The 144,179-nt window shown below is 41.0% G+C and overlaps 1 protein-coding gene across 1 annotated transcript; it reads right to left on the bottom strand.

Moving 5' to 3' along the window:
* Positions 1-70,727: 70,727 nt before the first annotated feature.
* LOC124544904 (protease inhibitors-like) lies at positions 70,728-122,816 on the bottom strand. Its single transcript, XM_047123636.1, has 4 exons — positions 122,668-122,816; positions 105,811-105,915; positions 95,531-95,689; positions 70,728-71,650 (listed from the first exon to the last, which is right to left on the bottom strand). Exons 1-4 carry the CDS (start codon positions 122,756-122,758, stop codon positions 71,535-71,537), a joined length of 471 nt encoding a protein of 156 aa, XP_046979592.1. The 5' UTR covers positions 122,759-122,816; the 3' UTR covers positions 70,728-71,534.
* Positions 122,817-144,179: the final 21,363 nt, after the last annotated feature.

The following is a 144,179-nucleotide window of genomic DNA, read 5'->3' as shown; positions in this document are numbered from 1 at the left end:
AAAGATCGGAATTTAAGGAGATGGGACCTGGATAAACTGACTAAACAAGAGGTTGTACAGAGTTTCAGGGAGAGCATAAGGGAACAACTGACAGCAGTGGGGGAAAGAAGTACAGTAGAAGAAGAATGGCTAGCTCTGAGGGATGAAGTAGTGAAGGCAGCAGACGATCAAGTAGGTAAAAAGACGAGGGCTAGTAGAAATCCTTGGGTAACAGAAGAAATATTGAATGTAATTGATGAAAGGAGAAAATATAAAAATGCATTAAATGAAGTAGGCAAAAAGGAATACAAAAATCTAAAAAATGAGATCGACAGGAAGTGCAAAACGGATAAGCAGGGATGGCTAGAGGACAAATGTAAGGATGTAGAGGCTTATCTCACTAGGGGTAAGATAGATACTGCCTACAGGAAAATTAAAGAGGCCTTTGGAGAAAAGAGAACCACTTGTACGAATATCAAGAGCTCAGAAGGAAACCCAGTTCTAACCTAAGAAGGGAAAGCAGAAAGATGGAAGGAGTATATAGAGGGTCTATACAAGGGCGATGTACTTGAGGACAATGTTAAAGAAATGAAAGAGAATGTAGATGAAGATGAAATGGGAGATACAATACTGCATGAAGAGTTTGACAGAGCACTGAAAGACCGGAGTCGAAACAAGGCCCCGGGAGTAGACAACATTCCATTAGAACTACTGACGGTTTCGGAGAGCCAGTCCTGACAAAATTATACCATCTGGTGAGCAAGATGTACTAGTCAGGCGAAATACCCTCAGACTTCAAGAAGAATATAATAATTCCTATCCCAAAGAAAGCTGGTGTTGACAGATGTGAAAATTACCGAACTATCAGTTTAATAAGTCACAGCTGGAAAATACTAACACGAATTCCTTATAGACGAATGGAAAAACTGGTAGAAGCCGACGTCGGGGAAGATCGGTTCGTATTCCGTAGAAATATTGGAACACCTGAGGAAATACTGACCATACGACTCATCTTAGAAGAAAGATTAAGGAAAGGCAAACCTACGTTTCTAGCATTTGTAGACTTAGAGTAAGCATTTGACAATGATGACTGGAATACTCTCTTTCAAATTCTAAAGGTGGTAGGGGTAAAATACAGGGAGCGAAAGGCTATTTACAATTTGTACAGAAACCAGATGGCAGTTATAAGAGTCGAGGGGCATGAAAGGGAAGCAGTGGTTGGAAAGGGAGTGAGACAGGGTCGTAGCCTCTCCCCAATGTTATTAAATCTGTATATTGAGCAAGCAGTAAAGAAAACGAAAGAAAAATTCGGAGTAGGTATTAAAATCCATGGAGAAGAAATAAAAACCTTGTGGTTCGCCGATGACATTGTAATTCTGTCAGACAGCAAAGGACGTGGAAGAGCAGTTGAACGGAATGGACAGTGTCTTGAAAGGAGAATATAAGATGAATATCAACAAAAGCAAAACGAGGATAATGGAATGTAGTCGAATTAAGTCAGGTGATGCTGAGGGAATTAGATTATCAAATGGGACACTTAAAGTAGTAAAGGAGTTTTGCTATTTGGGGAGCAAAATAACTGATGATGGTCGAAGTAGAGAGGATATAAAATGTAGACCGGCAATGGCAAGGAAAGCGTTTCTGAAAAAGAGATATTTGTTAACATCGAGTATAGATTTAAGTGTCAGGAAGCCGTTTCTGAACGTATTCGTATGGAGCGTAGCCATGTATGGAAGTGAAACATAGGCGATAAATGTTTGGACAGGAAGAGGATAGAAGCTTTCGAAATGTGGTGCTACAGAAGAATGCTGAAGATTAGATGGGTAGATCACGTAACTAATGAGGAGGTATTGAATAGAATTGGGGAGAAGAGGAGTTTGTGGCACAACTTGACGAGAAGAAGGGACCGGTTGGTAGGACATGTTCTGAGGCATCAAGGGATCACAAATTTAGCATTGGAGGGCAGCGTGGAGGGTAAAAATCGTAGAGGGAGACCAAGAGATGAATACACTAAGCAGATTCAGAAGGATGTAGTTTGCAGTAGGTACTGGGAGATGAAGAAACTTGCACAGGATAGAGTAGCATGGAGAGTTGCACCAAACCAGTCTCAGGACTGAAGACCACAACAACAACAACAACAATTTGGAACTTACTCAGCATCTACAGATACGTACTTCCTGTCTTGCCTGGTCTCTTGTAACCTGTGAATTCAATTTGGGGAAAAAAGTGATGTACTGTACGTTAGCAATTTTACTAGCAGATGTGATGATTTTTGTCTTGTTTAGATCATCACTGGTAATCTTCAGGTCAAATATCAGGGGGCTGTAAGTGAGTTCTCTGTACATATAGCCACATATTGTAAAAAGAAAAGCGGAGATATTGCTTATTGCAACTTAAGATGCCTTATTTCTCTTGGCTGACATGTGTGCATTTTTAGGAAGTACGAGTCTAGTCAATTCTGTGAATAATTTTTTTTATTCAGTTTTATAACACTGTGGATACTCTCTTACATCTGAGATCATTCCTAAAACTTATTCGAAATTTTGTTCTATACTCTGTTATACTTACTTATGCAGCTTGTCACCATCAATCTTTTTCACTCGATGTAACCACACCATACTCCAATACAGCTTAGTAGCTGATTACGAAAAAAATTCAGCATACTGTCTCTTTTAAAACTGCATCTGTGGAATGTGCCATTAATGTGACTGAAATACCAAGTTTGTCTCCAAAAACTAATTCTTTAGGAAAGATTTAATACATCGCTCACATAGAATGAATTTGTCCAACACACTTGTTTACTTCAATGACCGTTTGAATGCAGGTCATTGACGGCAACAAACCAGACGTGAAACCGCGGTGATACACCTTTGATTGGTTAAGGAAATAGCATCAGTCTCGGAAAGAGGCCATGTGATGGTAAGAGACTGCTCTCGTACTTGAGAGGTGGTGTTCAGGTCACTATCTATCAATATGTATTTTGGTATTCAGGAGTTTCCCTAAACAGCTTAGGATGAATGCTGGAATTGTTCCGTTCAAAAAAATATGATGAATTCAATTTCCCAGTCCTGCTGTTCGAGATTGTTTCTTGTCCCTAACGATTTCATCATTGGTTGGAGATAAAACAATAATCTTATTTTATTCTATAAGAGGGTGATTATGCGTCTTGGACTCAATCCTCAATATCTAGCGCAATGTCTTCGTCATGTATTAGGCACTGGTCCCCTAAATGCAATGGACTTCTTGTCTTTGGCTGATGTGATGAAATTACTTGTTGTCCTGTCAACTGGACTTCATGACCGTCTCTTAGCGTTCTTTTTTCGATGTCGAGACTCAATCACAATTTGAAAATAGGTGTGTAATAACACAAGGAGGTATCACGTAACTATCCTTCAAACAGCCTTGCTGTGGCAGAGAAATACGTGAGGCCTTCAAACATAAAATTCTTTATCGACTTACCTATTTATGTACAGAATTTAATAGACAATAAATTTAACTTCAGATACGCGCTGAAGTCGTATCTTATTGCTTAAACAACTCCTGGTAATTGTAATGGTTCTTTATTTACGTGACCATTACGGCACTCCAACGTCAGTTCTCGATACCAGTAATATGATACTACTTTTCTGGGAAGTAACAGACATATTTTTGTGACAATATTCACATTTGGTTTTATTAATGCATAGGTACTCCGATGTATCGATATATTACAGTGGTATGGTTCTTGTGTGTATTCATTTTTGTGAAACTGTCATAACCTTTGACTTACTTGTAACCGTTTTGGTGCGAATGCGCACAGAGCAGTCTTTGTTTCACTTTGCAGAAGTTAAGTTGTTATTTCGCTTTGTAAAAGTACAGTCTAGTCTTGTGTTTGGTTAAAGTTGAAATTAAATATATGAAGATTGATACAGAACTGTTTTCTTGATGATGTGACAATTAAGGAGAAGTATATGTGAATTTACAAGAAGTTTAATAAAAATGTGGATCGTGAACACCGAGTCAAAAATTATTACTGCCATACCATTGTTCTGATCTGGAAGTGTTTGATCATTAAGAATTTCCTGAAAAATGCATTTGTTAGGTCTTCAAATATTGCTAAAATACAGATCTGGACCTTCTAGCAGTCAAAGTGGAATCACCCTAGAATCAACAAGATGAGCCATAACAACTTTGGCGAAATCTACGTGGGAATCCATTCAAGATAAGTGCCAAAATTAATGACTTTTTTACAGTGACTTCATTATTTCCATTCTGGCGATACCATCCACAGTCAATAACTTTGTTGTTACCAGATAGAGCGAACATATGCTGCGTGAGCAACATTATTAATCTGATTTCTAACCTACTTTGCAAGTGGTGGTATTGTTATATGAATTTCTTATTGTGTGAGAGAGCGTAATGTAAATCCGTCAAGCATAAAAAAATTTCACTCAATCATATTCAAGGCATCTATCCTTATCCAGAATTAAATGCTGGGGACTCAGCAAAAGACGATAGTCACAAAAAGTTAAGTAGCAAATATTAAATTTCATTAACCTACAATGCCTCATCTGCAACACAGACATTAAAAAAGTAACACTTGGTGGTATTTAATTTGAGAAACACTATAGACGACTGCTGATGTCACTGGGCAAAAAAGTAGGTAAATAAGTAAATTATAATCGAACGAATGGTTTCTTATAGACTGATCAAATGAAATTGTGCAATACAGAGATCACGAACTTAGAGCTAGGCGAAGTCTATGGAAATGTAGCCTTTGGGATGGAACAAACTGACAGCCTTTCGGCGCAGAAGAAGAAGAAGAAGAAGAAGAGAAAGAAGAAGAAGAAAAGGGGAACGATGACGTGGTGGAAGTGGTGGAGTGGCGACTCACCCCCCGTGGAGCGCGACAGACAGGTTTTATTCGTGCAGACAGCCACTGTGCCATCCGCACTGCAGGAGCACTTGTTGCAGTCCTGGCTGAAGGTCGTGTTGGGAGTACAGCGCTGTTCAGTGGGCTGCTTCTCTGCAACCGCCGTTTCAGGACCTAGAAAAGTAACCACAATCAGTAGCAGCATATACTGGACGAGGTATTCCAGCTTGTTAACTTACTCTTCCGTGAGCTTCAGCCTTTCGAACAGTACAACAAATTGCGTCTAAACAAGTGAAGACTATGATGCAAGATAATCTGGTGTAGCTAGGTACAACATTCGTGTTAATGTTAGTGTGTCGCACAAACTCCAATCTTGGGCTCTACTGAAGTTTCTCGCCATCGTTACTTTAAGAGTAAGAGAATCTTAAGTATAACTGCGAAACGCTGTTGAATGTGAAATTCATTAAGTGTGTGAAATTAGTTAGTTCTGTCCATGGAATCTGGAAATTGCAGGAAATGAAATCTGTGATAACAGACAGACCTGTATTCTGGGAAACTTCCTGTGTCTCTCTTTCCTCAGTTCGATCCTCCCGGTAGCAGAGGTCTACCGCTGATTGCCATCCATTTGTTAATTGTGATGTAACTGTATCATCTGAACAACAAATCATTATGAGGAACTGGCGGAAGTGGAAGTTGGAAAATGGGCCGTGAGCAATGCTCAAGTCCTCCGTTGGGAGAGCAATTACCTGCAAAACCCAAAGGTCACGTGTTCGTGTCCTGCTCCGGAACACAGTTTTAATCTGCTAGGAAATTTCAAATACAGATCGTGGTCATCCAAGCGAGTCTTGTACCAAACGTAGTGGCGATTTCAAGTAACGATAACTGAGATGGGTAGGGAGCAAGCGCCCATTAATATTCATGATGCTTACTGTGGAAGCTAGGGGAGATGCGACAGTTTACCTTCGTGCTCCTGTGTGAGCAGGTGCTTTGTTTTATTGCAGCACAGCGTCACCACTGGAGAACAAACATGTTACCATGGGGTGGACCTTACTCGCCATACTGGTCGTGTAGTCCATGTTGGTAACGAAAGTTTGCTTAGTAATAATAGGGCCCACGGCACAGCGTCATATGGTTACCCAAATCGTCACCGAACCTTCTCCATATCGCGCTGTTGGGATCTAAACTCGGCCAAAAGTTGAAACACCGTGAAACAAGACTCATTCAGCCGAATGACTTCCTTCAATTGCTCCATAGACCAGGTCTCATGGTTTCACTAATGCGTTTTCGTGTTGTGGGTATTATAATTATTCTACATCTACATCTACATGGATATTCTGCTAATCACATTTAAGTGCCTGGCAGAGGTTTCATCGAACCACCTTCACAATTCACTATTATTCCAATCTCATATAGCCTGCGGAAAGAACCAATATCTGTTGTGGACTGGCAAGACAGCCAATCCACAGGGACGGGTAGCCGAAAGGCACGCGTTTAGCTCACGCAGGCTGGCGTGAGGTCTGGAACAGGTCAAGGTCTTATAGTAGCAAAAATAGTACGTGATTTCTGGAATACTTAACTTTAATCCATAATTGGTGAACATCGGTCTGACGGTACATGCATCACAAGATAAATAGCGATTGATAATGGCTCCTTGTTAGGTCGTAGCAAATGACGTAGCTGAAGGCTGTGCTAACTATCGTCTCGGCAAATGAGAGCGTAATTTGTCAGTGAACCATCGCTAGCAAAGACGGCTGTACAACTGGGGCGAGTGCTAGGAAGTCTCTCTAGACCTGCTGTGTGGCGGCGCTCGGTCTGCAATCACTGATAGTGGCGACACGCGGGTCCGACGTATACTACCGGACCACAGCCGATTTAAAGGCTACCACCTAGCAAGTGTGGTGTCTGGCGGTGACACCACAATATCTATATCTTTCCGTACGAGCCCTGATTTCCCTTATTTTATCATGGTGATTATTTTTCCCTACGTAGGTCGGCATCAACAAAATATTTTATCGTTCGGAGGAGAAAGATGGTGATTGGAATTTCGTGAGAAGATATCACCGTAACGAAAAACACCTTTGATTTGACGATGTCCACCCCAAATTCTGTATCATTTCAGTGACACTCCCTCCAATTTTTCGCAATAACACAAAACGTGTTGCCATTCTTTGATCTTTTTCGATGTACTCCGTCTGTCCTGTCTGGTAAGAATCCCACACCGCACAGCAGTATCCTAAAAGAGGACGGACAAGCGTAGTGTAGGCAGTCTCCTTAGTAGATCTGTTACATTTTCTAAGTGTCCTGCAAATAAAACGCAGTCTTTGGTTAGCATTCCCCATAACAGTTTCTATGTGTTCGTTCCAATTTGAGTTGTTCGTAATTGTAATTCCGAGGTGTTTAGTTGAATTTGAACCTGAGTGTGGTTTTAGAATTACAGCTTGTCAGCAGCTCCCAGATTATGGACATCTTTCCATTTCGTCTTGGTACCGACAGATTTCGCGATTGCGATATTCAGTTCTGCAGTGGCCTCTGCCGCTTTAGTCCTTTTACTTTTCGTCACAATCCTCTTCAATGACCGTCTGTCACAATGACTCACAAAGTACTTTCTTCCACATTATGACTAAGTGGGTGATGTTGACGGGTTTGTGGGTGAAAGACCTCGCACTATTAAGATAGTTGAATAAATATTAAATAAATAACTTGCCCATGTTTATCTGTTGCACAACAGACAGCTGTAGGACGTAACACTGAAGCTTGCGAGGGAATACGCAAGCAAGTGCTCTGGTAAAAATATCACGTTTGTTCAAGAACAACTGAACAAACTAATAAGGTAAACAACTAATAAACTGGTGATTGTTGGTGTTGTTTATAACACTCTCGGCTGAATTACAAAGTCACCTTTGCAGCTGCGTTTTGGAGACCTCAGAACGATTTATCATTAATTATTTGTTATGGAAAGGTCAGAAGAATCTTTCAATCGCGACGTTCACGCGGTTGTACACACATGATTGAAATTCAGGGCAAATATAAGAATGAAGAAGAACTTCACCAGTGTGTAGGTGGTTGGCAAACGATCGTTCCCTTGTCTTGAGTGCACGAAGCAAGTGAACAAGAATTCACCCATAACAAGAGACTATTAATAGTCGCACCATAGAAGAAGTTCTGAAACTAATTTGGAAGTTTTAGCCCGAGAATAAGCAACTGTGATATGCAGCGATTCTCATAATCACTGAACACGTGGTCGTCAGGAAGAAAAATTCTGCATTAAACGAGTGGTAAAATTCAGAATTGCTAAGCAAGTTGGACAGGATATATTACTGTGAGATACGATCTGCGAACTTAAGGTTCTCAGATCCGTACTAAACACGTGGTGAGACAACAAAGACTCGTGGAAATTAGATGACGAACTGAAGTCTAAATTAGCCAAGTTTCGGAAATCAGGAGATACATCACGAGCCACATGTCTGTACAGAGGTACAATGGTTTGCATGCGTGGCTAATTGCAACTGCTCATGATGTTCCGAAATTAGCAAGAGAAATTCAGTGTACTGCTCAATTAGCGATGAGCTATGAGAGCAAGACGTTAATTTTGACTTGAGCTGAAATCTACAAAAATAAGATAATGAATCGACTATGAATAGGCACACTTGCACTTAGTCGGTGTCGTTCGTCTCGCACCTCCACCAACACAGTCGAGCGAACCATTTTGGAACCCACACATTTCGTTCTTCCGGAAGTGGCCAGAGAGCTCCCAACTGCGTGGCGCCAACTTGAACAAGAGATTCGTCCAAGGCGAACAGAAACCACTTTACTACCTGGAACGTGCTTTATAGGGTTGGCTATTGTGCCACAGTAGCAGACTACATTTTCTCCCACAGATCTACGAGGGTCACTCCCAAAGAAATGATCACTATTTTTGTAAAAATACAGTTATCATTCTGTATGTGTGAAAGTTCTACAGTGTGTAGGTACATCCTTACCGCTTGTTTTCAAACTTAGTTCAACCTCTTCCCGTGAGTGGCCCCGTCACAGCATGTCTTCAAGGTGGCTGCTACACTTGACGTTCGTCAGAAGCAACGTGCTGTCATAGAATTCCTGTGCTGTGAAAACGAGACAGTGGGAAACATCCAGGTGTACGGAGATGCTGCTGTCGATCGCAGTACAGTTAGTCGGTGGGCAAGCAGGTTAAGCGATGAAAGCGGACACAGCAATATTGAGCATTGTCCTCGCAGCGGCAGGCCTCGTACTGCACACACTCCAGACAATGTGCAGAGAGTTTACGAATTGGTGACTGCTGACAGATGCATCACATTGAACGAATTGTCACGCTACGCTGGGATAGGGGAAGGAAGTGTTTGCAGAATACTGAAAGAGTTGGTGTCAAAAAAGATTTGTGCCAGGTGGATTCCAAGGATGTTGACAGTGTCTCACAAAGAAACAAGAAAAACGCTCTGCAGCGAACTTTTGCATCAGTATGAGAATGTTGGAGATGAATTTCTTGGAAGAATTGTGACAGATGATGAAACATGGCTCCATCATTTTTCACCAGGGACGAAGAGGCGATCAACGAAATAGCAAATTAACCTAAAAAAAAAAAAAAATTCTAAACCACACCTTCTGCTGGAAAAGTTACGGCTATGGTGTTTTTCGATTCCCAAGGACTCTTGCTTGTGGACATCATGTCAAGTGGAACCATCATAAATTCTGATGCATATGTGACGACACTGAAGAAACTTCAAGCTCGACTGAGCCGTGTTCGACCAAATCGATAAAAACATGATGTTTTGCTGTTGCACGACAATGCACAGCCACATGTCAGTCAAAAAACCATGGAAGCGATCACAAAACTAGGATGGACAACACTGAAACACCCGCCTTACAGTCCTGACCTGGCTCCATGTGACTATCATTTCTGTGGGAAACAGAAAGACTCTCATCGTGGAACAAGGTTTGAAGATGATGACTGCCTTGTGCACGCTGCCAAACAGTGGCTCCAACAGGTTGGTCCAGAATTTTACCGTGCAGGTATACAGGCGCTGGTTCCAAGATGGAGTATGGCAGTTGAGAGGGATGGAAATTATGTGGAGAAATGAAAATATTATTCCTAATGAATGTATCTACACACTGTAAAACTTTCAGGCATGCAGAATAAAAGATGATACTGAAATTTACCTCTCACTCACACTTTTCTTTCATACGGTGAAAGGAGGAAAGGACGTATATACTGAAATACTGTACACAGATGTATTGAATATGCATGTGGGCTCCGAAGATTACCAAAAATCGTAGTAAAATGTGTGATGAAATTAAGGTAATATACGTCTCTTTTTTATGTAGTTTACAGTTTGCGCCCAGAACTGAGGTGCTAGAGGTGGGCACATTGAATTAAATGGTAAACAAAATGAAGTGACTCATGTAGAGACCCTTCAATGTTTTCCCGCTTTCCGTATACGTGGTGTACATCTTCGATACGGTGTCTCTTGGAACAGCAAACACGTCGGCTCCCTTACCTATAGAAACATCCAACATACGAGAACCAACCATTCTCCCACGTTAGAATTCACTTTACTCCGACATGATGCACTCACAACTACACTGAATACTAGCCTGACCGCGAGACACACTTGCAACATATTTGGGACATTCTTCAGGTACCGTTTGTGGTCATATACAACAGCGCAAACTGCAGCCACGGCTAGCATGTGCATTTATGTTCAAGCATGTGTTCCTCGCAGTGTTTCAATATTTCTGTCCATCTCCTGTATGGAGCAAGCGGAATATAGGAATATCTGAATAACATACATCATGAGCGTTATGTCATGTGTAAACCATATCACACAGAAGCAATGTGAAGAAACTGAAATTGTATCGCACCATAGTAAAGTGCTGGGTGCAGCGAAATTTCATGATAAATGTGAAACCGTTTGCTGGGTCCTCATTTCATCAACCGACGCCCTCGTCTTACCAACTGACAAGGCGATGTGACGCAGCGGTGAGTTGTAAATAAATCATAGCTAATGTATCATTAGCTATAATTGTAGCTAATGTTGTAGCCTCTCCCCGATGTTATTCAACCTGTATATTGAGGAAGCAGTAAAGGAAACAAAAGAAAAATTTGGAGTAGGTATTAAAATTCATGGAGAAGAAGTAAAAACTTTGAGGTTCGCCGATGACATTGTAATTCTGTCAGAGACAGCAAAGGACTTGGAAGAGCAGTTGAACGGAATGGACAGTGTCTTGAAAGGAGGGTATAAGATGAACATCAACAAAAGCAAAACGAGGATAATGGAATGAAGTCAAATTAAATCGGGTGAAGCTGAGGGAATTAAATTAGGAAATGAGACACTTAAAGTAGTAAAGGAGTTTTGCTATTTAAGGAGTAAAATAAGTGATGATGGTCGAAGTAGAGAGGATATAAAATGTAGACTGGCAATGGCAAGGAAATCGTTTCTGAAGAAGAGAAATTTGTTAACGTCGAGTATAGATTTAAGTGTCAGGAAGTCGTTTCTGAAAGTATTTGTATGGAGTGTAGCCATGTATGGAAGTGAAACATGGACGATAACTAGTTTGGACAAGAAGAGAATAGAAGTTTTCGAAATGTGGTGCTACAGAAGAATGCTGAAGATAAGGTGGGTTGATCACGTAACTAATGAGGAGGTATTGAATAAGATTGGGGAGAAGAGAAGTTTGTGGCACAACTTGACTAGAAGAAGGGATCGGTTGGTAGGACATGTTTTGAGGCATCAAGGGATCACAAATTTAGCATTGTAGGGCAGCGTGGAGGGTAAAAATCGTAGAGGGAGACGAAGAGATGAATACACTAAGCAGATTCAGAAGGATGTAGGTTGCAGTAGGTACTGGGAGATGAAGAAACTTGCACAGGATAGAGTAGCATGGAGAGCTGCATCAAACCAGTCTCAGGACTGAAGACCACAACAACAACAACAACAATGTATCATAATCACTGTTGAGTTATCTGTAGAAATGAAATCTTAATCCTTTCCCGAGATACCTACTTTCTGAAGAAAGAAAAAACTTTTTTTTTTGTAGTTAATCCTTTCTGATCCTCTGGCTGTAACTGTGTACATTTACTTTTTCTGTGTCTTAGTTGCAACAAAATTACTTTTCGCAATTGGAAACCTGACGTACACCTTAGCGAATCAATAAACCATTCTCGGGTTTCAAGCTGAGTCAAGTGGTTAACTGCCCACGAGCTTCCGGCTGCCCACGAGCTTCCGTCTCCTACCTCCCAAACTTTACAAAAGCTCTCCTGCGAACCTTGTAGAACTAGCACTCCGGAAAAAAGGGATATTGCGGAGACATTGCTTAGCCACAGCCTGGGCAGGGTGTTTCCAGAATGATATTTTCACTCTGCAGCGGAGTGTGAGCTGATGTGAAACTGGGTACTGGCAGAAGTAAAGCTGTGAGGACGGGCCGGGAGTCGTGCTTGGGTAGCTCAGCTGGTAGAGCACTTGCCAGCAGGAGGCAAAGGTCCCTAGTTCGAGTCTCGATACCGCACACAGTTTTAATCTGCCAGGAAGTGAACACACAAATATTTGACTGTTTTATTGTATATTTAACTACAACCCAGGTTTGGCCTTTTACATCTACATCCACATGGATACTCTGAAAATACATTTAAGTGCCTGGCAGAGGGTTCATCGAATCACCTTCAGGGACAAGTGTAGTGTAGACTGTCTCCTTAGTAGATCTGTTACATTTTCTAAGAGTCCTTCCAATAAAACGCAGTCTTTATGTCATTTTCAAGCATTTGATTTTAAGTTTTTATTTATTTATTTATTTATTTACACGTCGAGTTTCGTAGGACCAAATTGAGGAGCAAATCTCCAAGGCTAGGGAATGTGTTAGTATATGAAATTACAACATAAAGTAATAGCAGATAAAAATAAAATTTTTATGAACCCGAAAAAGTCAAGCCTTAAGTTTAAGTAAACACAATCAACAATACAACAAGAATTAGCTAAATTCTTCAAAGAACTCCTCGACAGAATAGAAGGAGTGACCCATGAGGAAACTCTTCTGACTCGATTTGAAAGCGTATTTACTACCGCTAAGAGTCTTGAATTCGACTGGTAGATTATTGAAAATGGATGCAGCAGTATATTGCAAACCTTTATGCACTAGAGTTAAGAAAGTCCGATCAAAATGTAGGTTTTATTCCTGCCAAGTATTAACTGAGTGAAAGCTGCTTATTCTTGGGCCTAAGCTACATTGTTAAGAAGAAATGACAGTAAGGAATATATATATTGAGACGCCAATGTCAAAATACCCAGACTTGTAAACAGGGGTCGACAAGAGGTTCGTGAACTTGCTCACTTATTACCTGAAACACCTGCTTCTCAGCCAAAAATATCCTTTCAGAATGGGAAGAGTTACCCCAAAATATAATAGAATACGACATAAGCGAATGAAAGTAGACTAATTTTCGTGTCAACTGTTCATTCACTTCAGATACCATTCGCATAGTAAAAATGGGAGCATTAAGTCTTTGAACAAGATCCTGAACGTGGGCTTTCCCTGACAGTTTACTATCTATCTGAAAACATACAAATTTGAACAGTTTCACTAATCGTATGCCCATATTGTGAAATTAAAATGTCACAGTTAATTGAATTGTGTGTTAGAAACTGTAAAAGCGGAGTATTTCTGTGGTTTAGCGTTATTGTATTATCTACAAGCCATGAACTTAGGTCATGAACTGCTCTATTTGAAACCAAGCCAATGTGGCACACAACTTCCCTTACTACCAAGCTAGTGTCATCAGGAAACAGAAATATTTTAGAGTTACCTGCAATTCTAGAGGGCATATCATTTATATAAATAAGGAACAGAAGTGGATCCAACATCGATCCCTGAGGCACCCCACACTTGACTGTATATCACTCAGATCGCACATCACAGCCATTCTCACCACTATGAATAATGACCTTTTGCTGTGTGTTGCTAAAGTAAGAGGTGAACCAATTGTAAATTGCTCCCCATATTCTTCGTGATCAACACAATCAAACGCCTTAGTCAAATAAAAAAAATATGCCTAGCGTTCGAAACCTTTTGTTTAACCCATCCAACACCTCACAGAGTAAAGAGAATATAGCGTCTTCAGTTGTTAAACAACTTCTTAAGCCGAAACGTACATTTGATAGCATACCATGTGATATAAAATGATCCATTAAACTTACATATCCTTTTCAATAACTTTAGCAAACGTTGATGGCATAAAAATAGGTCTTAAACTGTCTACATTATCCCTTTCTCCCTTTTTATAAAGAGGCTTTACTACTGAGTCCTGTAATAGTTCAGGAAACTGACCATTTTTAAAGGAAAAACATATATTGCAGGACACTTAACATCAAGCTCAAACAACATGTTAAGTGTACTGCAATATACGTCAAAGAGATAAAATAAAATGGCATAAAAGGTCGAAATCTGGGTTGTACTTAAACAAAACAGTCAAACGGCAGTGCGTTTGCAAAAAAATGTTGTATGACTCGCTCAGCAGCATCGAAAACTGTTAACTCCATATTTTTCTTGTTATGGCTGAAATGTCTCTAAAGTAATCGACAATTACGCACCACTGTTTACTTCTGTAACAAACATTTTATGCGAATAGACGCTATGTCACTAATTATTAAAATTTTAGTGTTTATTTACAACCCATAAATATGGACCCCGAAAACACGAAATTAGAAACCATATTTCCCGAAAATAAAAATTACACGATTTAATTCTTTGTCCAGCCATTATAGAATGAGAAAATTTTTGTAAAATTTTTTCAGTGTTAGTATTTAAACATTCTCTGCTAATAGCGTAGCACATATTTCAAAATTTAAAGACTGCTGATTCACTGGTAATCTTCAGTGTAAAAACGGTACCTGATGATGAGGCACTTTCACTTAATACTGGTACTTGGTGTTTCGAAAGTTGGTTTTCTAGGGGCAATTGGCACGTTTTCAAGGCTCCACCAGTCTAGGTTTTCTCTTTTCGGTAATGCTCTCCTGTGGGTCAAAAAACTTTTGACTATTTGTGTCTTCTCATTGCACACGTTCGATACCAGTATATTTGAGAAATATTATAAGACTGAAAATAAAAGTGACTCATAAACAAACTCCTTTGTAAATAGACTGCATTTTCTAATAATCCTGTTAATGAAACGAAGTCTTCCACCTTCTTTTCCGACGATTCAGCCCTCGTGATTATTCCATTTCATAACCTTACGAATTGTAACTTAGTTATGTGATGTGAGTAGTTTAACAAGTAAGTCAGAAAACATTTCAAGTTCAGAATGACTGCTACTGCGGACTTTCAGACTGTATTTAATTATACACAACTGCATCATCTATGAAAAGTGTAAGGTTGCTATTTATACTCTTTGCAAGTTCTTAAAAAACAACATAAATAGCAAGTGTCCAAAAGCCCTTATCTGAGACAAACTTGAAGATTTACTTCGGTGGATAACGTGCTGCGGCCTGCGTTACCAGAAATATTCAGCCTGGTCACAACTTTTGTTAATAAACTTTGCTCTGTTACCGTGCCGAATACTTTTCGGATGTCGGGAAATACCATTTACCAAATTTCCTTGATCCAATGTCTTTAAGGTTGTAAGAGGTCCAAGCAGATGTAATTTCGATGTATTGCTCATGCGCTGCCTGCGATATGCAAGGTATAAGAGAATCGCTGACCAGAGAGCAGTGTTGACTGAGTAGGAACTGTGTAGCTGTAGCAGTAAGCTGTTGCTAGTGGCTAGTCTGCAGTCTGCACTGGTCTGGTATAGTGTATCGTGTTGGCGGGCCCAGTAGCGGTGCAGCGATGCCGGAGCCCGAGTATTATTGTATAAGGTAAAAAGCAGCCTCGCGCATATCTAGTAATGTTATCTGAACTCCCATGTAAATGTTTTAAAAATGTCCTAATAATAATCTTTCTCATATAAAGTAATTTTTAATAAGCATTCATTTCAATTTAAAGAATTTACTAATTTCTCCAATCCATGATCATTCCGATTGTTGCAAAAGAAAAATCAGTTGCTTCCTTTCATAAATGAGAAATCTATCGGCCAGCATTGCACAGGGCTGTGCTAAAAAAAATTTATTGTAAGAGCACATATAAATGCGTTATCCGGCGACTTCATTGAGGTAAGAATTTTTCTCCTTTTATTCAGAATTATCTTTCAGGGTCATGACGCAGCACTGCTGACGTCCAAAATTTACCATGTAAAATTCACAGTCAATTACTGAAAAGTTATAAGTGAGCGACAATTTAATTGAGAGGTTTAGGAATTTTTCTGTTTTGAGGTTACACTAAAATGGTAACGAAATTTTGTGGGAAGGTTGCACTTGGCGACAGCCGGCCCGGATCGTATTTTCTTTGTGAATTTCTGAAAAGTAGTCATATATCTGCTCTTATTTACTTAAATTTAGTTTGCATCTGGCGCAACACATTTACTAATTTGTCACTCTTTCTTTCACAGCTCATCGGCAATCTATTGCTCTTTGTTGTAATTTTTTGTTCCATTTTTGCTTCGTCTTTGTTTCATTTTTGTGCTTAATTTTGATTTGTGAAAAATGCCGCGAAAAACTGTTAACAGTACATCGCGATGTGCAATGACTGAAATAGCCGACTCAAATAATTTGGCCGATAATACTTGCGACACACAGTGTAATAGCGATAATCCTCTAATTACAGATAATCAGTGCGTGCCGATCACTAGTAATGATTTTAATGCTAATGATGAGCAAACAAATTCATTTGTGTCCTCTGTTAATTTAACGACAATTGATGACGCGGCACTTTCCGTTTCAGTGATCGCTGCCCAGTTTAACACACCTGATTTGCAAGATTTGCACAGTTAACAGATAAATATTGCTAACGAAGGTGAACAATATACACAAACCACGTCAAATCTATTTGATTCCGATGTAGTGACCAACAGTGCACATCCGATTGGCGAACCTTTTTGTGAATCAGACAATGACCAAATGGTTGCCGGTACACAAAACGTGACATATGCAGATACACCATCACACAGCACAGAGAGTACACCAGCTAAGTTTGGCATGGATCGATTTATGGCATTATTGCTACAACTTAATGAAAATCTAAAACAGGAAATTAACGAAAAATACGACAACCTTAACGAATCGAACAAACAACTTAATGAAAAACTAGACAGCAATTCCATACAACTTAATGAAAAACTAGACAACAATTCTAAACAGTTGAACGAAAAACAAGACAACAATTTCAAACAGCTTAGTGAACAGATTACAGCCGTTGCCGTGCAATGCCACGATACTAAAGAACAATTAAGTGAGGAAATTAAGGCTTGTGCTAGTAATAGTAGTGAAGAAATTAGATCTGTGGCACAAGAATTAAGTAATACACATGCAGCCACAACTAAATTACTTAGAGATGAAATTAGTGCAGTCGCTAAACAATGTTCTGAAAACGCAACACAGTTACGCGACGAGTTTAAATTAATGTCAGCAGAACTTTCACGCACGCTGGATGCGAAAGTAGACGCGAAATTTGACCAACAGAACAGCCAAATTGATGAACGTTTTAATCACCACCTACAACACAGTGAAACGCGTTACAGTAAATTTATACTGGAACAGAATAAAGTAAAGCAACGAGTCATGGAAACAATTACTGCACAGAGACAGGAAGATAAGCGTAAATGGTTTACGAAAGCAAAAACATACGTAGACAACAATATTGCTACAGTATCAGACGAAATCAAACAGTTGAACACCGAATTGCATAATGAAATCTCCGATCTTAAAACAAAAACTGACACACACACATTAGACTTTCAGACAATGACCAACAGACTTGAAAAGTTGGAACTAATACAGGATTCCGATGCCATCAAAGCAGACGTTAAAAAATTGAGCAAAACCACACGTAAAATACAAAAACAAATTAATGCTTGTGATACTAAAAACGATGATCAGGTAAAAGCACTGACTGAAAAATATGATGAATTGGCCAGTCGTATTAACGTTATCGAAAGTAATAATGACACCAAATCAGACGATACGTCAGCAGTTTCGCTTAATCACACACCCGAATTCCAAAATTTACAGCAGACAATCAGTGAGATAAGTTCGTCCAATAACACATTGCGTATAAAACTGTCATCTTTACAGCAAGAAATGACTGAAATGAAAAATGTTACAGCCCTTAACACGTCACAGCATACACCACTTTCCGAACATTTCTCACACTCTCACAGCCAGTATAATTTAGGTAATTTACAGAGAGTACGTGACTTAGATTCCGAACAGTCACAGACAAACAGATTATCATACAATCCTGAATCTGTTCAGACACTCAGAGACGATAATTTTGATTAAAAGCAATGTTTATCCGTAAAAAAATATAATTTATTCAAAAATGACGGAACACAGATTTACATACTGGATTGGATACAACAATTTGCTTTCACATTTCCACCAGCTTGGCCTGTAATGAAGAAACTAGCATTGGACTGGATACAACAATTTGCTTTTGAATTTTCACCGGCATTTCCTGTAATACAGAAACTAGCATTGGACTGGATACAACAATTTGTTTATGAATTTTCGCCGGCATTGCCTGTAACGCAGAAACTAAAATTTATTTGCAGCGCGTAAGAGACCTCAGGGCACTCATTACACTTCGATGAGTATGTGCAGTAGCGTGCACAGGGCCCCGAGCCGTAGTAGTCCTATTTCATATTTACTTTTTTGCACTGCTGCCTTCTCTTATACTATCCATTATATCTATCTAATCAGCTCTTCAACTATCGATCTATCTAGGATTAAGGATGTATAAAGAAAACCTGATATGACGGGTTTTACCTGAAAGTGACAGTTTTCATTAGACACTCTCGAGATGACAAGAACTACCAGCATAATTTAAATAAGTGACAAAATTTTTAATTATAAGTATCGTGAAAATTATCAGCAACAGCAAACGCATTTTGGTAACAATAGAAGCTTTTCCCGACAACATCAACAAAACCAGCCGGTTAGCATACCTAACCAACAATGTAGTCTGCAAGGTCAACCAAGCTTTAATGTTTCGCCGCGTACACGTATAGCGTCGGCTCCACCAAATAATAACGCACCGCAACAAGGAAATCAGTACGTACAGAAGACACATCATTTCAATTCCTATCGCAACGCGCCGTATAGTAATGACTATCATGACAGACGTAAAAGTAATGAGCACAATTTTCAGCGTAACAGTCGGTCTTACCAGCAACAGAATGATTCGCAACAACAGATTATAATGAATCAACCAGACAGTCGGCATCATCCCGAATGTAATACGTCAGGACGAAATAACAGAACAGTACAAATAGTCGAGATGCCACAGCAGCCTCCCGCAAATAATAGCACGTCAGAAAGAATTTTACTAGATACAGTACAGGTTGCATCTTCCAGCAACGCAAGCAATACTTTTGACACAGAGAATCTTGTTCACGAAAATGTTATTAGTTTTGACGACATCCTATACACACTTTTGCATTAAAGACAGAATCACAACGTATGTAGACGACATTCTTATTGCAGAAGCTAACTGGGCTGAACACAATCTGATTCTTGAACAACTGTTGCAAACTTTTCGTGCACAAGGACTCACAGTTAATCTTAGCAAATCGCACTTTGGCAAAACTTCTATAAAATTTCTTGGACATGTAATTTCAGCAGAAGGCATTGCGCCTGACCCGGAAAAACTTCAAGGTTTACGTGACATTACTGTACCTACGACGGAGAAAATTACGCAGCTTTCTGGGATTAATTAACTTTTTTCGGAAATTTATTCATTATTCTGCTTTAGACACCCCTAGATTATGTCAATTGACAAGTAAAAACACTATTTGGTCCTGGGATAGTCAAGCGCAGTCTGAGTTTGTTAATTTGAAACATGCCTTGTTGAATGCAGCTCTTTTATCACACCCAGATCTTACTAGAAATTTTCCATTGCCACCGACAGTTCTAACACCGCTTTAGGCGTACACATTTTTCAGGAAATTGAAGAAGACGATACTACAGTAATTAAAAACATCGCCTTTGCGAGTCGCATTCCGTCACCTGCTGAGCGCAATTATTCTGTTACAGAACTTGAAACATTATGTGTTGTATGGGCATTTACGAGATTTAGGCATTTTCTTTATGGAAGACATACGACCGTTACACAGATCATAGAGCTATCCAGTTTTTACTTTCCGCTAAATTTACACACGACAGATTAAGCAGATGGAAACTTTATTTACAGGAATTTAATTTTGCAATTGTTCATATTCCCGGTACGCAAAATATTGTAGCAGACGTACTGTCCCGTTCTCTCAGCAACAATGAGCAAGACATCGCAACCAACTTCTGCCAAGTAAATTTTAGCGTCATGTATATTCAACAAGTTGCATTTGAAAATTTCATTTCGGCGTCATTACGAGACATAGCACAAGAGCAGAGTAAAGATATCGTATGGAAAGAAATTAAACACCTTTGGCAAGATATGAATAATGTTACCATTAGGAACCATTACACGGTACGCAATAACATTCTGTTTCGCCGCTCTCACCCTGACAGCAACAACTGGTTACTATGCATTCCTGACGAACTTGTTAACAAATTAATTTGGTATACTCATGTAAGTTACGTACACTATGGAGCCAGAAAATGTTTTCTTATACCGAGACAGAACAGTTATTTTGCCAACATGTAGAAACGTATTCGACGAGTTTTAGCGTCATGTAAAATCTGCCAGAAAGCTAAGTCAGATACGACTTCACATATTCCTCCGTTACATCCCATTGTACCCGTTAAATTGAGAGACATGGCCGCTGTAGACATTTTTGGTCCGATTCCCAGATCTAACAGAGGTTTTTGCTACATCTTTGTCGCTGTTGAACTCACTTAGAAATTTGTTACCCTCACTCCGTTACGCAAAGCTACTGCTAAATCTGTTTCGAAAGTATTTGTAAAACATTTTCTATTTCATGTAGGACATGTATTGAAAGTAATTTCTGACAATGGACCACAGTTTCGATCTGCTATATGGACACGTATGTTACGAGCAAGAAACACTTCTCCGATCTATATATCCAAGTATCACGCTTCTTCGAACCCTTGTGAACGTCTAATGAAAGAAATTGGTAAACTGTGTACAATATACTGCCATAAAAGACATATTGATTGGGACACACACATACTCTCATTCCAGGATGTAATTATTCCATACCAAATGAATCTACTATGCTATCTCCGACTGTTATATGGAAAAATGTTGAACCACTAACAAAATTAAAGAATTAGTATCCTTTCCTACATCGCGTCGACTACGCCACCATGAAATAATTGACATTGCATTCAACAACATCAAACGTGCCGCAGAGCGCCGGAGAAGACAGCAAAAACAGGTTTGTACACGCCGTGACTTTCACATTGGACAGAAGATATTAGTACGTACACACTATTTATCCAACAGAGGAAAGAGTAGATGCAGTAAATTTGAGCTTCTATACGCAGGTCCACATCGAATTCGCAGCATTCCTCACCCCAATGTAGTACACGTCGAAACTTCGATAACCAGAAAAAGCAAGAGCAATCACCATGTCTCCAATATTAAACCCTTTATTGAATGAACATACTTTATGATTTATCACACTGTAATGCCATTTCCAGATTTTTTATATGACCACTTATGCAATTATATTTATATGAACACTTACTGATGATTATCATATTTTTTCCTGGCAAGTGCCTGGCAAGGTAAGGTTAGCAGGTCGCTTTCCTTGTCGTTACACATCAGACCGTGCACATTTTTCCAGATAAACTTACATATTTTATGACCAGTTATGCAATTCTATCTATGTGATTACTTACTGATGATTGTCATATTTTTTCTTGGCAAGTGCCCAGCAAGGTAAGGTTAGCAGGCTCTTTTTTCTTGTCGTTATATATCAGACAGTGCACATTTTCCATTTTTCGTGTGTGTATGATTGTTTTCCTGTTTTGTTTGTATGCACTACGAAATCTTTAAGATGTAACAAACACCAGTTGACTTTGACATTTTTCCTTATGATATCTCAACATGGTGACTATTTCACATTTTTTGCTACTACATTATGATACTCTGTGTACATTTCTTTTTTTTTTTTGCACTTGAAAACTGTCTATGTTTTTGACCTAATACGTTTTCTGTCATGCTTGCTGTGTGCTTAATTATATCACTAGAAACAAGTTTTTATTTAATGAGTATATGATTTAAACGCAAGATATTAATCCTTATTTATCATTTTCAGAAAGCAATAACGTCTAAAAGAAATAACTTAAACAAACCACAGTGGATTACTATGAAATGGGAATTTCACCTTCGGAATGGACGAAAGAAAATGTAATATCTTGTCATGAAGAGTAAATGGATCAGAATTAACAAACATTAACAAGAATGTACTATACACATCGTATGATAGCAGTCTTAACTAATTATTTTTCTTTCAGAATACGAGGCGATTGATGCAGGCTGTCAGACAGAACTACACATCTTAGTTTTAGTGATGAAATATGCTAGAAATAAGAAACTCTATACTATGAATAGAATTTCTCAGATGTATTAATCCATTATTGAACCACAGACCTTGAGTAATAGTTACAGTGTGTTACATTTCAAATATGTCCTATGTCACTTGAATGATAAGTTCTGAGTAATGCTGAATAATGTTTTGTAATAATGCATATATGCTATGCCAATAATTTCTGTAAATAATATCTGTGTTGTACTCTGTAAATGCTATGTCAATAATTAATTATCATTTTGAACATTGACGTCTGAATAATACTGAATAATGTTTTATAAAACTATATGAATACTTTGTAACTGGCCAATGAGTGCCAATAATTACCACAATCAGATGAGTTATTAAAAGTGTTTTGTAATATTCAATACTTGCTATATGTTTAGTAACTGGCCAATGAATGCCACTATTTCTTATATTTTAAATTTATCTTATGTCACTTACATGATATCATATATGAATACCAGTAGCTTGATGCTACACTCATTAGCTCCTGTTTTAAATGATGACTTCTGAATAATGCATAACAAATGGTTTGTAACTGGCCAATGAGTGCCAATAATTACCACAACCAGATGAGTTATGAATAGTGTTTTGTATTATTCAATACTTGCTACATGTTTAGTAACTGGCCAATGAATGCCAATGATTACTATAATTAGATGAATTATGTAAATGCTATGCCATTAATTAACTCTTGCTTTGAATGATCACTTATGAATAATGCATTAAAATGGTTTGTATGTGGGCAATGAGTGCCAATATTTACTGTAATCAGATGACTTATGAATAATGTTATGTAATACTCCATACATAGTACAGAAATGTTCAGTAACTAAGCAATGAGTGCCAACAATTACTCAAATCGGTTGATAGACTAGTGTAATTCTCGATGATGACTAGCATAAGACTTAGTGACCTTCACCTTCTGACCTAATTACCAGAAATTACTGCAATATCCGTTTGTCCCGTCCATCCTCATGATCATGGAGCACTATATTTGGATTTTGCACTAATTCTACGTTGGTGAAAGAGTATGGATTCTACAAGAGCGTGGTGTTGACACATCATGCTGTCCACGAACGATGGAGATGTTATTATGGTCCCACTGTTTGGTGTACCTAATGTACTACCAAATTAACACATTGAATATTAATATAACATTTCAGTGTCTTGGCTACACTGATTAATACTTCAGGGAAGAGAACTTCAGATTGTCTCAGTTGGTGTTGTACTTCTGTAGAAAGATATGGACTTTCAGTGCAGCTACATGCAACCTACTGTGCTGCAACCATGATGCAATCCTTCCCTTTCCTTTTCTAGTTCTCGTAAAATGGTAAAAATATATACAGTGCGTGTGCACTTTATATCATTTCTTAATAGGTTTTGTACTCATTGCGTATCCTAGTTCTTGTAAAATGGTAAAAATACATACAGTGCATGTGCACTTTATGTCATTTGTTAATATGTTTTGTACTCATTGCATATCCTAGCTCTTGTAAAATTTGTAGAAATATATACAGTGCGTGTGCACTTTATGTCATTTGTTAATATGTTTTGTACTCATTGCGTATACATTTTGTGATTTCTTGATATGTTCTGTACTCAGTGCATCTGCCCTTTATTTTATTTCATGTTCTGCACTTATATATGTGTATATGCTCTGTGACTGTAAACTTAGTTAATTAAGTAGATTATAGAAAAATTTGTTGCTCATGGCAAGTCCAATTGACTCACCATCACTGCCAAATTTTTGCCCCCCCCCCCAGTGGAGGGTTATTCCGAGCAGATGTAATTTCGATGTATTGCTCATGCGCTGCCTGCGATATGCAAGATATAAGAGAATCGCTGACCAGAGAGCAGTGTTGACTGAGTAGGAACTGTGTAGGTGTAGCAGTAAGCTGTTGCTAGTGGCTAGTCTGCAGTCTGCTCTGGTCTGGTATAGTGTATCATGTTGGCGGGCCCGGTCGCGGTTCAACGATGCCGGAGCCCGAGTATTATTGTATAAGGTAAAAAGCAGCCTCGCGCATATCTAGTAATGTTATATGAACTCCCATGTAAATGTTTTAAAAGTGTCCTAATAATAATCTTTCTCATATAAAGTAATTTTTAATAAGCATTCATTTCAATTTAAAGAATTTACTAATTTCTCCAATCCATGATCATTCCGATTGTTACAAAAGAAAAATCAGTTGCTTCCTTTCATAAATGACAAATCTATCGGCCAGCATTGCACAGGGCTGTGCTAAAAAAAATTTATTGTAAGAGCACATATAAATGCGTTATCCGGCGACTTCATTGAGGTAAGAATTTTTCTCTTTTTATTCAGAATTATCTTTCAGGGCCATGACGCAGCACTCCTGACGTCCAAAGTTTACCAGGTTAAATTCACAGTCAATTATTGAAAAGTTATAAGTGAGCGACAATTTAATTGAGAGGTTTAGGAATTTTTCTGTTTTGAGGTTACACTAAAATGGTAACGAAATTTTGTGGGGCGGTTACAAGGTGTTATATTAGAAAAGCGAAACTTGCTTTATCGGATTCCATACCTGTTATTATGGAGAAGATTATTCTCTATGAGACAGCTCATTGCGTTTGAGTTCAGAATATGTTCTAGTTTACTACATCAGCTGGACGACAATGAAGTTGGACGGAAGTTTGTGGATTACTTCTGTTAGCCTCCTAGTAGATAGGTGTGACATTTACTTTTATCCTATTACTGGGCATTGTTCTTTGTCCAAGGGATCTGCCATTATTTATTTATTCGAATAACCATTTTCGGAGTACGATAAATCAGCCCTTGGATTTATTTCATTGTGTTTAATTTTCGTTATTCCCACACTTTCTTCCTCTTCCGAAAGTGTCGATTCTTTTCCTCACTGGTCAGTTTTCTTCCACTGGTAAACTTCTTTCTTCCTGAAATCCTGCCTTCTGTGTTCTTCTCTAAAAATTATTCTGTTATTTATCATGTCCATTCTAAGTGTTTCTCATAACTTTGTCAAATTTAGTGAACCATGAGGGTTCAGATTTCTAGCTCTTTCGTTAGCTGAAGAGCGGCCTGGTTAGTCTGTTTTATCCCTTCGGTGTATGTTTCCATAAAACCGTAATATTGTTTTCCTCATTAAATCGTTTTGATATTCCATTTTCAAATAAAGCTCTCTGTTTGATATTAATTCGTATTCAGTATTATTATTACTTTTTGGTCCCAGTACTTTCCCAGTACATCTTCTTTAAACTTTTCTTAGTTCTTCAAGATCCCGAAATCGTGTTAGTTTTAGCCTTTCTGCTGCGTTCAGTGCTTCAGGTTTCAACACACTCTGATGTTGTCTTATGTTTGTGTTCCAGGGCAAAGTTTTTTGTTTCTTTTTTGTCATGTGGAACACCCTTCCCATTTTATGTACTCTGTTTTCTATTGCTACATTTTCTTTTGTCCCTTATCAGTTCTCCCAAGTCTTTAAAATAGTTTGTTTTAGATATGGTGTAGCTGTCAACTTTAATAATTGGGGGGGGGGACATTACTAATGTTTGTTATTAAATGTGTCTTTTCAGTAATATTTTTAGCCCTGTTTTGTCTTCTTCTTTCTGTAGTTCTGTGACTGTTTCTTCAGCACTGCCCAGTGAGTCAGTAATTAACTCCATATGGTCTGCAAAAGATAGACAATCCATGGTGATTTTATTTGAGTTTCTTCCAAGTTGAACACCCTTCGTACTGATGGCTTTCCTCTATTTTCTCACTACCTGCTCTTCTGCACAGCTGAAAATCAGAGCTGACAAACCATCTCCTTGTCATATTCCCGGCTTTATTTCCAAAGATTTGGACAGTTCCCCCTTAAATTTTACTTTCGATGTTATGTTTCTTAAAGTTAATTTCGTTATCTGTTGTTTTTATCGAGTCCAAATTACTTTATAGTGTTGATTAAAGCATTTCTATCAATTGAGTAATAGGCCAATTTAAAAGCTACAGAAGTGTCGCGTGTTTGAAGTTTCTGCGTTTTCCCTTCTTATGACGTTCTTTAAAATCGGCATTTCTTCTGCACAAGACCTATTCTACCAAAATTCTACTAGATGTTCTCCTAGTTATGGAGTGAGTATTCCTTCAGCTCTCTTCAAACGTCCAGTGAACAAGCTTTTGTACATTACTAGCAAGAGGGACATTCCTCTATAATTGTTAGTATCTGTTATCTGTTCCTTTTTCATTCTTATGTCCATTCTGAAGCTAAGTTTGCTGTTGTCCAAACTTCATCAATGATTTTTGCTAGATGTAGAATAATGCTGTCACTAGAGTGTTTTCATAATTCAGTAACTACGTTGTCTTCAATAATTTATCCACGATACTGGTTGTGAAGATCTGTGGCCGTGGACTATATTATTTTAAGAAAACAATAACCAAGCAATTTTTTTGTAGTTGTATGCAAGCCAATACGCGTTTCGTGCTTTACCCACCTTCAGTTAGCGTAATACATATTTGTATTTTCAGTAAGCACATCGTTAAAGCTTCGACACAAAACTAGATACTACAGCGGCCTTGTGCAAAATAGCACTTTCCTTTAGCTACTACATTACGCGAAGTATAGTAGCTAAACAAACCTGTTGTTTTACGTAGAGAATATGTAACATCTAATCTGCTGTAGCATTTGTTCTTATTTCCTGAAGATTCGAGTATGTATTATGAAAGCCTTGAAAGCACATTGGTTAAAATAAAATATACAAAAAGTGGCTGGTTGCTATTACTCTTAAAATAATATTTTTTCTTCTCTTGACGCGCTGTTACTTTTAAGTTGTTTTATGATTTCTCTGATATCGTCCGATGTTGATAGCTTTGAGTTTTGTTGTACGTGGATTTGTTATCAAAATTAAATTCTTGTTTTGGTGGATCGCATTTCTGTAGTTCTCTGAAGTACCCTAGTGTTATTATACGCAGTATTCTTTTCCTTTTGCTCTGTAAACTGTAAACTAGGAGGTTTATACATCGGTTTTTGAATGTTTTACAAAAGTCTTTTGCGTTGTTCTGCTTAAAATCAGACTAAACTAACGTTATTTGATCTCTTATCTATTATAATCCGATTTCTTTGAGACCTTCTGAGGCACGTTTTCTGGCTTCTATAAAATTTTCCCTCTTCTCATCATTTTTATTTGCATTCCAAATATTCCAAGCTCGTTGTCTCCTTGTAATTAACTCGTCAAAATCATCATTCCACCAGGAATGTTTTCATTTCTTTTAAAGGGGAATAGGTTCTTCTGTAGCCGGAATAATGTATTTTTGAAGTTGGTTCCAAGACTTAGATATTCCTTTTTACAAAAGCATTTTGAATTAATTTTTGATAGATTACTTCTTTTTTGGGTTGATATTCGTTCTTTTTCTCACTATTGGTCTAACCTTGAATTTAATGATAGGTAGGTAGTGGTCTGAATGTACATCGGCACTCGTAACGACTTTTACATTGGGTACTACCGCTGAAGAGTCTGCTTACAGCCACAAATCGGATATGGTGAAGCCCATGTACCTTTTTTCTGGGAAGTTTTCTGAATGTAGTTTTTAGCACTATGTCATGCTGTCTCCACAAATTTGAAACTCTTTCTGTATTTGTGTCAGATCTTTTTTGAGCAGGGTATTTTCGCACTGTGGATCTTTGCTGACGTCCTTTGGACGTTTGTAAATTAAAGTCCCCAAGCAGCGTTACTGTGTTTTTCGATGTATTCTATTTCAGGGTGTTGGACACATTTTGCCAAACACTTTTCTTTTGATATTTCTGAATTCAGTTTACCTCATTTGAGAATGCCTGTATGTTTAAAATAGCATAAGTTTTGCTTTATGATTTAAATGTTAGCATGGAAATTCTTTAATTAACAGATTTAAATTCTGTTATCGAGTTTAAAATGTTTTTGTTGGCAATGATACCTTCACCAGATTGAGGTACATTCTACGTACCTCTTTTCCTGGTTTCCCTTAAATATCCTGAATCCTTCTAAATTGATAGGATGTTCATCAGCAGTTCTTGTTTCTTGCAGTGGTGTTATGATTAATTGTTTTTCTTTAAAGAATTTACTGAATATTTATGTTTTCCTGTTTTCAAGTGTTTTCAGACAGAGCTAAAGACCTCCAGAATTCTTAAGCCTACTTTTCATTTCCTTGGAAATGGAAGATACGTTACTTCCTGGGCTAAAATCTCTTTCAAAGTGCATGTCCATTGCTGCTAATCGGTTGAGTTAGGAGAGCCAGTCCCCTAAAGGTACTACTCGACGTTCTTAGCACAGAGGAAAACGTTTCTTGCCCCACGATAGACGAACAGACTTTAATCACTTAGCCGCTTGTTGCAAGTCAGAAGCAATGTGGATTTTTTTTAGTTGTTTCCTCCGTCCTCTTCCTTCCTCCTCACTTTCATGACAAGGCCTAGGGACCGCTATAGGTGCTGTATATTATGATTATCATGGTAGTTAAACCATAGGAATCCCATCGGACCGTAAAACATTGTTTCATTTTAAAACAGTGCAGCGGTTTCTCTACGTCATTAAGTTTAATATCTGTAGCACTCATCCTTACAGTAATGCGAGAAGTATATTGGGACAGTACTTCTTTATCTTCCTTCGTCGAGGATTATTTGATAACCGAGTTCAGTATTTCTGCTTTTGCTTTGCCACCTAGAATTCATTTACCGTGTATTCCACGGGTGTCTGGACACATGCTTTGGTACCACTGATGGCTTTTAAACAGAACCAGATATTATTTGGCTTTTCTTACAGATCGTTCTATAAGATTCTACTACTGTAGTCATTATAGCTTTATGCATTGCCCCCTTGACAGCCAAATGTGCTGCATTCGGCATGTCTATATCTATGGCCTTAAGTTCTGTTTTATCTCTGTTTTTAAAATGTCGCTGTTTCTCTCACAGTTTCTCTACAGTGATTGTGTCAGGGAGGTCCTTCCATAAAGAACTGTTCTACTGGATAAAGAACTTGAATTCGTCTTAGAGAAGTAACAAGACTGGCTTATTATCTGACTTACTAAATGTGTAACTCATCGTACTTATTTTAGTTGGCCTTTGTTCCATAGCAGTCACTGTTACTACAACTGACTCATGATTATTGATACGAGATAAGAAGTCCTCAAAGAGATTATATTAATTGTTTGCAATTAGGTCGAATATATTTCCATCGTGGGAGGGGATCCGAACTACTTGATCTACATAGTTATCAGAAAAGCCATTAACAATGTTGCAAAAGATACCTCGTCACGCTTAACACTTCCAAATCTGTAAATTTTCAAATTTGGTATTTGGGTGATTAATATCTCTTCTAGCGATGACAGTACGATTGGGGAAATTTCGTAAAGGTGAACTCATGTGTACTTCTAACGTTTTCGGTTACATGTAGTGGGTGACTCAGATAATCAATAGAAATCCCATTATACATTTATGCCACCCCTGCTGATGACTCTTGCCGAAACTATGTCGCATTCAGCATATGTTTCCATCTCGGTGGAATGTTCAAATGTGTGCAAATTCCTAAGGGACCAAACTGCTCATGTCATCGGTACCTGGACTTACACTGTATTTAAACTAACTTATGCTAAGAACAGCACACACACCCATTCCCGAAGGAGGACTCGAACCTCCGGCGAGAGGGGCCGCGCAATCTGCATCTCGGTGGATTTGAGTCTCTTACTTATTGTCACAAAGACATAAGCAGCATATCCCTTTAGAGTAACCTTACGGTGTACACCTACATTTACCCCTAAAATCTCACTGGTGTAAATTTCGGATTTAACCAAGCTATTTGTACATAGAAGTATACAAGGATCAGCCAGAATGTTATGACCACCTACCTAATAGCCGGTATGTCGATCTTTGGCACCGATAACAGCGACGACGCGTCATGGTATGTAAGTAATGAGGCCTTGGTAGCTCGCTGGAGGGTGTTTGCTCTACATCTGCACCCACAAGTCACCTAATACCGGTAAATTCACGGGAGGCAGTCGATCAGCTCTGACGCCACGTTCAGTCACATTCCAGGTGCGTTCGATCTGGTTCAGATCTGGCGAGGTTGGGGGAGAGTGGCAGCACATGAATTGGAACTCTCCACTGTGTTCCTCGAACCACTCCATCACAATCCTGAGCTTGTGACATGACGCAGTATCTCGTTGGAAAATGCCATTGCTGTCGGGAAACACGATCGTCATGAAGGGTGTGCGGGGTCTGTAACAAGTGTATCATACTCTTTGGGCGTCATGGTGCCTTATACGAGTTCCAGACAAGGCATGGATGCCCACGTGAATGTTCCCCAGAGTATAATGGAGTTGCTACCAGCTTGTCTCCGTCCGCAGTACAGGTGTCAAGGAGCTGTAGCCCTGGAAGACGACGGATTCGCGCTCTCCCATCACCATGATGAACGAGGTATCGGTAATCATCATACTATACAACGATAAGCCACTGCACCAACTGCGGATGGTCATGTGTCCATTTCAGTTGTAGTTGCCGATGTCGTGGTGATAACATTAACGCTTGCATCGGTAGTCGGATGCTGAGACCGATCATTTGTTGTGTTCAGACACGCTTGTACTCTGCCCAGAATTGAAGTCCGATGTTAGTCCCGACACAGTTCGCCGCCTGTCGTATTTTACCAGTCTGACCAGCCTTCAATATCCAACATCTGTAATGACAGGTGGCCACCCACACCTGCAAAGTCTGGACGTGGCTCCGTCTTGGTTTTTCCACGTGTTGAAGACACTCACCAGAGAACTCCTAGAACTTCCAGCAACTGCTTATTAGGTCTGTTTCAAACTCTGAGACTTCACTGCGAAGGCTTCGGTAGTTGTTTAACAGGATTTTAATTATTTCATCTGTGATGACTGTTTTTTGAATATTACCCTACTATTTCTGTGTGTGCGGCATGTTTCATCATTTGGAATCGATGGTGAGTCTTTCGGGCCAAATAAACCTTGCCTGCACTCCACACACATACAGCCACCTGCGTTGAGTCTCTGAGTGTTACTGCACCACAGATCCATTTATAGGGAACCCTACAGTTCTCAGTTCTATGTCGTAGTTTGAAGTGGCTACAGCATGGTTTAGAAATGTTATCTCTGGTTCAAAGCTACTGCTTCACTCAGAACCAGAGGGCACCGATAAGGTCTGCGGACATAGCTACAGACTGTGAGCTTCGTAAGAACTCCGTGAGCAAAGCTTGTCTTCTCAATTATCTCTACCAGTTGCTGGATTGATATAATTATGACTCCCAACACCAGACGACAAACATCATTCGTTACAACGTGCAACACAATCTGTAGTCGGTTACACCTTGTTTCCTCAATGGCTACCGGAACTGCATCTTGAACATGTTGAATGATACTAGACGTCTACATAGAGAATGCGCAAGGTGGCTCTCCCCAATCTCTTGCTGCCACTTGCCCAAAGATTAATATTGTTCGCCATACTTTCAAATTGCCGGATTAACAGTCTCCTTACAACTGTATTTACCGCTCTTTGACAACGGACAGTAGGTGAAGCGCGTTTCACTGACTCAATTTGAATTTCGGTGGAAGACACGTTGCCGCACTTGTTGGTTAGGGAAATGTGTGTAATATCCTTTGTCCTGCTTGATCCCCGTGTCCTCTGTACAGAACCTGTAGATCTATTGCTGACATGGCACTCACAGTTTAGTGGACGAGCCGGGTATCATGGATGAATGGCAAAAAAAGACCAGATCACTCTTGCTTATAGTATTAAATCTGCTAACGGCCGGCCGCTGTGGCCGAACGGTTCTAGGTGCTTCAGACCGGAACCGCGCTGCTGCTACGGTCACAGGTTGGAATCCTACCTCGGGCATGGATGTGTTTGATGTCCTTAGGTTATTTAGGTTTAAGTAGTTCTAAGTTCTAGGGGACTGATGACCTCAGGTGCTAAGTCCAATAGTGTTCAGAGCCATTTAAACCATCTGCTACCGGATGCCTAGAATTACAAGCCGGTATCCCAAACCTTGTATGGAGCCTAGAGTATATTCTAGAATCAATCACAGACATTCCAGAAATACAGGTACAAAAGATTGTTTCAAAACTCAATAAGGATTTAGGAAACAATGTTTGTGATAAATACAATATCTTGCAGGCGCTAGTTGCAAGTGAGCATATTGACACCATTGTAAAATGGCACCGGATTCGACATTAGGTTGAAGCTGCAGTAACTATCACAGCGGAAAAATGTGTAGGCAGCATATCCAGGGCGGAGTTTATGTCACTGACTTGAGCCAGTTTCAGTAACTGAGCAGCTACAAGAGAGTCGAGAAAACCTCTGCACAGTTTCCTTCGTTAGTATCGAGTACGAATGCCTATAGTTTTACCTGTGAAATAATTGTGAAGTCTGCGATAATCAGACCAGAAAAACAAGAAAAACGTCGTAGTTATGTTCGTTTTGGACAATTTGTGGAATGGTGTAACTAAGATACTGGAAACAACGCGTGAATAAAAATTCTATTTTCACAGTAGTAATTGTTATACTAATGGGTAATATGAATCTGAATTGGACTCCAACCAAAATAAGTTTTTGAAGATATAGCGATTATTTGAGGCCGTTTATGTACTGGAATATGACATGTTACGTATCCCTGTAGATCTCCTCACTACATAAATCGATAGTGGAGAAAGGAAAAGTTGTAAAAGCGTGTATGAACAAAGTGACGATATATACCGGATAAAGAAAATTACATAAATTTTGAACAGAAAGATATGCAGCTGCATGACTATCAATATCCTAGATTTCAAACAAGTACCAAGCAAAGTAATGAAGGCTGAAAGATGGAAGGTATATAGAGGAGATACACAAAGAAAAGTAGAGTTTAAGGCGTGATTATGGGATTGCAGAGTGGAACGGGATGAAGAGGCGTATGATGCTGCAAGAAGTGTTTTGCAGAGAATGGAAAGACCTGAGAGAGAGCAAGACGTATGTAGTAGACGATATTTAGTCAAAATCATTTAAACCTTTTGTAGAACCAACCACAACACAGCTACTGTATTTGGCATGAAAGAAACATGAGACACTCGTAATATCTAACTCCAAGAAGAATGTAATAAATCGAATCCCGAAACAGATGTGTGTGCTGAAAGATATGAATATCAGACAGGTACTAATTTAATGAATCACGTTTTGCGAAAGTCTAATGCAAATTATTTACAGAACCGAATAAAATGTTGTAGAAGCCGACCTCGGTGCAGATTAGAACACGTGATCTACGGGTGAACAAAACTGCTACCATTACAACTACCACTCCTAGTAGGTTCCTTGAATTCAGGAAAACGCGATACAATCATGTTACTACTATCCTCTTGAAGGCAGACTGAAGGAGGCAAACCTATATTTACGAGGTCTGTAGATTTAGAGAAAGCTTTTGACTGTTTCCACTCGAATACTCTTTTCTAAATCCTAAAGATAGCAGAGGGAAGGGTTACGTACAGCTTATAAACAAGCCAGATAATGATCATAATGAAAAGCTGTATATAACTTGAAAGGTAGTTCATAGATACGTACAACGTATCGCTTAAAACTACTACTGTACTGTGCTACATATTGTACGCAGTAAAAACTATTGCTGATCATTTAGCCTTCTCCTCATTGGTACACCTTGTACTCAGCTCTCCCCCCCCCCCCCCCCCCCCCCATGCGACTGAGTATATGCCGCAACTTCGTCATTTCGTTTCTTATTCCCGAAAATTGTTACACCCAGGTAGCTGTATAAGTTGTGACCAGCTTCAGCTGTGATCCGTTCCTTGATTTTGTGGTTATAGGATCGTACTTACCTTCGTCTGTCAAGTGCACGGTTTTACATTTCCGAGCACCGAAAGCGAGTGGCCTATCTTTGCCCCCCCTGTCAACTCTTGTCAGCATCGGATTGAAGTTTTATAACTGATTGTCTATCAAATTCGGCAAAACGCTGAAGAACAAGCAATATTTCGTGGCCTTCTCTACCACACAGACAGTATGAAAAATTTATTTAACCATGAAAACAAGCAGTTCCCATTGCGCAATAGTGGGGTCTATAAAATCATTTGCAGAAAATGTTGCTCATATTGTATGGGAAAAACAGGTAGATTAGTGTGCAGGAAGCTTCAAGAATGCCATAAGAGCTGGAAGCTGCACTAAACAGACTCCATCTTTGCTCTGTATGATCTGTAAACCGTATGCACTTGTGCAGTATATGTGAAAATACAGCACTCTGGGTATGACGGGTATAAATTGACACTGCTTCAAATACAGCACATCAAGAAATACCGCAAATACCATCGTGGGTTCCTAGAGGGTAAATAAACAGACTCTGTTAGTCTCCACTTAACTAACGCTTCTAAACCTCACTGATTATCGAATGAAACGATGTAAAGTTGTGTCGTACCACGAGGGTTATTCCGTATGTCATGACAAGTACGGCATGTCGTGCAAACGTGTCAGATCACCGTAAGCGCAGAAGATGCACTCGAAATCTCGTGACAGACAATGCCGAAATCAACCGACAGAATGAAACAGCATGCCAGAGTGGCTCTGTACAAGCGCTTGAAACATTCCGTGTGAGATTAGCCGTGCTACAAGATGGATACTCTTTACCCAAGCCACCCACCAGAACTCAGTCCATGCGACTTCGACTTTATGCCACAGCTGAGGAAACAATTGCGCGAGAGGCGCTTTGCAAAAGGGGCGAATGTCCTCATGGCATTTCGCATTTCGGTGACAGGTGGCACACATTCTTGGCAGTGCCAAAAGCATTGAACGCGTGTCTATCGTTTCAGACTTTACCGTTACCTCCTACATTGGAACCCTATTTTATATTGACACTGACTTACAAAATGCCGTACGGGTTCAATGCACATTGTGGAATTCTCATATAGTTACGTTACCGAAAGATACGCCACAGTTGCCTTGTCTCATTGATCACCCAAATATAAATCCATGGGACTAACATTTATTTATTTGAGGACAATATTATGGAAATGGAAGAGGATGTAGATGAAGATGAAATGGGAGATACGATACTGCATGAAGAGTTTGACAGAGCACTGAAAGACCTGAGTCGAAACAAGGCCCTGGGAGTAGACAACATTCCATTGGAACTACTGTCGGCCTTGGGAGAGCCAGTCCTGACAAAAGTCTACCATCTGGTGAGCAAGATGTATGAGATAGGCGAAATACCCTCAGACTTCAAGAAGAATACAATAATTCCAATCCCAAAGAAAGCAGTTGTTGACAGATGTGAAAATTACCGAACTATCAGTTTAATAAGACGGGGCAGCAAAATACTGACACGAATTCTTTGCTGACGAATGGAAAAACTGGTAGAAGTCGACATCGGGGAAGATCAGTTTGGATTCCGCAGAAATGTTGGAACACGTGAGGCAATACTGACCCTACGACTTATCTTAGAAAATAGATTAAGGAAAGGCAAACCTACATTTCTAGCATTTGTAGACTTAGAGAAAGCTTTTGACAATGTTGACTGGAATACTCTCTTTCAAATTCCAAAGGTGGCAGGGGTAAAATACAGGGAGCGAAAGGCTATTTACAATTTGTACGGAAACCAGATGGCAGTTACAAGAGTCGAGGGCCATGAAAGGGAAGCAGCGGTTGGGAAGGGAGTGAGACAGGCTCGTAGCCTCTTCCCGATGTTATTCAATCTGTATATTGAGCAAGCAGTAAAGGAAACAAAAGAAAAATTTGGAGTAGGTATTAAAGTCCATGGAGAAGAAATAAAAACGTTGAGGTTCGCCGATGAATTGTAATTCTGTCAGAGACAGCAAAGGACTTGGTAGTGCAGTTGAACGGAATGGAGGATATAAGATGAACATCAACAAAAGCAAAACGAGGATAATGGAATGTAGTCGAATGAAGTCGGGCGATGGTGATGGAACTACATTAGGAAATGAGACACTTAAAGTAGTAAAGGAGATTTGCTATTTGGGGAGCAAAATAACTGATGATGGTCGAAGTAGAGAGAATATAAAATGTAGCCTGGCAATGGCAAGGAAAGCGTTTCTGAAGAAGAGAAATTTATTGACATCGAGTATAGATTTAAGTGTCAGGAAGTCGTTTCTGAAAGCATTTGTATGCAGTGTAACCACCCACGTATGGAAGTGAAACATGGATGGTAAATAGTTTGGACAAGAAGAGAATAGAAGCTTTCGAAATGTGGTGTTACAGAAGAATGCTGAAGATTAGATGGGTAGATCACATAACTAATGAGGAGGTATTGAATAGAATTGGGGAGCTGAGGAGTTTGTGGCACAACTTGACGAGAAGAAGGGACCGGTTGGTAGGACATGTTCTGAGGCGTCAAGGGATGACAAATTTAGTATTGGAGGGCAGCGTGGAGGGTAAAAATCGTAGAGGGAGACGAAGAGATGAATACACTAAGCAGATTCAGAAGGATGTATGTTGCTGTATGTACTGGGAGATGAAGAAGCTTGCACAGGATAGAGTAGCATGGAGAGCTGCATCAAACCAGTCTCAGGACTGAAGACAACAACAACAACATGCCTTATGAATGTATTATTTTATAAATTTGGTATTGGTAATTAATTTCTTGTCGGTTTTATATTTTTTTCTGTAATCTAATCTCGGTGACGTTGACAAATGGTTCTTACTAGGCGTTCTGCCGAATCGTTATTTGCACTTTATGTATAGTATTTCCAGCACTTATCAAGGCGCAAGTACTAAGATGGAACGTCTTCAAGGTAGAACAAGTGAAACTGGAAAATCTGCGGAAGGACAAGCGAACTGTAGTTCCGGCAGCAGGCAAGGGCAACACTACGATCCGAATGTCACGTGCGGATTGTAATAATAAGATTTTCGATTTTTTGAGTGACTTTGAATACACATACAAAAAAAAAGATGCTGATCCAACAACGTTTTTAATCACGACACAAAGGAATTAATGATATTTAGTTGCTAGTGGACATTGATTTAGATGAATGGGGAAGTTGAAAATTTGTGCCAGACCAGGATTCGACCACAGGGCTCCTGTTCGCGAGGTACATGCTCTGACCACTAAGCCATCTGGACACAATGGTCAACGCCCCTGCACGGACTACCCTAGCAGGTCTCCAGTCAGATCCAAATTCTCAACTTTTCCACACACTACTGATATAGTACCCCTGTCCATTATCGTCCTTACGGTGTTTTGCCGATTCCCGTACTAGCTTGAGCGTGGTGTGCATCTGCACTGAAGGGATCATTGGCCAGCCTCGCCTTAATTAGGTACGTGGCGTCGGACATGTTGTAACCTCCCCACAAAAATTTCAGAAAATATTTAAATGTTAATCGTCGTCATGCTAAACGTAACCTCCCAGTAGAAATAAAAGAAAAGTCTATGATAATGAAAACGAGCCAAATGTTTGGTCTCCACAAAAATTATAGAATAATAATGACCCAAATGTAAACTCGACACAAAAATTGAAAAATGAAATTTAATTATTAAACCCACAATAATAGGGCAGCATCGCTGACCTTAGGCCCTGTGCAATAAATAACCTGATAAATTGATTCTGGGAGGAAAAACGATTGCTTTGAAAACAAAATTATTATTGGGGCATTTCTTGAACAAATTAATTACAATTAACATATGTTATTGGCTAAGCGCAATGATGCTTCATTATCTTTGATAACAATATACCTCGTCCTGAATCGTGACCAGAGACCCATGTCGACGCCCGCCGACTCCTCACACACAACTTCCGACTCGCAACTGAACTACATGCTCTCGCGACTCGCTACGTGCAACTACTGCACTCACGCGCGGTCAAGCGCAGACTAGCAACGTTAAATAACTCTCTGGTCAGAGATTCTGTCATGCCTCGCCATCGCTGCTACTGAATACATACGTCTTTCAATGTCCGGAAGATTGGTTCAAATGGCTCTGAGCACTATGGGACTTAACGTCTCTGGTCATCAGTCCCCTTGAACTTAGAACTACTTAAACCTCACTAACCTAAGGACATCACACAACACCCAGTCATCACGAGGCAGAGAAAATCCCTGACACCGCCGGGAATCGAACCCGGAAACCCGGGCGCGGGAAGCGAGAACGCTAGCGCACGACCACGAGCTGCGGACATGTCCGGAAGAACAGACATCAGATACAGAAGTTTTTTGATGTTTGGTGGTGGGGAAGAGCGTGGAGATGAAAACTGAAGATGGAGTCCAAGGTTGGATTATAGCAAGCAGTTTAAAGTGACTGTATACTGCAGTAGTTTCACAGAGATGAAGAGGCATGCACAGAATCGACCAGTATGGAGAGGTGCGTGAGACCAGTCTTCAGACGGGAGACTGCAAAAACTTACGTGTCGCGCAGAGAGTATACAACTGAATAATACAGAAGTCTTACCTTCCTCACATCGGGCCAGTGACGCTAGCGCCACGAAAAGTACAGCGAATGCGGCTGCTCTGGACATCATGGTGGCGGCGTCGCCAGCTGAGCGTTTTCTGGTGCTACAGGAAGAGCAGACACGTCGTTTTAAACGTCTGATGCCTCCCACCTGCGCGACCTTGGTGGCTCCTCTGTCGTGAGGCGCAACCGCGGAGGTCAAGTGCACGTGCAACCAAGGGTTGCCCTGTCGTCGTTTACTGCAGTTCCGAGGAAAGGCATTTGCACGTCTAACTAGGTAACCGCAGATGGTGGCTTCTCTCCAGGGAGGGCAACACATTGCTTCGTGAGCTGCTGCTTGGGAGATGGATTGCCTAAGAGCTCCAACACTTCACAGAAGACTATGGGTCACAGCTAAGATTTACATCTATGTATACGGGCCGAAAACTGCTACACGGTACATAGCGAAAGGTACCTAGTTTAAATATTAGCCATGTGCTGTCCTGTCCCAATTTCTGTGTGCCACTGTAATGTCCTCCCTAACCTCTCTCACCGAATCCTCGTCGTTTACATGCGAGAGACCCTGAGGTGACGTTAGTCATGGGACAGCGATATGCACATATACAGATGGCGGTAGTATAAACGTATAAAAGGGCAGTACACTGTCGAAGCTGTCATTTGTAATCAGGTGATACGTGTGAAAATGTTTCCGGCATATTTGTGGCTGCACGACTGGAATTAACACACTCTGAATTCGGAGAGGTCATCCCTTTCGGAAATCGTTAGAGAATTGAGTATCCTGAGATCCACAGTGTTAAGAGTGTGCCGAGAATAGCAAACTTCATGACCTCTCACCATGGACAACGCAGTGTCCGACAGCCTTCACAGCGGCGTTTGCGTAGTGTTGTCAGTGCTAACAGACAAGCAGCACCGAGTGAAATGAGCGCAGAAATCAATGTGGGACGTACGACGAACGTATGCGTTAGGACAGTGCGGCGAAATCTGGCGTTAATGGGCTATGGCAGCAGACGACCTACGCGAATGTCTTTGCTAACAGCACGATATCACCTACAGCAGCTCTCCTGAGCTCGTGACCAAATCGGTTGGACCCTAGACTAGTGGAAAACCGTGGCCTGGTCAGAAGAGTCCAGCTTTCAGCTGGTAAGAGCTGACAGTAGGGTCAGAGTATAGCGCAGGCCCCACGAACTCATGGACCCTAGTTGTCAACAAGGCCCTGTGCAAGCTGGTGTTTACACCACAATGGCGCGGTCTATGGAATGGGTCCTTTTGTCCTGACGGGATACCAATTTGGACCTGACGGGATACCAATTCGATTCTACACAGAGTACGTGAAAGAACTTGCCCCCCCTTCTAACAACCGTGTACCGCAAGTCTCTAGAGGAACGGAAGGTTCCAAATGATTGGAAAAGAGCACAGGTAGTCCCAGTCTTCAAGAAGGGTCGTCGAGCAGATGCGCAAAACTATAGACCTATATCTCTGACGTCGATCTGTTGTAGAATTTTAGAACATGTTTTTTGCTCGAGTATCATGTCGTTTTTGGAAACCCACAATCTACTATGTAGGAATCAACATGGATTCCGGAGACAGCGATCGTGTGAGACCCAACTCGCTTTATTTGTTCATGAGACCCAGAAAATATTAGATACAGGCTCCCAGGTAGATGCTATTTTTCTTGACTTCCGGAAGGCGTTCGATACAGTTCCGCACTGTCGCCTGATAAACAAAGTAAGAGCCTACGGAATATCAGACCAGCTGTGTGGCTAGATTGAAGAGTTTTTAGCAAACAGGACACAGAATGTTGTTATCAATGGAGAGACGTCTACAGACGTTAAAGTAACCTCTGGCGTCCCACAGGGGAGTGTTATGGGACCATTGCTTTTCACAATATATATAAATGACCTAGTAGATAGTGTCGGAAGTCCCATGCGGCTTTTCGCGGATGATGCTGTAGTATACAGAGAAGTTGCAGCATTAGAAAATTGTAGCGAAATGCAGGAAGATCTGCAGCGGATAGGCACTTGGTGCAGGGAGTGGCAACTGACCCTTGACATAGACAAATGTAATGTATTGCGAATACATAGAAAGAAGGATCCTTTATTGTATGATTATTTGATAGCGGAACAAACGCTGGTAGCAGTTACTTCTGTAAAATATCTGGGAGTATGCGTGCGGAACGATTTGGTGGAATGATCATATAAAATTAATTGTTGGTAAGGCGGGTACCAGGTTGAGATTCATTGGGAGAGTCCTTAGAAAATGTAGTCCATCAACAAAGGAGGTGGCTTACAAAACACTCGTTCGACCTATACTTGAGTATTGCTCATCAGTGTGGGATCCGTACCAGATCGGGTTGACGGAGGAGATAGAGAAGATCCAAAGAAGAGCGGCGCGTTTCGTCACAGGGTTATTTGGTAACCGTGATAGCGTTACGGAGATGTTTAACAAACTCACGTGGCAGACTCTGCAAGAGAGGCGCTCTGCATCGCGGTGTAGCTTGCTCGCCAGGTTTCGAGAGGGTGCGTTTCTGGATGAGGTATCGAATATATTGCTTCCCCCTACTTATACCTCCCGAGGAGATCACGAATGTAAAATTAGAGAGATTAGAGCGCGCACGGAGGCTTTCAGACAGTCGTTCTTCCCGCGAATCATACGCGACTGGAACAGGAATGGGAGGTAATGACAGTGGCACGTAAAGTGCCCTCCGCCACACACCGTTGGGTGGCTTGCGGAGTATAAATGTAGATGTAGATGTAGATGAACCAAACGGATTATGGACTTGAAATTGTTATATTCGGCTACTTGGAGACAAATTTTTACGGATGACAATGTGCCATGTTAGCGGGCCACAGTTGTTCGCGCTTGATTTGAAGAATATTCTTGGCAATTTGAGACAGACACCGATCCCATCGAACGTTTATGGGACATAATCGAGAGACGAGTTCGTGCACAAAATGCTGGACCGGCAACTCTTTCGCTATTCTGGACAACTACAAAGACGGCATTGCTGAATATTTCTGCAAGAGGACTTCCAATGACTTGTTAAGGCCATGCCACATTGAGCTGCCGTACTACGCCTTCATAGAGGAGGTTCGACACGTTTTTAGGAGGAATTCTACGGTTTTTGTCCCCTCAATCTACACGACGCTGGCGGCAGAACGGATGCACAGTGTTCATCGAATACTGATTCCTTACATTTTTCATAAGAAAATTAGGGTGAACAATGTTACTGTTCTTCCAAATATTTCCTTTTAAATTCGCTGTATATCACTGGTGCACTCTGATAAACAACGTGTCACTGAATACGCACCCTGAATGTGGGCTGTTGTCACTACTTGATTTGGGGTTCGAACACTATGTACTCACTTTGGCTAATGACCGTACGCTGGTTTCTCTCGTAATGTTGCGCAGTATGGAATGGCCATAATTTAGTGCCACGTATCGCGCTGTGCTCACATGCTCGGTGCAGGTTCGATCACGCGCAACGTCGTAGAAATGCGTATCTAGTCTCGCATTGGCTGTACTGAGTACAGCATTATTGGGAAGAGTCACCTTTCCTGGCTTCTGATTGCCTAGATTTGAGAATCCACGTCCTTCACGTTTTGCACACGTAAATCACTTCCCGGCAGAGAAAGTAAAGAAGTGCATGTCATAGGTATTAAATAAAGTTACAACTTTATTTCACGGACTATTTCATCACGAACTTCTGTAATAGATTGTGAAAACAAAAGTGACGGTTTAAAAAATGGGAAATATAGGAGAATCTATTTCCTCCCCCCCCCCCCCCCCCAAGTAAAACCAGCAGAATACATTCGATGTGCGATGAAGTCATATTGTGTTCATTATAAAGAAAAACCTCCATTCTATAGTGTAACGAAATTTTCTTTCAATATAACTTGTGTAAGTTTTCCTCGTCGTAGTTACAATCCAGTTTAATGAGTGCTTCCTGTGATCCGACGATGCGATGTTGTGTGAAGCAAACATGAGACAAAAGAAACTCTGGATGAATTATCACGCCTACTGTTCGATGGTGAATTCCGCTGCCGGAAAGCTAATTGTTCACCTCGGTCGGATCTCATCTGTCAACACCACCTCAACCGAATCTTCAATCTGTCTCATCTTTATGCAACCTTCAAACTACAACCACAGTTTAATCAGCATTTTTGTTAGGCAAGAATGAATACCATACCATGATACCATTGTAATCGCCGATATAATGATACGATATTTACGAGAGCCGTCAAAGTTAATGAGTGTAGCTTCACATTTGATGATATTTAACGAGTTAACAACTACTATTGTGACTTATTTGTGCCATTTCTTGTCAAAGTAAAGCCATGAACGATTACAATTAAATGGCTCTTCCAATATTGTTGGCAATAATGTCACCGTCTTTCAAGGGGAAGGTGTATGTAAATATTTTGATATCAGTTGATCTAAGATGTTGCTATTACGTTGCTACAGCAGCCGCTGATGTAAGGTAAGACATTCTTTTGTAAACAAGAGAGACACGATTCACCTTCTGTCTTTTGTCACTACTTCATCTCCTTTGGCGTTCACTCCCGCAGCAGCTTAGCATGTAAGTATCAGTGTTGGATAATAATAAATATAATCTCTACTTTTGTCGATGTTTGATTTAAGGAGCGCTGTTGGTATCCTTTGGTCTTTAATGATGTAAACAGTTTTTGTATTTCAATGTAACTGCAGTTGAAAGGAGATCTGTTTGGTGACGGTGCGCAACAACTAGGCGCCATTACGTGTAGATTTGCACAGCACACAAATTTACTACGTAAAGTCCGATCCATTCGATTCAATATATAGCAAAATTATTTGTTGCATTGCATTTAATACAGTCATCTTGACTTATCCGAACTTCCGATGAGTAAGATTCAGAAGAAAATTACAACAGCAGTTTTCTTAACTTTAACTTTTATTTCCTTTTATCGGGCGACTTACACTGTCGAAATTTTTATAAAAATGAAAATATCGACCCTAGTCGGCATATAATAAAATCATTGCAAAACGGAAGACCTGCTACAAATAATCGGACCAATGCGAGTAGGACTTTCACTCTGATGGTTTCCTCGTAGAAACTCAATTACGTATATGAATAGTAATAATAACTTCATGTAGCTCAACTGGCAGGAGCAGGTCTTTTTATTCGATACAACTTCGGTGACCTGCGTATCCTTAATCTACCCTAGTCATCCAACAGGGCAAATGGGATCTACAGTTTAACGCGGAGACCGAACCACGTATTGTATGTGGCGTTTGAGACTTGAAGGTTAGGTTAAAATGAAGACTGCAAAACGCGTCGTCTCAGTGAAATTCGATCCAACAACCTTTCGAATTTCATGCATGCGATTTACCGCTAGACCACCTGCTGCGCCTCATTCACCAAAGCCTACAGGTTAGGTGTATCCAACCACTTAATGTACAGACTGGTGAATGAGTTCGCGAGTATCAAAATATGTGAGATAAATGAAATTGAAATGATCGTACGGCATTGTTGGCCGGGGTGTCCCATTCGGGTTCAGCCGCCAAATGCGAGTCTTATTTCATTCGCCGCCACACTGGGCGACTTGCGGCCGGTGATGAGGATGAAACGATGATGAGGACAACACAACACCCAGTCCACGAGATGAGAAATTCTCCGACCCGACCGGGAATCGAAACTAGGCCCAGTGCATGGGAGGCCAGCACGTTACCACCCAGCTAAGCAGGCGGACATTTCTGAGATATAGGGCCGTATTGTTTGATTGCACTGTCTTAGAATCTGAAATTATTTTTATCACCAGGTAACCGTAGATTTTAGTATTCGACATAAATTTCAGCTTGAAACCTTTACCAACATATAAGGAAATTGTGTCTTAATCGACCGAGGGACAGAGGGATTACGTAAAGCATAAAACTGACGTAATCACAAATTAACAATATTTGGATTTTTTTTCTACACTTACATCGTGAAAAATTACTTCTAGCCACATTTTATGATTCTAGGTCAATGGGAAGTGTCCTATATGTTTTGATTAGTAGAAACAGTGGAAATAAAAGGTTTTCCTAAAAGCCTTATTGATGTCATAAAGGGTCTTTATGTAAGTACAAAAATAGTCGTAAGTTCAGATTCGAAAATGTCAGATGAAGTACGAATGAGTTGTTGGACAAGGATACATCTCCCACTTTATTTAGTTTATATGTTAACTACCTTGCCATGAAATGGAAAGATCAAATACAGTTAGGAATAAAACAGGATCTGCCATATCATTAAATAGTCTGTTCTACGCTGATTATACAAGAAACAGGAAATAATTTACGAAGACAAATATGAAGTTTGAGCCCAAATGCGATATATTACAACTTTCAAATGACAGAATCCAGTCAGATCGAAAACAATAATAAATGGGGAGATTTTACAGGGAGTATCCTACTTCCATTATCTAGGTTGTGATATTAGTTTTAACTGTGGCAAAAAAGTTGACAAGAATGTTAATGAATAACTAGTACAACTTTAGGGAGAAACACACGTGAAATTCTATAAAGTTATGGCTGTACCTACTCTTGTATATAGCTCTGAATTATGCTGACTGCGGAATAACTAGTACAACTTTAGGGAGAAACACACGTGAAGTTCTATAAAGTTATGGCTGTACCTACTCTTGTATATAGCTCTGAATTATGGACTTTAACAAAAGCTGACTGCGGAATAACTAGTACAACTTTAGGGAGAAACACACGTGAAATTCTATGAAGTTATGGCTGTACCTACTCTTGTATATAGCTCTGAATTATGGACTTTAACAAAAAAGAGCGAAATCACTTTTGCAGGCAGTAGAGATGAAGATCATGACATATGTAAGACGGTGTGATAAAACTCACTAGAATAAGGAATGAAACGATAAGGTTAGATTTAAAAATCTTTATAATAATAACAAGACAGAAAAGAAGAGACTGAAATGGAAGGAATGACGGGAAACAGGTTGTAAAAATAAATAAATTTTCGGCCGACTGAAAAGAGAGAACTAGGCAAGTGGATGATAGAGACTGGAACAGGTGACTACAACACCTAATACTTCGAAAGTGATGATGATGATGATGGGTTTGCGAGTGTCGAAATATGGATCATAAATGAACTGAACAGAAAATGCTGGCAAAATATTCTCTTCCTGTTAACTGAAAAGAGAACACCACTGATGGTGGAGGAAGTTGCCTTTCTCAGGTAACGATTACTGGATAACAGCGAATCAGTTTCCTCTCTAGCAGTTTAGAGCTGTGTGTAGGCATTCAAGTATACTCAGTCCATACGAGTGTCTTACGTTAGCATTAAGGATAATTTATATATGTATTCCGCGTAGTGTTACCACACTTTGTGGAAAACAGACACCCTGCACACTTCATCGCCAATGATTCATAGGGAAGCGCTGAAAGTGGCGTTCTCTGGTTGTGAAACACCTATAGCTGCCTTTCTGTACTGTAGTGGGGTAGAGAGAATGAGGAATCGCCTGGTCGCTCTTTACATTTGTAAAGTGTCAGGCAAATCCAACACCTACCATGAAAACCCTGACATGATAAGCAAATCCAGTAGTATGTCACGTAACTCCAAATAAATCGTGACATTAAATTAACCAAAGTAATACGAATAACGAGTGAGCAAATGGAATACCACAGACTAACACAAGAATGCCTAAATGCATGTCATACTTTCCCACCGTGAGACAGACGCAGTTCCGAGGGGAGAAACGAGAACAGAAGCCGAGAGCAGAACCGAGTTAAGCTGGAAAGCGCTACGATAAGGGACGGACACCCACGTCTACAGCTAACCGCTAGGACCACCCCCCAGCCCATGTTAAAAGCAAGAGCCCTCCAGAAGAACAGTATAGATCTTACGATAACACAAAAAGGGCTACCCCAGCTGCAAGTTTTAGCATGAGACTTTTTCGCGTCTCTGTTACGTCATGACAACCCCCCAGCCCATGTTAAAAGATAGAGCCCTCCAGAAGAACAGTATAGATCTTACGATAACACTAAAAGGACCACACCAGCTGCAAGTTTTAGCGTGAGACTTTTTCGCGTCTGTGTTACGTTGCAAACTTTAAAAACATTGCTCCACCACGAAAAGTATAACGTTTCTCATTGGATAGACAGAAATTTTGTAGGCGGAGCTTAAGGTTAACATTGAAATCCTGATTGGTCAGATGGAAACACAGCCAGATAGTTTTTTTAAACCAACTTTGGTAAATTGTAGTAAGGAGAAGTTAGGAGAGAGTTACTTCCGAGATGGCGAGGTGAGCGGAGCTGTGCTGCCCGCTCACGCGATGCCGCATAACAGCGCATAAAACTTCACTCACATCAGTCACTGTAATTTACGACAAGTTAGATAAGTAATTAAAGATAATTGAGGGTCACTGTAGACAATTTTGATAGTTTTCTCTTTTGTGAAACTTAATTTAAACCTATATTATAGATGTGATATGGCATAGGTCATCCTTCGATCCATTGTAGAACTTGGAAACCCATTCAGGGAACATTCGTTCACATTTTTGTTGAACGCAGTTGGTAACAGAGACGCGAAAAAGTCTCGCGCTAAAACTTGCAGTTGGTGTGGTTCTTTTTAGCGCTATCGTAAGATCTGTACTGTTCTTCTGGAGGGCTCTATCTTTTAACATGGGCTGGGTGGTGGTCCTAACGTAACAGAGACGCGAAAAAGTCTTATGCTAAAACTTGCGGGTGGTGTAGCCCTATTTGTGTTATCGTAAGGTCTATACTGCTCTTCTGGAGGGCTCTAGCTTTTAACATTGGCTGGGGGGTGGTCTTGACGTAACAGAGACGCGAAAAAGTCTCACGCTAAAAAACTTGCGGGTGGTGTGGTCCTAGCAGTTAGCTGGCGACGTGGGTGTCCGTCCGTCTCTTATCGTAGGGCCTTCTCGCTTAACACGGTTCTGCTCTCGGCTTCTGTTCTCGTTTCTCCCCTCGGAACTTCGGCTGTCTCACCATGGGACGGTATTACATGCATTTAGGCATTCTTGTGTTAGTCTGTGGTATTCCATTTGCTCACTCGTTACTCATATTACTTTGGTAAATTTAATGTCACGATTTATTCGGAGCTATGTTAGATACTACTGAATTTGCTTATCATGTCAGGGTTTTCGTGGAACGTGTTGGATTTGCCTGACACCTTACATATCACCACCCTTCGAACTTAATTTTTGCACTGAAGTGAGGCAATGATTGAATCGTTGTCTAAGTCAGTCAAAAATTATTGCTTTATCTAAATTTTGTTGCCTAATGTTCAGCCACGTTATTCTGGTTCTATGCTAGTTTGTATTACTAATTTATATTTTTATATTCTTCCACATTATTCTTAAAATTGACAAGACCAGAATATTTTTATGCTATTATTAATTTTTAATTATTTTCTTTCTTTATTTAAGTGTGAAGTTTGTTTCTTAAGAAGTGTGTTATCGAAAGTGAGGAGTCTTTCACATCGATTTTCTTAGAAATATTGTTTTTATAAATGTAGCAATTAAGTAAAATCTATTCCTAACACATTTTCTAAATATCATGTACAAGTAAAATGTTTTTGTTTCTAGACACACATTTCAACATTGTTACACTAACAAATAAGAAAATATTTCCAAGAATTGCTTTGACAAAGAAATATACATACACAAGTATTGAGATATTATCCTAACAAATGGTACAAATGTTAAAAAAAAGGGAAAACATCCAACAAGATAAATTTTTATTCTTTGTTTTTATATGGAGAAAATAAGTAAAATATAGTTATTCTTCTATTTTTATGAGGAGAAAGTAAGTGGCGTATAGTTTTAGTGTTTATTATGCCATACTTTTGTTCTTCATTTTATTTCCATTTCAGAATTAATAACTTACTTTTATCAGTAGTCTATTTTTTATTTAAGTCCAAAGTCAATGACTGTTATTTTGTAGTTTATTAGCTGTCTGGTGTGCTTAACTTATTTAGTTTTTCACACATTTCTTTTGCACAATTCCTACATCACATGATTTGATTTCACTCATTCACACAACCCTATGAATGTTTAAGCATGAGGTTGGCGAAAGTTTTTTGCACGAAGGTGGTGGACTTGAGCGAGATGGATGTGAGCAAGTATTTGATGTACAGCTTCGTTCGTCATTCCTTGTTGGCTTTGCAATTGTGTGTTGCAGTTATGGAGGTCCCATAATGGAATGGAGCTGTGAGTGCAGAGTCTCGTGGTTTACTGGCTTTGTATGCGTGAAAGTCATCGTTATGTGTCACTGAAAGTGGTCGTTTTTCGTTGTAATACTTCGCAGACTACTAGTTTACAATAGGATAGGGATTTGGGAAGGTATGTCGTCTATTCTTCAAACATCTTCTTTCTTGGTCTCAATCTTGCGACTCGTCAACTTCTGTTCTTCCTGCTTTTTCTCTGCTTCTTACTTGATTCTTGGTTCTTCTCTGGGCAGGATATGGAAATATTTATTGATAATTAGTCGCTTTGAAGTTCTCCTGCTAGTAACAGTTTGATAAATTGTTTGGACGTGTCATTTTTACATTGTGGATGTTTTCTTCAGTTTCGTGCATCAGCGTGCCGTTTAATAGCGGTAGTGTGACTTTTACACATATTTTTTGCCAGTGGTGGCTTGCCCAAGTGGTCTTCTCGTCGGGCCGTTTTTTGCTCTCTCCGCAGAGTGGGGGCGCTCAGAGACCTTCCCGGCGTTCGGCATTCAGCGTCCCATCTCTGCACGGTGTTCCGTCCCAGCAGGGTTCCGCCTAGTGGTTAAATTTATTGCCCACTTCAGTTACAAGGCCCTTCTGTTGGTCTCGCTGTCCTTTCCCTTCTCTCGACGCTTCTGCCTTGTAGTAATCATGTCTTGCTAATTACGTCCTTTTCTTTCTTGATACTTCTCGCATTGCAACTTGTGGGTCGTTGCATCTGGTCTTTGCTGGAGTTTTTACAATAGTTCTTACAAAACGTTTTGCTTATAATCATCAAACATATGTCTAGTACCTATATTGCTTTACGCCTTCTTAAAAGCTTTACAAATTTCGGCGCCCTTTCCATGTTACAATTCTAAGATATTCTGAGTCTTAACTTATACAAGAAACCTCAAATTCGCTTTTTATTTTGTGTAGTGTTGTGGTGTATAGCATTTTAGTATTTCATGCTGTTACAGTATCTACGCTTTATCCCTTCACCTTAATCTATGGTACTATTGGTGTTATTTTTGTTTTTGTTTTTATTGAAACTACTTTCTATTTCCCACCTTCCTCTCTCTTCATTCTTCTTTCCCCTGACGATCTTTTCTGCAACATAATCTTGAAATATTTACCAGTAATAAAATTAATTTTCAAACTTGTACTGAAAGTGTTTAATACTGCTAGTCTTATATAAAATACCTCTGCTTTATCTCGCAAAATACCCTCTAATTCTCTTTTACTGTGCTCTGAAATACCTTGAACTTCTTGCAATTTTTCTTCGATTTCTTTATGGACTTCTAACATGAGTTGAGGCGATTCCCCCTTTTGTGCATACCATTCTAATTCTTCATCCTCTTTATCTTGCATCATTCTTAATTGTTTGTTTATGACTGGTATTTCCTCTAATTTTAGCTTTTGCTCAAAGAGAAGTGTGACATTCCCGAATGTTACGCTACCTTTCCCCATATGAATTATCGCTCGTCTCTCATTTAAAAAATCTGCGCCTATAATCAAATCTACAGTTAGTTTAGGTATAATCACGAAGTTGGCTTCGACCTTTTCACCTTGGCACGAAAGAATTAACTTTGTTTGTCTCGTACCTTCCGCAGCACTGTTTCTAATAGGACCTCTTACTTTAATCTTACGTGTTTTCAGAACTGGCAGTTCGTCATTGACATTACACTGCATGAATAAATGTTCTGAGATCGCAGTCAGTTCACTTCCGCTATCAATTACAATATTGACTGGGATATGCTTTACCATGGCCTTCACAATTGGTTGAATGTGAAGGGGTTGGTCCTGTTCTTCATCTTCTTGCATCAACGAATCCTTCACTGAATCATACATGAGTCTTTTTAGGAATTTCCCTTGTGAATTCGAACTTTCTGTTGGATAAGCTTCGTCAGCTACTTCTCTCTCTTTTATTTCCTCTTCTCTGTTTCCTCCTTCATTTACGCTTTCTTCAACATCCTCTACTTTTTCCTCATCCTCGTCTACCTTCTCCTTCTTCGTCGCTACTTCCACATAATCGGATCTAATTGCTCTAATTATCACTTCATAAGTTCCTTCATTATATACGTTGGGTTGTGTGCCCACTCGTAACTTATTTTTAACTTCTGTCGACTGTGAATTATCCTCAGTGAATTCACTTTCCCTGGTTTCCATCTCAAATAGCTCTGCAATACTTATTACTTCGTCCTTTCCTCCCACATTCGTTGTGCATGCCTCTGGTAATTCATCTTCCTCGTCAGTATTCTCCCAATTAATTTCGTCCCAACAAGATATTGTTATTTTCTTGTCTTCGTTTTCATCTGGTCCCTGCGATTTTTTGTTTCTTCCTTCTTCTCTTCTCGTGACAAGATTTTTACTTCCCTGTTTAAGGTGCTGCAATTGTCCTGGGTCGGTGCGTCATTCTCTTTGGCATGGGCGCTTAGCTGTCAATTCGAACGTTTAACAGGGTTTGGTGGTCTTATGTCCACCTCTTCTATGTGTATTCTCTTTTCTTGTTCAGCTTGTTGATAGTCGTTTCTTTGTTGATAATTTGTCGGTGTATTGGTTCTCCAGTACCCGTTCCGGTTGTCGTTATTCCCTGTGTAATAGTTGTTGACGTTCCTGGGTGAATTATAGTTATTGCCATATTCTCTTCTAATTCCATAACCGGTTCTTTGTTGAAATCTATAGTCGTTTCATGGTGCGAAGTTATCACATGGTTCGTAATTATAGTTTCTTCGTACTGTGTCTTGTGGATTCTGCTGCTTTTTGCTTTCGTTTTCACGTGCGCTTCGTCTTTTTCTTGCGTCATCTTCGAAAAATATGAACTCTAGTTCCCTTAGAATACCTTTAAATGCTTCGACGTCATTGCCTCCGCGACCTACTAATGATTACTGGTACTTCAATGGTAGCTTCATCGCGCATAATTTAGTCAACTCTCCGTCACTGTATGGTACATGTAAGCATTGATTTTTCTTTGCCATTAATTCGAAAAATTTCAGGGGGCTCTTCTCTCCTGAATTTTTAGAATATGGGTTCTGTAATAATTCGTACTTCACTCTGTTCTGTGCTTCGCTCGACCAATATCGTGAGAGAAACTTACCTCTGAAATCTTCGTACGATCGGCATGTCGCTGCAACATTCTGCTTGGTTTTTGCGACTGTTCCTGACATGTGTGTACATATAAAGTCTAATTTGTGTGCTAGCGTCCAGTGTTCTGGTAATCCTACTTGGAATTGATCAATAAAAGTTCGTGGATGTAATGAGTTTCCTTCTCGAAAGTGTTGAAATTTTCTGACTGTGAGGAAATGATCGTTGTCGTACTTCGTCATAGTTCCATATGAAATTCGCGATTCTTCGCCACTTTTGTTTCTGATCATTTCTCCCGTCGTTCTTTCCGGTTGTGGTAGATCCATTGGATATTGTCCACTGTAACTTTCGCCTACCCTTGCGTAGCATCGTTGGAGTGGTACGCAATAATTTTCTTCCATCGGTTGTGAACGTGTAGCTGAATGCATTGCACTGTACTCTTCGCGACCTGGCTTTCCATTGTCATGTATGTTAATTTCCGCCTGTGATTGGAATCGCAAATGCATGATATCTTCGTTACTTGCTTGTTTTTCCGGTGACGGATGCGGTTGCAGACTCTGTGCTTCTTCGGTCCTGTTCACTACGGTCGTCAATGGTTTGCAACAACTCTGTTCGCAATTTCTGAAATTGTCGCTTCGTTTGCGCTTCTATTTTGGCTATACGGTTATCATATCATTTCAGCGCTGCTTTCGTGATACGTTTGTGTAACACACTATTTTCAACAATTTCGCGCGCTGTACCTGCTGCTTGTCTAGTAATTACGTTTATCTGTTTCTCTAGTTTATTGACTTCTCCCTGGGTGTTGTTACGTAATGTTTTGCTCTCGTCCTGAATGTCATTACGCAATGTTTGTACGTCCACTTGTACCTTGTCAATGTCTGTTCTCAATTGATTGTGACCCGTTATTAAGTTTCCTATCACTTCTCGAGATTCTTTTACCTCGTCTTCAATATGACTTAGGTGTAACTGAATTTTTTGTTTTGTTCTTTAATCTCACGCATTTGTCTCGTGGTTTCTGCATTCTGAATTTGAATTTGGTTCGCTAAGTCTTTATTTTGTCTTGTCATGGTTTCCGTAATTTGTTGTAGTAATTCTGCCAGATTGGTGGGTCCTATTGCGTTTTCTTCCGACGTCCTACGCTCTGTGTTTTCGCCCAATTGTTGGTTTGCAACCGATTGCATTGAACTGTGCTGTGACACGTTGCTGCTCGCATTCCTTGTACTCTGTGGTGAGGGAGCTCTGATTACTTGTACTATGGGTTCCACTTATTCAAGACGCAAGTAAGAATCCTCATCGACTGTCTCTCTACTTTCCTGCTCGTCTGTCGTATGCTAACTTACGTTTTCTATGCCTTGACGTACATTATCCTAGTTATGGTGCGTTATATGTCCTATTTCTCGCGATACTGCATCGTCTGTTGTACTGTCCTCTATTCTCTGTCCATTTTCATGCTGGGTCTCTACCTCAATTCGGTCAAGGTCTCGATCTGCCATTGCTAATCTTTCCTAATCCCTTATTTTCTGTTTTAAAAGCAATTCACGCGCCCTACTTCGCGTGAACATGCGCTCATACGATCTCACGCGTTTCATAAACTTTTTGTTCACACGACTTGACACTACCAAGACTGAAAATGCATTCACTTACTTTATGGGTCAGAACCAACTTATCAACGATGTATCCGCCACCTGTGCGCTTGCATTGAGGAGCAAACATAATTCTAACAATATTAAAATTCACAACTTAATTATGCTATTGTCTCTGACACTTTCTTACAATCTATCACTGCAGCTACTGTTTTCGAGTATTTAAAACTATAGGAAAAATTAATTTTTTACTACGAAAATTTTTCAACAGGATATTTTTCTGACCTAGTCAGGCATGTGGTCGACCTTCAATCATGGTATTTTACCATCCTGGCAGGGTTGCCATTTTCTAAACTTTCAGCATGGTGTCTGTTTGTTCTATATCGTGTCTCCCTACCACTTTCACGCAACGACACTCTGAGCGTGTTTCTTAAGGAATTGACTAGTTTTAACCTGGGACCTGTTGCTGCTAAGGAAACGCCAAACCACACATGACATGTAGAATTCAGAAGAGTTCAGTGAGACTAGCGATGCTGTAACCAAATACTTAATGATTTCAGCGTCAGCTCCACTGCACTCCCTGTAAAAGAATCTTAATACTAACTAAATTTAGTGGAAGGGGTTCAAGGCTTTCCTATTTTTTGTTAGCTGGTAAAATAACGTCGAAAAAGCGGTTAAGTTTACCATTGGAAATTTTATTCTACCCACAAAACATCATTTATAAATTGCACTATTGATAAGAGGAAATGTTTCAATACAGGATGGTAAAAACCAACTGCATTCAACAAAAATGTGAACAAATATTCCCTGAATGGGTTTCCAAGTTCTACAATGGACCCAAGGATGACCTACGCCATATCACATCTATAATCTAGGTTTACATTAAGCTGCACAAAAGAGAAAAGTATCAAAATGGTCTACAGTGACCCCCAATTATCTTTAATTACTTATCTAACTTGTCATAAATTACAGTGGCTGATGTGGCTTCTCAATAACTATATAACAGAAAAATCATCGTGTTTCAGATTTTTACTTCAAGTGGCAAATGTGAACACCATAAGCTTTAATTGACGATCGACACTAGTATTTCGCAAAAAGGGGATGTAACAGATGAGACTTCTGCAGTTCTGAGTGAAACCTTATGCGCTCAAAAATGCGGCATCGCGTGCGTTCATTACCTTGTCAGTGTTCGTCAGGGGGCGGCGGCCAGTGCAGCTGGCTGTGTTTTCATTTGACCAATCAGGGTCTCAATGTTAACCTTAAGCTCTGCCTACAAAAATTCTGTCTATCCAATGAGAAACGTTTTACTTTTCGTGGTGGAGCGATGTTTTTAAAGTTTGCAACGTAACAGAGAAGCGAAAAATTCTCACGCTAAAACTTGCAGCTGGTATGGTCCTTTTAGCGTTATCGTAAGATCTATACTGTTCTTCTGGAGGGCTCTATCTTTTAACATGGGCTGGGGGAGTGGTCCTAACGGAACAGAGACGCGAAAAAATCTCACGCTAAAACTTGCGGGTGGTGTAGCCCTTTGTGTGTTATCGTAAGATCCATACTGTTCTTCTGGAGGGCTCTAGCTTTTAACATTGGCTGGGGGGTAGTCTTGACGTAACAGAGACGCAAAAAAGTCTCACGCTAAAAAACTTGCGGGTGGTGTGGTCCTAGCAGTTAGCTGGCGACGTGGGTGTCCGTCCTTCCCCTATCGTAGGGCCTTATCGCTTAAGACGGTTCTGCTCTCGGCTTCTGTTCTCGTTTCTCCTCTCGGAACTGCGTCTGTCTCACCATGGGAAGGTATTACATGCATTTAGGCATTCTTGTGTTAGTCTGTGGTATTCCATCTGCTCACTCGTTACTCATATTACTCTTTTTAATTTAATGTCACGATTTATTCGGAGCCATGTGACATACTACTGGTTTTGCTTATCATGTCAGGGTTTTCATGGAAGGTGTTGGATTTGCCTGACACCTTACAATGTGCACACATGTCAGGAACAGTCGCAGAAACCATGCAGAATGTTGCACCGACATGCCGATCGTACGAAGATTTCAGAGGTAAGTTTCTCTTACAATATTAGTCCAGCGAAGCACAGAACAGAGTGAATTATGAATTATTACAGAACCCATATTTTGAAAATTCAGGAGAGAAGAGCCCCCTGAAATTTTTCGAATTAATGGCAAAGAAAAATCTATGTTTACATGTACCATACAGTGACGGAGAATTGATTAAATTATGGGCGATGAAGCTACCATTGAAATACCAGTAATCATTAGTAGGTCGCGGAGGCAATGACGTCGAAGCATTTAAAGGTATTCTAAGGGAACTAGAGTTCATATTTTTCGAAGATGACGCAAGAAAAAGACGAAGCGCGCGTGAAAACGAAAAAAAAAAAGCAGCGGAATCCACAAGACACAGTACGAAGAAACTATAATTACGAACCATGTGATAACTTCGCACCATGAAACGACTATAGATTTCAACAAAGAACCGTTTATGGAATTAGAAGAGAATATGGCAATAACTATAATTCACCCAGGAACGTCAACAACTATTACAGAGGGAATAACGACAACTGGAACGGGTACTGGAGAACCAATACACCGACAAATTATCAACAAAGAAACGACTATCAACAAGCTGAACAAGAAAAGAGAATACACATAGAAGAGGTGGACATAAGACCACCAAACCCTGATAAACGTTCGAATTGACAGCTAAGCGCCCATGCCAAAGAGAATGACGCACCGACCCAGGACAATTGCAGCACCTTAAACAGGGAAGTAAAAATCTTGTCACGAGAAGAGAAGAAGGAAGAAACAAAAAATCGCAGGGACCAGATGAAAACGAAGACAAGAAAATAACAATATCTTGTTGGGACGAAATTAATTGGGAGAATACTGACGAGGAAGATGAATTACCAGAGGCATGCACAACGAATGTGGGAGGAAAGGACGAAGTAATGAGTATTGCAGAGCAATTTGAGATGGAAACCAGGGAAAGTGAATTCACTGAGGATAATGCACAGTCGACAGAAGTTAAAAATAAGTTACGAGTGGGCACACAACCCAACGTATATAATGAAGGAACTTATGAAGCGATAATTAGAGCATTTAGATGCGATTATGTGGAAGTAGCGACGAAGAAGGAGAAGATAGACGAGGATGAGGAAAAAGCAGAGGGTGTTGAAGAAAGTGTAAGTGAAGGAAGAAATAGAGAAGAGGAAATAAAAAAGAGAGAAGTAGCTGACGAAGCTTATCCTACAGAAAGTTCGAATTCACAAGGGAAATTCCTAAAAAGACTCATGTATGATTCAGTGGAGGATTCGTTGATGCAAGAAGATGAAGAACGGAACCAACCCATTCAAATTCAACCAATTGTGAAGGCCATGGTAAAGCATATCCCAGTCAAAATTGTAATTGATAGCGGACGTGAACTAACGTCGATCTCAGAAAATTTATTCATGCAGTGTAAAGCCAATGACGAATTGCCAGTTCTGAAAACACGTAAGATTAAAGTAAGAGGTCCTATTAGAAACAATGCTGCAGAATTTACGAGACGAACAAGGTTAACTCTTTCGTGCCAAGGTCAAAAGATCGAAGCCAACTTCGTGATTATGCCTAAACTAACTGTAGATTTGATTATAGGTGCTGATTTTTTAAATGAGAGACGAGCGATAATAGATATGGGGAAAGGTAGCGTAACATTTGGGAATGTCACACTTCTCTTTGAGCAAAAGCTAAAATTAGAAGAAATACCAGTTATAAAAAAACAATTAAGAATGACGCGAGATGAAGAGGATGAAGAATTAGAATGGTGTGCACAAAAGGGGGAATCGTTTCAACTCATGTTAGAAGTTCGTAAAGAAATCGACGAAAAATTGCAAGAAGTTCAAGGTATTTCAGAGCACAGTAAAAGAGAATTAGAGGGTATTTTACGAGATAAAGCAGAGGTATTTTTACATAAGACTGGCAGTATTAAACACTTTCAGTACAAGTTTGAAAATTAATTTTGTTACTGGTAAATAATCAGCACAATATTTCAAGATTATATTGCAGATAAGATCGTCAGGAAAAAGAAGAATGAAGAAACAGGAAGTTGGGAAAAGAAAGTAGTTAAATAAAATCAAAAACAAAAATAACACCAATAGTAGCATAGATTAAGGTGAAGGGATAATGCATAGATAGTCTAACAGCTTGAAATACTAAAATGCTATACACCATGACACTACACAAAAAAAACGAATTTGAGGATTTTTGTAGACGTTAAGACTCAAAATATCTTAGAATTGTAACATGGAAAGGGCGCCGAAATTTGTAAAGCTTTTTAAGAAGGCATAAAACAATGTAGGTACTGGACATATGCAAGATGATTATAAATAAAACTTTCTGTAAGAACCATTATAAAACTTCCAGCAAGGACGAGAAGCAACGACCCACAAGTTGAAACGCGAGACGTATCAAGAGAGAAAAGGACGTAATTAACAAGACACGATTCTTACAAGGCAGAAGCATCGAGAGAAGGGAAAGGACAGCGAGACCAACAGAGGGTAGCTGAAGTGGCCAGTAAATCTGCTGAACCTCAGGGTGGCGGAACCCTGCTGGGACAGAAGGCAGAAACACAGAGTGGCGAAACACGGAAGGGACCGGTGGAGGGACTGACAAGCAAACACCGGACTTTCACCGCTCGTAAAGCCCGGGATGCCCCGACTCAGTGGAGCGAGGAAAAAATGGCCTGATGAGGAGAAGGGTTGGGCAAGCCACCATTGGCAAAAAATATGTGTAAAAGTCACACTACCGCTATTGAACAGCACGCTGATGCACGAAACTGAAGAAAAGTCCAGAAAGTAGAAATGACATGCCCAAACCATTTATCAAACTGTTACTAGGAGGAGAACTTCAAAGCGACTAGTTATCAATAAATATTTCCATATCCTGCCCAGAGAAGAACCAAGAATCAAGTAAGAAGCAGAGAAAAAGCAGGAAGAGCAGAAGTTGAAGTTTCGCAAGATTGAGACCAAGAAAGAAGATGGGTGAAGAATAGACGACATACCTTCCCAAATCCCTATCCTATTGTAAACTAGTCGTCTGCGAAGTATTACAACGAAAAACGACCGCTTTCAGCGACACATAACGATGATTTTCAAGGATACAAAGCCAGTAAACCACGAGATTCTACAATCACAGCTCCATTCTATTAAGGGGCCTCCACAACAGCAACACACACTTGCAAAGCCAACAAGGAACGACGAACGAAGCTGTACATCAAATACTTACCCACAAATCTCGCTCAAGTCAATCACCTTCGTGCAAAAACATTCGCCAACCTCATGCTTAATCATTCATAGGATTGCGTGAATGTGTGAAATCAAATTATATGATGCAGGAATTGTGCAAAAGAAATGTGTGAAAAACTAAATAAGTTAAGCACACCAGACAGCTAATAAACTACAAAATAACAGTCATTGACTATGGACTTCAGTAAAAAATAGACTATCGATAAAAATAAGTCGTTAGTTCTGGAATGGACAGTATATAAAGAACAAAAGTAAGGCATAATAAACACTAAAACTATACGCCACTTATTTTCTCCTCATAAATATAGAAGAATAACTATATTTTACTTATTTTCTCCTTATAAAAACAAAGAATAAAAATTTATCTTGTTGGATGTTTTCCCTTTTTTTTACCATTTGTACCATTTGTTAGGATAATATCTCAATACTTGTGTATGTATATTTCTTTGTCAAAGTAATTCTTGGAAATAATTCTTATTTGTTAGTGTAACAATGTTGAAATGAGTGTCTAGAAACAAAAACATTTTACTTGTACATGATATTTAGAAAATGTGTTAGAAATATTTGTTTACTTAATTACTACATTTATATAAACAATGTTTATAAGAAAATCGATGTGAAAGACTCCTCACTTTCGATAATAAACTTGTTAAAAACAAATTTCGCAATTAAATTAAAAAGAAAATAATAAAAAAATTATAATTGTAGTAGAATAAAAATATTCTTCCTTTGTCAATATAAACATATTTTTGATAATAATGTGGAAGAATATAAAAATATAAATTAGTAATACAAATTAGCACAGAACAGAATAACATGGCTGAACAGTAGGCAACAAAATTTCGATAACGGAATAATTTTTGACTGACTTAGACAACGATTAAATCATTGCCTAACTTCAGTGCAAAAATTAAGTTTGAAGGGTGGTGACATGTAAGGTGTCAGGCAAATCCAACACCTTCCATGAAAACCCTGACATGATAAGGAAACCCAGTAGTATGTCACATAGCTCCAAATAAATCATGACATTAATTGAACCAAAGTAATACGAGTAACGAGTGAGCAAATGGGATACCACAGACTAACACAAGACTGCCTAAATGCATGTAATTCCTTCCCACTGTGAGACAGACGCAGTTCCGAGGGGAGAAACGAGAACTGAAGCCGAGAGCAGAACCATGTTAAGCTGGAAGGCACTACGATAAGGGACGGACACCCACGTTGCCAGATGACCGCTATGACCACCCCCCAACCCACGTTAAAAGCTAGAGCCCTCCAGAATAACAGTATAGATCCTATGATAACACTAAAAGGACCACACCAGCTTCAAGTTTTAGTTTGAGACTTTTTCGCGTCTCTGTTACGTTGCAAACTTTAAAAATATTGCCCAACCACGAAAAGTGTAACGTTTCTCATTGGATAGGCTGAATTTTTGTAGGCGCAGCTTAAGGTTAACATTGAGATCCTGATTGGTCAGATGGAAACACAGCCAGGTAGTTTTTTTAAACCAACTTCGGTAAATTGTAGTAAGGAGAAGTTAGGAGAGAGTTGCTTCCGAGACGGCGAGGTGAGCGGAGCTGTGCTGCCCGCCGCCCCCTGACGAACACTGACAAGGTAATGAACGCACGCGATGCCGCATAACAGCGCATAAAGCTTCACTCAGAACTGCAGAAGTCTCATCTGTTACACCCCCTTTTTGCGTAATACTAGTGTCGATCGTCAATTACAGGTCATGGTGTTCACATCTGCCACTTGAAGTAAAAATCTGAAACACGATGATTTTTCTGTTATATAGTATTCAGAAGCCACATCAGCCACTGTAATTGACGACAAGTTAGGTAAGTAATTAAAGATAATTTAGGGTCACTGTAGACCATTTTGATAGTTTTCTCTTTTGTGAAACTTAATTTAAACCTAGGTTATAGATGTGATATGGCATAGGTCATCCATCGATCCATTGTAGAACTTGGAAACCCATTCAGGGAATATTCGTTCACATTTTTGTTGAACGCAGTTGGTTTTTACCATCCTGTATTAAAACATTTCCTTTTATCAATAGTGCAATTTATAAACAATGTTTTGTGAGTAGAATAAAATTTCCAATGGTAAACTTAACTGCTTTTTTCGACGTTATTTTACCAGCTAACTAAAAATAGCAAAGCCTTGAACCCCTTCCACTAAATTTCGTTAGTATTAAGATTCTTTTACAGGGAGTGCAGTGGAGCTGGTGCTGAAATAATTAAGTATTTGGTTATATCATCGCTAGTCTCACTGAACTCTTCTGAACTCTACATGTCATGTGTGGTCTGGCGTCCCCTTACCAGCAACAGGTCCCAGGTTCAAACTAGTCAATTCCCTAAAAAACACGCTCAGAGCGTCTTTGCGCGAAAGTGGTAGGGAGACACGACTTAGAACAACAGACAACACACAGAATGTTAGAGTTTGCAGAACTATGACAGAGGGAACAGTATGAGCAGAATCTGGAGATCTATCTTCTCTCTGCTCCCACTCACTCTCTCTGACCATCTACTCCTGTCCCCTCTATCCAACTGCTACTTCTTGCTCTGTCTCTGTCGACCTTCTCCAACTCCCTTCGAGTCCATCTCCTGCGGCCCCTCCCCCTCGCCCCCCAATTTCCTCCACAACCCATCTACCTCCTCCTCCTCACCCTCTGTCCTTCTCCTACTCCCTCTCTTGGTTCATCTTCCCCATCTCCTCTTTCTTGTTTTCTCTGCCCATTTGCCCCCCCCCCCCCGTCTCTATCCATCTGATTTCCCCCCATATCTGTATCCATACCTTCTAACCCCCTTTCTGACTCTGTGTCTCTTTATCTCCTCTTCTCTCGCCATGTTTATCACCCCACACCAATACGGTAATGCTCGTTCTTACATAGCCAGTATTTCTTTCCAGATAGTAAGTAATACGTTTATTGAGTCCGGTAGAAATCGATCCTTGATTTTAGGAGGAGCTTTCTGCACGTGGCTTTGCCACTTATGCAAGTGTCACCTGTATTTCAAATATATACGGGATAATTCTCATCAACGTTTAAAGACCCCCAAGCGACGTAGATGATGCTAAGACTAGTAATTCAATATAAGACACAGGGGGCCGCAAATATCGAGAAATACCCCAACAGTGGATGACAGATGTTGAACACGTGACGTCACAAGACGACGTACCTCATCACACATGCAGCAGTTGGCGTTGTCGATCCAACTCTCTCTGGTAGGAGTCAGTTCTACAAGTCGCTTCTGCTAGGTTACTGTTCTCGTAAATGTAAGCCAATTCATCGTAGTGTTGTATTACTAACATTAGGGTGTACCACATCGGATAATTGAATGTGTAGCACTGCCCCTTACAGGCGAGGGTGGGGTCGACAAGCCCGATCGCTGCACGTGTGGCAGTTCCGTCATCTAGTGACGTCACATATCCGACATTTGTCACCGTCTTTGGGGTATTTCTCAACATTTGCGGCCGCATGAGTCTTGTATTAAATTACTTGTCTCAGCGTCATCTACAGTGCTTCGGGGGTTATTACACGTTAATGAAAATAACACTCTATAATATAATTCAAACTTATGTACACATACCTCATTTGTATCTCCAGCGAATTTCGTCTTCCAATTTCGTTTTCACGCAGATCAATGTTTATGAGAAGTAGTAAGTTCAAACGTCGTCCATGATGAGGCACTTTGTCACGCGTCTCAGTTTTTGTGAGGTCGTATCTCCTGAATTGTCTGTCTTACAATGATATAATTTTTCACGTACATTCACCGGATAATGTGGACAGTGTATACCAAAGGTGTTGCGAATAGAGTTAGTAGCAAATTTGTGATAAATTTAAATGCTGTGTTTAACTGCGGCAGTTTTTCACACATCTCTGTGTTTATGTCATCATATTTCCCGAACCATGTGTCCTACAATGAATTTTGCATGTAAATTCAGTCTCGTAAGTGAATAGTGTGTGAAAAATGTGTTGCAAACAGAGTTAGCAGTAGAGAAATAATAAATTACTTCATGCCTGTGCGGCAGTTTACTGCTTCTACAGCGCGGAGTAGTAAGTGATAAACGTAAACAACAAGCGATAAACGTTTCCCCTCTCATCATTTTTTGAGACCTGTCAGCCATAAACAGTTTCACGAGTGTTTGAAATTATGTGTAAAGTGTGTTGCAAGTCACTAAGTGATCTTACAGTCAAGTACTGGATGAATAAAAACTGGGTATTCATACGTCGTGAGCTACACTTCTATTTCACGCCAATCCCTTTGATAGGTAGGTGGTTCTTACCTCCACAACGATTCTTTCCAGGCAGTATATAATACGTGTAACAGGTTTGGTTGATCGGTCCAGTGGTTTAGGAGGAGGTGTAGAACATACATACATTCTTAATGACTATATGGTTTACGATGTGAATTGTTTTCTGATCTACAAATATTGCATATAAAAACAAAACTGTATTATTCCAAATTAAATCAACTCAATATGCATTAATGCATAGAGCAAAACGCGTCAAGAACTTACAAACATACAGACTGGGGCAAGAAAGAAGCGTTTAAATTTATAATACGCATTTTCATACAACTGCTGGGGATGACGGCACGGAAACAAACCTGTTAGGTTCTAACTTGTTTTTGTATATGAATCACTCGAATAGAACCAATGCTTCTGGATAATACGGGTGACCTTTAATAATATTTTTGTGTACACTCTTATTACTTTGTCCATGCTCATTAAAATCCCCCAGCCTGTGGCTAAGCCATGCCTCCGCAGTATCCTTTCTTTCAGGAGTGCTAGTTCTGCAAGGTTCGCAGGAGAGCTTCTGTAAAGTTTGGAAGGTAGGAGACGAGATACTGGCAGAAGTAAAGCTGTGAGGACTGGGCCTGAGTCGTGCTTGGGTAGCTCCGTTGGTAGAGCACTTGCCCGGGAAAGGCAAAGGTTTTGAGTCTCGGTCGGGTACACAGTTTTAAAATGCCAAGAAGTTTCATATCAGCGCACACTCCGCTGCAGAGTGAAAATCTCATTCTGGAATTTATCAGTACTTAGTAGTTGAGTAACTACTGTTGCAGTTAACAACTCATAAAAGTTAAAATTGGAAGTTGGAAATACTTACCAGGACTACCGTTGCATAAAAGTCGCTCTGCTGTCATACTGTTTCACTCTCCATTCTGCATAGCATATTTTCAGAAAAACTGTTTCCCTCTATTTTCGCAATCATGAATGCGCTGATATTATGTGTTTGCAATGATTGACGTATATGTGTCAGAAGGCAGAATGGTTGTACTAATACTCTTCAGTGAATGAATGCCATTCTTTCCTCTCCACTCACTGTGATTTGGCTATTTCGTATGATCGTATTTTGTTTCTATATAGCGTCGTTTTACATATGTGGTGTATTATCTCTGTCTGTTGTGCGACGTTTAGTATTACAGTGTTTTCAAAAGTGATTCTAAATTAATTCTTATACATTGGAAGGGAATAATATCATATTTCCTTTTTTACAATTATGTAATGTACTCCCACACATATTAAATACTCTTGGATTTAATTAGTCGTATTTTCGTTACAAAAATCTGTTGCTCTACTTAGCGGTGAGATTTACTGTCTACCCTGCCGAATTGATTTTGATGAAATGCTAGCAGCGGTCACAGCTGGTTGTATGTTAAATTCAGGATGTTGTTAGCAGTTCAAAATAATTTATTACGATTTGAAGATGTATTTTGTAGCCTCATTCTCTGCTATACAATCAAGTAAATTTACAGAGCTATGTAAAACAATGGTTTTCGCTTGGGTTGAGGTTGGATATGTGTGGTTGCGTGTGTAGAGCAAATTTGCGTGAGAAGCACGAAAACGCACGGTGGTCATTAAATTTAAAGTTATTGAGTAGAATGGGGACGTGACCAGCACTGTGGCCTTTCAGAAAAATGCTATTGTTCAGTGGTGTACTTGCAGTTACGAAATAATTCGAAATGCAGCAGTTGGTGCTTAATGGAGATACGTTTGAAGACAACGGTACAACATTTTTATGTGAATCTACATGTTATCTTTCGCTCGAATCTTACTGCACACTATCCGTCTACGTATTTGTAGGATCATTCGCAAATGTGCAAAACAACACAGGGCAGGGCACATTTCAGCTCAATGCAAAATAAATGGGTCTTTTTCGAACTTGTGTATCAAGCCATTATTGTGAGCGTCGTAATTCACTGGCGTGTTTAGTAAGTCTATCAATTAACGGAACACGTCTTGTTAAAACCTGTGATGCGTCTCCTCGAGACAGGATTGAGATAGGAGAAGTGACTTGTCAAGAATGTGAAACTGTAGGTGAAGAAGGCGGCTTCTCTAGGGGTCAGACATGCGCTGGATTAATAACCGCCCCAAAGGCATAATTGCCCTATACGGTCAGCTATGACAGAACAACGTAAGAGTCAGTAGATGCCACTTGACGAAGTTTGTGACTCAGTGGGACACATAGCTATGAATAAATCACTAAACCAAACATTATTCATGGGTCAAGGTGTGTATTGTGGAGTGTGTTTCTTCTAACATCTGAAGAGACAAATTTGCTAATATGTCATTCGATGTGCTAGACGAGAATTCAGAGCTGATCAATTTGACAAAAGGACACACTCAGAGCGAATTTGCTGACCGGCGGGAGAGAAGACAATCACGTTTCTAAAATGATACTCCTCTCTACTAAGCGTCATACGAGACACGTTGTAATGATTTGTTCGTTTGTTTGGCTGCGTATCTGTGTGTATAATTGTGCTGTTAATAATACATCGTAAACTCAAACAACATATTCACTACAACTTTTTATCACGGCCGAGCCTTATTATTGGTATTGTTAAGGCTTTCTATATTCAACTGCACGATGAATAAATAACTTTGGAATGCCTGTATGTACGTAAAATAAATCAGGAACAGCTCGGTGTGAAGCACGTTTAGAAATCTCTGTGTTCTCACAGAACGTCTTTCCACATGAATAATAATTTATGCTTTCGTGAATTCGCGTGGAGAAACACCTTTTCAACGTACACGTATTATTAATTCAAAGCTGAAAACTTTCTTAGCTGCAAAAATCTCGTCACTTCAACAAAAGATGGCCACGAAGCGGTGACATCAAGAATCTTCTACTATCGACGCGACTCTCTGCAAAATGAATGAAACTAACTTAACTTTAGTATGTTTACTCGAGAATCAATTGTAAGCCCTCTCCATTTTGCTTTACGCCGCTTAACATTAAATTAATTTGAAGAGGGATCTGTCGTCTTGCAAACGGCGGCCAACAATACAAATTTCAACTCGCGCTGTTCCGCACGTATTAATCTCTGAAAAAAGGTGGATTAAATTTTCACGCATGTAGGGACGCTACCGCTACTGGAATATGTGGTTTGGTTATGGATAACAGCATATATTTACCAGAAATACGTTAAATGATGCATGCGCCTCCATCCACGTTTTTCTCATATCAAGATCCGATACATAGTAAAATAATTATAAAAATCGGTTTCTGTTGTTTTGATTGTTCTCCAAACATCGATTATCGTGCCATATGGATACGGTTTTTCATAGATATCACAGTGACATAACACATACTCTTTTGCATAATGCCAAAGGTTCGGTCTAGCGCTGGCTGCATACACAGACACACAACATCCGCTGCCTATCAACTATCACACGCACTCTGTCCGCACAGCTCAAAACCTGATCTCCACCTGATAATGGTGTACGGTAACGTTTGCCTATCAAAATCCTTAACGAATTAACACCCCAAGAAGTGACCCTCTGAAAATTACGAACACAATGAGTGCATTGATCAATGATGGACGGATGCTAATGGTTTCGGATTAAGCTTTGGAAAACGTAACCAAAATTAATTTAACTTCCTTCGGGAATTTTGTGATTCCATAGAATACGTACTGGAAAAGTTGTGTATTCACGTTCCTGCAGCTGGCACATGACCCATTGTTGGTTCGGTAGTTGAATAAAATTGCGACGTCTGTCACCGTGGTATAGGGGTAGCGTCTTTGATTCATAATCAAAACGTCTTCGCTCCCGGGTTCGATCCCCGCCACTGCCTAAATTTTGATAAATAATCAGCAGACTTCCGGCATAAGAAGTCAGCCTCATGCTGCCAACGGCCTTGTCAAACAGGACGGAGGAGCGGATAGAGGTTCAGGGCACTCTCTTGTCCTAGGGGTGGGAAATTGCCCCTAAAGGCGGAAGAATCAGCAATGATCAACGACATGAGGATGCAGAAGGCAATAGAAACCACTGCATTAAAGACACGTAACGTGTATCCACAGGACATGTGGCCTGTAATGGAAGAAGTGTCTTGATGATCTCCCCATTGGCAAAAGATTCCGGAATAGTCCCCCATTCGGATCTCCGGGAGGGCACTGCCAAGGGGGAGGTTACCATGAGAAAAATATTGAATAATCAACGAAAGGATAACGTTCTACGAGTCGGGGCGTGGAATGTCAGAAGCTTGAATGTGGCAGGGAAACTAGAAAATCTGAAAAGGGAAATACAAAGGCTCAATCTAGATATAGTAGGGGTCAGTGAAGTGGAAGGAAGACAAGGATTTCTGGTCAGATGAGAAACGGTTAATATCAACAGCTGCAGAAAATGGTATAACAGGTGTAGGATTCGTTATGAATAGGAAGGTAGGGCAGAGGGTGTGTTACTGTGAACAGTTCAGTGACCGGGTTGTTCTAATCAGAATCGACAGCAGACCAACACCGACAACGATAGTTCAGGTATACATGCCGACGTCGCAAGCTGAAGATGAACAGATAGAGAAAGTGTATGAGGATATTGAAAGGGTAATGCAGTATGTAAAGGGGGACGAAAAACTAATAGTCATGGGCGACTGGAATGCAGTTGTAGGGGAAGGAGTAGAATAAAAGGTTACAGGAGAATATGGGCTTGGGACAAGGAATGAAAGAGGAGAAAGTCTAATTGAGTTCTGTAACAAGTTTCAGCTAGTAATAGCGAATACCCTGTTCAAGAATCACAAGAGGAAGAGGTATACTTGGAAAAGGCCGGGAGATACGGGAAGATTTCAATTAGATTACATGATGGTCAGACAGAGATTCCGAAATCAGATACTGGATTGTAAGGCGTGCCCAGGAGCAGATATAGACTCAGATCACAATGCAGTAGTGACGAAGAGTAGGCTGAAGTTCAAGACATTAGTCAGGAAGAATCAATACGCAAAGAAGTGGGATACGGAAGTACTAAGGAATGAGGAGATACGTTTGAAGTTCTCTAACGCTATAGATACAGCATTAAGGAATAGCGCAGTAGGCAGTACAGTTGAAGAGGAATGGACATCTCTAAAAAGGGCCATCACAGAAGATGGGAAGGAAAACAAAGGTACAAAGAAGGTAGCTGCGAAGAAACCATGGGTAACAGAAGAAATACTTTAGTTGATTGATGAAAGGAGGAAGCACAAACATGTTCCGAGAAAATCAGGAATACAGAAATACAAGTCGCTGAGGAATGAAATAAATAGGAAGTGCAGGGAAGCTAAGACGAAATGGCTGCAGGTAAAATGTGAAGACATCGAAAAAGATATGATTGTCGGAAGGACAGACTCAGCATACAGGAAAGTCAAAACAACCTTTGGTGACATTAATAGCATCGGTGGTAACATTAAGAGTGCAACGGGAATTCCACTGTTAAATGCAAAGGAGAGAGCAGATAGGTGGAAAGAATACATTGAAAGCCTCAATGAGGGTGAAGATTTGTTTGATGTGATAGAAGAAGAAACAGGAGTCGATTTACAAGAGATAGGGGGTCCAGTATTAGAATCGGAATTTAAAAGAGCTTTGGAGGACTTACGATCAAATAAGGCAGAAGGGATAGATAACATTCCATCAGAATTTCTAAAATCATTGGGGGAAGTGGCAACAAGACGACTATTCACGTTAGTGTGTAGAATATATGAGTCTGACGATATACCATCTGACTTTCGGAAAAGCATCATCCACACAATTCCGAAGACGGCAAGATCTAACAAGTGCGAGAATTATGTCACAATCAGCTTAACAGCTCATGCATCGAAGCTGCTTACAAGAATAATATACAGAAGAATGGAAAAGAAAATTGAGAATGCGCTAGGTGACGATCAGTTTGGCTTTAGGAAAAGTAAAGGGACGAGAGGGGCAATTCTGACGCTACGGCTAATAATGGAAGCAAGGCTAAAGAAAAATCAAGACACTTTCATAGGATCTGTCGACCTGGAAAAAGCGTTCGACAATATAAAATGGTGCAAGCTGTTCGAGATTCTGAAAAAAGTAGGGGTAAGCTATAGGGAGAGACGGGTCATATACAATATGTACAACAACCAAGAGGTAATAATAAGAGTGGACGATCAAGAACGAAGTGCTCGTATTAAGAAGGGTGTAAGACAAGGCTGTAGCCTTTCGCCCCTACTCTTCAATCTGTACATCGAGGAAGCAATGATGGAAATAAAAGAAAGGTTGAGGAGTGGAATTAAAATACAAGGTGAAAGGATATCAATGATACGATTCGCTGATGACATTGCTATCCTGAGTGAAAGTGAAAAAGAAGTAAACGATCTGCTGAACGGAATAAACAGTCTAATGAGTACACAGTATGGTTTGAGAGTAAATCGGAGAAAGACGATGGTAATGAGAAGTAGTAGAAATGAGAACAGCGAGAAACTTATAATCAGGATTGGTCACGAAGTCAATGAAGTTAAGGAATTCTGCTACCTAGGCAGTAAAATAACCAATGACGGACGGAGCAAGGAGGACATCAAAAGTAGACTCGCTATGGCAAAAAAGGCATTTCTGGCCAAGAGAAGTCTACTAATATGAAATACCGGCCTTAATTTGAGGAAGAAATTTCTGAGGATGTACGTCTGGAGTACAGCATTGTATGGTAGTGAAACATGGACTGTGGGAAAAGCGGAACGGAAGAGAATCGAAGCATTTGAGATGTGCTGCTATAGACGAATGTTGAAAATTAGGTGGACTGATAAGGTAGGGAATGAGGAGGTTCTACGCAGAATCGTAGAGGAAAGGAATATATGGAAAACACTGCTAAGGAGAAGGGACAGGATGATAGGACATCTGCTAAGACATAAGGGAATGACTTCCATGGTACTAGAGGGAGCTGTAGAGGGCAAAAACTGTAGAGGAAGACAGAGATTGGAATACGTCAAGCAAATAATTGAGGACGTAGGTTGCAAGCGCTACTCTGAGATGAAGAGGTTAGCACAGGAAAGGAATTCGTGGCGGGCCGCCTCAAACCAGTCAGTAGACTGATGACCAAAAAAAAATGTGGAAATCAAGTTGGTATTTTAATATAGTTTCTCTCCCGTCGAGCAACGGCCATTGTTGATGGCGGCGCGTGTTCTTCGGTAGCGTCTGATACGGATCTAAAAAGAATTCATTGATTTCAAAATAAAATGGGCCCTTGAAGATTCTACCATTTACGAGCCGTAGAAACTTAACTCAGCCATCAGTTCTTTGGGGTCTGTATCTGACAGAAGGGAAAGTAGCAGATTCACAGTAGGGAGACAATGGTCAGGTTATATGTAATTTGTGCTTACTCAGAATGTTCCCAGGTCACTGTTAAATGATCGGCAAATAACTCAAAGCCGTGCTTTGTCAAAGCAGAATGAAATGAATGGCTGAACGCGAACTGCGTTCGACACACTGCCCCCCTTTACCATGATTTGCTGAGCTCACAATACCAGCTATCTTTAACGGGAAAAAAATTGTAAATCATGTACCACTTAACTACTGAGGGGGCATACTTTCTTTTAAATGATACGTAAATATAACCTGTTTTTTTACATATGTAATTACAGATAAGAACCAATTCTACTACACAGAGGCTTACATAATATACATATGCCCAGTTAGATGGAGACAAGAGAAGATAGTACAGTTTGCTGAGAGAAACTTTGCTTCTCGCTTACATTTTGCTATAAAACATTTGAAAATACAATTCGTCCGTTCTGTTTCAGCCACAGACTGATTTCTCTGGTACCGCTGATCTGAAATCACAGTTCATACACGTTTTATTAGATTTTTCATATGCCGTATTCAAAGTTACCTTAAGAAAACAGAACAGATTCGCGCAATAAAATCACTATGAAGTATTTGTTTTAATATTTAAAACAGATGAATTTCTTGTAACAGCAAGTAATTTATATGTTTTCGGGAACAAGATGTTTCCATAGAATATGTAAACGCTGGAAAATTTTTTTACTTACATTGCTGTAGGTGGCGCAGTGGTCCTTTTATATGTTACTGATTGATTACTGATAGAGAACCCTTGGGTCACATTATTTCACAATTAATGTACGTATTTAACATAAAATAACTTCATTAAGTTATATTAATAAGCCTATAATCACAAATCCAAAGGCTTGCCGAACCATGGACAAGGTTCAAGTAAAACCTGTACTAATGAACTAAATGAAGAAAAAACTTTGAAATCTATGTTTGATTAGAAGTAGAAGAAAGTAATTAAAGAAGAGTCACATAACTAATTTAACTGAATCAGTCTAGACATGCAGGGACTAAAATAATTTTGCAAGACTTTGCAGCTACGTGCAGAGCGGCTACACAATGCTCAGCCTTCAGTTGCCTTCCGTGGGACAGGCTCTCCTGGTGCAGGCTCCGGACTTCCCGTCTGCGAGGCAGCGGCAAGTGTTACACCCCTCCTTGTATGTAGTCCCGGGGGTGCACGACACTTCTGGAATACAAGGAACAGTCCTAGTTACTGCTGCGTCGTATGCACGCAATCTGCCACTAAAAAATTGGAATCAGTTTCGCATAACCTGTAACACACAGTTCAAAATTTCAGCTGAAAAAGTTGCACGAAGTTTTTTTTATCTTAAATACTATGGGACTTAACAATTGAGGTCATCAGTCCCCTAGACGTAGAACTACTTAAACCTAACTAACCTAAAGGACATCACGCACATCCATGCCCGAGGCAGGATTCGAACCTGCGACCGTAGCAGCAGCACGGTTCCAAACCGAAGCGCCTAGAACCGCTCGCTCACAGATCCCGGTAGTTGCATGAAGAGCACAGTGAGGATTCTACATTTATATCTACGTGATTACTCTGCTATTCACAATAAAGTGCCTGGCAGAGGGTTCAATGAACCACCATCAACCTGTCTCTCTACCGTTCGACTGTTGAACGGCGCGCGGGAAAAACGAGCACTTAAATTTTTCTGTGCGATCCCTGATTTCTCTTACTTTATCCTGATGATCGTTTCCCCTATGTAGGTGGGTGCCAACTGAATGTTTTCCCAATCGGAGGAGAAAACTGCTGTGAAATTTCATGAGAAGATACCGTCGCAACGAAAAACACCTTTGTTTTAATGATTGCCACTCCAATTCACGTATCATGTCTGTGGCACTATCTACCCTATTTCGCTATAATATAAAAGGAGCTGCCCTTCTTTGTACTTTTTCGATGTCATCCCTCAGTAACACCTCATGAGGATCCCACACCGCACAGAAATACTCCAGAATGGGCCGGACAAGCGTGGTGTAACCAGTCTCTTTAGTAGACCTGTTGCACTTTCTAAGCGTTCTGCCAGTGAATAGCAGACTTTGGTTTGCTCTACTCAAAACATTATCTATGTGATCGTTGCAGTTTAGGTTATTTGAAATAGTAATCCCTAAGTATTTAGTGGAATTTACAGCCTTAAGATTTGAGTGACTTACCGCGTAATCGAAATTTAGCGGATTTCTTTTAGTACTCATGTGAATAACTTCACACTTTCCTTTAATCAGAGTCAACTGCCACTTTTAGCACCATACAGTTACCTTATCTAAATCATTTTGCAATTCTTTTTGGTGAGCTGATGACTTTACAAGACGGTAAATGACAGCATCATCTGCAAACAATCTAAGAAGACTGCTCAGATTCTATCCTATATCGTTAATATAGATCAGGAACAACAGAGGGCCTATAACACTTCTTTGGGGAACGCCAGATATTACTTCTGTTTTACTCGATGACTTTCCGTCTATTACTACGAACTGTGACCTTTCTTGTACATCGCTTAATTTTTATGAGTCGAATCCTGTTGAATTGGAATCAGAGTCAGAAAAATATCCTGTTGCGAATATGTGGATAGCACTCCACTTCCAGCATTTGCCACGTGTATTAACGTTAGTGGAGTTTTACTTATTTCCCGGTGAGAGTTACATACTTTGTTCCAATAATCTTATACTTGATCCTTGAACAATGTTAAACAAATACGTATCAGCAGTCATGAATAATTGTTTGTCTTCGCCTCCCTATGACCTTCGAACTGGCTGCAAGCATTTATACAGGGTCCGACAGTTGGTCTCATAAAGATCATTGCCAGAGATGAAAAAAGTGAAACGTGCCAGACAAAATCCTACAACTGATTTAAAGATTGAGCCCGGAAGCTTTGCACTCGTAGTTCTTATCTTAACCAGAGAGTTACCGCCAGCAGTTCCGAATACAGAGTCAGTTACTAATCCAGGGACCACATATTGTGATGGCTGACTTGTGTGGAACCAGATCAGACGGCAGCATTTAAATTTCACATGACTCTTCCATAAAGGGTTTCTCGGAAGAATGGAACAACCGTAGATAATTTTGCTGGAAAACGGACGTACCGATATCTTTTACTTACATTTTAAATTTCTCGGCGTTTTCAGTAAGCGTATAGATTACTTAAAAACCTCTGTAAATTGCCACTATGTGAGTTACTTTAATTCGGCAGTATTAAATCTGCATTGGCAAAAGATTCCGGAACAGTTCCCAATTCGGATTTTAGGGAATTGACTGCCAAGGCGGATGTGACTCTGAGAAAAAGACTGAATAACCAACGAATCGACAACTTTTTACGAGTCTGCGCATGGAATGTCAGAATCTGAAAGTGGTAGATTAGCTAGAAAATCAGGAAATGGAAACGCTAAGGCTCAGTCTCGATATAGTGGAAATCAGTGAAGTGAAATGGAAAAGAGACGAGGATTTCTGGTCAGATACGTGCAGGTTAATACCAACAGAAGCAGTAAATATTATAACAGGATTAGAATTCGTTGTGAACAGGAAGGTACGGCAGAGAGTGTGTTGCAGGGAACAATTCAGTCAGGACCTCGTTCTCTTCAGAATCGACTGGAAACCTACACCAACAACAATAGTTGAGATGTACATGCCGACGTCACAAGATGAAAATGAAAAGGTAGAGAAAGTATATGAGGACACTGAGCGGGTAATTCAATAGGTAAAGGCAGATTTAAATCTAATAGTCATAGGATACTGGAATGCATTTTTCGGAGAAGGAATAGAGGAAAGGGTTACAGGAGAATATGAGAGAGAAGAAATACTAAGTTTTGTAATAAATATCAGTTAATAATAGTGAATACTCTGTTGAAAAATCACAGGAAGGGGAGGTATACATGAAAAATGTTGGGATATACGTGAATATTTAAATTAGATTATATTATAGTCAGGCAGAGATTCCGAAATCAGATACTCGATTGTAAGGCGTAACCAGGAGCGGATATAGACTCTGGTCTCAATTTAGTAGCGATAAAGGGTAAGGTGAAGCTTAAGAGACTAATCATAAAGAATCACCGTGCAAAGAAGTGGTATACTGAAGTATTAACAAGGGAACCTCCCCATCGCACCTCCCTCAGATTTAGTTACAACTTGGCACAGTGGATAGGCCTTGAAAAACTGAACACAGATCAATCGAGAAAAAAAAGGGAAGAAGTTGTGTGGAACTATGAAAAAATAAGAAAAATATACAAACTGAGTAGTCCATGCGCAAGATAGGCAACATCAAGTGTAATGTGAGGAAAGGGGCGCCGTGGTCCCGTGGTTAGCGTGAGCAGCTGCGGATCGATAGCTCTTTGGTTCAAGTCTTCCCTCTAGGGAAATGTTTAATTTTTTATTTTCTGACAATTATTATCTGTCTGTCCGTCCGTCCGATGGGAGGTAACTGCGCCGTAGTATGGGGACGCTACACCTAAACGGAAAAATTTGGAAACGTTAAAAACATACCATTGACAGAGCACAGGGAAAACTATGCGACTGTGAAACTGTTGCATTCATTTGTTGCAGTTTATGAGACAACCTCTTATGTTTTCATCACTTTTTGGGAGTGATTATCACATCCACAAGAAAACCTAAAGCGGACAAGGTAGAAGAACCTTTTTATCCATTCGCCAAGTGTACAAGGTAGGTGGGTCGACAATATATTCCTGTCATGTGACGCACATGCCGTCACCTGTGTCGTATAGAATATATCAGACCTGTTTCCTTTAGAGGAATCGGTCGACCTATAACCTTGCGATCAAATGTTTTCGGTTCCCATTGGAGAGGCACGTCCTTTCGTCTACTAATCGCACGGTTTTGCGGTGCGGTCGCAAAACACAGACACTAAACTTATTACAGTGAACAGAGACGTCAATTAACGAACGGACAGATCATAACTTATCGAAAAAAAAAGAAGGTAAGCCGGCCGCGGTGGTATAGCGGTTCTAGGCGCTCAGTCCGGAGCCGCGCGACTGCTACGGTCGCAGGTTCGAATCCTGCCTCGGGCATGGATGTATGTGATGTCCTTAGGTTAGTTAGGTTTAAGTAGTTCTAAGTTCTAGGGAACTGATGACCATAGATGTTAAGTCCCATAGTGCTCAGAGCCATTTGAACCATTTTTGAAAAAAAGTAAACTCTTCACTTGAGGGATTGAACCAAGGATCTCTCGTTCCGCAGCTGCTCACGCTAACCACGGGACCACGGCGCCCCTTTCCACACATTATCCTTGATGTTGCCTTTCTTGCGCATGGACTACTCAGTTTGTATATTTTGCTTATTTTTTTCATAGTTCCACACAACTTCTTCCTGTTTTCTCGATTGATCTGTGTTCAGTTTTTCAAGGCCTATCCACTGTGCCAACTTATAACTAAATCTGAGGGGGGGGGGGGGGGGGCTGGTGCGATGGGGAGGTTCCCTTGTAAGGAATGAAGAGACACGCTTGAAGTTCTCTAAGGCTATAGGTACTACCATAAGGAATAGCTCAGTACGCAGTTCAGTTGAAAGGAAACGGACATCTCTAATACGGGCACTCGCACAAAACGGAAAGAAAGACATAGGTACGTAGAATGTAACTGCGAAGAAACCATGGGTAGCGGAAGAAATACAAAACTGTTCATGAATATTCACGAATAAAGAAAAAGATGTCGCAATGGAATGAAATACGTAGGTAGAAAGGGGGAGCTACGACGAAACGGCAGCACGAAAAACACGGGGAGAATATCGAAAAAGAACTGTTGTTGGGAGGTCTTACTCAGCGTATAGAAAAGACAACAACCTTCCGTGAAAATAATAGCAAGTGTAGTAATATTAAGTGTGCAACGAAAATTCCACTGTTAAATACCGAAGAAACAGCGGATAGGTGAAAAGAGTGCATTGAAAGCACCTGTCAGGGAGAAGGCTTGATTGGTGTGATTGAAAGACACAGAAGTCGGCGGGGATCGATGGGGAAGAGATAGGGGATCAGGTATTAGGATCAGAATTTAAAAGAGCTTTGAAAGAGTTAAGACCAAATAAAGCAGCAGGGATAGATAACATGCATAAGAACTACTAAAATCATTGGAGGATGTGGCAACAGGTTGATGTGTAGACTGTGTGAGTCTGGCGATGTACCATTTGACTTTCGGGAAAACATCGTCCTCACAATTCCAAAGACTACAAGAGCTGACAAGTGCGAGGATTATCTCACAATCGGCTTACAGCTCATTCATCAAAGTTACTTACACGAATAATATACAGAAGAATGGAAAAGAAATTTGAGGGTGTGTTAGATGACGATCATTTCGCCTTTGGGAAAGGTAAAGACATCAGAGAGGCAGTTCTGACGTTGCGGTTGATAATGGAAGCAAGACTAAAGAAAAAATCAAGAAAAATTTATAAGATTTGTCGACTTGGAAAAGCGTTCGACAGTGTCAAATGGTACGATATGTTCGAAATTCTTAGGAAAATAGGGGTAAGCTATAAGGAGAGACGGGTAATATACACAATATGCAAGAGCCAAGAGGGTATAATAAGGGTGGAAGATCAAGAACGAAGTTCTCGAATTGAAAATGGTGTAAGACAATCATTTAGTCTTTCACCCTTACAGTTCAGTCCATACATGGAAAAAGCAATGACGGCAATAAAAGAAAGGTTCAAGAGTGGAACTGAAATTCAAGATGAAAGGATATCAGTGATGCGGTTCGCGTATGACATTGCTATCCTCAGTGATAGCGGAGAAGAATTACAGGGTCTGTTGAATGGAATGAGAAGTCTAATGAGAACTGAAAGTAAATCGATGAATAATGAAAGTAATGAAAAGTAGTAGATTTGAAAACAGCGAGAAACTTAACTTCATTACTGGTGATGAAGAAGTAGATAAAGTTAAGGAATTCTGCTGCCGAGACTAAAAATCAACACATGATGGACATAGCAAGGAGGACATAAAAAGCAAATTAGCACTGGAAAAAAGGGCGATCCCACCCAGGAAAAGTCTACTAGAATGAAACATTTGCACTAATTTGAGGAAGAAATATCTCGCGCATAGGGACTGTTGGAGAACCAGAACTGAAGAGAATCTAAACATTTGAGATGTGGTGCTACAAACGAATGTTCAAAGTTATGTAGGGTGATAAGGTAAAGTATCAGGAAGGAAATATACGTAAAAAACTGACAAGAAGAAGGGCTGGATGATAGAACATCCGTTAGAATATAAAGGAGTGACTTCTATGTTTCTAGAGGGGGCTGTAGAGTGTAGAGGATGGCAAACATTGGAATACATCCAGCAGATAATTAAGGACTCAGGCTCCAAGTGCTACTCTGAGATGAAGATCTTGGCGAAGGAGACGAATCCATCGCGGGCCGCATCAAATCAGTCAAAAGACTGATGAGTCAAAGAAATAGCTGCATTGTGGATTATGGGAAGAGTTTTAGATTGTCTATGACCGAATTCCTTGCCGATATTCTTAGACTCTGAACAAAAATCATCAGTGTTGTTGCCTATGACTTCCCGCTATACCCTTATTCTGCCAACAACTTTGTAAAAGAGGTTGTAGGAGTGAATAATGATTCAGGGTATTGTCTTGCATTTCGGTTGGGAAGCTGCCTCTAAAGACAGAAGAAATGGCAGCTGCAAGAAAATACACAGAGCAATGGAAACCATTGAATTAAAGACACCCATTAAGATTCCAGGTTTGATCCTTGCTCGGATGTGCAGTAGACGACTGCCGAAGGAGGGGCGATCATAAGAAAATATTTTCGTAACAATGAAACGGTATCTACGAGCCGCAGCGTGGAATCTGAGAAGCCTGAATGCGCTAAGAAATCTAGAAAAACTGAAAGTGGGAAGGGCAAAGGCTGGATTTAGGTGTGATACGGGTCAGTAAAGGGAAGTGGGATAATGGGAAGACTTCAGGTGTTTAACAGCAGTAGAAAACAGTAACCTATATTGTGTGTAAGATTTTTAATAAGTAGGGAAGTAGGAACATTAATTCGGTAGTGTGAGTATTCCATCGATATGATTATCGTCAGAATAGAAACAAAACGAACTTCAGCACGTCACAGAAAACATTCGTAGCAACGTCACAAATAGAAGACAACGAGACGGAAAGACTATGTAACGAAATAATATTAGTAATTCAATACGTAACATGAGGTGAAAATCTAATAATCGTGAGGAACTGAAATTTTACGGAAAGAAGAAGGACTAAATGGCAGATTTATGGAAGAATACAGGTTTACCAGTACAAATGAGACAAAAGATATAACTTAAAAGGGCCTAGATGTAAAAGTAGATATCAGTTTTACATTATGATGAGACAGATACCTGATCACAGGTCTTTCCCATATAAGAACATAATTTAGTAGTCATTAAGAGTTAGCTTTAGTTTAAGAGCATCATCAGAAGATTTAACGTACAAGGAAGAAAACTAATGAAACTTTCAGCAGTGATGTTGAACGTTTCCAATTTTTGGAATCTATCGATTACAATAATGTGTATAGAGGAATGGAAGTCCTCAAAAATAGCCTTCACAGAGGCCGCACAGAACTGGACAGGTACAAGAAAGGAGGCTGTGAAGACGTGGTTAACAGAAGAAATTCTCCAATTGATCGACAAAAGGACACATATAAAAATACTAGCTGACCCGCGGCTGCGCTCGCTTATCAGTAGTTTCTTTACGATGTGGGATGGTGACTAAATGGTTATATACTGGTGTAGATGCGTATATGTCTGTGTATAAATGTATGTAGTGCCACTACATGTAAAGCCACGACGCCTCTTTGTCGTCCAGTATGTAATTGATGCCATTGTCCTGAGTCTTCAGGCGACTCAGAAGCTAGAAGAGACGCGTGACGCTGAGCGTCTAAACGTGACGTGCTTGGACTGTTCCAACGTCTCGCCACCTACATCAAAGTTCCGGCGGATCAGAGATTACTCCCAGTTTTCGAAAACCTCTCACGCATCGAGCTCTCTTAGAACTATGCGCTAAATCAGACTTACGTTTGCATGACGTAACGTAAAATAAATAATATTGAAAGATGTGCATATTAGGAGAAATGGTTGTGAATAAGGTACATATCATGAGATATGTCAGTTTTTTGGCATATTTTACCGTTTCTTTGGAATGTTTCCCACTTGGTGGATGTTTGAGAGTAAACATCCAGAGAAATAACGTTTTATACGGAATGTTTGCTACTACGTGCATCCTTGCATGCCTGAACAAGTGAGTGACGTATGCTTTGGCCACCAGAGATTGTGTCATTATTCAGTAGAGCTTGGGTGAGCGAAAGAGTCGGGAGTACTTGTCGCTTGTCGGCCAGAAAGAGAGAGAGAGAGAGAGAGAGAGAGAGAGAGAGAGTTGTTATTTGAGATGATGTAACTGAGAATTGAGGATAGAAGGTAATTTGCTACTATTGTATATAATGACGTGTCATTTGAAAGAAAATGTAATTTGCATTGAGTTTATTTTGCTGCAGGCGCTAGTTTAGTAATTATTGCAGTGTAAAGATTTCACTGTGTTCAACAATATATACGTATTGGTGTCCAGAGAGAATTATTAGTTACGTGTTGAGTATTCTAATTAGTTTCCCCCGCAAAGATTAATAAAAAAGATATTTCATTACGAATGCAAGACAGTAAATCTTACCCAATGTAAGTTTTGTGTAAGCGTATTATCGAGGGTATATGACAACACTGAGATAAGGTTATAGTTCATGTTAGTACAAGTCATTTGTTGTGTTACAGAAAGGTTTCAATCTAATTGGAACACCTCTTACTCACTTACAAAACATTTCACCGAAATTTATCCCCAAAGATTAGGAAAAATTTGTTAGGTAAAAAATGCACCGTCATGCCTTGCACTATTGCGTGAACAATAGTTAGTATTTTAGAATGAGAACCAAAAAACGTAATTTTGCTATTGCGGTCTGGTAAATAAGATAAAAAAGGTACACTGCAGCGCAGTGATTCATTTCAGCTCATCGTTTTCCAGCACGCAGACAGAACAGACTTATTCGTTACCAGGACAGGAAACAAATGTAGGGCCTAAATGAACCTTTGACCGAGAATTAAGATCATTTTTCACTATCAAAATTTCATGTAGATTTAACAGATGCGTTTTTTAAACAGTGCACATATTCTTTACGAAATAGTTAGCCACTGTTTGTGATTGTTTCATGACAAAGCCGTTCTGAGTATCACTGATAACCATTCTTTATACTCAGTTTCATTTACAGACAATCAGATGCGTTTCAGGTTAGTCAAAATCACATACTTAAAATGTGATTTGCATAGACATGTTCATGTATAAAAGTAAGGGAGAGAAGGCAATTGTAGATACGACTCAGTAATCGAAATTTATAAGCACTTGCTTTCACATAACTGACGGAAGGTTTTAGAAACACACACACACACACACACACACACACACACACACACATACACACAAAGCTCATAAGTTTCAATATTAATAATGTGTTTCTCAAGGCTTTACCGACATGTTGTTGTCGTGGTCTTCAGTCCAGAGATTCGTTTGATGCAGTTCTCCATACTACTCTGTCCTGTGCAAGCTTCTTGATCTCCGAGTAACTACTGCAACATACATCCTTCAGAATATGCTAGGTATATTCATCTCTTGGTCTCCGTCTACGACTTTTACCGTCCACGCTTGGCTCCAATACTAAATTCGTTATCGCCTGATGCCTCAGAATGGGTCTTACCAGCCGATTCTTTCATCTAGTCAAGTTGTGCCGCAGATTCCTCTACTCGATAATTCTGTTCAGTACCTCCTTATTAGTTACGTGATCTACCCATCTAATCTTCGGCATACTTCTGTACCACCACATTTAGAAAGCTTCTATTCTTTTCTAAACGATTCATCGTTCATGTTTCACTTCCATACATGGTTACACTCCATTCAAATACCTTCAAAAAAGACTTCCTGACACTTAAAACAATCTTTGCTCGATGTTAACAAAATTTCTCATTTTCAGAAATGCTTTCCTTAACATAGCGAGTCTACATTTTATATGTCCTCTCTACTTCGACCATCATCAGTTATTTTGCTCCCCAAATAGCAAAACTCATCTACTACTTGAAGCGTCTCATTTTCTAATCTGATTCCCTCAGCATCATCTGATTTAATTCGAGTACATTCCATTATCCTCGTTTTGCTTTTGTTGATGTTCATCTTACATCCTCCTTTCAAGACATTGTCCATTCCTTTCAACTGTTCTTCCAGGTTCTTTGGTGTCTCTGACAGATATACAATGTCGTCCGAAAACCTCAATGTTTTTATTTCTTCCCCATGGATTTTAATTCCAATTCCAAATTTTTCTTTTGTTTCCTCTATTAATTGCTCATTATACACACTGAATAATATCGGGGAGAGGCTACAACCCTGTCTCGCTTCCTTCGCAACCACTGCTGCCTTTCATGCCCTTCGACTCTCATAACTGCCATCTGGTTTCTGTACAAACTGTAAATAGCCTTTCGCTCCCTGTATTTTACCCCTGCTACCTTCAGAATTTGAAAGAGAGTATTCCGGTCAACATTATCAAAAGTTTTCTCTAAGCGCAAACGTAAGGTTGTCTTTCCTTAATCTGTCTTCTCAGGTAAGTCGTAAGGTCAATATTCATTCGCGTATTCCAACATTTCCGCGGAATCCAAACAGATCTTCCCCGAGGTCGGCTTCTGCTAGATTTTCCATTCGTCTGTAAAGAATTCGTATTAGTATGTTGTAGCCGTGGCTTATTAAACTGATAGTTCGGTGATTTTTACACCTGTCAACAACTGCTTCTTTGGGATTTTAATTACTATATTCTTCTTCAAGTCAGAGGGTATTTCGCCTCACCAGATGATAGAGTTTTGGCATGGTTGGCTGTCCGAAAGCTATCAGCAGGTCTAATGGATTGTTGTCTACTCCCGGGGCCTTGCTTCGACTTAGGTCTTTCAGTCTTCTGTGAAATTATTCATGCAGTATCATATCTCCCATTTCATCTTCAGGTATGTCCTCCCCATTTCCATAATATTGGCCTCAAGTACGTCGCCTTTGTATAGATCCTCTACACACTCCTTCCACCTTTCTGATTTCCCTTCTTTGCTTAGGACTGGTTTTTCATGTGAGCTCTTGGTATTCATACACGTGCTTCTCTTTCCTCCGAAGATCTCTTTAACTTTCCTGTAGGCAGTATCATCTTATCCCTAGTTATTTGTGTCTCTATATCCTTACATTTGTCCTGTAACCATCCCTGCTCGGTCATTTTGCACTTCCTGTTGATGTTATTTTGAAACGTTTCTACTCCCTCATTTACTGCATTTTTATATTTTCTCCGTTCATCAATTAAATTCAATATATGCTTTACTTTTTACCTACTTGATACCCTGCTGCCTTCACTATTTCATCTCTCAAAACTATCCACTCTCCTTCTACTGTATTTCATTCTCCTGCAGTTATCAAGCGTTCCCTAATACTCTCTCTAAAACTCTCTACAACCTCTGGTTCTTTCAATTTATCCAGGTCCCATCTCCTTAAATTCCTACCTGTTGCAGTCTTTTCAGTTTTAATCTACAGTTCATAACCAATACGTTGTGGTCGGAGTCCACATCTGTCCCTGGAAATGTCTTAAAATTTAAAACATGGTTCCTAAATCTCTGTCTTACCGTTATATAACCAACCTGGAACATTCCAGTGTCTCCAGGCCTCTTCCACGTGTACAATGGCCTTTCATGAATCTTAAACCAAGTGTCAGCTAGAATTAAGTTATGCTCTGTGTAAAAATCTACCAGGCGGCTTCCTCTTTCATTCCTTACCCCCAGTCCATATTCACCTACTACTTTTCCTTCTCTTCCTTTTCCTGCTATCGAATTTCAGTCCCCAACGAGTATTAAATTTTCGTCTCGATTAACTATCTGAATAATTTCATTTATCGCATCAGACATTTCTTCAATCTCTTCATCATCTGAGGAGCCAGTTGGCGTAAAATCCTGTACTTGTGCGGTAGGTGTGGGCTTCGTGTCTATCTTGGCCACAACAATGCGTTCACTATGCTGTTCGTAGTAGCTTATTCGCGTTCCTATTTTTTTATTCATTATACCTACTCCTGCATTATCCTTAATTGATTTTACATTTATAACCCTGTATTCGTCTCGCCAGAATACTGGTTCCTCCTGCCACCGAACTTCAGTAATTCCCACTGTATCTAGCTTTAACCTATGCATTTCGCTCTTCAAATTTTCTAACCTACCTGCCCAATTAAGGGATCTGACATTCCACGCTCCGATCCGCAGAATCCCAGTTTTCTTTCTCCTGATAACGACGCCCTCCTCAGCACACCCTGCCCAGAGATCCGAATGGGGGACTACTTTGCCTCCGGAATATTTTAACCAAGAGGATGTCATTATTTAACCATACAGTCAAGCTGCACGCCCACGCCGAAAATTACGCTTTTAGTTTCCTTTGCTTTCAGCCGATCGCATTTCTAGCACCGCAAGGCTGTTTTGGCGAATTTTACAAGGCCAGATAACTCAACCACCCAGACTGTTGCCCCTGCAGCTACTACTGCCCCTCTTCAAGAACCACGCCATTGGCTGGCCTTTCTACAATTACCCCTCCGTTGTGGTTGCACCTACGGTATGGCTATCTGTATTGCTGAGGCACACAAGCCTCCCCACCAACAGATACCCACTCACCCACCCACACACACAAGGAAAAAAAATTTAGATAAACAGAATATGTGCGTAACATAGTTCATTGTGTAACGGCTGTTAGTGAATTTTGAAAGCTTCACAGTGCCAAAATGGACTGCATTTCCTACAAGAACCCAGCGTAACTCAGGTGTATTTAACATCTATAGCGTTTCTCAATTTCTTTCCGGTAGTATTCGGCTTAGTGATAGACTGTATTACAGGGAACACAACACCACGTCCTATCAATCCAAGTCATTAATGTGAAAAACAGACGTCTGCATTGACAGTGCAATCATAGGAAACATATTTATTACGGAAATATACAAAAACAAAAAATGAAGACCGATATAATGATAGTTACTTTGAGAATCGCTTGGTGTGGCTAATACGATGATAGAGAGAGCTCACACGGTGTTTTATACAGTGGTAACTGAATATTTCCCCACACTCTTAGTGTACATGTGCTTTTCGTCATTACCGCTGCAAAGTTCTGGTAGAAGTTCGATGCTTCCTAGGCTCCACCGGCAACTACACTGTGTCTTACCAGCATGGCACTCATCTTTAGCCGCCTTTGATCACGACAATTTATACCAGCGAAAGTACAAGGCCAGATGTTCCAGACATAATCACAAAGTTTTAAAAATGTTTTCCTGCTTTACGTGCATGAACTCTCTTGAAGTGGCCCGAGGTTACAAGCGGTGGTGGGACGCAGAGAGTGTACAGATTGATGGTACCTCATATAATGAACATAATAAGTGAAATATTTTATTGTAACCTCCCCACAAAATATAAATTCACATTTTAGTGTAACCTCAAAACAGAAAAATCCCTAAACTTCTCACCAGTAAAAATTATAATTATGTCGTTCACATTCAGTGTAGCGTCCCAACCAAAAAAAAAAAAATAAATAAATTCAGTTACCTGGTAATAATATAATGTAACTAACCTCTCAATTAAATTGTCGCTCACTTATAACTTTTCAATAATTGACTGTTAATTTAACCTGGTAAATTTTGGACGTCAGCAGTGCTGCGTCATGGCCCTGAAAGATTATTCTGAATAAAAAAAAAAAAAATTCTTACCTCAAAGAAGTCGCCGGGTAACGCATATATATCTGCTCCTACAATAAATTTTTCTGGCACGGCCCTGTGCAATGCTGGCCAATAGATTTGTCATTTATGAAAAGAAACAGCTGATTTTTCTTTTGCAATAATCGGGATGATCATGGGTTGGAGAAATTAGTAAATTCTTTAAATTGAAATGAATGGTTGTTAAAAGTTACTTTTTATGAGAAAGATTATTATTAGAACATTTTTAAAACATTTACATGGGACCTGAAACAACAATACTACATATGAACGAGGCTGCTTTTACCTTACACAATAATGCTCAGGCTCCGCCATCGCTGCACCACGACCGGCCCAGCCAACACGATACACCAGACCAGACTAGACTGCTCGCTAGCAACAACTTACTCCTACAGCTACACAGCTCCTACTGCAGTCAACACTGCTCTCTGGTATGAGATTCTCTTATACCTTACATATCGGAGGCATCGCGTGAGTAATACATCGAAATTACATCTGCTCGGACCTCTTACATAGCCCTCCACTGAGGGGGGGGGGGGGGGGGGCAAAAATTTGGCAGCGATGGTGAGTCAACAATAGGACTTGCCATGAGCAACAAATTTTTCTAAAATCTATTTAGTTACTAAGTCTACAGTCACAGAGTATACACATTATTGATAAGTGCAGTACATATTAAGTAATGAAATAGAATGCACACGCACTGAGTACAGGATATATAAAGAAATGACAAAAAGTATACGCAATGAGTACAAAAGATATTAACAAAGGACAAAGTGCTCACGCACTGTATAAGTCTTTAGCATTTTTACATAACATATCATGAAGTGAAATAAAGTCCACACGCACTAAATACAAAATATATTAACAAATTACATAAAGTGCACACGCACTGTAGAAGTCTTTAGCATTTTTACATCATATCATGGAGTGAAATAAAGTACACACACACTGAGTACAAAATATATTAACCAATGACATAAAGTGCACACGCACTGTAGAATTCTTTAGCATATTTAGAACGACTGATCATATTAACAATTGAAATGAAGTGCACACGCACTGTAAAGGTCTTTGACCTATTTAGGAACTAGGAAAGGAATGGGAAGGATTGCATCATGGTTGTAGCACAGTAGGTTGCACGTATTTGCACCGAAAGTCCATATCTTCCTACAGTTCTCTTCCCTGAAGTATTTATCATTGTAGCCAGGACACTGAGATGTTGTATTAATATTGTATGTTATCATTTTGGTAGTACATTAGGTACACCAAACAGTGGAACCATAATAACACCTCCATCGTTCAAGGTGGTGGGAACAGATGTAATTTCGATGTATTGCTCACGCGCTGCCTGCGATATGTAAGCTATAAGAGAATCTCATACCAGAGAGCAGTGTTGACTACAGTAGGAACTGTGTAGCAGTAGGAGTAAGTTGTTGCTGGCGAGCAGTCTGGTCTGGTCTGGTGTATCGTGTTGGCTGGGCCGGTCGTGGTGCAGCGATGGCGGAGCCTGAGCATTATAGTATAAGATAAAAGCAGCCTCGTTCATATGTAGTATTGTTGTTTCAAGTCCCATGTAAATGTTTTAAAAATGTCCTAATAACAATCATTCTCACAAAAAGTAACTTTTAACAACCATTCATTTCAATTTAAAGAATTTACTAATTTCTCCAATCCATGATCATCCCGATTATTGCGAAAGAAAAATCAGTTGTTTCTTTTCATAAATGACAAATCTATCGGCCAGCATTGCACAGGGCTGTGCCAGAAAAATTTATTGTAAGAGCAGATATATATTCGTTATCCGGCGACTTCATTGAGGTAAGAATTTTCTCTTTTTATTCAGAATGATCATTCAGGGCCATGACGCAGCACTGCTGAAGTCCAAAATTCACCAGTTTAAATTCACAGTCATTATTGAAAGGTTATAAGTGAGAGACAATTTTGCGACTACTGTCGTAGCACGTGTTGAGGACGGTATGTGGTACTCGTTCACTTATCGGCTAGCAGGGTGTGAAGTCTGCACCCACGATTGCTGGCGCCAGGAAATCGCCTAACGGTATGCATAAATTACACGTTGCTCAGCTGCTGATGATGGGCGCCAGAGGAGCGGAAGACGTCCCGAATGCTTTGCAGGGGAAGACAGTAGCCGGTGGTGGATCTCGCTCCTGTGGGTGACAGTATGTGTCAGTACGGCAAAGGAAGGTGAATAGCCGTACAACCTGGTCTCGATTATCTGCCCTCCAGAGCAGGAATCTTGCTGCAACTGGAGTGAGCTGTAGCCAGCCCACCAATGCAGTGATACCAAGTCTATGAAGGAAGACTTGGTGCTTGAAGAGGGTGTGTCGGTAGCGGCCCAAAGTCATAAATGCAAGGCGTACCTTATCGCTACAACGCCTGACGTAACTCTCTTGTCATAGTAGGCACTGTCAGAATGCTAATACCTCTGCTAAAGTTGGTGACTATTTATACAAGTTAGGAGCTCGCTTACTGTGCCGATACACTGCTTCTAGGCACATGGCTCGGTGATGTAGAAACTGTTTGGCCCGTGCTGCAAGAGCCTCGTCTTACCGGTCAATTAGCAGGATTTCCGTGATTGGTCTCGCCCAACTCGCAATGCATAAACAGCCGTGATGTTGAAGACGGCATGCCGATACTTTTCCGCGCGATGCTTCAGGATTGCTGCTTAAGAACTCTTCAACTGCTGCAGCTGAGGTGCTAGTTTCTGCAGTAATGCCCAAAAAATGGTAGGAGTTCTACAATACTTCCCTCTTTGCGAAACCCGACTCCCAGGATCGGCCTGCAAGAAAACTCATCATACGTGAATAACAATGTACAGTATCTACAATTGATCTTAAGTTCTACATTCGAGTTTTTACAGTAACAATATCCCTGGCAGCTAGCAGCGCTGTTGCCAGCTTTCAAGGGCAAAGCGCAAACGGCTACAGGCGAACAAAATAACAGGCTATAGAAGGCTATAGAGCTGTGGAATAGGGACACGTTGCCGCAGAGACATTTACAAAATCGAATTACGTGACTGACTGAGGTAGGCGCGAGAAGCTGCTGGATCAGGTCACTGCAACTGTCAGGGATCAACTAGCAACTCGACTGTAGGCGGCGTGACACAAGGCCAGAGACAGCGAATTTACTCTGTAGCTGATAGTCCTCTGTCTCCAGGTTCTCATATGCTCCACGATTCTCCACATCTTCTCATACAACAAGTACATTACAGTCAGATGGTTCTTCGTAAAGTCTTACAACACAATTTACAACTGCTCTTGTCACCTACACGTGATACTTTGAAATCTCACCATGTGTCACTAAACACCTCACTATAAATCTCATGGGCCCATGCACTGCTCCCTAGTTTCACTACATCATAAATACTAGGAAATGATAATCGACAAACAGGCGTTTATATACATCATTGGGGACATGCTGAAAGTGTGTGCCTCGATCTGGACTCGAACCTCGGATCTCCTCCTTAGATGGCAGACCTCTATGCATCTGAGACACCGAGGGCACAGAGGATAGAGCTCCTGCTTGTTGGGAATGTGCGACTCACGGGGAGCGTGCAAGTGATAGGTCTCTGCAGGCGCACTATCCTCTGTGCCCTCGGTGTCTCAGATGGATAGAGCGTCTGCCATGAAAGCAGGAGATCCCAGGTTCAAGTCCCAGTTGGGGCACACATTTTTAACACGTCCCCAATTATGTATATCAACGCCTGTTGGCAGCTACGGCGTCGATTTAATTATCATTTCATTCTAGAGAAGTTTCACGGTCATCAATGGTATCTGTTCTTTTGGGAACAGATACTACTTTCAAATACTAGGAAACATATTTCTTAGCACACAACAAGTATCTCTCTCCATTTCCATTCTTTTTGCACCTCAATCACAACTGGTGATCCAGCCTACTGGGATCATCTGCACTACCGGATTACACTTGGACAGGCACCTCTTTGGCTGAGAGAAGGCTCTACAGCCAGAGTGGCCGAGCGGTTAAAGGCGCTAAAGTCAGGAACTGCACGACCGCTACGGTCGCAGGTTCGAATCCTGCCTCGGGCATGGATGTGTGTGATGTCCTTAGGTTAGTTAGGTTTAAGTAGTTCTAAGTTCTATGGGACTTATGACCGCAGCAGTTGAGTCCCATAGTGCTCAGAGCAATTTGAACCATTTGAAGGCTCTACAGAAGAGAGTCAGAGCTAGGATGGTGCTTGATGTGACACCTGGGGTCACGACCGTCCACCCTGGTACTGCTGCACACGCTGTAGAATTCGGCTGCGCCGAAATGCGCACTTAGTAGGCTGCTATGATCTTCTTCAGGGACAAGATTAAATCTGGCTTAAACTTGTTATTCAGACAGATCTAATTTAGAACTGGGGACCTCCTAGCGGTTTTTCTGGTCATTACAACTGTATCTGCGTTATGTTTAACGTGGTACTCCTGTCAGACTGGCTGGCAGCTAGAATGTTGGCGCATTATGTCACAAAATTGTACATTAATTAATAACCCACTGCCATACAGTTCCAGTCTTTTACCGAAGTGAGTCTACTGCTTATAGCAACTCACTACGACCACTACAGGGCTGTACACGGAGTAGATTCAGTGTAGCGCTGCTTGTTGGATGTTCAGACTCCAGGATGTCATGCAAACAAACATGGCTGTTTGTTTTGCATAGGAACAACCGAATTTCGCATGTGCTCATGCCAGTCAGGTTTACCCAGATCGGGTACAGTCCAATCCTTTCCCTCTGACAGTGCTAGAGTTCATCTGCCGTCATTACCACGCGCTTATCCCCACCCTCTGATAGCAGCTGTATATTCCCTGTTCTTACCTGTGCAGTTTTTTCTAAAATTCCCTATCTTAATGAGTAAGGGTGAATGGTGAAGCAGCTTATCCGTGTGAGACAATTTGCAATCGGAAATCGAAGAAGCACATTTGGTTCTGCTTGGTCTGCCTTAACTCTACTGCTGATAGGTGGCAGTGTATCTGTAAATTGTATTTGCTCGGCTCCGCAATGATTCCCAGCTCCGTTCTAAAAGTTTTCGGGCTTGCAGCCGGTCGCCGTAAACTTTATTGCATAACATTTTGGCTGGACAACTGTCAGCCTCTTCAGGTGAGCTGAACGAGAACTGAAGAAGACTTTTTTTTAACTTTACTGTATTTCAGTTCCCCATCGGGTTGGGCCGGCAGCAGCATATGCGCTGCTCTTCAGCCGAAAGACATAGAACAAACAATAGAAGACAGTTAAAAATAACAAAGAAGAAAACATGGTGAACATAGATATAAAAAGGGGGGGTACATCATGGAAGACAATAGACAAAAAAGGGGCGACTGTAAAATGGAGATAAAAACCGTAAAAAAGTAGCACACAAAGAACCACTCACTGGGACAAATAAAGAACACAGGGCACAGTATGACCAGAGCATAAAAGTATCGACGGATGGCGTAGCACATAATAAACACCGACAGTAACACTAGGTACAAGGCCAGCACAGAATTAAAATCACACCTCTCGACGCACAGGAGAAGCAGCACTAAACACAGCACTGACGTGGCACACTGCCGATGATCAAAATGGAGGAATTGACAGGCGCAAGGAGACGAGGATGAACAGAAGAAGGGAGGGAGGGGAAGAGAGGGAAGGGAGATGGCGGGGGGGCGCGCCGAAGAGGGTCAGGTAGGGAGCGATGTAGGAGGGAAGGAGGCTATGATAGGGTGCAGGGTCTCAGGGGGGGGGGAGGAGGAAATTTCGCTCAGGGAGAAGGAGGGGAGAGGAAAAACGGGGCTCTGGGGAGAGGGGGGGAACGAAAACGTTATCTGCTCCGTCTTATATAGTGCACTGACAGTACTGCCGTGAATGGGTTGCAGTCGCAAAGACAGAACAGTCACACCGCCCAGCAACAGCGCCCTCCCTGATGGAACTGCAATACTCAGCTGGCGTCGGTACTGTCGCTGGCTGCAGCTATCGAAGTCTTCTGACGTCTTTGTCTCGAGCAGATTCCGAAGATGACGGGATTCCGTGCGTTATTCAATCGGTCACCACTGTCACGGTTCATTAGTTTTCCCGCAATGCGTATTTCAACGGATTCTTTGACAATGGAGTCTCAAAATGTTGTTGCTGTGGCCAAAATCGAAGTTTCGTCGTACTCCATTGAATGTCCGTTAGAACTGCAATGTTCTGCAAGTCCAGACTTACTGGGTTGCAGTAGGCAAGTGCAACGTTCATGTTCTGTACAACGCTCTTCCACTGTACATGTTGTCTGTCCTATATAGGTCATACCACACTGAGACGGTATTTTGTAAATTCCCTCCTTCCGCAGTAACAAATCGTCTTTCGCCGATCCCAGAAAACCCGAAATCTTAGAAGACGGACGAAAAACCACTTTGACATGAAAATGATTAAGAATCCTCGCTATCTTGAAGGAGATATTTCCAACGAAGGGAAGAAAGGCTAGGGACTTGGTTGGCGCGTTCTCCTCTTTATCCAATTCCCGGTTCCTGGCTGTAGTTGAGAAGGGCCCTGTTAATTTGCCGGGTCGAGTATCCATTGTCTATGAGCACCGTCTTCAAATGTGCAAGTTCCTTAGGCAAATTCTCTGCACCCGACACCGTATGTGCCCTGTGTACTAAGGTTTTAAGTACACTCATGGTGTGGCATAGGTGATGGCAACTTGAAGAATGCAAGTACAAATCAGTGCGAGTGGGCTTACGATAGGCAGAATGTCCCACCGAGCCGTCCCTCTTCCGTTTAACCAAAACATCTGGGAATGGAAGGCAGCCATCTTACTCTAGTTCCATAGTAAATCGAATATTTTCATGCATGAAGTTAAGATGATGAAAAAACTCCATTACCTTTTCTTCTCTGTGGCGCTACACTATGAAAGTATCGTCGATGTATCTCCAAAAAACAGTTGGTTTACAAACCGCTGACTCAAGTGCTCTCTCCTCAAAATCCTCCATAAAAAGGTTAGCCATCAGAGGAGACAGAGGGCTGCCCAGGGCGTCAGACTCTTCAAAATATTTCTGGTTAAATATAAACTAAGTTGGGGAAAGAACATGTCCAAACAAAGCAGTGATGTCCGATTCAAACTGTTCACCAATTAGAGTCAAGGAATCCGCAAGAAGTACTTCTGTGAAAAGGGAAACTACAACAGAACTCACTAGATGATGCGAACTACTTAAATGGAGAGCCCACAGTCTGTTGATAAAATCAGCAGAGTTAATCAACAGACGTATCGGGGTTCCCGTATCACTCCAACTGCATACGCACCACACCATTACTGAGCCTCCACCAACTTGTACAGTCCCCCGCTGACATGCATGGTCCACGGAGTCTTGAGTTTGTCTCCATATCCGTACACGTACATTCACTAGATTCGGTTTGAAACGAGATTCGTCTAACGAGGCAACATGTTTCCAGTCATCAACAATCGAATTTCGGTGTTGACGAGCGAGGAGAGGCGTAAAACTTTGTGTCATGTACTCATCAAGGGTACACGAGTGGACCTTCGGCTCCGAAAGCCCATATTGATGATGTTTCGTTGAATGGTTCACACGCTTAGATTTGTTGATGGCCCACCATTAAAATCTGCAGCAATTTTCGGAAGGGTTGCACTTCTGTCACGTTGAACAATTTTCTTCAGTCGTCGTTGGTACCGTTCTTGCAGGATCTTTTTTCCGGCAGCAACGGTGTCAGAGATTTGATGTTCTGCCGGATTCCTGAGAATCACTGCATCCTCGTAAAATGGTCGTAAGGGGAAAAATCCGACTTGATCGCTATCTCGGAGATGCTGTGTCCCACCGCTCGTGTGCCGACTGCAGCACCACGTTCAGACTCACTTAAATCTTGAAAACCTGCCGCTGTAGCAGCAGTGACCGATCTAACAACTGCACCAGCCGTATTCTGCCAGTTTACATATCTCTGTATTTCAATACGCATGCCTATACCAGTTTCTTTGGCGGTGCAGTGTATATGTTTGGTAATAGTGTCAAGACATCAGTTACTTGTCTTATATAGTAAAGCATGGCTTTCGTGGTATCTTTGAAGTTGAGTCTTGTGCTAGTATCGTTTCCTGTGTTTTAGATCAAGCTTTTCGTGGTCTAGCTGAACGGCCTATGGCGTTCGGTCGCGTGGCCAAATTAACTAAGCGACGAACGCTGTTTGTGACCAGACAAGCTCAACAACTGAGTAATCAATTTTGACCGTTTGTAAATTCCCTAACTAAGATATAGCCAGTAAGTCTTTGGTATTGCAATAAATCTGAAGGAGTACTTAAATGTTTTTGGCTAACTTGTTAAAAAATTAAAATCAAATATTTAAATTTAAATTTTCATGCTGTTGATGTTTCAGTCCTGTCAACTTTTGACGGGTTTTGGTAACCAAATTGCAATTGAAATTGCTGCCATTGGTGTAAGGTTATTTGTTTTGCTGACCTTTGGCTGTGAGGCTAGTGAGGCCGGAACGTTTTAAAGGCATTCCTTTGTAAAACTGCTGTTAGAAATGAGAGCGTGTTTATGCTGTTACCTGTGATGGATTGCTTCACTTTTTTTTATTATTAACAATAAGTATTAATTCTGTGTGTCCTCATATTAGACTCAGTGCTTCCACCTCAGCAGCCCTGTACCCTGCAGTCCTTCTTTCAAACTTCTCAGTTAGCATTGTACACTGAAGCGCCAAAGAAACTGGTTCATGTATCCGTATTCAAATACGGAGATACTTCAACAGGCAGAATACGGCGCTGCGGTCGGCAACGCCTATATAAGACAAGTGTCTGCCGCAGTTGTTAGATCGATTACTGCTGCTACAGTGGCAGGTTATCAAGAATTTAAGTGAGTTTGGAAGTGGTGTTATAGTTGGCGCACGAAAGATCAGACAAAGCATCTTCGAGGTAGCGATGAAGTAGGGATTTTCCCGTACGACCATTTCACGACTGTACCGTGAATATCATGAATCCGGCAAAACATCAAATCTCCGACAACGCTGCGGCCGGAGAAAGATCCTGCAAGAGCGGAACCAACGACGACTGATGAGAATCGTTCTTTGTGACAAAAGTGCAACCCTTCTGCAAATTGCTTCAGATTTCAATGCTGGCTCATCAAAAAGTGTCAACGTGCGAACCATTCAACGAAACATCATCGATAAGGGCTTTCGGAGCCGAAAGCCCACTGGTGTACCCTTGATGACTGTACGATACAAAGCTTTACGCCTCGCCTGGGCTCGTCAACTCCGACATTGGACTGTTGATGACTGCAAACATGTTGCCTGGTAGGACGAGTCTCGTTTCAAACTGTATCTAGCGGATGGAGCGTATGGAGACAACGTCATGAATCTATGGATCCTGCATGACAGCAAGGGACTGTGCATGCTGTTGGAGGCTCTGTAAAGGTGTTGGGCGAGTACAGTTGGAGTGATATGAGATCCTTGATACGTCTAGATACGGCTCTGACAGGTGACACGTAAGCATCCTGTCTGATCACCTGCATCCATTCATGTCAGTTTTTCATTCCGACGGATTTGGGAAATTCCAGCGGGACAATTCGACATCCCACAAGTCCAGAACTGGTACAGAGTGGTTCCAGGAACACTCTTCTGAATGTCAACACTTCTGCTGGCCACCAAACTCACCAGACATGAACATTACAGAGCGTGTCCGGGATGTCTTGCAACGTGCTGTTCACAAGAGATTTCCACCCCCTCGTACTCTTACGAATTTATGGACAGCCCTGCTGGATTCATTGTGTCAATTCCCTCCAGCACTACGTCAGACGTTATTGGAGTCCATGCCACGTCATTTGGCGGCACTTCTGCGTGCTTCCAGAGGCCCTATACGATATTAGGCAGGTGTACCATTTTCTTTGGCTCTGCAGTGTAAATCGTCTCGAGTTTATTGAATACTTTCTGGTGCTGGGCTAGCAGCAGACAAGGTGACGGTGAGCGTTGTGTTGCTTGAATCTCCTTGTGCAATCTTGGGTTACAGCCTTTTTCATTGACATTGACGGATCATGGGAGGTGGAATCTGAGCAGGAGGCTGTGGCCTCTGCTATGCAAGGCGTTTACTCATTTGTAGAATTTGGAAGGCAGTATGTACACTATGATATGAAAACAAGAAAAGAAAGACGAATTTGTATGGAACGGATAAAAATAGAATGTCTACGATTATATGCTGGAAAAGAGTTTCATCATCAGACAAAATAGGAAACATGTGGGGAAGGCAGTCTTGCGTTAGACTCATCAGACTCCCAAAAGACTTTCACAGTGTACACATAGTGTACAGTGAAAGAGACTCACCCCTTGTGGAGCGCGACAGACAGCCCTTGGCGGTGCAGAGAGCCGCCGTCCCGTCGTTGTTGCAGTAGCACGTGTTGCAGTCCTTCTTGAACGTCGTGTTGGGAGTGCACTGTCTCTCAGACCGCCTCACTCTGGTGGCTGTGTCACTGGTTGTCGAAGCTGGACAAAGATGCAGTGTTAGGAGAAGAAAACGTTCTTAGCCAAGATAGCAATAAAACAATAAGGGTACATTGGTTCCTCGTTATTGGTTGCATTTGCACTGCATTTACTGTGTAGACGCTCGTTGGATAGATGGAATACAGAACTCGCCAGAGTGAAAACGAAGGAAGAAATAGAAAACTAGGATAATGTATGTGGTAACACTCTGAAAGTCACGGCTCAATGTGCGGTTCCAAGAAAGGCACACAGTTTTAGCAGATGGTTGGTTGGTTGGTTTGTGGGATTAAAGGGACCAGATTGCGACGGTCATCGGTCCCTTTAGCAGATGGTTCTGTGCATAATATTCATTCAGAAAAGCGGGTTATGCAAAACTGCCTACGTTCAAGGTGTGATCTAAACAAAGGAAGAGTTCAGTTAGTGCTCCTTCAATGATGTGGTTTGTACTGTCGGACCACTGTTCGGACTGAGAGAAAATGAGGAAAATCAACTGCGTTACTGTCAAAACAAAGGAGAGTATTACTTGCCTTCATCAATATACGAATGTCATTGAAAATTTAAGTGAGAAGAATTATTTACCTTCCGAATATGATTCTACCGTGCTAACCACCGTGTCACCCAACATAGTTTCAGCAGTTCTGACACAATATGGTGGCTGTTTAAGAATCATGAGTTACAATATGCCTTCTTATCGTATTCTAAAATTAGTGACCAAAAATTTTTATTGCTACCAGTCTTCAAAGTGGATCAGAGTTGTTTTCCATCGGCATATGCTATCTCATTAGCCTATTATTACCATAACGTCTTTCACATATTTTAACCTTTACTTTTCTTGTAATATTTCCTCCCTACTGTTAGATTCGGTACCAAAATTAACTTTTTCGAAGTGCAGGACACATCAATCACAACCTTTCTGCTAACGTTCTCCATATGCTACTGATGTCATCTGTTGCTTTAACTGTCTCTTTATTTCGCATATTCTCTGACAACTTTATGTTAATATTATTTTATACCATCATGATTCAAATGCTACTAGTTGCATCATCTCTGGTTTCCGCACAGTCTACATTTCGCATCCAACGACTATATGCTTGACATGAACAGTTTCATAAACACCATTCATCTTTATTGCAAACGTTTTAAAGTAGTGTACCTTTATGATGCATAACATATTATTTATAACTCCAATAGGTTTTTGTTTCAGTTATTTCCTACAGAAACATATGTAGCCTTTCTTCTTAAACAGCATTTTATTTTTCGATGTTACACCAGATTTGGGCTGAAACGTGTAAATAGTCTCCTTATACACATCATGTACTCATGGTTTTTACTTTATTTATGCTTCGCCTCCATTTTATTTATAACATGTTCTAAGTATATCTCACTTTCCGCAGGAAGGCCGACTATGAATCATAGCGCCTGTTCTCTTCGCGCTTTTCGTGAGATATTTTCTTTCCACCACTTCTTCACTTCCTTGGCAAGAAAGCATATCATCAAAGTTTTTTAATCATAGTGCTTAGAGACTCTCACATATTTTAATAGAGCCACCTCGACTCAGACCCAAATTTTGACGTGTAAATTTTTATATCGGGTTAGTTTCCAGCTTTTCTCATCAGCTAGTGATCTCTGTATTAAATGTCAAATCCTGACAGTAGTTTGACAAAATTACCTGCAGCTTTGGTTAAACGGTGGTTCTCTTCCAAACCGAACATCAGCATTGAAATTCAGACTTGACTCATATGTTTTGGACATGGTGATGCCTAGCTCTATCTTCCGTATTTGTAAGTGAAAATTGATTTATATAGTTATGGTAAATCAGTCTTTTGCTTATGTCCTTCACCATCTTTTTTCCCTTCGAAGACCTTTATGTATCCCATTGTATCACGACACTACTTTTCTATTCACATTACTAAGTGGAATTTCAGAATCGATTAAATGGTCGTTTTACTTTTCCTGGAAGCAAACTGATTTAGCCAGCTTCACTTCAAGTTTTCTTTGCATTTTAGTGTATACACCATTAACTCAACAAACTGTTAACACACAGGGTGGTCAGAAACAGCTTTAAAACCTTGTAACGATCTTGCATGGTAGGTTGTGCTGAGTGATGATTGTTAACAAAAACTTCGATACGTTGCATCGTTTCCGAGTCGATTAGCACTGAAGTTAGCCAGTCAGTCTGTAGCGCGTGCAAATACAAGCTGCCCGCCAGAGTCTCAGTCGTTCTGAGAGCGTAGATGGTAATGCACGTGACTGCTCAGCCTTTGTTTCGGATGTGGTCATTATTGCCACCCAGCGTCCAATAGTTTTTATCGCTCTCTTGTTCAACTGTACGAAACCAAGCAAAGAGCACCTTCGACGACACCATCTCTGCCAGGCTGCTTGAATCTGCGCAGGCAATAGCCTCATTTGCTAAATTCAATTCTAATAAACTCGTAATCGACGAAAAGTATCGAATGTTTCTTCTTAATACTTATTGCTCAGCACAACCTGCCCTGCAACAAGCTCAAAAGCTTTTCAAACTGTTTCAGAGTGCCTTGTATGTGGCTGACTGTAATGTAAAAGTTTTGCCATTGTCGTTGGAAGTATAACATTGAAAAGTGCAGCGTGGTGTTGGCTACGTATTTATGATGACTTCTCGTACATCGTTTTGGAAACACTTATCACAACCATCAAATTAACTTGGGGTTCATTAGCGTTTTTCGTTGTCTCGATATAAGACGAGGGTGCAGGTTTTATTTTACATGGAGTTTGAGTAATGTGTAACAATGACAATACAAGTATATTCACGTTGGTTCTTTATCAAACCAAGCGAGTACTTCAAGTAGATTTCTTATCCTGCCAGTTAAATATGGTGAAAACTTGATCAGATGCTTAAACGACTTTATTCGTTACTTGATCGTTAAGCTATTTGTTACGTGGATGCTGCCCTGCAGTGTTACTGTGCGTCCGACGAGGTGTCAGCTACGTACTCGTATTCCTCGAATTTTGGCAGTCACTATCTGGAACTAGTGAAAGTGCAGTGGCTGCTCGTGAATTTACATTCTGGGTGTTCACAAATCTTTAGATTCAGATAAATATGAGAGTTTGAAATTAATAGCATCTGCTGTATAGCAATTGAGCTTCTCAACAAGTTGATACGACAGCCACTGCCAATAACCATAACAACATTAATAATAATAATAATAAAATGCATAACTTACCTGACAAAATAAAGAATTGTCTTGTGTAATTTTGTTGTTTTGTACGTACTTAAGTAAAGTGTAGGGCAACAACGAAATAATGAGTAAGCTTTCGCAACTGTCCGCTTCGCCTTTTTGTGTAAGTGGGAGTTTTCGTGCATTTCCATTTCTTCAGACAAATGTACAAGATCCCTAACAGATGTCTTAGTTGGCGAATTTACTTCCGGGCTGAGATTCAGATATTCTTACGCTGCATCCACACAAAAACTTATGCTAACTGTGTACTTCCTTGTTAAATATTTCGTTGTAGTCACACTTATTTGATTTCTCGATCAAAGGATGGGTTCTCGGAAGCCCTAGTACCTTTAGGGCTAACTTTTCCTGGTAATTTACGTTTCTCAGAAAGAGATTTTCACTTTGCAGTGGAGTATGCGCTGATATGAAACTTCGTGGCAGATTAAAGCTGTGTGTCGGATCGAGAATCGAATTCGAGACCTTTGCCTTTCGCGGGAAAGTGCTCTACCGACTAATCTACCCAAGCACGACTCATGACCCGTCCTCACAGTTTTACTTTTGTGTTAGGATATAAAATATATTCAACATAGTTCATGTTTACACTGCACATAAAAGCCGATTCCTGCACAGTAAACAACAAATTCCAAACACATAGTGCCGTTTCTGGAAATTATTAAACTCAAGTAGTAATGTCTACCAACATGGTCACTTGACGAGAATACAAATGAGCTGCCGAAATCCAGTTGAAGTCCGCACTAAGTTTCGAGTTTCTGTAAAAGGTAGCCAATCTTGCGAATTTTGCGTCTGTTTAAATTTGGCATGTTTTTTTCGTTGTTTCTGCAATAGTGTTCTGACCCGTTTTGTGTACTAAGGAGGATCAGCTCCGCCGTTTGTTAATTTATTTGGTATAAATATCTCAGTTGCTGCCAATACTATTTCTTTGAATTCAAGCCACATGTGGTGTACACCTATATTGTTAATTTGGAAGGAGTGGAGATTGTCTCTCAGGAAGCTGTCAAGTGTATTTTATCTGCTTTCTTTAAATAGGTACAGTTTTCGTTTATTTTTGGAGGATATGCGGTTTATAATATTCAGTCTCGCTACGACAACTCTGTGTTCAGTAATCCCTGTATCTGTTTTGATGCTCGTTATTAACTCAAGATTATTTGTTGCTAAAAGGTCAAGTGTGTTGTTAGAACCGTGCACTATTCGCGTGGGCTCATGAACTCTACTGCTCGAAATAATTTTCAGAGAGTGCGTTTAGCACAATTTCGGATGATGTTTTCTGCGTATCTCCGGAATTACAGATGCATTCTCGAAAACATATCGAGTGTAAATTAAAGTCACCACCAACTATGATCGTATGAGTCGGGTACGTGTTTGGAATCAAACTCAAGTTTTCTGTGAACCTTTCAGCCATTGTATCATCGGAATTGGGAAGTCGGTCAAAGAATCCAATTATTATTTTATTCTGGTTGCCAAGAATCAAACATGCGACCGACAACCGTGTTTAGTCTATCCTTTCGGAACACCGTTAGGTTCTTCGCAAAACTTTGGCTGAGTTTACATCCAGCTTTAGACAGATTTCAGTGCCTTTAGCGACCTGAGCATCAGTGGTTTCTATTAGCGCTAGGAGCTCTGGTACTTTCCAAACACAGCTACGACGAGTTACAAGTCGTATACCGATGGTTCTTGTATCTAAGTTCTTCTGAATTCGGCCTGCATCCTTTGTGACTGAAGCTCATTTTGTGTTTTCCCGAGACCCTCTAACCAAAAAAAAAAAAAAAAAAAGACCACCCAGTCCACGCCACACAGCCCCTGCCACCCGGGTAGCCACCTCCCTGCGTTTAATGGACTCCTGATCTATTCAGAGGAACCATTATATAGCGCAACCAGCAATATCGCAAGTCGAGGAATCTGCAGCCTACATGGTCGCAGAACCGTCTGAGCCTGACTCAGAGCCTTCACTAGGCTCTGTACCAGAGGTCCGCAATCGGTTCTGTCGACTAGGCTGCAAATCGTCAGCTTTGCTTTCACCCCTCAGTCAAGACTGGCTGCATTTACCACCTCTGTTAGCCTCTTGAAACCAGAGAGAATCTTTTCTGATCCAAAGTGAAACATATCATTGGTACCGACGGGAGCTACCACATGCAGACCGGCCGCTGTGGTCAAGTGGCTCTAGGCGCTTCAGTCCGGAACCACGCGGCTGCTATGGTCGCAGGTTCGAATCCTGCCTCGGGCATGGATGTGTGTGATGTCCTTAGCTTAGTAAGGTTTAAGTAGTTCTAAGTCTAGGGGACTGATGACCTCAGATGCTAAGTCCCATAGCGCTTGGAGCCACTTGAACCATTTGAACTACCTGCAGTTGGCTGGACTCTGTGCTCTTCTACATCTACATCTACATCCATACTCCGAAAGCCACCTGACGTTGTGTGGCGGAGGGTACCTTGAATACCTCTATCGGTTCTCCCTTCCATTCCAGTCTCGTATTGTTCGTGGAAAGAAGGATAGTCGGTATGCCTCTGTGTGGGCTCTAATCTCTCTGATTTTATCCTCATGGTCTCTTCGCGAGATATACGTAGGAGGGAGCAATATACTGCTTGACTCTTCGGTGAAGGTATGTTCTCGAAACTTTGACAAAAGCCCGTACCGAGCTACTGAGCGTCTCTCCTGCAGAGTCTTCCACTGGAGTTTATCTATAATCTCCGTAACGCTTTCGCGATTACTAAATGATCCTGTAGCGAAACGCGCTGCTCTCCGTTGGATCTTCTCTATATCTTCTATCAACCCTATCTGGTACGGATCCCACACTGTTGAGCAGTATTCAAGCAGTGGGCGAACAAGCGTACTGTAACCTACTTCCTTTGCTTTCGGATTGCATTTCCTTAAGATTCTTCCAATGAATCTCAGTCTGCCATCTGCTTTACCGACGATCATTATTATATGATCATTCCATTTTAAATCACTCCTAATGCGTACTCCCATATAATTTATGGTATTAACTTCTTCCAGTTGCTGACCTGCTATTTTGTAGCTAAATGATAAATGATCTATCTTTCTGTGTATTCGCAGCACATTCCCTGCACCATGCCTCAATTCGCTGCAGATCCTCCTGCATTTCAGTACAATTTTCCATTGTTACAACCTCTCGATACACCACAGCATCATCTGCAAAAAGCCTCAGTGAACTTCCGATGTCATCCACCAGGTCATTTATGTATATTGTGAATAGCAACGGTCATATGACACTCCCCTGCGGCACACCTGAAATCACTCTTACTTCGGAAGACTTCTCTCCATTGAGAATGACATGTTTCGTCCTGTTATCTAGGAACTGCTCAATCCATTCACACAATTGGTCTGATAGTCCATATGCTCTTACTTTGTTCATTAAACGACTGTGGGGAACTTTATCGAACGCCTTGCGGAAGTCAAGAAACACGGTATCTACCTGTGAACCCGTGTCTATGGCCCTCTGAGTCTCGTGGACGAATAGCGCGAGCTGTGTTTCATATGACCGTCTTTTTCGAAATCCATGCTGATTCCTACAGAGTAGATTTCTAGTCTCCTGAAAAGTCATTATACTCGAACACAATACGTGTTCCAAAATTCTACAACTGATCGACGTTAGAGATATAGGTCTATAGTTCTGCACATCTGTTCGACGTCCTTTCTTGAAAACGGGGATGGCCTGTGCCCTTTTCCAATCCTTTGGAACGCTACGCTCTTCTAGAGACCTACGGTACACCGCTGCAAGAAGGGGGGCAAGTTCCTTCGCGTACTCTGTGTAAAATCGAACTGGTATCCCATCAGGTCCAGAGGCCTTTCCTCTTTTGAGTGATTTTAATTGTTTCTCTATCCCTCTATCGTCTATTTCGATATCTACCATTTTGTCATTTGTGCGACAATCTAGAGAAGGAACTACAGTGCAGTCTTTCTTTGTGAAACAACTTTGGAAAAAGACATTTAGTATTTCGGCCTTTAGTCTGTCATCCACTGTTTCAGTACCATTTTGGTCACAGAGTGTCTGGGCATTTTGTTTTGATCCACCTACCGCTTTGACATAAGACCAAAATTTCTTAGCATTTTCTGCCAAGTCAGTACATAGAACTTTACTTTCGAATTCATTGAACGCCTCTCGCATAGCCCTCCTCACACTAGATTTCGCTTCGCGTAATTTTTGTTTGTCTGCAAGGCTTTGGCTATGTTTATGTTTGCTGTGAAGTTCCCTTTGCTTCCGCAGCAGTTTTCTAATTCGGTTATTGTACCACGGTGGCTCTTTTCCATCTCTTACGATCTTGCTTGGCACATACTCATCTAACGCATAATGTACGATGGTTTTCAACTTTGTCCACTGATCCTCAACACTATCTGTACTTGAGAAAAAATTTTGTGTTGGGCCAACAGGTACTCTGAAATCTTCCTACCCTTTTTAATATTTCTATTTACGGCTTAAATCATCGATGCCGTAACCGCTTTATGATCGCTGATTCCCTGTTCTGCGTTAACTTTTTCAAATAGTTCGGGTCTGTTTGTCAACAGAAGGTCTAATATGTTATCGCCACGAGTCGGTTCTCTGTTTAACCGCTCAAGGTAGTTTTCAGATAAATCACTTTAAAAAATTTCACTGGATTCTTTGTCCCTGCCACCCGTTATGAACGTTTGAGTCGCCCAGTCTATATCCGGCAAATTAAAATCTCCACCCAGAACTATAACATGGTGGGGAAATCTACTCGAAATATTTTCCAAATTATCCTTCAGGTGCTCAGCCACAACAGCTGCTGAGCCAGGGGGCCTATAGGGACATCCAATTACCATGTCTGAGCCTGCTTTAACCGTGACGTTCACTCAAATCATTTCACATTTCGGATCTCCGTCAATTTCCTTCGATACTATTGCACTTCTTATCGCTATAAACACGCCTCCCCCTTCACTGTCCAGCCATGTCTCTGCGGTATACATTCCAATCTGAGTTTAGGATTTCATTACTGTTTACGTCTGGTTTCAGCCAACTTTCTGTCCCTAGTACTATATGGGCGCTGTGACCGTTTATTAATGAGAGCAGCTCTGGGACCTTTCTATAGACGCTCCTGCAGTTTACTATTAGCACCTTAATATTGTTATTCCCTGTTGCATTTTGCCTACTCCTACCTTGCCAAGTCTCAGGAGGCGTCTTGTTGGGCCTAGGGAGGGGATTCTCGAACCTAAAAAAACCCCATGTGCACTCCACACGTACTCCGCTACCCTTGTAGCCGCTTCCGGCGTGTAGTGTGCGCCTGACCTATTCAGGGGGACCCCACATTTCTCCACCCGATAGCGGCGGTCGAGAAATTTGCACCCCAGATCTCCGCAGAATCGTCTGAGCCTCTGGTTTAAGCCTTCCACTCGGCTCCAAACCAGAGGACCGCGATCGGTTCTGGGAACGATACTACAAATAGTTAGCTCTGATTCCACCCCGCGAGCGAGGCTTTCCGCCTTCACCAATTCCGCCAACCGCCTGTACGAATTGAGGATGACCTCTGAACCCAGACGGCAGGAGTCATTGGCGCCGACATGAGCAACAATTTGCAGTCAGGTGCACCCAGTGCTCTCTATCCCCGCCGGTAGGGCCTCCTTCACATCTCGGATGAGACCCCCCGGCATGCAGACAGAGTGAACACTGGCCTTCTTCCCCGACCTTCCCGCTATTTCCCTAAGGGGCTCCATCACCCGCCTAACGTTGAAGCTCCCAATAACTAATAAACCCCTCCCCCCGTGTGCCTGCTCGGACCTTGCTGAAGGAGCAGCCACATGTCCACTCACAGTCAGAGCGGGCGATGCCACACGGCCAGCTTCTTGATGGCATCCGGAAGGAACCGTTCCACGTCTGGATTGTCTCCACCCGGTATGCACACGCAGTGGACATTGGCTTTCTTCCCGTTATTGGCAACCATGTCCCTAAGGGGCCCCATAATGCACCTAACGTTGGAGCTCGCAACTCTCAATAATTGATTGGCTCTGAACACTATGGGACTTAACTTCTCAGGTCATCAGTCCCCTAGAACTTAGAACTACGTAAACCTAACCAACCTAAGGACTTCACACAACACCCAGTCATCACGAGCCAGAGTAAATCTCTGACCTTGCCGGGAATCGAACCCGGGAACCCGGATCTATTTTTCAGACTAGCTGGGGAGTCCATACGTGCGGCCCCCTGGGTTAAAGTAACTAAAGTGACTAAAAGTAAGATCACTGTTTTCAGTGCTAGGGAATAGGATGGGAGTATAGACCTCTCGGGGGGTTTTGCTCAATAATCTTTGAGTGTACATCTACAGTTCATGTAGATTTTTTTTGCTTTTAATTTTATTTATTTATTTTCTTTTTGACGTTCTTTTGAACTGTATGAAATGAAACATAAAACCTCCGATCATCGGTTGCGCTCTTGTCCACAGGGATAATTTGGTAGCACAGAGGTTTCTGAGCTTGGGGATCTTTGTTCGATACCTTCCCCTTTACATACGTTTAAGCCGGACATAACTTCAACATTGCGTTTGCTTCTTGAAATATTACATCAATAACATTTTTTCAAGGAAAAAGAATAATATTGAAAATCCATTTTCAGTGTGTTAAACACTGACACTTTCACGAGTTTCTTGAGGGTTCTTGTCCAAGCATCTTTGAGAAATAGTTATGAAGTAAATGCAGCTGTTCTGCGCCTGTCTGTTATTCAAATAAAGACAGCTGACAACTACCGCCAGTGAGAATTGCGCCCACAGTTCGCGTCAGCGATATCATCCCCTGTGATGGTTTGTTAGTGCTCACCAGTCACCATGTGTGTTATATCTACATTTAGGCTCACGTTAGCTTTCTCTTTCCAGGCAAGGATAGTGTGAGACAGCCTCTTTAATAACTTAATCATGTCAGCTGTATAAGAAATCTGGAAGTACTGACCTGTCTGCCACGATAGACATGCCATGCGGGTACAGCCCCAAATGCCAGCGGCACTGCAAAAACACGAGTTGCAGTCCGCTTTCTTCGTCTCTCCTGGTGTGCACTCTGGAAAGGAATCAAATCAATTTGTTTACTTTGACCAGAACAAAATGTCCTAGTGCTAAACTCTGCAAAAACCAGTAAATCGCCTGTGATCAAATGTAGTATTGGAAAACCTACAATGGGCGCCAAAAATACGGTACCTTTAAAAATTAGTAATAACATGCAAATAATGTGGAAATGAACTAAATTCAAATCAATAAAGCATGGGTATTTTACATTTGCTACAATAATTGAAATATCACCAGTTCAAAGAATTTATTTGACTAAGCACAGGCAAACTCAGTAATAGGGTATGAATAATGAGGTTTACCACTGAGTCTCACCACATAGTGTAACTGAAAACACTTGCAGACGTGGGCAGCTGGTATTATGTTAAAACCACACGTCGACCTCTCAGCGAGTCTCTTGTGTTGTGTTACTTTAAATCAGTCTTGATTGCAAATTTTTTTTTTTTTTTTTTTTTTTTGCAATCAAGACGGATTTAAAGTAACATTATAAAATCACTGATTGCTGTTATCCCATCAGACATTATGTGTGTTTTTGCAAACTCTCTTGTGTTGCTTCATGGCATCTTCATGTGTTGTGGATCTGGGGCGGTTAGTTTCTCATTACATGGTTCCTGCCCAGTGGCTCTCCAGGTAAATCTGCCACCCACTGGCTAATTAATAGAGGGCTATTGTCCTTGATGTAACAGCCACAGGTTGACTTGCAACTTTCACATGGTATATGCTGTTTGCAGTAATGAAATGCAGCAGCTGTGCCTTGTTACATTTGTAAGCTGACGTCAAAGTACGAGGTGAACATAACCGAATGCTTAAACATTCCAGCATCAGACCAGAAGAAAGACAACCCAACGGGTATGGGAAATGAGAACCTTATAAATTGATGACAGACATCAGAATGAGCGCAGGGATCCAGCACAAAGTCTGATAACTTTGCATAAAATAGACTGACGTGCCTCCAGAAGGTGAAGTCAGAACCCACACTAAAAATGGAAATGAGAATCATCAAACAGTCTCCGAAAAGAATTACCAATGTGACTCTCAAATTACCTCCTAACGAAGTTGCACAGGTCTCAGAAAGCTCTTCCTATAACTTCTGAATCAGAATCCCACAGCGTAGATTCCAAATGATCTCTGAAGGAACCAACATGACTTCCGAATGATGGAATCCCCAGATCGTGTTCTCCCAATGCTCTCATCGCACTAAGTTCTGCTGACTGCCCCTGATCGGCAGTTTTGTTTGCTTTCTCCCACTGCATGGCTCAGAGACCTGAATTTTTTGTAATAATGTCTTCGTCATTGATGGACCCAATAATCAAGCAACTTTATGGTGGTGGTGTTGGATTCTCGTTCAGGTAACCCTGGGCAGTTCAAGTCACATACAGTTTGGAGACAGTAAATGTATTTATTTATAACAGTTTACTGAAAGTAGTTTCGTATCTATAACAGTTTACTGAAAGTAGTCTCCTGCTCACGTCCAGTAGGCGGCGAGTGTGTGTCCAAGCAATGGTCTTCTTTGAATACTGCTTCACCTTGAAGAGACACCCCCCTTCCCATCCCCCTCAGTGCAAACCAGTAGGGTGTCGACCATGAACGAACAGAAATTCTGGGCGACAGTGGTAGTGTTATGACAGCAGCTGACAATGTATGCTGGTGATGCTATGCCACTAGAAAGACACTTGGTGAGATGTGTCCTTTAGCACTTACAACAGCTCCAGACATCGACTCCCTGCATCACCCATGGAGACATTATTGGTCTGAAGATGGGCCATCTATGAATGAAACTGGTTACCATACGAAGGTCACTTGCGACCTGGACTGATTGTTTCTTTTTGTTATGTCACATTGCAATCAGAGAATAAAGTGGCACATTTTTGTTCTACAGAGGTGAGGAAAACAGTTGGCACAATTTTGGCTCATCAAGATCAGCAGATGGCAATATTATTATTTGTGTGTAAAAGTAACGTTTGATTCTGTGTAGTTTATGAATTAATTTGGAATAACTTTAATTTATTTAATGTATTATTTTGGAGGGGTTTTACTGTGTTAATATATACAAGTCCTTGCTGGGATGTAAGTCGTTTGTAAAGTTCATAAAAGAAAATTAAGAAGTTTCTTGAAGTGTCCATTTTCCCAGCAGCTGTATTACATTGTAGTAGTTTACAATAAAAATACCTTTTTCATGTTGCACATTAAGTTTTTATTTTGCTTGTGCATCCTGATGCGTTTCCATTTTTGCAGAGTATTCTCGGCGATTCTCGCGAAATATTACACAATTTTTCTCATTTTCACATATAGGTTACAGCTTTCAAACAGTTCATGGACGTTTTTGTTATAAAAGGGGAGAGTACTTACAGATCATCAATTAATTCATTATTTTTACATCAAGAACCTCGCTCTCACGACGAAAACTGGTTTAAAAAAAAAAAAACCTGCGGGCGGTAGCAATACTTACGAAAACAAATGACAGTTTAAACACAGAAAATGGCAATTAGAGTGCTATATTACGAAAATAGATTATCCTCAACAAAAACTGCAAGCTTTTAATTAGTTTTGCACATGAGAAAGAGACACTGATTTAAAAACCGTGAGCTAGAGTTTGATCTCTAAGTACCATCCCATTTTACTATAAAAATGTGCATGAACTGTTTCAAATCTATAACCTGTATGTGGAAACGAAAGAAAATCTATATCTCAGGAAACTTAATGTAAATGCCTTGTAAAAGCGACGAAACGCGTCCGGCTTCATACGAGAAATAAGAAATTGGTGTGCAGCATGCAGAACGTGTTTTTCTAATAAATGGAAGTTATATTTTGGGGGTGAAAATGAATTGCATTGGTTGGAGTGCCTTAAGAATTGTGTGGTGTAGCCTATCTATTGATGCAAAGAAGTTTACTGAAGAGATTTCTGCAGATAGTTACTTGAAGTTTTGGGTTCGCATGGATTTAATAGTAATTGTTGGAATATTGGTTGCTTACTGTGCTTAACGGATCTTAACACTACAGCCACGTTGTCTTCATTCTGTCTCGACAAACGAGGTATTGGGTGAGAGCTTCGGTCTTTGGCTACCATCCATGAAAACCACAGATGTGTACATGTTTCATTTATAGAATTATTTCGTCTTTTATACCTTTTTAATTTTGTAAATGTGTCAGCTCATCATATTCTCCGTAGTAACATAGGAAATGACTATAGCAAGACATTTCCCATGCCACTTCCTGCTGAACCATGTATCATATATCAAGATTACTGCTTGATTTCTTGTTTATTTAATTAAGTATTAATTCGGCATATCTAAAGGAACACTTCATTTTAAATTAGCGATTTACACGCGAAATTTGTCACTACCACTGAATGCAGCATAAAAAGACGCATCTGTTTAGCAGTCCTAGCTTATTGATTCACAAGTTTTAACAAATTTTTGTCTGTCATAAGCACACATGTACAAATTTTGTATTTTAATACATTACCAATAAAATCCCGATACTTTAAAGAATCGAATTCCCGTTTGTATTGCAACATCAAACGTCGGACTACTTCAGAAATGAATAAATGTGCTAGATACTTACCTTTAGGCATGTAAGTGAGAAAAAGTTTAGGAAAGGTGACAACTATACTTGAAGTTTGTTGCAAGTCGATGGGGCCTCTCATTATGAAACAATGAATGAAAACCAACTTGGTAATTTGCGCTCCATTTTAAGCAAAAGCCAGTTTTTCACACATTTAAATGTTTATGACGTTATATCTCCTGAACTACACGTCGTACAGTGACATAATTTTGCAGGGGTATTCAATGGCAAACTGTGTTGCAAATAGCGTTAGTAGTAAAGAAGTAATAAGTTAAAAGCTGGATAAAAGATCATGTCTGATGCTGAAATCTGCATCAACAGCGAATGCACAGCACACGGTAACTTTTTTTTCCCTTTTATCAATTTTCGAGGGGTGTTAGCGAGAAAAGGTTTAATAACAGTTTTCAAATTATGTGTAAACTCTGTTGAAAGTTGCTAAGTGTTATCGTTCCCATACAGTAGAAGAAAGAAGACCGTTTATTAGCGCACCGTTCGTTACGCCGTCACAAGACAAACACAGAAGTTTCCAGCTGCAACAATAGGTCTTATTGTGTTAAACTCTCAACATATGATTATGCATTTTAATGGGTGTATTACAACAGCACTTTAAATTTTTAAATACGGTCAACAACAATGCAAAGGACTGAATGTGAATTTATGTATCACCTATGCCACAAGTGGGTCCAAGACAGCGTTTCAATAATGCAGATATTAAACTTGAAGATCAGAATAATGTGAATGGACTGAATAGGGAAAAAGGACTTTAATTTCACATGACACACACATTTATGCGATCCTCATGATGTCGTTCATCATGAGGGACACTACCGACAAAAGAGCAGGCATTTGAAGCTAACTGACGAACGATTCTACTACCACCATCATATATTTCGAGTAAGGACCATGAAGGTAAGATACGAGAAATTAGGACTTCTACAGAGGCGTATAGAGAGTCGTTTTTACCTCTGCTTGTGAGTGGAAAAGGAAAGAAAATGGCTAGTATTGGTACGGAGTACACTCCTCCAAGAGCCGTACGGTGGTTGGCAGGTATTTATGTAGATACAGAAGATGGCAGGCAGAGAAATGAGAACAGCGCCAAGTTCGGCTAGATCGTGATCGACTTCGACGCTACATCTACATCTACATAAATACTCCGCAATCCACCATACGGTGTGTGGCGGAACGTCAATTTCATATGAAGATTCAAAAGAATCTCAAGAAAGAGTTGTGGGCCATGCCAGACTTCCGTCGGCCCATAAACGAAAACGGACATTTACATATAATCTTATGACCGACTACAACAAATTTCTTTCCAAAGGAATGGTCGTGAATTGTGAGGCCCTGAAATGGCAAAAAGACATGGCTGGAATGCATTGCACAAGTGGAAAAGTGCATACTGAAATATTTTAGGACCCTCTAAGATCAAAAATCTCTGCTCTTTCCGAATTAACAATGCAAGTGTAGACAAGATGTGGCTTGAATTTAAAGAAATAGTATCGGCAGCAGCTGACAGATTTAGATACAGTAAATTAGAAAGGGGCGTATCTGACCCTCCTTGGTAACAAAACGGATCAGAAGACTGCTGCAGAACAACGAAAAAAGCATGCCAAATTTCAACGAACGCAAAATCTCCAAGATTGGCGGTCTCTTACAGAAGACTGAAATTTAGCGCGGTCTTCAATGCAAGATGCTTATGATAGTTTCCACAACGAAACTTTGACACGAAACCTGACAGAAAATCCAAAGAGATTCTGTTCGCATGCAAAGTAAGCTAGCGGCAAGACACAGTCAATGCCTTCTCTGCGCGTGGTAATGGAAATACTACCGATGACGGTGCTGCTAAAGCAGAGTTACTAATCGCAGCCTTCCAATATTCCTTCACCACAGCAGACGAAGTAAATGTTCCAAAATTCGAATCAATAGCAGCTGCCAACATGAATAACGTAGAAGTATAGAAGTATACAGGGTGTTACAAAAAGGTACGGCCAAAAATTTCAGGAAACATTCCTCACACACAAAGAAAGAAAATATGATATGACGACATGTGTCTGGAAAAGCTTACTTTCCATGTTAGAGCTCATTTTATTACTTCTCTTCAAATCACAGTAATCATGGAATGGAAACACACAGCAACAGAATGTACCAGCGTGACTTCAAACACTTTGTTACAGGAAATGTTCACAATGTCCCCGTTAGCGAGGATACATGCATCCACCCTCCGTCGCATGGAATCCCTGATGCGCTGATGCAGCCCTGGAGAATGGCGTATTGTATCACAGCCGTCCACAATACGAGCACGAAGAGTCTCTACATTTGGTACCGGGGTTGCGTAGACAAGAGCTTTCAAATGCCCCCATAAATGAAAGTCAAGAGGGTTGAGGTCAGGAGAGCGTGGAGGCCATGGAATTGGTCCGCCTCTACCAATCCATAGGTCACCGAATCTGTTGTTGAGAAGCGTACGAACACTTCGACTGAAATTTGCAGGAGCTCCATCGTGCATGAACCACATGTTGTGTCGTACTTGTAAAGGCACATGTTCTAGCAGCAAAGGTAGAGTATCCCGTATGAAATCATGATAACGTGCTCCATTGAGCGTAGGTGGAAGAACGTGGGGCCCAATCAAGACATCACCAACAATGCCTGCCCAAACGTTCTGTGTTGATGACGTGATTGCACAATTGCGTGCGGATTCTCGTCAGCCTACACATGTTGATTGTGAAAATTTACAATTTGATCACGTTGGAACGAAGCCTCATCCGTAAAGAGAACATTTGCAATGAAATGAGGATTGACACATTGTTGGATGAACCATTCGCAGAAGTGTGCCCGTGGAGGCCAATCAGCTGCTGATAGTGTCTGCACACGTTGTACGTGGTACAGAAGCAACTGGCTCTCCCGTAGCACTCTCCATACAGTGACGTGGTCAACGTTACCTTGTACAGAAGCAACTTCTCTGACGCTTACATTAGGGTTATCGTCAACTGCACGAAGAATTGCCTCGCCCATTGCAGGCGTCCTCGTCGTTCTAGGACTTTCCTAGTCGCGAGTCATAGGGAGGAATGTTCCGTGCTCCCTAAGACGCCGATCAATTGCTTCGAACGTCTTCCCGTCGGGACACCTTCGTTCTTGAAATCTGTCTCGATACAAACGTACCGCGCCACGGCTATTACCCCGTGCTAATCCACACATCAAATGGGGATCTGCCAACACTGCATTTGTAAACATTGCACTGACCGCAAAACCACGTTCATGATTAGCACTAACCTGTTGATGCTACGTACTGATGTGCTTGATGCTAGCACTGTTCAGCAATGAGTCGCATGTCAACACAAGCACCGAAGTCAACATTACCTTCTTCAATTGGGCCAACTGGCGGTGAATCGAGGCAGTACAGTACATACTGACGAAACTGAAATGAGCTCTAACATGGAGATTAAGCGTTTCCGGACACATGTCCACATAACATCTTTTCTTTATTTGTGTGTGACGAATGTTTCCTGAAAGTTTCGCCGTACCTTTTTGTAACACCCTGTATATCCTCGGAGTAGTAAAGCAACTTAGATTATTTAATAAAAGCAATTCTTCCGGTTCACACGGCATACCAGTTAGGTTTCCTTCAGAGTATGCTGGTGCGATAGATCCATACTTAACTTTCATATACAACCGATCGCTCGATGAGAGATCGAGAGATCCGTACCCAAAGACTGGAAAGTTACACGGGTCAACCAACATTCAAGAAAGGCAATAGGAGTAATTCACTAAATTGCAGGCCCAATTCATTAACCTCGATATGCAGCAGGATTCCGGAACATATAGCCAGTTTCAAAATTACAAATTATTTCGAAGAGAACGGTCTGGTGAGACACAGTCAACACGGATTTAGAAAACATCGATCTTATGAAACACTGCTAGTTCTTTACTCACATGAAGTGGTGAGTGCTATTGACAATGGATCCCAAATTGATTGCGTATTCCTGAGGTTGAAAATACCGCTGCAGTTGTAAAGTTCTTTTATTATCACACGACCGGTTTCGGGCTCTTATGCGCTCATCTTCAGGTGTCGTAATTTGGTGCTGTGTCCCCAAAAGCCGCAGTGGACATGTAATAGGCGCGGTGTGGTACCTACGAGCGCAGAACTAGGAGGGCTTATGAGAGCCCGAAACCGGTCGTATGACAATAAAAGAACTTTACAACTGAAGCAGTAATTTCAACCTCTGGTATAATGCTCAGATGCGGATGTTCCACCAACAGGATTGTTTGTGATTGCGTATTTCTAGACTTGCAGAAAGCTTTTGACACTGCACGTCAAAAGCTGTACGTAATCAAATTGCGTGCTTATGGAATATGGCTCTGAGCACTATGGGACTCAGCTGCTGAGGTCATTAGTCCCCTAGAACTTAGAACTAGTTAAACCTAACTAACCTAAGGACATCACAAACATCCATGCCCGAGGCAGGATTCGAACCTGCGACCGTAGCGGTCTTGCGATTCCAGACTGCAGCGCCTTTAACCGCACGGCCACTTCGGTCGGCCGCTTATGGAATATCGTCTCAATTATGTGACTGGATTCGTGATTTCCTGTCAGAGAGGTCACAGTCCGCAGTTCAAAAGGTTCAAATGGCTCTGAGCACTATGGGACTTAACATCTTAGGTCATCAGTCCCCTAGAACTTAGAACTACATAAACCTAACTAACCTAAGGACATCACACAACACCCAGCCATCACGAGGCAGAGAAAATCCCTGACCCCGCCGGGAATCGAACCCGGGAACCCGGGCGTGGGAAGCGAGAACGCTACCGCACGACCACGAGATGCGGGCACAGTCCGCAGTAATTGACGGGAAGTCATCGAGTAAAACAGAAGCGATTTCTGGCGTTCCGCAGATAGTATTATAGGACCTATGCTGTTCTTATCTATATAAATGATTTAGGAGACGATTTGAGCAGCCGATTTTGGTTGTTTGCGGATGATGTTGTCGTTTATCGTATAGTAAACTCATCGGAACATTAAAACAAATTGCAAAACGATTTACAAAAGATATCTGTATGGCATGAAAACTGGAAATTGAGCCTAAAAAATGAAAAGTGTCATCCACATGAGTGTTAATAGGAATCTGTTACACGATAAATTAATCAACTCTAAAGGACGCAAATTCATGTAAATATCTAGTAATTACAATTTCGAAGAACTTAAACTGGAAAGAACACAAAGAAAATGTTGTGGAGAAGGAGAACCAAAGACTCCGATTTACTGGCTGAATACTTAGTAGAGGCAACAGATCCACCAAAGAGACTGCCTAGACTATGCTCGTCCATACTGATTTGTAGTAATACTGCGCGGTGTGGGATCCCTACCACACAGAATTAACGGAATACATCGAGGGAGTTCAAAGAAGAGCACCCCGTCTTGTATTATCGAGAAATAGAGGAGGACGTGTCAATGACATAACACAGGATTTGGGGAAGACGTCATTAAAACAAAGGCTTTTCTTGTTCCAGCGTCATCTTCTCGCGAAATTCCCGTCGCCAACTTTCTCCTCGACATGCGAAAATATTTTGTTGACGCCGACCTACGTGGAGAGAAACGATTGTTATAACAAAATATTGGTAATTAGAGCTCACACGATATATGTGTTAGTTTTTTTCCGCTCGCTGTTCGAGAGTGGAATAATAGAGAATTATTGTGAGGGTGGTTCGATGAACCTTCTGCCAAACACTTAAGTGTGATTCGCTGAGTACCCATGTAGATGCAGATGTAGATATTAGGGCGTGTTTTCCAACAGGATAATGCTCACCCACAAACCGCTGTTGTAACCCAACTCACTGTATAGGGTGTCGACATGTTGCCTTGGCCTGTTCGATCACCAGATCTGTCTCCAGTGGACCACATATGGGACATCATCGGAGGACAACTCCAGCGTCATTCATAACCACCATTAACCGGCCTTGTATTGACCGATCAAGTGCAACAAGCGTGGAACTTCATCCCACAAACTGACATCCGGCACCTGTACAACACAATGACCACACGTTTGCGTGCTAGCATTCAACATTCTGGAGGTTACACCGATTATTCACGTATTAGCATTTCACATTTGCAATGGCTCAACTCGCGCTTACATTGAACTGTGATCTTGCAATGTTAGTCACATATGTTACCAAGACAGATGTATTCCCTGAATTTCATTACTCTACACTAATTATTTAGTGGTGTTTTGATTTTTTTGCGTCGTTGTAACTACACTTGCCAGTCAGGGTTTCTAGTACGACATATACCCGACGTGTGTATACGTTCAATGGCGGTCCATATTCAATATTTTAAGTACGTTGTGAATTTTGGAGGGGGAAGCAAATCCTTAAACGTGAGCGGCCTTTCTGGTCATTCTGAGTCGAGCAGTCGCTCTGTATGCACCAGTCTCGAGGTAACGTGTTTGCTGAGCTGACAGTGTAACTTCATAAATGAATTTCACGCCTCAAGCGGCCGCGCGATAAATTTAGTATTGGTTCATACTTAGAAATAATCCGGGTCAAGTGGGAATTTGCCTCTGAGAGTTGACTGAAGCTTAACAATTCACGGGTGCTAGACGGTGTGCAACATCGAACTGTTACTTATTCTGCATTTTGGAACCAAGACTGGATAGAGGGCGGGAATCTATTAATGATTTTACGTATTTCACATCCTGATGTCCATTGTGGATTTTATATACGAAGCCTAGCGAGAAAGTAAGGAACGATAGGTCGTGAAAATCGAAACCACAGTGAAAATCAAAACTGTTTTATTTGCAACAGTTAGCTACAACTTCCAGCTACTTATCTCCATAGTCGCCGATCCGACTTAGCCGTTTGTCGTAGCATTGTACCAACTTTCCAATACCCTCCTTGTAGAAGGCAGCCATCAGCTCTTTCCGCCAATTCTCTACGCTGGCCTACAGCTCGTCTGTGCCAAAATGTTGTCTTCTTTGCCAGCGGTTCATGTGGGGAGAGATGAAACTCAGAGGGAGACAATTACGGGCTGTATCGTGCGTAATCAAACATTTCCAATTGAAAACGTTGGAAGAGCATCTTCAATGCCCCTGCAGAATGCGGCTGAGAATTGTCTTGAAGAAGAAAGCGCACAACACTTATGTAATGTTGACTGCATAGCATCAGGCGAGATTTCTGACCAGGCCCCCGTACTTGGCGGGAGACATTATTGTTCTAGGTATCTTTAACTGCTCCCTGTGTCCTCAGAACTAAAAAGAACCAGGTAATGCCATCTACGTGCATACTAGAGACAATGGCCAACACACCTGTGCAAAACTTCATCGGATTTTCACTGTGGTTTCCATTTCGCGACCAGTCGTTCCTTACTTTCCGAATATCCCTCGTATTTATGAGCTGGAGAATATTTTGTGTATAGTTTTATGGTATGGGACTCTATTTCCCATTGACGAGTGACTTACGAATTGTATTTGGGGTATCCACTATCATTCTAATTACATTTCACCTGAGGTGATATTCAGTTGATTGTTATTATTTTTATTGCATCTTTACATGAAACATTGTAAGATCACCATTCTTAACAATTTATACGTTTGATTGACTGAATAAATCAGTTCATTCATCTGAAGCCCTTTGGAGTCATTTTCATGAGTTATTGAGGACAATATAACATTTTCACATTTTTTATTACTATTATGGTTTTATTTGAACTTGCTTTTTTCTTAAAATTTTGCACCATATGCATGTTGTTGTGGTCTTCAGTCAGAGACTGGTGTAATGCAGCCCGCTATGCTACTCTATCCTGTGCAAGCTTCTTCATCTCTGAACAACTATTCCATCCTACATCCTTCCGTGTCTGCTTACTGCATTCATCTCTTAGTCTTCCTCTACGATTTTTAACCTCTACGCTTCCCTCCAATACTAAATTGGTGATCCCTTAATAACTCAGAATGCGTCCTACCAACCGATCCCTTCTTCTAGTCAAGTTGTGCCACAAATTCCTCTTCTCCCTAATTCTATTCAGTACCTTCTCATTAGTTACGTGATCTACCCATCTAACCTTCCGCATTCTTCTGTAGCACTACATTTCGAAAGCTACTATTCTCTCCTTGTCTAAACTATTTATCGTCCATGTTTCACTTACATACGTGGCTACACTCCATACAAATACTTTTAGAAAGGACTCCCTGACAAATCTATACTCGATGTTAACAAATTTCTGTTCTTCAGAAATGCTTTCCTTGCCGTAGCCAGTCTCTATTTGATATCCTCTCTACTTCGCCCATCATCAGTTATTTTGTAGCCCAAATAGCAAAACTCATCTTATACTTTAAGTGTCTCGTTTCCTGCTCTAATTCCCTCAGCATCATCTCACTTAATTCGACTACATTCCATTATTCTCGTTTTGCTTTCGTGGATGTTCACCTTTCCTCCTTTCAAGGCATTGTCTATTCTGTTCAGCTGCTCTCCCTAGTCCTTTGCCATCTTTAACAGAATTACAATGTCAACGGTAAAACTCTTAAGTTTTTATTTCTTCTCCTTGAACTTTGAGACCTATTGCAAATTTGTCTTCGCTTTCCTTTACTGCTCGTTCAGTGTACAGATTTCATAACATTAGTAATAACGTACAGCACTCTCTCACTTCCTTCACCACCACTGCTTCAATTTCATATCCCTCGAGTTTTATAACTGTCGTCCGGTTTCTGTACAAGTTGTAGATAGCCTTTCGCCCCAGCCTTTTACTCCTGCTACCCACAGAATTTCGAAAACAGTGTATTCCAGTCAACGTTGTAAAAGCTTTCTCTAAGTCTACTGTAAATTTAGGTTTGCCTTTCCTTAACCTATCTTGTAAGATAACTCTTAGGGCCAGTGTAACGTCACGCGTTTCTACTTAGTAACAATTATTCTATTGAAATTAAAAAGTTTTTTAATGAAGAAAATATTTTGAATACTGTATTTAATCATCTATCTGTTACGTTATTACTATACAACATACCAATAATCAGTAACCTAAATCAAATTAAGCGAGAGTATGTTCAAATATCAGTTCAAAGTTAAATACCTTTTGTAATAGAAGTTGTCGGAAACTGAGACAAATGTCCATTTTTAAGACGCATAAATTGTCTGTGACATTAAAGCAACTCATTTCATTTGCAAGTATCACGTGTTTTACGGCAATACACCTTCTTTATCAAGGTACGAGGTGTAACACAGTCGACGAATTTCTAGTATGGTTTAACTGTCCACATGTTATATAAATAATTTTAAGAAATATATCATCTTACACGCCATAAAGTTGCGTACCTGAAGAATTAACAACATATTCAAAATACCTAAATATATTACAGAGTACTTAAATGTGTAGGACGTGAAATTTCTACAAATGCTACACAAAACCTGTCTTCATGTATAATAACGATAAAAATCTTATAAAAAGGCGGAAACTGATTATAGCGGTCTCTAGTGGACATTCCTTCACTTGATTCGACAGTCAGTCACTAAACTGAAGTAGCGAGCAAAAAATCATTATATGTACCTGGGGTACAGTATCCTCTAGGTACAAATCTTTTGCGACTAATAAGCAACCGATTTGGGGAACCAATGATTTTACAACGTCGTGCAGGGGGAAACAAGACATGTAACATCACATGGAGGACTGTCAGAGAGGATCCTGTATTCCCGTGCTACAGCAAACGACCGTTTCAGATAACAACAAGAGAATCACAGTGGTAACTAATATGAGAAGAAACTCTCAGACATTGGTGCGATAGGTACATGTACTCTGCACCCACGAGCTCAACTCCCGTTCGCCACCAGCAATGAAGAGTGACCCTTTGACAGTGGCAACGTTCGTTACACAAGCGTCGACCAAATAACCTGAGGCAGAAGCTAGCAGGTAATACGTCAAAGACTCTGCACGAAAGCCACGGTAGTTTCGTATCACTTAAAATCTGGAAAGTAAAAAGCACAACGTTCTTGTCGAGTGTCAACAGTTACTGAAGAGACTTGGATCAGACAGGGGTCTTGTGAAATGGCGAAAGTGTTGTCACAAGTGCCAGTTTTGGGTCGGCTGCTTTTCTTGATATATACCAGTGAACACGACAGTTGTCTAAAAGAACTTTATTTTTCCACATGACATGAAGTGTCACTGTGAAAAACTTGGAACCATATATATATATATATATATATATATATATATATATATATATATATATATATGATACAGCTAATAGTGTAATAAATAATATCTTTCAATCAGTTCCATTTGTTTGGGGTAGCCGAAGGTAATGCTAGTGGACGCACTCAGTATTTATGGCTGGAGACGACTTTCATGGCCGAAGACCCCCAGTGAGTGGCGCTGTATTACGTATATCGCCACAACAATCAAAACAGCTGAGAGCCGAGAAAAACACTCCACGGTAGCCGCCAAACTGTTCTACAGCGACAACACTCAAAGGAGAAATGTTTCAAAAGACTGTTCCACTCGTGGTTTTGCCTGTGCGAACGGAGGTCGGCAGGTCGTGAGTCAGTAGTGAAACCCAAGGAAAGATTGGAGACGTTTGGTGTGTTACAGACAATCTTACGTTACGCTTGATAATGAAAGTAAGACTTTAAAGCCGGCCGCGGTGGTCTCGTGGTTCTAGGCGCGCAGTCCGGAACCGCGGGACTGCTACGGTCGCAGGTTCGAATCCTGCCTCGGGCATGGATGTGTGTGATGTCCTTAGGTTAGTTAGGTTTAATTAGTTCTAAGTTCTAGGCGACTGATGACCTCAGAAGTTAAGTCGCATAGTGCTCAGAGCCATAAGACTTAAAAAAACTAAAGACACATTCATAGAATTTGTCAATCTAGGAAGACGTCTGACAATGTAAAATGTTGCAAGACGTTCTTGATTCTCAGGAAACTAGGTGTAAACTATAAGGAAAGACCGTTAATTTATAAACATGCATCGGGAGGACGACGGTTCAAACCCTCGTCCGGCCATCCTGATTCTGATTTTCCGTGATTTCCTTAAATCGCTCCAGGCAAATGCCGGGAAGGTTCCTTTGAAAGGGCACTGTCGACTTCCTTCACCATCCTTCCCTAATCCTATGAGACCAATGTCCTTGCTGTCTGGTCCCCTCCCGCAAATCCACCAGCCAACCGACGGAACGGCAATTTACAACATGTACAAGAATTAAAAGTGGACAATGAATGGACACCCGGGAACGAAGTACTCTCGTTAAAATGAGACTAAGACAGAGAAGTTGTCTCTCGCCTCCACTATTCGATCTGGACATCTAAGATGCAGTCATAAAAAGTGAAACAATGAGTACGTGGGGGAACTGTAATTGAGAAAGAATATCAATGATAGGATTCGCTGAGGACATTGTTATCCTGAGTGAAAATGAGAAAGTATTGCACTACCGGTTAAATGGTTGTTGTTGTGGTCTTCAGTCCTGAGACTGGTTTGATGCAGCTCTCCATGCTACTCTATCCTGTGCAAGCTTCTTCATCTCCCAATACCTACTGCAACCTACATCCTTCTGTGTCTGCTTACTGCATTCATCTCTTAGTCTTCCTCTACGATTTTTACCCTCCACGCTGCCCTCCAGTACTAAATTGGTGATCCCTTTATGCCTCAGATCATGTACTACCAATCGATCCCTTCTTCTAGTCAAGTTGTGCCACAAACTTCTCTTCTCCCCAATCCTATTCCACACCTCCTCATTAATTATGTGATCTACCCACCTAATCTTCAGCATTCTTCTGTAGCACCACATTTCGAAAGCTTCTATTCTCTTCTTGTCTGAACTATTTATCATCCATGTTTCACTTCTATACATGCCTACACTCCATATAAATACTTTCAGAAACGACTTCCTGACACTTAAATCTATACTCTATGTTAACAACTTTCTCTCGTTCAGAAACGCTTTCCTTGCCATTGCCAGTCTGCATTTTATATCTTCTCTACTTTTACTATAATCAGTTATTTTACTCCCCAAATAGCAAAACTCCCTTACTACTTTAAGTGTCTCATTACCTAATCCAATACCCTCAGCATCACCTGACTTAACTCGACTACATTCCATTATCCTCGTTTTGCTTTTGTTGACGTTATGATATCCTCCTTTCAAGACACTATCCATTGAAAGTTCAACTACTCCTCCAAGTCCTTTGGTGTTTCTGACAGAATTGCAATGTCATCGCCAAACCTTAAAGTTTTTATTTCTTCTCCATTGATTTTAATACCTTCTCCGAATTTTTCTTTTGTTTCCTTCCCTGCTTGCTCAATATACAGATTGAATAACATCGGGGAGAGGCTACAACTCTGTCTCACTCCCTTCCCAACCACTGCTTCCCTTTCATGCCCCTCAACTCTTATAACTGCCATTTGGTTTCTATACAAATTGTAAATAGCCTTTCGCTCCCTGTGTTTTACCCCTGCCACCTTCAGAATTTGAAAGAGAGTATTCCAGTCAACATTGTCAAAAGCTTAAATGATATGATTAGTTTAATGAGCACATGCTATGGGTTGATAGTAAGCCGAAGGAAGATGAAAGTGATGAGTAGTAGAAATGAACTCAACAATAAACTTAACATTAAAATTAGGGAACACGAACTAGACTAAGTGAAAGAATCTGTTACCGTGGGAGCAAATAACACGTGATGGAAGGCATAAAATGCAAAGTAGTACAAGGAGATACGGCATTTCTGGTCAAGAGAAGTCTACTAGTATTAAATACAGATCTAAATTTGACAAAGAAATTTCTGAGAATGTACATTAGGAAAACAAAGCATTGTATGGATGTGAACAACGGAGGATGAGAAAACCAGAAAATAGGAGAATCGAAGAGTTTGCTGTTTGATGCTATAGAGGGAGGTCAAAAATTGAATAGAATGACAAGGAATGAATCCGTGAGGAGAGAAATATTTGGAAAATTTTGACAAGAAGAAGGGACAGGTTGATAGGGTCATGTGTTCAGGCATCAGGGAATAACATACAAGCTATTAGAGAATGTAGCAGAGGGTTAAAACTGTAGAGTCTGGAATATGTGTAACAAATAATGGAGAATGTGGGGGGTAAGTGTTACTCTGAGATGAAGAGAAGTTTGTGGTGAGTTGCGTTGAAGCAGTATGAAGCCTGTTGAAATAAAAAAAGAAACAAGGAACTGGAGCGCTGATTGACAGAAAGCTGGCTGGCTGCCAGAAACACTGTACCTTTCTCATTTTGCGCAGTCGTCCCCACGGCCAGTAAAACCAGGGCTAGTACAACGACGATGAACCTCATGGCTGCCTTGGTGACTGACATTGAACCACACGGCTGGCTGTGGCTCTTCACCTTATCTGGTGGAGCTGCCCTCCGTACGACTTTTCTGAACTCGGAGATCGAGGTTACCAAGAGACTCGATAACACCTCTGACGCCAAGGAGTGATTCACTGTATAAAACAAAACTGCGGCGTAGTTTCAGTCATTGAAAGTGTTACTGGTATTCGATATACGGAAAGATCTATGACAGTCACTCTGTAAACTGAAGGGAGGGCGGCGCTTCTGAGGTTCCTAACCTGTTTAGTGCCTCGTAAACCTTGAAGATTATTTTGTTCACCTTACATTTTCCAATAATTATTACGCTCTTTGAACAACAGTTAAATGTTTCTACAGGTCAGAGTTAAGTTTACCACTCCATTCATTTTTATTGTCAGCAAATACATTCACGGAGGGGAGGTTCCATAATTATATTGAATTGTACGTCTCTTGCATGGACTGTGCGGCTAGTCCCGGAGGAAGTTCGAGTCCTTCCTCGGGCATGGGTGTGTGTGTTTGTACTTAGGATAATTTAGGTTAAGTAGCGTATAAGCTTAGGGACTGATGACCTTAGCAGTTAAGCCCCATAAGATTTCACACCCATTTTTTACATCTCTTGTAATACAAGCTAGGCACCCAAAAGGAAATCTAACAAGTTTGTAGTTAATTGTGGGGTTGTGATCTTTCCTTAACTGATCGACTCTCGAGTTTGTACATGCTTTCAGTCAGTGCAACATAGTAACTACGCTCTTTGAATGCTAGCTGCCAACTCACTGACGTAGAGAGTTGAGTACTGAGTTTCGGACAACGACTGACTGACTCTGTACGAACCTTTGTAAAGACAAGTGTAGGACGGAAATCACAAAATGTTTAAGTACAAAACTATTAAGTTTTAGATATTCACATAAAAGACAAAAAAAGTAAATATGCACGAAAATATTAGGTGATGAGGTAAATTTGTTTATTCATAAGCTGTGTATTCCTAAATTGGCACAAATAATGATTTTATTTTATGGTGCGGAGATTTTGGAGTGCGCTTGGCTCTGCAAACTACCGACAAGGATTTTCCGGAAAATTAAACTTCCTAATTCGAATTTATCGCCTAGTAACATTTTGTTTTAGTAGCTGTATACTATTCTGGAAGCCGGAAAAATTGGAGCTACACAATTAGGCCACTGGATTATTGAAACTATTACATTTTAAGATTATGATCTTAAGTAATACGAGAATTTTGATTAAGAAGAACTTCTGAAATACCAAGTTTTGGAAATAATAAGATGTTTTTTGGAAAGAGGAAAATGAGATCTTTGAAATAAAGTTTGGTAGTCCTAAATGAAACAATTATTACCAAGGTGGAGTTTTGATGTCCTGGTAGTTTACGTGACTTTTAAATCGTGAATATTTCTTTAAAGCAATGTCTCTTCAAAACTAACTATACTGTTATGACAAATAGTCTAAGCTATATATTGAATAATAAAGTTTTGGAAAATTCTGCTTCAATAAGCAGTTAGCAATGGTATCCAATGATGAAAACTTCTTGGAAGATTAAAACTGTGCCAGACTCTAACTCGGTACTGGCTGAAGTAGAGCTGTGAGGAGGTGATGTTAGTCGTGCTTGAATAGCTCAGATGGTAGCGCACTTGCCGGCGAAAGGCAAAGGTCCCGAGTTCGAATCTCAGTCCCGCATACAGTTTTAATATTCCAGGGAGTTTCATATCAGCACACTCTCCGCTGCAGAGTGAAAATCTCGTTCTGGTATCCAATGATGGTACGTGCTTTATGTGTAGAATGGAGAATAGAAAGCAAAACAGAAGAATTTTACAGACCTGGATTACAGCAAGCGCAGGTCTTCACCCTTGTTATGGGGGAACTGGAGTTTCTCAAAAGAGCGCCACTATTTCCATACAGGAACACCAAACATCAGTCTCCCACCTAGCACTACAGTGCAGACGCAGTGTCTTATGTATATGCTGTATGTACGGTTCCCTTATGTTAATTATGTTCGATATTAACATCCGTATTCCACATAGCCTTAACGTGTTTCGTGAGAAATAAACACATTATAATCGTGGTTGCACACTGTGCACTTTTTAAAATCTCCTTGATCCATCGTGTGAGGTTCATTCAAATGAAACCTGGTCAGTGCGCCTACCTTTTGCCTTACACGCTAGGTTGCATCACGTAACTGTGGGTATGGTGGCGCCATCTATTGATACAGACACTGACGCTTGCGCACCGTTTGATCTCGCAGAACTCCAGTGTGGTTTCACGCCGAAGAGAAGGTGGTCACATAAGTTATCGTCCACTGCCGAACACGCAGGCGAGTAGGCAGGAACAAAGAGGAGTGATTCGATTTTCGGCGGCGCAGGGAGTTCGAGGCAATGAAATGCATCGTCGGATGAAGGCTGTGTATGGTGAGTGCAGTCTGAATCTTTGAGTGGCGTGAGTCACTAGAAGACGATGCTCGTGACTTGAAGACGGTATTGCAGCAGTTTCGGTGGGAAACGCAGGAACGTCCACCGTCCAGTCCCGACCTTTCAACGTGTGACTTTCACGTGTTTGGACCTCTAAGACAAGCTATTCGCGTTCATCGATTCGCAACGAACGACCAAGTGTGTGACTGGGTCCAGACCTGGATCAGACAGCAGCTTCTTCAGGGATGGAATCGACAAGCTAGTGTCGCAATGGGATAGATGTGCCAACAGTTTTGGCGACTGTTTTTGAGTATGTTTACTTTTTGAGTATGTTTACTGTGTATAGCTACATTCTTGAGTTAGTAAAATCGTTACCGTTGCTTTACACTAGTGACCGGGTTTCATTTGAATGCCTCTTGTAGATACGGAACAGCGACCGGTCAGATATTTACTACAGATAAACGACCGAACAGCCGTATATTCCTAGAAGTTCTTATTTTATCCACACGACCAGTTTCTGCATCTCATTAACGCCATCTTCAGGACCCTATGTACTCCATGTACAGAGAATCAGATGCGACGACGCATGTATAACTGGAATCAACAATACCTGGATTCCGTGAACTTTTTGTGAACTGTGCAATTCGAAGACTTGACAACGTGTTGCATGTAAAAAATCATCATCGCGCTGCACAAAGAACGATCTCACACTGTGGTACAGCCTATATGTAGATAGTCCAAGTGACATAGTGTGCAGACGGACAATAGGAATGACATTCTAGCTAGATTCCTGTACCATGTTTAAGGAGGCATTCTCGCATTTCGTGCTGATTCTACGATACACAGCAGTCTGGCACCTCAACCAGCATTCCTAAAAATAATGTGGACGCAAAACCAACAATATCGCTATTCTTTATATTCTTTTTGTTTGAACACGTATGACGTCACATCCCCCAACATCTTTTAAGTCACGGGTCAAAGCTGACGTACGAACCGAATTTTATTAATAATATCAAATAACTTAAGTAGCACATGGTATCAAACTTCTGCACACCATCAGTGCAGTAATGTGGTAATTGGAAGTAAGTATTGTAAAATGATCTTGTGTTTGATGGTGCGTAACTACAGTAGCCTATGAATTATCATATGCACCTCAATGCGTTCTATAATTTCACGTTTTCTGGTAAGTTTATTACTTCTCAAATGAAAAGATTTTCTTTTCATCTGATTTCACACCCACTTAGAATCAGCGGAAGAAACATCAGCATATCATTTACCTTGTAAGTACATGTCATGCTTTCTTTTTTAAGACAATTTCCACATCCTTTGGAGCTATGGAACAAAAGTTGTATCAAAATTAATTTAAATAGAATAAAAACCATGGAAGATAATTAATTTTAATTCTTACAAACATAAATTACAAGGAACTGACTGTTAGGAACGTCTGCGAAGTGTCAAGAGTGGGGAAAGAGTAAAGCTTCCATACCCCAAAAGTATTTATTTTGCGGTCGCTATACAGATACGAAAACACTTGAAAAAATTATATCAGCGTGGATAGGTACACCAAACAAGACTCTGCACTGACAACTACAAAAACACAACACACATAATCACAGAACACGATTTTAAATGCTGCCAGTTTCGGTTGTACAGTTAAGATTTTCAGAAAACATAAAGCGTATGGTTCTTAAGATCGTCAATTGCGGCTGAAACTGGTCACTATTAAAAGCTTGTTCTCTAAGTGTTTAGAAGAAATAAACTAAACTCCATAACCTATGTTAATATCCTTATTTAACTCACACTACGTTGTAAGACATACAGAATTTCAAAATGTGCGTTGGTCTGAGAATACGGAACTTCACTTTAAGCAAATCAAGCGAACCACTCATAGTGAATAGTACAGAGCAATATTCTGAAACTTGTTGCAAACTAAAAAGAAATGGTTCAAATGGCACTGAGCACTATGGGACTTAACATCTGTGATCATCAGTCCCCTAGAACTTAGAACTACTTAAACCTAACTAGCCTAAGGACATCACACACATCCATGCCCGAGGGAGGATTCGAACCTGCGACCGTAGAGGCCACGCGGTTCCAGACTGAAGCGTCTAGAACCGCACGGCCACACCGGCCGGCTAAAAAGAAATGACTCTAAACTCTGTGGCATGAATATACAACTATGAGACTACAGGTAGCGAAACGTATTAGACATTCACGTCCGGAGAACTCGCAAAAGCAAGGTAAGAGAGACAAAATGTTCAGCACAGATGCATACAAGACGCATAGCCAAGTGCATTAAATATGAGCTGCTCAGAAGATCGACTGTGCAGCTGCCTGAGCTAAACACATTCTTCAGAGGGCACTGGTCAGCACCAGACTACAGCCGAGAAGCGAATCCTCTCTCTCCATAAAACTTCTCCCCAGAACCCACAATTTCCAAGCTGCACTTAGAGGAGAGACTGCATGCTGCTACTAATCTGAATAACGAATATGCTCCCCTTCATAAGTAAAAATTGGTTGAAACAACAGGCATTCGTTTTTATATTTCAAGAGCCAATTGCAGTACTTAGTTCACCCAGCTAAGTGGTAGATCTCAGCGCATAAGCCGCTTGTCAGAGCACTGTGAGTTGATATAGCTTCTCATAAGAAGTGACCTACTTCAAATTTCGTCACAGGTCTTTAGCAGTAACTCCTATATTGCGTTCACGTTTCTTTATTTATCAGCTACACTTCCGTGCTCTATTAACTGTATAGTGCGTAGAACCGCTGTTTGCATCGCGCCAGGCAACTGTTTTCGAGTTTGAAGGACCGCCTGTGGTAGTCAGATCCTTCAGTCGAGTGATAGCTTTCCCAGCAGCTGCATTAGCGCACTGTAATTTGACACAGCTTTACATTTCGTCAGTGTTCTTTAGGTTCATCTCCTATATTTTGGGGATATCTAAGTATTTACCAGGCCGCCATTGGTATGGACAGGAGCTGTGATTGCTGTGTTCAGAAGTGAGTCAGTTTTTTGTACTGGACTGTCCGCAGTTTTTGGAGGGAAGCAACGAACTTTTTCACGCCAGGGAAATGCCGGGACACTGCTTCTTCTTCAGCGAGCGCATAGGCAGGCCAGTCTCACTCTTGTGTACCCTCAGGGGAATCTCCGGCGTCCGGAAGCATCCATGCTTGTATCGAGCTGATTATCAACAGAAACTGTCCACAATAACCACTTCAGGAAACACTGAACTAACTGGTCGTGTGGCTAGGGCCTCCCGTCGGGTAGACCGTTCGCCGGGTGCAAGTCTTTCGATTTGACGCCACTTCGGCGACTTGCGCGTCGGTGGGAATGAAATGATGACGACTAGGACAACACAACACCCAGTCCCTGAGCGGAGAAAATCTCCGACCCAACCGGGAATCGAACCCGGGCCCATAGGGTTGACATTCTGTCGCGCTGGCCACTGAGCTACCGGGGGGGGGGGGGGGGGGGGGGGGACATTTCAGGAAATAAGATCAATTTCTGCGAAAACTGGCAACCACGTAGAAGGCGACACCATGAAAAGCATTCTGCCGACTTTGCAGGACCGTCGAGAGTTCCACGCCAGCTATGTTCCAGCGGGCACTCGAATACTTGCCACTCCAGCAAAACTGTACCGAGCTCACAGAATTAATCATTGGGTAATCGTGACAGGGCTGATACAAAACTGCAAACCAGTGTGTGACACTCACATCATAGAAATTAGGAAAATACTTTTGCTTAGCAAGAATTATGATACAAATTACAGATTATCTGAACAGCGAACGTAAAATACTGTATGATGTATAGCACGAATGGAAGTAATTCAAAAGCAATGTTGAATGCGCCTTAGAGAGCAGTACGTGCTGAGCAAGGTGGTTACCTGTGGGAAACACCCATTGTGGTTTAATAGCCTTGTTAGAAGACTTCTAGGAAAGCAACGAGAGGTTCATAACAGATGTGAGTGTAGTCAAAGCCTAGCTGGCAGACAGTAGCGTGCCATCAATTTAGAAGTAAAGTTTTGGTAATCGAGCTACCTTAAAACGCTAAGAAACGTTACGCAAAGTCAGTAAGCACATCAGAGTCGCGTATACAGTAGTTCAGTGACCATACTAGCACCGAAAGGGAAGATGACAGAGTGAAGATCAAAATACTGAATTCGGTTTCCCGAAACTGTTTCTCCATGGAAGACACTAACACGTTTCCTCATTTCAATAACAGCATTAACGCCAAAATGTCGGTTATTGATATAAATGAGGTAGAAACGGAGAGTCAAATAAAATATTTCATTAACGGAAAGTATTCAGTACCTTATCAGATACCTGTGAGGTTGTAAAAAAGATGATGTGAATGAATTTGCTCCTCCTCTAGCAGTGGTTTTTTGTATGTCGCTAGCCGGCCGAAGTGGCCGTGCGGTTAAAGGCGCTGCAGTCTGGAACCGCAAGACCGCTACGGTCGCAGGTTCGAATCCTGCCTCGGGCATGGATGTTTGTGATGTCCTTAGGTTAGTTAGGTTTGACTAGTTCTAAGTTCTAGGGGACTAATGACCTCAGCAGTTGAGTCCCATAGTGCTCAGAGCCATTTGAACCATTTGTATGTCGCTGGTGCAACGAACGGTACGTAGCGACTGGAAAACGCGCAAGCTATTCCAGCTTTCATAAAGGATCTTACGACACATGCACATATTTATACTGCTTCATCACTGACGTCAGTGTACCCGCCAGGGTAGTCGAGAGCGCTAACGCCCTGCTTCCTGGACTCGGGTAGGCGCGCCGGCCCCATATCGAATCCGCCCGGCGGATTAACGACGAGGGCCGATGTGCCGGCCAGCCTGGATGTGGTTTTTAGCCGGTTTTCTACATCCTGCTAGGTGAATACCGGGCTGGTCACCATGTTTCACTTCAGTTACACGACTCGCAGACATATGCACACATTCGCACTATTCCATGGATTACACTCGACGCATACAGTTGGGGTTCACTAATACCGTCCTGGTGGGGTATGGGATGGCGGCAGGAAGGGAATCCGGCCACCCCTTAAACATTAACATGCCAAATCCGATTAATGATGGCTGATCCTGCGTAACTGTGGGACAAGGTTAAAGCGATAGATAGATCATTGATCTCAATCTGGTCTACAATTGCGGAACATTTTGCTTCTCATGTGTTACGACGTCTGGGACAACGAAAATATCGAGATTTTGCCAAAACGCAATTCGCTTTGATGTCCATGAGATGCCGAACACCGTGGAAATAGGCGTCTTAGGTCAGTTTCTTAAGTCAGGGGAAGAATGTAATACTATGCGTCCCGGTGGAGGTTCGAGTCCTCCCTCGGGCACGGGTGTGTGTGTTTGTCCGTAGGGTAATTTAGGTTAAGTAGTGTGTAAGCTTAGGGACTGATGACCTTAGCAGTTAAGTCCCATAAGATTTCACACACATTTTTTAAAACTATCCCACTTTGTCGTTGGCTGAAAAAAATACGAGATTTCTGACTGGATTCAGGGCTTCCTTGCCGATAGATCTAAAAACGCCGCTCTTAATGGAACAAAATTGACAGATGTAAAAGTTTGATGAAGTCTTCTCGGGTTATGGACAGAGTCAAGACGTCGTTCTGCGACAACATTTAGGCAAGTTTCCTACTCGTTATCTTAAGACGAAGACTTCACGTGAAGGAGACGAGGATGAAACTTGACAAAACGTTGCTGCAGAATGACGCCGGGACTCGGCCGATAACCCGAGCAGAATTCATCCTAGAAATTTGCCGAGGAAGCCTGCATTCCCGTATAGACGTAAAATTAATTTCAGGATAACCGCAAGAAGTGGTGATAGGATTGTAGAGGCCAGGGTTGTGACTCTTCCTGTTGTTGGATTCAGTGGTGCAGCTTGGAATTGGTTGATGCCCGCTGGTCATCCCGAAAGCGCTAATTAAACATGGGTAACCCAGTAAACATTTGTTGCTGAAAGATACATAGTTGTCTTGATTCTAAGGCCGCCTGCAACGTGAGGGCAGGAATAGCGTGCGCGCTGCCAGAAAAACGCCGCCACCGACTCTCGGTGTGCAGTCTCAGCCTGCGACAGTGACGGAACGGTGACGTCAGCTCCATCGAAGTCACAGGGCTGGTGGCCATTTCGGTGCAAGCATCGTCACGCGCTCTGGCCATAGCTGCTAACTGCTCCAGAAAACAGGTGATCAGGGCGCGCCCGATCTACCTTGGACTGCAGGGTGGAGAAATGCTACCAGCTCAACACAGAATGCATGTAGTTGTGTCGGGTCATAGTGTGGCCAGCCGACTAGAGTACGGCCAGCAACATCTATGACAGCTCAAGGAAAGGAAGGGGGGCAGCTGCAGCAGCATGCCCCCATGATGTAGGATGATAGTCTGCTCCACTGGTTGGCTATGTGCTAGCACCCACATTTCCCCCATCAGTCTTGGCTCGGCTGGCGGCGCTGCAGCTCACAGTGGCTATGTCCCTGAGGTGGCACTGACTGATACATCAATGGCTGTAGGCAGCTAGCCAGATAGTGGACGGACCATCAGAGATCCAACTTCAGGGCTGGATTACTGCAAACTGAGTAGATCCTCCTCATGAAATGGAGCAATAGTTATACACGATTGACGCATATACTTTGCTTCTGAGGTGGCAAATACAACAAAAGACATCAATTGCCCTGCTTTTCTCGTCCAGTCAGCTCCTCTCTTCACCATAATTGCCGCTGATATGTGTCTTAACTTCGTCTATCATGGGTGGTGGCACAGTCAGCATTCTCAATGCTTTTCTTGCGTCTGACTTACACCTTCTTACTTCCCTCTGCATGGTCACCACAGCGATAGCAACCCTGTCCCTCTATAACGTCGTTCTAATGCTATTACATGTTGGGTTCGCTTTTGTGGCGTGTAGCGAGTCTGCTTTTGATGTCCTCCTTGCTCCGTCCGTCATTGGTTATTTTACTGCCTAGGTAGCAGAATTCCTTAACTTCGTTGACTTCGTGACCATCAATCCTGATGTTAAGTTTCTCGCTGTTCTCATTTCTACTACTTCTCATTACCTTCGTCTTTCTCCGATTTACTCTCAAACCATACTGTGTACTCATTAGACTGTTAATTCCGTTCAGCAGATCATTTAATTCTTCTTCACTTTCACTCAGGATAGTAATGTCATCAGCGAATCGTATCATTGATATCCTTTCTCCTAGTATTTTAATTCCATTCCTGAACCTTTCTTTTATCTCCATCATTGCTTCCTCGATGTACAGATTGAAGAGTAGGGGCGAAAGGTTACAGCCTTGTCTTACACTCTTCTTAATACGAGCACTTCGTTCTTGATCTTCCACTCTTATTATTTCCTCTTGGTTGTTGTACATATTGTATATGACCCGTCTTCCCTATAGCTTACCCCTACTTTTTTCAGAATCTCGAACAGCTTGCACCATTTTATATTGTCGAATGCTTTTTCCAGGTCGACAAATCCTATGAAAGTGTCTTGATTTTTCTTTAGCCTTGCTTCCATTATTAGCCGTAACGTCAGAAATGCCTTTCTCGTCCCTTCACTTTTCCTAAAGCCAAACTGATCGTCACCTAGCGCATTCTCAATTTTCTTTTCCATTCTTCTGTATATTATTCTTGTAAGCAGCTTCGATGCATGAGCTGTTAAGCTGATTGTGCGATAATTCTCGCACTTGTCAGCTCTTGCCGTCTTCGGAATTGTGTGGATGATGCTTTTCCGAAAGTCAGATGGTATATTGCCAGACTCATATATTCTACACACCAACGTGAATAGTCGTTTTGTTGCCACTTCCCCCAATGATTTTAGAAACTCTGATGGAATGTTATCTATCCCTTCTGCCTTATTTGACCGTAAGTCCTCCAGTGCTCTTTTAAATTCCGATTCTGATACTGGATCCCCTATCTCTTCTAAATCGACTCCTGTTTCTTCTTCTATCACATCAGACAAATCTTCATCCTGATAGAGGCTTTCAATGTATTCTTTCCACGTATCTGCTCTCTCCTCTGCATTTAACAGTGGAATTCCCGTTGCGCTCTTAATGTCACCACCGTTGCTTTAATGTCATCATAGGTTGTTTTGAATTTCCTGTATGCTGAGTCTGTCCTTCCGACAATCATATCTTTTACGATGTCTTCACATTTTTCCTGCAGCCATTTCGTCTTAGCTTCCCTGCACTTCCTATTTATTTCGTTCCTCAGCGACTTGTATTTCTGTATTCCTGATTTTCCCGGAACATGTTTGTACTTCCTCCTTTCATCAATCAACTGAAGTATTTCTTCTGTTACCCATGGTTTCTTCGCAGCTACCTTCTTTGTACCTATGTTTTCCTACCCAACTTCTGTGATGGTCCTTTTTAGAGATGTCCATTCCTCTTCAACTGTACTGCCTACTGCGCTATTCCTTATTGCTGTATCTATAGCGTTAGAGAACTTCAAACGTATCTCGTCATTCCTTAGTACTTCCGTATCCCACTTCTTTGCGTATTGATTCTTCCTGACTAATGTCTTGAACTTCAGCCTACTCTTCATCACTACTATATTGTGATCTGAGTCTATATCTGCTCCTGGGTATGCCTTACAATCCAGTATCTGATTTCGGAATTTCTGTCTGACCATGATGTAATCGAATTGAAATCTTCCCGTATCTCCCGGCGTTTCCTAAGTATACTACTTCTTCTTGTGATTCTTGAAAAGGGTATTCGCTATTACTAACTGAAACTTGTTATAGAACTCAATTAGTCTTTCTCCTCTTTCATTCCTTGTCCCAAGCCCATATTCTCCTGTAACCTTTTCTTCTACTCCTTCCCCTACAACTGCATTCCAGTCGCCCATGACTATTAGATTTTCGTCCCCCTTTACATACTACATTACCCTTTCAATATCCTCATACACTTTCTGTATCTTTTCATCTTCAGCTTGCGAAGTCGGTATGTATACCTGAACTATCGTTGTCGGTGTTGGTCTGCTGTCGGTTCTGATTACAACAACCCGGTCACTGAACTGTTCACAGTAACACACCCTCTGCCCTACCTTCCTATTCATAACGAATCCTACACCTGTTATACCATTTTCTGTTGCTGTTGATATTACCCGATACTCATCTGACCGGAAATCCTTGTCTTCCTTCCACTTTACTTACTGACCCCTACAATATCTAGATTGAGCCTTTGCATATCCCTTTTCAGATTTTCTAGTGTCCCTACCACGTTCAAGCTTACTGTACAAAATTCAAACCCATCAGCCATTAAGCTCCACGGCCATGGAACAGCAGTTGTGTTTCACTAACACTAGTGTCCACAGAACTGACGAACAGTACTTTAGTGTGAATATGGTTTGGTTTAGCGACGAAGTCCACTTTGATTTGGATAGGTTAGTCGATAAGCAAAATTGAAGCATTCGGGGGCTGAGAATCAGCATTTCGCAATCGCGAAATGTCTTCACCCTCAACAGGTGACTGTTTGGTGTACAATGTCCAGTCAAGGAAAATTCGGTGTGATATTCCTTGACGGCAAGGTAATTACCGAACGGTACTTGAAGGTTCTGGAATATAATTTCATAGCCATTATCCAAAGTGAACCTGATTTCGACAAGATGCGGTTCAAGGAAGACAGAGCTCGACCCCACCGATGCAAGAGAGTGTTTGATGTCCTGGAGGAGCACTTTCGGGACCACATTCTAGCGTGGGGGTGCCCAGAGGCTACTGGCATGGGCCTCGCTTAGCTGCCATATTCTTCGGATATGAACACATGCGACTCCTTTTTGTGAGCCTATAAAAAGTGTACATAAATAACGGCAAAACCATTGCTGACGTGGAACCAGCCATTCAGGAGGACATTGACAGCATCGATGTTCCGACATTTCAGCGGGTCATGCAGAATTTCGCTATTTGTCTGCGCCACATCATCGCCGATGATGGCAGGCATATCGAACATTTCATAACCTAAATTCGAATATCTGTAGTGACGTTTTCATGTTGAATGCAGTGTGTGTACGCCGTAGTTCCTAAGTAGCTTACATTTTTTTTCATATGGTTCAATAAATGTCACCCTGTGCAAAGAAACACAAAACAGAATTGTGTATATGAAACGATGTAAACATCACGATGCACCAAACATAAAAATATGAAATTGTGTCGTAATTTTAGGCTAGAGATAAACATTCCTTGCCCTGAAACAGAAGGCGTCAACTGCATACCTCTTCAGTCTCATAAGGTCCTCTGTAGTAGATTTAGCGGGGCACAGTGGAGGGGTGTACATATGAAGTGTAATTTGCAGTACTCCACAATCGCAGAGTTTAGAATCTACGGCGTAACTTCACTTATTAAGATCATCTCTCAATCTTCTGACGCCCGTACGTAGTCTGTTTAGTGCCATCCAGGTTTCTCTCCTTTTATAACATCCTGGTGCTATTTCCTCTTTCGACTCCATCTAATGTTGATGGTCTTTCTCCGTAAGTCCGCCCTGCTTTTAGATTCTTCATGATCTTCCGTCCATTTAATCACACTAGAGACGGTTCGAGACCGTAGAGGAGGTGGCGTTCCGATTAAGCTGACTGAAATGGTTCTTTAAATGCTGCAGCCCCACTGCACATGCCTGGAGGGGTGATGACAACTATATGCTGTATCGTGTCCAGAGGTATGACTTAAATAGTTGATGGTTCTTGTTTTCCCGTTGAGAGTGAACTCAACGTGGTTTGCGTGTGCTGATGTATACCAAACCGGGCGCGTATTCTCTCCAGCTGTGTGACAGAGGGCGAATGTTGAGAATTTTTTAGGCCCCTTGATTTGGCTCCTCATTTATAGCTTAGGAGTTTGCGAATAATATTATTAGTTCCTCTAACTTTTAGTCTGGTGCTATGGTTGTACTGTTTGTATGTTAAGGCCCTGTATATTGTTACGCCCAGGTAATGGGGGTTGGGACAATGCTCTAATAGTACCCCTTTCCATGCGATCTATAGTTTTCTGCTGGAGTGACTGTTCCGAGGGTGGAAGGCACACATTTGTGTTTTCCTTGGATTTGTCTTCAACTGGTTATTTCGCCAATACAGATCTAACTCTGCTATTACCTTAATCAAATATTGTTTCACCCCCTCCAATGTTTTGCCTTGTGCTGTAATTGCTCTGTTAGATGTGTGTAATGTGTGTACTCTATAGCTATTTTCACCTGCAGGAAGGGATTGATCATCGGAGCAGATGTAGAAGAATAGTGGCGCCAACAAAATTTCCTCTGACAGGTCATTCCTCTGGTTTCTCCATTTGCCTCGTTTTACGTGAAACTCTTCAAGGAACCTCCGATTGTGAAGCAGGTTCCTAACGTTGTTTGTTCGGTTATTGTCTTCAGTTAGTGGTCTAGGGGTAGCGTCTTTGATTAGCAATGTAAATGCTCAAGGGCTATGTTTCGAAACCCACCACTATTAAACTTTGATTAAAAATCAGCATTGGTGGCCGAAGACATCCGCATAATAAGGCATCCTTACTCTGCCAACGGCCTTGTCAAAGGGGGCGGAAGGGCGGACAGAGGTTCAGGGAACTCAAGTCCTTGCGGTGGGAAACCGCCCTGAAGGCGGGAGAATCAGCAATTATCAACGGCATGAGGATCCAGAAGGCAAAGGAAACCACTGCATTAAAGACACATAACATGTATCCACAGGGCATCTGACCTGTAATTGACGAAGTGTGATGATCTCTCCATTGGCAAAAGGTTCCGCAATAGCCCTCCATTCGGATCTCCGGGAATGGACTGGCAAGGTGGAGGTGACCATGAGAAAAAGATTGAATAACCTACGGAAACATAATCTTCTACGAGTCGGGGCTTGCAATGTCAGAAGCTTGACCGTGGTAGGGCAGCTATAAATCTGAAAAAGGAAATGCAAAGGCTCAATCTAGATATGGTAGGAGGCAGTGAGATTAAATGGAAAGAAGACAAAGATTCCTGGCCTGGTGAGTGCAGGGTAACACCAACAGCAGCAAAAACTGTTAGTTACGAACACAAAGGTAGGGCAGAGAGTGGCACTGTGAACAGTTCAGTGATCAGGCTGTTCTTATCACACTCGACAGCAAATCAATGCCTACAACGATAGTTCAGGTATACATGCCGATGTCGCAAGCTGAAGATGAAAGATAGTGATATGAGGATACTGAAAGGGTGATAAAGTACGTAAAGGGAAATGAGAATCTAATAGTCAAGGGGGACTGGGATGCAATTGTAGAAGAAGGAGTAGGAGAAAATGTTACAGGAAGATATTTTTCAACTGGTTCAAATGGCTCTGAGCACTATGGGACTTCTGTGGTCATCAGTCCCCTAGAACTTAGAACTACTTAAACCTAACTAACCTAAGGACATCACACACAACCATGCCCGAGGCAGGATTCGAACCTGCGACCGTAGCAGTCGCGCGGTTCCGGAGAAGATATTGTCTTCGGACAAGCAATCAGAGAGGAGAAAGACTAATTGAGTTCTGTAACAAGTTTCAGCTAGTAATAGCGAATACTCTGTTCAAGAATCACAAGAAGAGGAGGTATACTTGGAAAAGGCCGGGTGATATAGGAAAATTTCAGTTAGATTACATCCGAAATCAGATTCTAAGGCAGAATATGCGCAGATATAAACCGAGATCACAGTGTAGTAACGATAAAGAGTAGGCTGAAGTTTAAGAGACAAGTTAGGAAGAATCAATACGCAAAGACGTGGAATGCGAAGTGCTAAGGAGTGACGAGATAGGCTTGAAAATTTCTAAGGCCATAGACACAGCAACAAAGAATAACTCAGTAGGCAGTTCAGTTGAAGAAGAATGGACATTTCTTAAAAGCGCAATCACAGGGCGATGATCAGTAATTAGCATGCTATCTAGTTAATTTCATCCCTTAGTTCGTGGATCTTTCAATCCTTTTGCTTAAAATTTCATAAAACTTTCAACAGATACCAATGTTTCTGTACTCTCTGCTTCTTGCTGTCGTACGTTTCATACATTCTTCTCAGTTAATATTATTTAGCTCCATTGCCCTACGTAACTATTTGCCGTCTTTGCCCTACCTAATCATTTCTCATATTTCATTTTTGTATACGTTTCTTTACTCTTACTTAACTTTTTCTCTTCGTTTCCTTCTTACACGTCTTCCATTATTTCTTACACGTCTTAAATGCCTTATGAGATCTCCCTACAGCATCATAAATAACATAATTATTATACCAATAGCTCCGCATCCTGTAGTAAGAATTTATACAGAGAATATGCATTATGAAAAAACCTCAATAAATCCCGTAAGTATAAAAGGTAAATACGACATGAAAATTCCTGTCGTTAAAACAATGCATATTATTATATTACAACATATGTAAGTACAAGAAGACAGTCTGCAATGTCACAAGTGTTAGTAGAAATGTATTATTAAAAGAATTTTATCCAATGCCACGGCAAATAAAAAAAGCTGAAAAGTAAAAAAAGACTTGAAAAAATACGTAAAGCAGAAAAGTAAGAAAAACAACATGATTAATTTCTGACACACTTTCTATATCTCCTTTCTCTTATCAAGTGTACTTTCTAACCATATCACATTTCATGAGTCATGAGTTACATTTTCATTTCCCAAGAATTTAAAATTTCCCAAACACCTAGACAGTTACTACATCGCTACATACTTATGTGAAGTTAATCTGTTAGACAAATGAAAGGCAGATTAGTTCAACAGAATTCAGTGGAAGTTAAATTGTGAGTGAATGTAGCTACATACAGATCAGAAAAAAACAATATCACTCATCATTATAAACAAGAAAATAAACTAACACAAAGACAAACCACTAAAAATTCAAAGAGGTACCGTACATTAAAGAGTGTCACAGTACAGTAACCAGTGCTGAGCCACATCTTTGTAAAAATGTTTTCCGTGTACAAATGGGGACGAAAAAATGCACTTCTCGAATTAATGTGACGTATATCTGTTACGCTCATCGAAAGTAGTAGAAAGTGTTAAATGTATCTGCATTATCATAATTGCGTACAGCCAAAAACATTTCACAAGCGAACAACATATTGCTGATAACCTGTGTATCCTCCCAGAGCTGCTTAAAAATAGTGTCAACGTTCGTTTCATTAGGAATTATTTATTTTTACTCGGATTCCAGATGCAATCTCGAAGTTCGTAGCAGTTTGTTAGCCCGCGCGTAGTGGCAGTAAATCACTCGAGTTGTTGCACGATAAATGAAGTTTCTTGCTCGGAGATATTTGCCCTATTCTTGTCAAAGGTTATCTGCCGCGCGACGGGAGTCACTCTGGAATGCGGTGCAGTAGCTCTATTTATCGCTAACTGCTGCTGTGCGCTGTAACGAAAGAAATATTTTAGAATAGGGACATATACCACAGTTCTATTATCTGGGTAAGACTTGAGTATCTAGGATTATTCTGTGTATGGTTTAATATGCGAAACATGATGAAGTCCCTTGCTCTTGTGTGTCCGAATCGTTTCACTTTCCACAACATTGTCACGTACAGTTCTACGAATCCTATAAGGTTCCTTTCATACAAGAAAGAATTTGTGACTAAGATGCTTGCTTTAACAAGGTAAATGGTGAGATTTAACCAAAATTTCTGTCCAATCTGTAGGTTTTTGACATTTACTTGTACCTGCTGAGATTTCCTTCTTCTTTTTGCAGCCTTTTTGATGTTTAGCACTATATCTGCAACTTCCTTACGTCGTTACTTTTTCGAAACTGAAAATGGTATTAACTCCATGATACGATCTGGTTGTTGTTGCTGTTTGAGTACAGGTAACGGAGATAACAACGTAGAATCCTTTGGTAGCCCACTCAGAATCTCTTGCAATGTGTAAATGTCTTTGTCGCAAGTCTGTTTTTGACAAGGACAGTTCAGTATATTCTGTACAGTTTGTTAATTTCTCGCATAATGCGGTCTGAAGGATTGGTATGAGGCCAAAAAGTGAAATAAAAACGGTGTAATTTTGTGACCTTATAAAGGGCGTAACCAAATATTTGAGCAAAACTGTGGTCTGTTCTCGGAAATTACTTTATAAATGTGACCACCTTCTTGTTGAAAATTATTGACAAAGGCGTTGGATACTGTTTTGGCAGTAGCACTTCGTAAAGGAGTGAATGAGACGAATTTTGAAGTCAATTTAACAGCAGCAAAACTGTATGAGAATCAATTGGGTGATCTGATAGTAGATCCTAACCGGTCTACTGCAGCCAACTGTAGCCAATGGTAGGAAATAATGGTGATGTGTAATGGTTGATGGATTGGCTTTCTGACACAATTTGCATTTTGCTAAAACTTTCTGTATCCTTTCTGCATGTTATTAAAGTAACTGGTTGTACGAAGTTTCTGAAAGCATTTTCTAGGATTAAAGTGAGAATAGCTGAGGCGTGTATACCAAGTGAGCTTCTTTACTAAATCATGGGGTATGCACACAACCCAAAGAGAGTCACTTTTTCTCTGTAACAAGCTGGAATAATGTGTGGTTTAACGCAAAACTTATTGGGCTATTTGACATGGAATATATATTGCAAACCCTTGATAGTTCCTGCAGGATGTGTAAAAACAATGGAAAGTGTGCGCAAAATGTCAAGACGATCCTTTCTGTCAGTTTCTGAACTTTGCTTTGCTCTATCCACCTTTTCTGAATGAGGCTCTGTATATCGATTTCCTGATCTATTTTATCGTAAAAGGCATGTGTACAACTTGTGTCATTACGAAAGTACTCGGATGGAATTTGCGATGCATCTTCTGTCAAAAAGCACAAACAATTTATTTCAAGCAATGGAAAATCCAGGTTGGAATGTAACAATAGGCGTTTGCGAGAATGTGTGTGTGTTCGTGTGTATATTGCTGACAAAAGCCTTAACGGCCGAAAGATATAATTATGTGAATCTTTTTGTTATGCCTATGGCGACTCAGCGTTTCCGCTATATGGTGAGTAGAAAATTTCCTTCTCTAATATTGAAACAATTTATTTCTTCTTTTTGTTTCGAGATCCAGTTTTGAAATGTCAATGAAACTGACTTACCTTCCACTTCCCTTCGTACTTCGACCTTGTTGAAATTCAGGACGTAAGGGTAGAGTCGGACAATCTGTTATTATTTTACATTCGTGGAATGCAGATTCACTTACCACAGAAATGTGACTAGCAGAGTCAAGGACAGGAATGTGTAGTATTGCCTGCTGAAATATTTATATTAGGATGTACCAAAGAGTTTTGTTTCTCATAATTCTCATCCATTAAAATGTATCTAATGTCTTCACCGAGCGAGGTGGCGCAGTGGTTAGACACTGGACTCGCATTCGGAAGGACGACGGTTCAATCCCGCGTCCGGCCATCCTGATTTAGGTTTTCCGTGATTTCCCTAAATCACTCCAGGCAAATGCCGGGATGGTTCCTCTGAAAGGGCACGGCCGCCTTCCTTCCCCATCCTTCACTAACCGATGAGACCGATGACCACACTGTCTGGTCTCCTTCCCCAAACCAACCAACCAATCTAATGTCTTCAAAACACACGAAGTTGAATGTTTCGACATCGGCGTGTTCTGTGTGATCCAAAGAATTGCTTGTTGCCCGAGTCTCGAGTCTTTGTCTTGTAATGCTTATTCGCCGTTGATTGTCTCGGGGATACGGCGATCCTACTTCAACTAAAACTACCAGTCGCGCTGGGATTGCCCTCCCATAATTTTGCCACTGTGAATTATGACGCCGATTACTGTGGTTGCGTTGGTGTGGACTGTATTGGTTGTTATTTGCGTAACTGTTGTGCCATGTAATTTGCTCCTTAATGCAATTCCTGTGTTATTTGTTATGTTAGTCGCAGCTATAACTCCAAAATTACTTGTGTAGCTGTTTTTGTTATGCGAGTTCTGATAGTTTTTGTTTTAACGCTGGACAAAGATATCATGTGTATTATACTCCCTGTTGTGATTGTTAATGTGTCTTTTTGTTAAACCATTGCACTGTCCAATTCCAATTCCTGGAGTAATGTTTGAAAATGGTTCGAAATCATCTTTACATCTGCCGGCCAAAATTACATGTCTCAAATGTGAAGGTAACTTTGTTAAGCCAATGCGGATCAGCTCTGTTGGACTGTATGGGTTTGATAACTATTGATTCCTGTGTATCATGTCTTCATAGTATTTACCTCTGCTCGAGAAGGCAGACCGTTCAAAGTTTCGTGACATTATAATGTTATGTTTTACTCGATCATGTGTGGCCTGCGACCAGTAGGCTGACATAAATGCTTGATAGATGTCATTTACGCTGCGGCAATCTCTCACTTTGAAGCTCATTCTTTCCACAATTTCATTTTCCAAATAACTGCAGGGAAATTCTAATTTGTGTTCAAGTGGCCAATTTGGTGGTAAATAATATAGGACCTGATCAATCCAAGCTTGGGAGTAAATTTCGTTATTGTAATTCCCGAAAACTTTGAATTTACGTACCGTCAGGAAGTTTTTGAAATCGAAGTTATCATTTCTGTGTGCACCAGATCGCTCTCTGTTGCACCGCATCGGCGATTCATCGTCGTATCTGGATGTGTGGTACTGTTCTCGTCGGAAGTCACCTACACGCCATAAATTTGTATGGTCACCAAAATTTTCGGAATATGAATGTAAACGGCCATATTCGTCTTTCGCATCATCGCGGTTAAGCTTTCCTTCAATCGTTCAACCCTTTCATTCATCGTGGTCCTGTAACGCTTATTTTGCTGATTACTTTTCTCTTGGTTTACTTTAAAATTTATTAAAGACTGGTAGTCTTCTGTGTCTCTAAACTCTACTACCCTCATGGTCAAAAATTAAGGATAATGCTGATACGCTCTGGTGGGTTCTTTACGGGTTTAAATTACCTCAGGGTATGACCATGCGGCACATTTGCCCTGCGGTGGTCGCACGGTGGCGCTGGCAGCAGTCCACAAACGCAGAGGTGTGTTGGTGCTTGTTAGAGTACGCTGCAGCGAGTAAGTGTGCAGACGTTTTCAGACGTGCTAATGGTGACTGTGTGTTCAAAATGACTCAAAGAACACATACTGATGACGTTAAGGCTACTGGAGGCTGGTCAAACACAGCAGGTCGTAGCACGGGCTCTCCATGTGCCACAAAGTGTGGTCTCAGCAGACAGGAAACGTGTCCAGGCGCTACAGTACTGGACGTCCACAGTGTACAACACCACACCTTGCTCGGGACCTTACCACAGCCACTGGAACAGTTGTCTCCAGACACACGGTCTACAGACGATTGAACAGACATGGTTTATTCGCCCAGACACCTGCAAGGTGCATCCCATTGACCCCTGGTTACAGGAGAACCCGCAAAGCCTGGTATCAAGAACACAATACATGGTCATTGGAACAGTGGTCCAAGTTTATGTTCATCTGGCGTGAACCAAGAATCATATACCAACCCCTTCATGTCCTTGAAAGGGACCTGTATGGCTGTCGTGGTTTGATGGTGTGGGGTGGGATTACAATTGGTGCATGTACGCCCCAGCATGTCTTTGAAAGAGGAACTGTAACAGGTCAGGCGTATCGGGACGTCATTTTGTACCAGTATGTCCGCCATTTCAGGGATGCAGTGGGTCCCACCTTCCTCCTGATAGATGATAACGCACGGCCCTACCGAGCTGCCGCCGTGGAGGATTATCTTAAAACAGAAGATATCAGATGAACGGAGTGGCCTGCCTGTTCTCCAGAAATAAACCCCCATCGAGCACGTTAGGGACGCTCTCGGTCGACGTATCGCTGCACGTCTGCAAACCCCTCGGACACTTCACGAGCTCCGACAGGCACTGGTGTAAGAAAGGGAGGCTATACCCCAGCAGCTGCTCAACCACCTGATCCAGAGTATGTCAACCCGTTGTGTGGCCTGTGTTCGTGTGCATGGTGATCATATCCCATATTGATGTCGGGGGGCCGGCCGCTGTGGACGAGCGGTTCTAGGCGCTTCAGCCAGGAACCGCGCGACTGCTACGGTCGCAGGTTCGAATCCTGCCTCGGGGATGGATGTGTGTGATGTCCT

Source organism: Schistocerca americana, chromosome 8 (genome assembly GCF_021461395.2).
Source record: "Schistocerca americana isolate TAMUIC-IGC-003095 chromosome 8, iqSchAmer2.1, whole genome shotgun sequence".
NCBI lineage: Eukaryota > Metazoa > Arthropoda > Insecta > Orthoptera > Acrididae > Schistocerca > Schistocerca americana.
The sequence above is the reverse complement of the archived record's forward strand: the minus strand, read 5'-3'. Positions and strand labels throughout refer to the sequence as shown.

Bases quoted from the DNA above. Each gene is read 5' to 3' on its own strand.
- LOC124544904 (XM_047123636.1), bottom strand. From the start codon at position 122,758: ATGTCAGTCACCAAGGCAGCCATGAGGTTCATCGTCGTTGTACTAGCC. The intron at 95,690-105,810 runs GTCAGTACTTCC...ATCTTTGTCCAG, and splicing joins ATGTCTATCGTGGCAGACAG to CTTCGACAACCAGTGACACA. The intron at 71,651-95,530 runs GTGAGTCTCTTT...CTTGTATTCCAG, and splicing joins TCTGTCGCGCTCCACAAGGG to AAGTGTCGTGCACCCCCGGG.